Source organism: Hemiscyllium ocellatum, chromosome 8 (assembly GCF_020745735.1).
Source record: "Hemiscyllium ocellatum isolate sHemOce1 chromosome 8, sHemOce1.pat.X.cur, whole genome shotgun sequence".
Lineage (NCBI taxonomy): Eukaryota > Metazoa > Chordata > Chondrichthyes > Orectolobiformes > Hemiscylliidae > Hemiscyllium > Hemiscyllium ocellatum.
This window is the reverse complement of record NC_083408.1, coordinates 47,559,878-47,692,325: the sequence shown is the minus strand read 5'-3', so window position 1 is coordinate 47,692,325 and position 132,448 is coordinate 47,559,878. Positions and strand designations below refer to the sequence as shown.

Here is a 132,448-nt window from a genome sequence, read left to right as displayed (position 1 = left end):
ATATTATGGAAATAGTGTGAGCTTGTAGATCTGGGAATCAGGGATTCTTGTGTGTGATTCACAGGCTGGTATGCAGGTGTGGTGAGGAATTAAGGAAGCTGAGAATATATAATTTATTGCAAGAGGGAGTCAATACAAAAGCAAGGATAGTATGCTTCAGTCATACAGGAGGAAAATGTGCAAAATTAGCCACTTATTTTAAAGAAGGACATAAATATGCTAAAAGCTATTCTGGGAAGATTTACCAGACTAATACCTGGAATGGGTGAATTACCTAAGCAACTTGATTAAAACATACAAGATCCTGAGAGATCTACTCAAGGGCAGAGAGGATGTTTCCCTCTAAACGAAGAATCTAGAATGAGGAGTCACTGTTTAAAAAATCAGGTGCTGCCCATTTAAGAGATGAGGTGAAATTCTTTTCTCATAGCTGAGTGTCTTTGGAATTCTCTTCCTGGCAAGGCTCTCCCAATTACAGTTTGAGATGGGATATCCCAAATTGTTAAGTAGCTGGGCAAGGAGAGATGAACTGACATCCCTTTAGATTAGATTAGATTACTTACAGTGTGGAAACAGGCCCTTCGGCCCAACGAGTCCACACCGACCCGCCGAAGCGCAACCCACCCATACCCCTACATTTACTCCTTACCTAACACTACGGGCAATTTAGCATGGCCAATTCACCTGACCCGCACATCTTTGGACTGTGGGAGGAAACCGGAGCACCCGGAGGAAACCCACACAGACACGGGGAGAACGTGCAAACTCCACACAGTCAGTCGTCTGAGTCGGGAATTGAAACCGGGTCTCCGGTGCTGTGAGACAGCAGTGCTAACCACTGTGCCACCGTGCCACCTACCTCTCTCAGTTGGTTGCAATTTGAAAAGAATTCCTTCCTTTTTGGTTACTTTTCTTTCGGACCCGAATGATGTTTCCAAAAGGGGCCAACTTAACCCGATGTCTTTTGAATTAACAAAGTTAGTAGGTTTATTAATTCTGAAACATGGAAACAAGTAGTAGTGTATTGCACATGCACATAAATTAGAGATAATAAATGAGTCCATAGAAATAAAAGTTAAAAAGAAATGAATCAATCTCTAAATCCATCATGAAGGGCAGAAACAGAGATGTTGTGACTATTCTTAGATGACAGCGATGGCAATGATGTAGGCAGCTAAGCAGTCAATTTTGAGATTCTTAGTTTTGAAGGCTGGCTGAAATTCTTCTGTTCTGATTCCTTTGGACAGTGACTGAATCCCAGCATTTAGAGAGTTTTCCCTTTTATGTTACCTGAAGAGCACAGGTGCTTAAATGGTTGTTCTCAAAACTGTGGCTATCACAACACACCAGTTCACACACAATAGTGTCCAGACAAAAGGACAGTTTTTAAACATTTTTTGTATATTCTCTCTAGGATAAAACACATCTGCAAGAGGAGAAAGGGAAAGTAGCCCCTCTTGTTAGCTCTTCTTGTTGAGACATTCCCCCTGTTTGAAATGATCCTGACACTTTGCAGCTATAACATTCAATAGGTTTCACAAAGGACTCTTACATTGGTTTTGTTTTTCTGTTATAAAGCAGACTCTTCCTTTATTTTTAAGGTAGAGGTAACAGAAGTTGAAAGATTAGATTCCGTACAGTGGAATCTAATTCAGCCCAAATCGACCCTCCGAAGAGTAACCCACCCCCCTTCTGGCTGATGCACCTAACAATGTGGGCAATTGAGCATAGCCAATTCACCTGGCCTGCACATCTTTGGACTGTGGGAGGAAACCAGAGCACCCAGAGGAAACCCATGCAGATACTGGGAGAATGTGCAGTCTCCACACAGGCTGGAATTGAACCTGGGGCCCTGGTAGCTGTGAGGCAGCAGTGCTAAACACTGAGCCACTGTGCTGTCCTAGCTTATCAGGAGCAGGCAGGAATGTTGATTTGAAGTTATAATGAAATCAACCATGATCTTATTAAAGGGTGCAACATGTCATCTACTCCTTGTTCTTGTATTTTATATATTGTTGATGTTCGGTTATCCGCAAGATAGTTTGAGGAATTAATCACTCTACTGGGCCAATTTTCTTCCCATTAAACACATGATAGTATACAAGGGAGACTTTATGTTGAAGGTATTATATAAATGTAAATTGATAAATTTAAGAACAGATTATCCTAGAATTTATACAATATTAATGTTTATATGAGAAAGTGGGAGCCCTGGGGTGGGGGAGTCAAAAACTAGAGGGCATAGGTTTAGGGTGAGAGGGGAAAGATATAAAAGAGACCTAAGGGACAACTTTTTCTCACACAGGGTGGTACGTGTATGGAATGAGCTGCCAGAGGATGTGGTGGAGGCTGGTACAATTGCAACATTTTAAAAGGCATCTAGATGGGTATATGAATAGGAAAGGTGTGGAGGGATATGGGCTAGGTGCTGGTAGGTGTGACTAGATTGGGTTGGGATATCTGGTCGCAATGGACGAGTTGGACTGAAGGATCTGTTTTCGTGCTGTACATCTATAGGACTCTATTACAAAGGGATGTCAAGCACTAAGCCCACCTACCATTATCTTCACAACGGTAAAAACCAGCAGAGTTAATTTAACTGAATTAGTGCAAAGCCTGTATGGATAGGCTGTAATTCACCAAGGAAATAATGATAGAGCTGTTGTGTTTGTTGCAACTTGTAGCTAAGAGCAGCAAGGAGGGGACATGAAAAGTCCTTAGTTGGTAGGATTAGGGAAAATCCAAAGGCTTTCTACAGGTATGTTAGGAATAAAAGAATGACTAGGGTAGGAATAGGTCCAGTCAAGGATAGTAGTGGGAAGTTGTGTGTGGAGGCTGAAGAGACTAGGGAGACACTAAATGAATACTTTTCATCAGTATTCACTCAGGAACAGGACATTGTTGCCGATGTGAATATTGAGTCACAATTAATTAGAATTGATGGCTTTGAGGTATGTAGGGAAGAGGTGTTGGAAATTCTGGAAAGGGTGAAAATAGATAAGTCCCCTGGGCCTGATGGCATTTATCCTAGGATTCTCTGGAAAGCAAGGGAGGAGATTGCAGAAACATTTGCCTTGATTTTTATGTCCTCGTTGTCTACAGGAATAGTGCCAGATGACTGGAGGATAGCAAATGTGGTTCCCTTGTTCAAGAAGGGGAGTAGGGATAACCCTAGTAACTATAGGCCAGTGAGTCTCACTTCTGTTGTGGGCAAAGTCTTAGAGAGAATTGTAAGGGATAGGATTTATGAACATCTGGATAGGAATAATGTGATCAAGGATAGTCAGCATGGTTTTGTGAAGGGCAGATCGTGCCTCACAAACCTTATTGAATTCTTTGAGAAGGTGACTGAGGTGGATGAGGGTAAAGCAGTAGATGTGGTGTATATGGATTTTAGTAAGGTGTTTGATAAGGTTCCCCATTGTAGGCTACTGCAAGAAATACGGAGGTATGGCATTGAGGGTGCATTGGAGGTTTGGATTCGGAATTGGCTGGCTGGAAGAAGACAGAGGGTAGTAGTTGATGGTAAGGTTCATCTTGGAGTGCAGTTACTAGCGGTGTTCGGCAAGGATCTATTTTGGGACCATTGCTGTTTGTCATTTTTATAAATGGCCTGGAGGAGGGGCTAGAAAGTTGGATGAGCAAGTTTGCAGATGATATGAAAGTCTGTGGAGTTGTTGACAGTGAGGAAGGATGTGGCAGGTTACAGCGGGATATAGATAAGCTGCAGAGCTGGGCAAAAAGGTGGCAAATGGAATTCAATGTAGCTAAGTGTGAAGTGATTCACTTTGATAAGAGTAACAAGAAGATGGAGTACTGGGCTAATGGTCGGATACTTGGTAGTGTGGATGAGCAGAGGGATCTTGGTGTCCATGTACACAGATCTCTGAAAGTTGCCACCCAGGTAAATAGTGCTGTGAAGAAGGCATATGGCGTACTGACTTTTATTGGTAGAGGAATTAAGTTCCGGAGTCCTGAGGTCATGTTGCAGTTGTCTAAGACTCTGGTGCGGCCGCATCTGGAGTATTGTGTGAAGTTTTGGTCGCCATACTATAGGAAGGATGTGGAGGCACTGGAACTGGTGCAGAGGAGATTTACCAGGATGTTGCCTGGTATGGTAGGAAGATTGTATGAGGAAAGGCTGAGGCACTTGGGGCTGTTCTCATTGCAGAAAAGAAGGTTTAGGGGTGACTTGATAAAGATGTACAAGATGATTAGGGGTTTAAATAGGGTTGACCATGAGAACCTTCTTCCACGTATGGAGTCAGCTATTATGAGGGGGCATAGCTTTAAATTAAGGGGTGTTAGGTATAGGACAGATATTAGGGGTAGATTCTTTACTCAGCGAGTCGTGATTTCATGGAATGCCCTGCTAGTAGCAGTGGGGGACTCTCCCTCTTTATGGGCATTTAAAAGGGCATTGGATAGGCATATGGAGGATAGGCTTATGCCCGAAACGTCAAATCTCCTGCTCCTCGGATGCTGCCTGACCTGCTGCGCATTTCCAGCAACACATTTTCAGCTCTGATCTCCAGCATCTGCAGACCTCACTTTCTCCTCCCATATGGAGGATAGTGGGCTAGTGAAGGTTAGGTGGGCTTGGATCAGCGCAACATCGAGGGCCAAAGAGCCTGTACTGTGCTGTATCTTTCTATGTTCTATAACTTCATAAGATCCAACGTACAGCTCAGATACAGTAACTAGCATAGGCTTTGAAAGTCACATCAACCCTTACTCTTTATGCCTTTCAGCTGTATTACTGATTGCAGGTTACCAGTCGTACAAAAACAATCTGACCTGATAACCATATGCAACCACGTAGTCCCTTTGTCAGTATCGAAAGGTTGAGTGCTGGGCTATTTCCCTTCTTGTGTTTTATTGTATGCTGTGTATCTACATTGCATTTCGTCCCATTCACTAAGCAGCTGCTTCATCTGATTTTCTTTTAAAACATTCTTGGTTTTCGGCTCTGCCAAAGGCCACCACCAAGGTGAAATTCTATTTTGATGTTTTTAAAAACTGTCAGTACTTCTTGCTTCTCTATGCCTCTTGAATAGCAGCTAATAAAGTGGTCATCTGGGTTTGCTTTCTTTGCCTCCTACTCCATTAATCTATCATTCCTTACCTCAAACTGAAGATACTCTTGGAGCTGCAAACATTTACATAAATGAATGGACTCGTGGATTGACATCTTATCATTCCACACGATGAGTTTGATTACATAGTAAAATTCAATAACACTTAGCAAGGACATTCTTCTCTGCTACCACTCTTTTCTCAGAGTTGTTTTGTAGTTCTGAGCTGACATCACTGTGACTTGTTACTATAAGGGATTGGGCTTGCAGTTATATTTAGTCATGTGTGTTCTTTACTGATGTGAGCTGCATATTTCGTTGCTCTGGCAACGGTCAGATTCCTGCTCCAGTCTCAGACACAAGTCATCTGTTGGAGAGATATGAAAACCTGAAGTTGTAGTCTGGTTTCTGGGCCTCCAAAACACCAGAGATTGGGACTTAGAGTCATAGAGATGTACGGGACTTCTCCTTACTCATTTACCCATGCCATAATCCTTTCACAAATTCTGGAGCCAGGGTAATTGAACTAATAAAGTTCGATGTCTGCACCATTTTTAGTACTATTGGTCTGACTTGGTGGGAATTTGGTGCTCTTGTGATTGTGGGTATGTTTGCTGAGCTGATAAGTTGATTTGCAGACATTTCGCCCCCTGTCTAGGTGACACCTTCAGTGCTTTGGTGGTCTGTTTTGTTACTTAAAGGAACTGACCAGGAACAGTTCTGCTTTACAAGTCCACTATCCAGGAAGGAGGAACTGTGAACATATGAGTGTTTGACTGAGTTGAGTTATTACAATTTATTCGTTTGGTTATTATTTATTTAATCAAATAGTTAGTTGGGTTTTTAATATATGTTTTTCTATATTTATACATTCATACACGAGGGCGGGTTGGGTTTTTACTTTTTTTGTGTTCTTTCTTTGTTTTGAATTGTATTGTTTTGTATTTGTTGTAATGTTTTTAAAAATCTATTTTTCAATAAAAAATATACTTTAAAAGAAAAGGAACTGGCTGGGCTGATTTGACAAGACTGTAAAATCTGAGCAGTCCCCTTCAAAGCAGTTCCTTACAGATATCCAAATTAAAATTAGTCTCGTCCAGCATTTTCTATTTGCACAGGACATCAGAGGACTCTCGTGCAGGCAAGCTTACCATTGGCTGTGCAGTGAACAGAATTGGTGTGTTTCCTAACCAGACCCTGTATTCTGCCAGTCCCACTTCCAAAAGCATTGTAGTGACAGAAGCCTTTTAACTACTCCAGGAGAGAGTGTACCTTTGTTTTATTCTTTTTATGGGATATGGGCCTCAGTGGTAAAGTCAGTATTTGTTGCACACCTTAAATTGTGCATGAACCAAGTAGCTTGTTGAGTCCATTGCAGAGGGTAGTTAGAGTCAACCAAGTAGATAGTGAGGACTGCAGATGCTGGAGATCAGAGCTGAAAATGTGTTGCTGGAAATGCGCAGCAGGTCAGGCAGCATCCAAGGAACAGGAGAATCGACGTTTCGGGCATAAGCCCTTCTTCAGGAATGAGGAAAGTGTGTCCAGCAGGCTAAGATAAAAGGTAGGGAGGAGGGACTGCTGCGCATTTCCAGCAATACATTTTCAGCTCAACCAAGTAAATGTTTTATACTGGAATCTAATGTAAACTGGAGGCAAGGATAGGAGATTTTCTTACCTAAACAGCAGTAATGACCTAGATGGATTCTTACAACAATTGATGATGAACATTGAACATTACAGTGCAGTACAGGCCTTTCAGCTCTCGATGGTTTCGCAGGTTGGCGCAACAATCCGAAGCCCATCTAATCTACACTATTCCATTCTCGACCAGATGACTATCCAATGACCATTTAAATGCCCGTAAAGTTGGTGAGTCTACTACCATTGCAGGCAGTGCATTCCACGCCCCTACTACTCTGAGTAAAGAAACTACCTCCGACATTTTTCCTATATCTATGACCCCTCCATTTAAAGCTATGTCCCCTCCTGCTAACCATCACCATCTGAGGAAAAAGGCTCTCACTAACCACTCTATATAACCCTCTGATTATCTTCTATGTCTCAGTTAAGTCACCTCTCAACCTTCTTCTCCAACAGAAACAGCCTCAACTCCCTCAACCTTTCCTCTTCAGACCTTCCCTTTATATCAGGAAACATCCTAGTAAATCTCCTCTGAACCCTTTCCAGAGCTTCCACATCCCATATAATGCAGTGACCAGATGCTCCAAGTGTGGGCGCACTAGAGGTTTGTATGGCTGCAGCATGATCTCATGGTTCTGAAAGTCAATCCCTCTACTACTAAAGGTTAACACACTGTACGCCTTCTTAACAACCCTATCAACCTGGCTGGCAACTTTCAAGGATCTATATACCTGGACACTGAGATCTCCCTGCTCACCTATACTACCAAGAATCTTACCATTAGCCCAGTACTCTCTATTCCTGTTGCTCCTTGCAAAGTGAATCACCTCACACTTTTCCACATTAAACTCCATTTGCCGCCTCTCAGCCCAGCTCTGCAGTTTATCTTTTTTTTTTGTAACCAACACTACTTCTGCACTATCCACAACTTTAGTATCATCTGCCAAATTTAATAACCCATCCTTCTACGCCCTCATCCAGGTCATTTATAAAAATGACAAACAGTAGAGACCCCAAAACAGATCCATGCAGTACACCGCTAGTAACTGAACTCCAGGATGAACATTTCCCATCAACCACCACCCTCTGTCTTCTTTCAACTAGCCAATTTCTGATCCAAACTGCTAAATCACACTCAATGCCATGTCTCTGTATTTTGTGTAATAGGCTATTGTGGGGAGCCTTATCAAACGCCTTACTGAAATCCCATATATACCACATCAACCGCTTTCCCCTCATCCACCTGTTTGGTCACCTTCTGAAAGAATTCAATAAGATTTGCGAGGCACGACACCCCCATCACAAAACAAAATCATGAAAGGAAGTATAGAAACTGCAGTGGTATTACAAAGAAATAGAATGCACCAAGAAAAGATAGATGACTCAGAACCATCAGGAGAATTCATCTTTGAATATTGACAAGGAGAATCAGACCACTGGGTTTTTCAGCTTGGAGAAAAGAGAGGGACAGAGTCAGGAATGTACAAATGGATGTATATCAATAGCTGCTTCTTAAGAGTCAAGGAAAAAGGATTTATAAACAAGATCTGTCCCTCTCAACAATATGCATAAACTTCAACACTTGAGGAAAATGTGGACTAGGGTTTCACCTCATAGCTCAAGGACTCCAAGAACTTTAAATGCTATTTATCAATACCTTCCTGTAAGATGTCTATAATGCATTATTTTAAGTTTTAATAGGTAGTAAAATATGGCGCACTCACTTGAGCAAACCTAGAAATTACTATTAGCCCAGTACTCTACATTCCTATTGCTCCACGCAAAGTGAATCCCCTCACGCTTTTCCACATTAAATTCTATTTGCCACTTCTCAGCCCAGTTCTGCAGCTTATCTATGCCCCTCTGTAACCGACACTATTCTTCTGCACTATTCACAACTTTAGTGTCACGTGCAAATTTAATAACCCATCCTTCTATGCCCTCATTCAGGTCATTTATAAAAATGAAAAAACAGCAGAGGCCTCAAAACAGATCCATGTGGTACACCACTAGTAACTGAACTCCAAGATGAATATTTCCCATCAACCTCTCCCTTTCTGATTTGATTGGTTAGATTTAATTGGAGTGTAATGGTTATATGCTTAAATAAAATATTTATAAGTTGTTGAATAAGGGGATTCAATCACCCCTCCTCAACTTATTAGAAACTTAGAGGCTCAATCCATGATGTTATCACTGGCAAAAAGCAGTATTGGATATGGGAGGAAACAAGTTTTTTCTTCAAAAGCTACTGTTTTTTTTGTAAAAAAAAAATTTAGCATTGTCAGTGCTTTAAGTTGTCCACATTTAATGTCAATGCTTTAATAAAATGGAAAGAAATCATTTAGAAACTCCCAAATTGTTCATGGAAGAAATGAAAATTGTTTAATTTTTTTTGTATAGGACAGAGGAGGAAGGCCAAGCAAACAGAAATTGTGAAATGTGTGGTAAAATATCAACAGGTAGAAACTGTGGGTAAGGAAATAGGCAAATTGAAACTGGAGCAACGGAGACTGGAATTAGAATTCCAGAGAAATAAGGCAAGAGAATTCCAAGAATGTAATGGAGAGAAAGAGAGGGAGACACACACACACACACACACGAAAGTTAGGATGTAACAGAAGCCCCAGAAAAAAGAGTTATAATTGAAACAGCGCAAACTGAGACAGGAGACTGAAAGCAACCCTCTCTGGTGAGGGAACTACCCTAAGTCAGACCTAAGGGCTGAAGTATTCAAGTTTGTGGATTAAATCCGTAAATTTGATGACTGGTTAAAAAGTGTCAATTATTTCTCATCTGGTCACAACAATATAGAGCAAATCAGCTTCTGAAGAGTAGATTGTTTTTAATTTTTTTTGTTTCTTACATCACACATATTTCTGAGGCAGACACAGTAGTTCTGAACTGGTAATGATCCATGTGAGAACAACACTGAGATGACTCTCTTCCCCATTCAGCCTGATGATTGGTGGAAGGGGCAGTTTCTAATCATAAGGCAATTACTCACATGATGCACTCCAGAGGAGGTAAAAAAAAATTTAAACTCATCTCCCATTCCTCGAACAGACCTTTAAACAACTTGTTTTCTCAAAAAACGATTCACAGTATTAACAGTAGGGTGGGATGGCTGAGAGTCTGTTTGGAGTTGACAAACCCGCAGCAAGATCATGAACATGGTGGTCCTGCCAGTTTTACAGACACCGCCAGGTTGACTGCCTGAAGGGTGGGTGGCAATCAAAATGTATTAGCAGGAGTCTTCATTTCTGTAGGAGTAGTCCCGGAAGTCAATGGAAATACGTGTGCTTAGTAACTCCAACTAGATCAACGTCATGGATTCCGAGGACTTTTAGAGGTGATGATGGAAGGGTGACAGTGAGTAGGCTCATTCCTGCCCATTCTCTCCTGCACAAAACATTATACAACTTTAATGCTTATTTGGCCAGCAGCCAAAGGCATCAAGATGCAACACTTGAATGTTGTTTAAATTTCCAATTACATTTTACAAGGGAAGCTCTTTCATGGCTTCATCTGGGATGTTAGCCAGGAAAGTAGTGGGTTGGACAATTTTAAACCTTTGTTCCTCTCACATTTCCATTAGGTGGATGTCGCAAAGCAGAAGCGTTTCAAATTAAGGCTACATATGAAGTCCTATTCCTCCTCAATCCAAAAGTTATGCTGTCAATGTCATAAGCAAAATTCGAGATTGAACTATTGATCAATTCCCAGACATGAAGAAAGAGATTTTAAAGAGTGTCATAAAGAGAGAGAGGCGAGGCAGATGGATAGATGGCACAATCATCAACGGGGAAGCAATTAAAGATGCTCAAAAGGCAAGAATAACATTCTCATGCACCATGAAAACCAGGAAAGACACAGGACTTTCCAAAATAAAGAACCAATCTCAGTGCAATGGAAATTGCCAAAACAGTGGTCAAGTTCCCTAATGCCTGATTTCCGGCTTTCTCTGTGAGAGCAGGGGTGCATTTGTTGTTGGCAGTTCCAGTCGTTTGTTCTCATGGTTGGTAGCGGAATTTGGCAGGCACTAGCTTCAGAATGGGAGCATGGCACATAAGGCTGAGCAGGTACAAAACACCCGAGGGAGGAGACAAGGTCTTAATTGATGCTGCATATGTATAATTGAGACCCACATTCTGATCTTTTACTGTGAGACCTATTGAAAATTTCATGGTGAAATTGACCGAAGGTGCAGGAGCTCTACCAAAATTAAATGAGTACAAATATGTCTGAGGATTTTTTTGGCTGTAGGAGATTACAGAGATGGAAAGAACTAAATTCATGAAGGGATTTCTAAATATAGATGAGAATTTTACGTTCCAAATGGATGGACAGTTTTTCCTCTGTTTGTCTGATTTGAATGTCATTAATATGCACACATTCAAAAGCAATATTACACAATAACAGTTATATTTCCTCTGGCTGTAGTGGAAAATATCTCCTCAGAAATAATTTCAAGAACAGCAGTAATTTATCTTAGTCATCAAACAAACGCATTAAAGAACTTCCATAGTTATTATGCTCAAATCATTGCAACGTCTGGTAGAGGGGTTCCAAGTTATCATCTGGGTGTTGTTATGCTTCTGAGATGTAAAAACTCAATCAAGTGAGGCATATCATTGCTTAATTGACCAAAGACTCTGTTGTTTTTATCTCTGATTTTTTTTTAAAGAAATTCTTTCACTGGTGTCACTGCTATGGCTAGCATTTGTTGCCCATCCTTAATTACCCTTGTGCTGAGTGAATGACTGGATCATATCAGAGGTCAATTTGGAGTGGACCCCATTGCTGTAGGATGGGAGTCACATGTAGACAAGGTGAGCTAAAAGCGATAGATTTGTGTCCCTAAAGGACATTAAACGAACCATATGCTTTTTCACTGTCATGGATTCTGAAAGGGATCATGTATAAGATTCCACCAAGCTCCATCCAATCTCATAAAGTCTATCTCACAATCCTTATAAAAATAAAGTGTCATCAGTGCCTTCTGATATTCTGAATTATAATGTCTAAGTAGCCAATATAACCTGTATTTATTGCTATCATGTAAAAACTACAAATTGTTCTGATAGAAAGCTTGTTGTTACGGGTCACTAATAGTTCACACTCTATCAATATTAAGCAAACAGACTTAGTATAGGAAGAATGATTAGGCTGATGGTTATGGCTGAGAGATTTAGGTAATGGATTAAAAATCCCCAGAGCCTCCCCATACGGTTTGCAAACCTGCTGACTATGTTTGTCTTTATCCCTGCCAAGTTATAAGGGGCTCTTGTGGTCGTGTACCTTTCAGCCAGATGGCTGGGGTTCAAGTCTAACCTATCCTGATGGCGTGCACAAACATGTCTGAGTAAATTCATTAAAATATCTATCAAGAATGGTTGGTAGCAGCTCTCTACCCCAACTATTATGGTTGGTTCCACAGCTTACACAACATTTCTAAAAATCACTTATCGCATTATGGTGACCATTGCTGAGGCGAGGTTTCATCTCCAGGTTTTATGGATTGAATTCAAATTCTGCAATTGAATTTGTGTTCCCTGGAAATTAGTGTGGACCTTTAGTATACAGGTCAAGTGACATTACCACCATTGCTGCCTGGATCAGTCATTTAAACTGTGGTGAATATATAAATATTCAGATCCTAAAATGAGGTAGTTTTTAAAAATCCTTTAAGACTGATTTGAATATCCCCGTGCAGTTATTCACCATTGATCTAGCTATTGTTTGATTCTCCCATCAATCAACATGCCAGTAGCTAGATCACCTCCAGCTTTGTGGGAGCATTTGACAAAGCATCTGACGGGCAACTTAGTAGTTAGCTGCTGCCTCACAATGCCAGGGAACCGGGTTCATTCCACCCTCAGGTGCCTTTGTGTGCTTTGCACATTGTCCCCATCCCTGCGTGGGTTTCTTCTGGGTGTTCCAGTTTCCTCCCACAATCCAAAGATATACAGGTTAGATGGATTGGTCATGCTAAATTGCAAAGAGTGTTCAAGAATGTGCAGGCTAGAAGTGAATTAGTTGTGGGAAATGCAGGGTTAGGAATGGGGTGGGTCTGGATGGGACGCTGTTTGGAAGGACGGTGTGGACTCAATGGGCTGAATGGCTTGTTTCCACACTGTAGAGATTCTATAATTCTATGAAGTGAGAGCATGAGAAACCTTCTACAGTTCATATTATTCTACCATTGAAAAGGGAAAGTCATAATGACACTGAGAGTTTGCCGTATCACTGAATGTCCTGGCCTAGTAAAGGGGTTTTAATTAAGACAAGCAATCAGCATTACAGTTCCAATTATTAAGTGGGTTGTCAAATTCAAATTTCAGACATAGTAAGAAACCAGATAGGTTAATTGGAAGTGTGTTGAAAGGAAAAAGAAATAAGTTATGTTTTAATTAATTCTTATCAAGTAATTATATTTTTATTAAACATGTATTGGTTTGTACACGTTAATGACTGGTATTGATCACATACATTTTCACTGTGATTGCAGTAAATCTAAGTGTACAACAGACAAATTATTGATGTTGGTTTAGTCATCCTGCATTTAGGGGTTTATATACAATACAATAAAATGTAAATTGCTACACTTTTTTTTCAAGTGAGGATGTGTAAGCTACTGCAAGTTTTGAGCATGTTCTTATATTGCGTTCTCTGTCATGGGAGAGAAGATAGTCCATTAATGGTTGTCTGCAGCTGGGCATGTGTTAGTCTTACTCAGTTTAATACACAACAGTACAGGTCATCTGCTATAACATACGTTTCATTAACACTGATTCGCTGTAACACGATTAACAAATTGGGAACACTGTTTTATTAAGCACAAACTTTTAAAAAGGGGGTTGGCTGTAATGCAATTACATCACCAACATTTTAAGTGCTGTTTCTAAAGCAGAATTTTTCTATAATGTGGGGTTGTACAAGAACACAACCATTGCGTCAAAAAACTGTACGTTCATTCCAAATGTCCCCTCTTTATCTATTTAATGCCAATTACCTCAAGCATCCACAGTGAGAATAGAGTTATCTTTCAGTTAAAGGAGAGAGTAAAACCAAATGTGCTATGCTGCATTTTCACTCCCAAACCCTCTTATACTTTTTTAGGCAAACAAATGACATATTCTCCAACAAGAATCTGACCCTAACACACTGGCCCCTCAGGTAGAGAGTAATAATTCTTTTTTCATTCCAATATAAAAAGGTGCAATTTAAAATTGCAGACAGCAGAGACCTACCCCGTAAGGTCAGCAAAGTCTACTTTAAATGTGCAAATTGGGCTCAGATGAAGTCATGTGTCCAACCTGTGATTAAAACCTGAGCAGAGCAAAAAGACTTTTCCCACTAGGCCAAGTCTGCTGAGAGCTGGAACCTACAAGCAGCCTAGCCAGACAGCTATTTTATTCCCTGGGGCCTTACAAGGAAACATTTGGCCTCCAAGTGCTGTGATATAACAAGCTATTCTGTTTACCTTAATATTGATGATCCTTCCTTGTGGTTGTCAGCAGCTGCCACTCCCTGATGTGTTTGTACTTACTTCGCTGAGTTCCCACCCAAGAGTAAAGAACTTCTGATCGCCTGGGTGGATCTGCCCTTTTATTTTGCTTCATATTAATGTTCACATTTCTATTTAGCATAAGATTTTTGATTTCCCAATATTCAACTTGACTATACAACCTCCATTTAGAGAATATATATTTATGACAGGCTTTGGGATATTTTTCTTACTGGTATAGATGGCTACAAATCACTATATCAGCAGACTTATTATATTAACCTGCAGTCTGGGGTGGGGGGTGGAATACGATATATTTCTGTCAATCCATAACTGCTGGGATCAGGTGTCTGTATATCGAAAAACAAAAGAGAATATGATGTTTTTATGTGTTACTACCAGATTTAGGAAGTTTTTTTATGGTTTTACCCTGGCAAATGCACTGTGAATCACTACATATATTCACAGGAAGTCTGGATCAATCCAATTGAACAAAAGTTGAAAGAGGCTGGAAATCAGAAACAAAGTGCAGCAAGTCTAGCAGCATCTGTGGAGAGAAATCAAGAGTTAACATTTCAGGTCCAGTGATCCTTCCTCAGAACCGTTTAAAGGTTTGAAAACATGTTTGAACAGATTTGAACTTCCCCACTGTTATCAGACATATGAATGGATCTCTCATATATTGATCTTTCTCTGCATTTTCTCAGTAGCTGTAATATCATGTTTTGCAATCTATTCTATTACCCTGATGCACATGTAAGGTATGATTTGTCTCAGCATACGATACTTTTCAATGTATCTATACAAAATTCACTGCATGTGTGACAATAATAATTCAAATCAAAAACCACAACTCAATAATCCAAACATCAGCTGTGCTTACTGCCACTTTTACAATTAACATACACGACTTGCAATGCCACCTGTTCAGATGGCATTGTAAACATTCCCTCCTTGTAGTGTTGTAGTAGTAATCTGAACCAGAAGAACTGTGTTCAAATCCCACTTGGCCAAGTGATGCATGATAACATCTCTGAACAGGTTGGTTACAAAACAGTTTGGTTACTTCCCTGCAAGTATTCCGAGAATTGGTGACAAATCACCAGGGCAAGCTTGAGCTTGCATGCACAAATTGCTTTGATGTCAAAAAACTTTTCAAATATTCACCTTAATGGTCTGTGAGATTGTAAATATTCTACCCTTCCATTTTAGGTTATAACACTTTAGTTCATCCAAACTAGCCAACGTTTGACCTCAATTAGTTAATTGTATCCAACCAGAACTGTGCTTAACCATTTCAAATTGGGTGGGGTCTGTGGAAGACTACAGCTATTATCCAGATACTTTGACGGGTAATCATACCTTGTAGGTGACTGCCAGAAAAGAATTGCAGTCCATTTTGCCACAGGTTTACACTGAAAGAATATCAGACTGGAGTAGAGTATATTTTTTGAAATGTATTATTTAATGTTTGCTACATTAAACAAAAGAATCAATCTTGATTATTACATCATGCTACAGATTACTTAACCATCACAAACGAGTCAAGTTACAGAAACAAAAATGTATTGTACAATTATACATATATACATGCACTAGAAAGCACAACTACTTGCTTATTTTATATCAAAAGAAGTCACTTAACAGAGCCTTAAAGCTCCTTGGGTCTTTAAGGGGTGATTCAATGTGAATTCAATGTGAATGGCATCTTACTGCTTTTCATTTTACATAAAGATTTGAGTAAAATTTCTACTAACATTTACAATACCTGATCTGACAATCTTAAATATACATTTTAAGTTAAGCCTGAATATACAAGTGACTTACACTCTCCAAATGTCAATTTAATTTACTGCAAGGCAGACTGAATAACATAAGCTAATATAATTTGTAATGCACACAGAGTGAAGTATTGGTTTATTCAGATAGTGGAAAGAAATGTGGCTGCTGTATAGTTCATACTTAGAAAACAGAAACAAAGTAATATATTTCAGCTATTTACATGTCTCTTGATTTTATCTTAACACCCTGTGCCCTTACCTGAGTTGATGCCAGCAGATAAAAGTGACATTTGCTCTCTTTCAAATCAAACCTCTCAGCAGTTTACACTGAATTATATGCCCATTTAATTCTCAAAGCTAAGGACAATTTCTTTATTGATGTGTCCATCAGATTTGGGACTATACTACAGAGTGCTTTTAATAATGTTTACATTGGCATTACAAACATTCATGAGTATTTTTAGACTAAGATGCAATATACCTGTTTAAAGCTTATAGCTTGTATGAATGAGATTGGATTGGGGCTAATTACCAGAGAGAGGTATAACATGCAGCAATTTCACACTGTGATTTTGTAACAATGCAGCATAATCAAACACAATATGGAAATTCTAGTTCAAAATACAGAGTCTTCATTTATAGGCATCTGTGCATGAAATATTTGATTTACGACTGAATATGCCACATGTATGTGCTACTGTACACTTTTGGATTTAACAACTCAAATTTGATCGTTCACTCAGTTCTGAACTGAATATGGCTACAACAATACAAAAACAAAATACTGCAGATGCTAGAAATCTGAATTTCTTTTTTTTAAAAAGTGCTGAATTAAAGGTCACAACCTTACCTCTGAATATGCATGCTTTATATGTGTGCCTGAAGTGGCTTTAAATGCCCATAAAAAAACTGAAGTTATTGTATACCTTTAGCTGAGCTTCCCTCATAATAGCTCTGACATTTCTAGGGCTAAAGATAGAAGCTTCTGAGTGATTCTGAGGTGACTCTCAATTCATTGTGATTTATCTTTGATGACTTGATTAGGTCTGTATGTTTTATTAGGTTTAAGTGGAAAGTGCAATTCATTGGTATAGATTGATGATTTGCCTTGTAACAAAAGCTTTCAGTAAAATCATTGTGATGATTCTTTATTTAAGACGCTTAACACTTTTAAAGGTATAGCATCCTTTTATTTTCAAGGAGCTTTCTGGGTAAAAGGAAACAATGTCCTTGTATTTACAGAGTGCCTTTCCTGATGTTGCTAATACCTCTCACAGAATAAACTATTTTGAAATGCTGTTGTCATTGTTCTGTAGATGAGCATAGTGTGAAAATAGTTCTCCAAAATCTTCCTTGGCTAAAGGTATTTTGGTGACTGTGATCAGATCCTTGCAGTAAGTAATGTAACTACTTCAACAGAACCTTGTACAACAGAGTCTGAGCCTTACATTAAAATTGGCACTCAATGTGAGGAACAAAATGATAGTATCGGTAACATCTTCCTCTCACCTATTAGGGAAATGTTCAAAAATATACAGTGAATTCTAATAATACAACTTATTTTTAAAAAGATTCCTTCTGAGAACTTTTATTTTAGAATAATGAATATATGTTCTATATAAACTTTATGCTATCAAAAATGTGAGTGCAGGTCATTGTATTTATTTAAAATACACACACACACATTTGAAATGGCCATCTCCGCCAAGTCACATTTATGTTTAAAACAAATCAGAAGTAACATTGTTGTTACAGTAGTATAAAGTCGTGACATTGGAGACCTACCATTAATTCACCTTTTCCATGTAAAAGTCAATCATGGATTGTGCATCTTTTTGACTGTTCTATACTAATGCAGAATTTAAGGCTAACCCCATGTGTAACTCTACAAAATTGTTACTTTATTTAATCAATGTCCAATCTTAATCTGCTGCTCAAGGGGTGCACTTGATTCTTCATGCATTTGAAGGAATTTATTATTGAAAGTGACTAGTGTTTGTACTAATGCTTGCTTCTATATCACTGTTTAAAAACTAGGTACAGGTTGTTATTGACGAGAAAACACAATTAAATAATGTGGAAAAGATCCACCAATTTTCACAAACATTCTCACATTTTCAACATTTTCTTGAGATCCCAGTACTGTACAGAAATACTTGTTATGAATTACATATATTACATTTTATTCTTGTGTCAGTGAAGAGATTCTTGGTTCCATAATCATATGCTTTCGGAATAAATCTAGTTGTTCTGTAAGGGCCTTAATTTCTTGTTGTGCCTCTAATAACTTTGTTTGCAGGCTTGTATTTTCAATGTGTAACTTTTCTTTCTCTTCTTGAAGTAGAGTTCTTTCCTAAATCAGCAAAAGAACAGAGAAGCTACAATTATAAATTTTCAGATGTTTAATTTGTTGGATTCAACAGATCATGTAGAAATACTGCCCACAAAAATCCATTGTGACATGCTTATTGTAACACTCCAAACTTAACCTTGTAGAAAGCAATCTCATATGTGCTGATATAATATTAAGTATAAGATTATATTTGAAAAGATGAGAATTTGTATAATAACATTGTAACTAAGTTTATATTCTTGTATAAATTTATTTTAATGGCCAGTCAAATGTGAACCAAATTTCAGCCGACCTCTCCATCCTTGTGAAATCTTCATACAATCATCACATTTAAAAAGCTAAATTAAGAAAACAAACTACATCAACTTGGCTTTTATTCCCTTGAGTTTAAATGCTTGAAGGATGATTTAATGGAGATACTCAGAATAATCAGGGAAGTTATAAGGCTAGATATGGAGTAACTGATTCCTCTGGCCATGATATCTCAGCACAGTAGAACATAATCTTCAAATCAAAAGTCCAGTTATGGTTGAAATCAGCAATCACTTATCCACAAAAAGCTTTGTGGAAGGCTGGATCTCACACAATGAAAATATAAATGCAAATTTAAATTTTCTTCTTTAGTAATACTAAGATACAATGAATGTAGAATAAAACAAATAAATAGGGTTCCAATATAGATCAATGATGATCCAACCAAATGTCTCTTCAAATCCACAAAATGTTATTTAAGTGCTTCATGGCTGAAGAGTTTATTATTAAATAGAAAATTACTACGGCTCACTCTGATGTGTTGGTGAGTACACTGTCTCAGTCAGAATGGACTTGGAAGGTCTCTGATTGTATCCTGAACTGTCTTGAAATTGGTTATTCTTAAGATTAATTCATTGGATGTTGTCATTGTTAACTGAGCCAGAATTTATTGCTATCGCTAATTCCCTTTAGAGTGTTAAGCTATCTTCTTGACCACTGCAATGCATTTGGTGTAGGTATGCCTTTAATTCTGTTAGGGAAGGAGTTCTGGAATTTTAACCCAACAATACTGAATGAATGGCGCTATATTTCCAAGTCAGGATGACAAGAGGCTTGGGGAGAGTTGGTAGATGATGGTGTTCCCATGTATCTACTGCTGTAGTCCTTCTGGATGGAAGTAGTCATGGGTTTGGAAAGTGTAGTCAAAGAAGCCTTTGTGAATTTCTGCATAGACTTTTGTGGAGGGTACACATTGCTGCTAATGAGCATCATTGGTGGAAGGAGTGAATATTTGTGGTTGTGATGCCAAGCAAGTAGGTTATTTTGTTCAGGATCTGTCAAGCTTCTTGAGTGTTGTTGGAAGTGCACTCATCCAGGCAACTGGTGGTTTATTCGAATTAGAGTGGTGCTGGAAAAGCACAGCAGGTCAGACAGCATCTGAGGAGCAGGAAAATTGATGTTTCGGGCAAAAGCCCTTCATCAGGAATAGAGGCAGAGTGCCTACAGAGTGGAGAGATAAATGAGTGGAGGGTGGGGAGAAAGTAGCATAGAGTACATTAGGTAAATGGGGGTGGAGATGGAGGTGATAGGTCAGGGAGGAGGGTGGGGGAAGGTAGCAAAGAGTACAATGGGTGAATGGGGGTGGGGATGAAGGTGATAGGTCAGAGAGGAGGGTGGAGTGGATAGGTGGCTAGGAAGATAGGCAGGTAGGACAGGTCATGAAGGCGGTGCTGAGCTGGAAGGCTGGAGGTGAGGTGTGGTGGGGGAAGGGGAAATGAGGAAACTGGTGAAATCCACATTGATGTCACAGGGTTGAAGGGTTCCGAAGTGGAAAATGAGGCGTTCTTCCTCCAGGCGTCGGGTGGTGAGGGATCGGCGGTGGAGGAAGCCCAGGACCTGCATGTCCTCGGCAGAGTGGGAGGGGGAGTTGAAATGTTGGGCCACAGGGCGGTGGGGTTGATTGGTTCCAGTGTCCTGGAGATGTTCCCTAAAGTGCTCTGCTAGGAAGCATCCAGTCTTCCCAATGTAGAGGAAACCACATCGGGAGCAACGGATACAATAAACGATATTGATGGATGTGCAGGTAAAACTTTGATGGATGTGGAAGGCTCCTTTAGGGCCTTGGATAGAGGTGAGGGAGTAAGTGTGGATGCAGGTTTTGCAATTCCTGCGGTGGCAGGGGAGGGTGCCAGGACAGGAGGGTGGGTTGTTGGGGGTTGTGGACCTAACCAGGTAGTCACGGAGGGAACGGTCATTGCGGAAGGGGGTGGGGAGGGAAATATATCGCTGGTGGTTGGGTCTGTTTGGAGGGGGCAGAAATGTCATCAGATGATGTGGTTGGTGTGAAGGTTGGTGGGGTGGAAGGTGAGCACGGGGGGGCTTCTGTCCTTGTTATGGTTGGAGGAGTGGGATTTGAGGGTGGAGGGGCAGGATGTGAATGAAATGCGTTGGAGGCATCTTTAACCACGTGGGAAGGGAAATTGCAGTCTCTAATGGAGTTGAGCAATTCATCAACTTCACCAACACATTCCACCCCGACCTTAAATTCACCTGGACCATCTCTGACGCCTCCCTGCCCTTCCTGGACCCCTCGATCTCCATTAATGACGACCGACTTGCCACTGACATTTTTTACAAACCCACCGACTCCCACGGCTACCTTGATTATACCTCTTCCTACCTTACCTCCTGCAAAAATGCCATTCCGTATTCCCAATTCCTCTGCCTCCGCCGTATCTGCTCCCAGGAGGACCAGTTCCACCACAGAACAGACCAGATGGCCTCCTTCTTCAGTGACCGCAATTTCCCTTCCAACGTGGTTAAAGATGCCCTCCAACACATCTCATCCACATCCCGCCCTTCTGCCCTCAAACCCACCCCTCCAACCGTAACAAGGACAGAAACCTCCCTGGTGCTCATCTTCCACCCTACCAACCTTCACATCAACCACATCATCCAATGACATTTACGCGCCCTCCAAATGGACCCCACCACCAGGAATATATTTCCTTCCCAACCCATTTCCGCTTTCCGCAAAGACCGTTCCCTCTGTGACTACCTGGTCAGGTCCACGCTCCCCAACAACCCACCCTTCCTTTCTGGCACCCTCCCCTGCCACCGCAGAAATTGCAAAACCTGTGCCCACACCTCCTCCCTCACCTCCATCCAAGGTCCAAAAGGAGCCTTCCACATCCATCAAAGTTTCACTTGCACATCCACTAATATAATTTATTGTATCCGTTGCTTCCGATGCGGTCTCCTCTACATTGGGGAGACTGGACGCCTCCTAGCAGAGCGCTTTAGGGAACACCTCCGGGACACCCGAACCAATCAACCCCACCGCCCTGTGGCCCAATAGTTCAACTCCCCCTCCCACTCTGCCGAGGACATGGAGGTCCTGGGCCTCCTTCACCGCCACTCCCTCACCACCAGACGCCTGGAGGAAGAACGCCTCATCTTTTGCCTCGGAACACTTCAACGCCAGGGCATCAATGTGGACTTCAACAGTTTCCTCATTTCCTCTTCCCCCACCTCACCCCAGCTCCAGCCTTCAAGCTCAGCACCGTCCCCATGACCTGTCCTACCTGCCTATCTTCCTTTCCACCTATCCACTCCACCCTCCTCTCTGACTTATCACCTCCATCCCCACCCCCCATTCACCTATTGTACTCTATGCTAGTTTCTCCCCACCCCCACCCCCCTCTCATTTATCTCTCCACTCTGCCTCTATTTCCAATGAAGAGCTTTTGCCCAAAACATCAATTTTCCTGCTCCTCAGATGCTGCCTGACCTGCTGTGCTTTTCCAGCACCACTCTAATCTAGACTCTGGTTTCCAGCATCTGCAGTCCTTGTTTTTACCTTGTTTATTCGAATTATCCCCCTGATTTATGCCTTGTAAATGATGAATAGGTTTTAGGGAGGCAGGAGGTCAGTTACTTACTGAAGGATTCTGAGCCTCTGACCTGTGTTTGTAGCCACAGTGTTATATAGTTAGTCAGTTCAGCTTCTGGTTGATGGTAATCCCCAGAATGTTATTAGTGACAAATTCTGCAATAGTATTGCCATTGAAGGTCAGTAGGAGATGGTTAGATTCTGTCTTGTTGGGGGTGATCATTGCCTGGAACTTGAGGTATAAATGTTACTTGCTACCTACTATTTATTGGCCAGTCCTGAATATTGTGTAGGTTTTGCTACTGCTTCAGTACTGAGGAGTCCTGAATGGTGCTGAACATTGTCCTGTCATTAGCGAACATCCCCACTTCTGACCTTATTATGGAAGTAAAGTTATTGCTGAAGCAGCTGAAGCTGCTTGGACCTAGGTCATTGCCCTCAGGAACAACTAAGAGATGTCCTGGAGTTGAGGTTATTGACCACCAACAATTACAACCACCTTCCTTGGTACCAAGCATAACTCGAACCAAGGGAGACTTTTCCCCTGATACTCATTGACTCCAAATTTGCTAGGGTTCCTTGATACTGCATTTGGTCATGTGTAGCCTTGATATCAAGGGCAGTCACACTCACCTCTCCTCTGGAATTCACCTATCTTATCCATGTTTGAACCAACGCTGTCTTGAGGTCAAAAGCTGAATGGCCCTAGCGGAACAGAACTGAGGTCTGAAGGTGGATAAATCACCCAGACCAGTTGGACTACACCAGAGCTCTGAAGGATATAGCTGAGGAGGTTGTAGGGGGTGACCTTTCAGGAATTACTGCAGTCAGGGAAGGTCCCAGAGAATTGGAAAATGGCTAATGTAACACACCCATTTAAGAAGTGATGAAGGTAGAAGATAGGAAACTATGGGCTGGTTAGCCTGCCCTCAGTCTGATGTAATATTTTAGACTAGGTGAAAGTCCATTATTAAGGATGAGATTGCAAAGTCCTTGGAAATGCATGGTAAAATAAGGTTGAGTCAGCATGGCTTTGTCAAGGCGAGATCATACCTGACAAATCTGTTAGAATTCTTTGATAATTTAGACAAAGGAGAGCCGGTGGATATGGTCTATTTTGATTTCCAGAAGACCTTTGATGTAGTGCCGCACAGAATGATGCTAAATAAGAGCCCATAGTTTTAGGGACAAGGTACTGACATTGATAGAGAATTGTTTGATTGGCAGAAAGCAGACAGTGAAGAAAAAGAGTCTTTTTCAGGATGGCAGCAAGTGACGAGAGTCATAGAGTCATACAGCATGGAAACAGATCCTTCGGTTCAACTCGTCCATGCTGACCAAGTTTTCCAAACTAAACTAGTCCCACTTGCCTGTATTTGGCCCATATCCCTCTAGGCCTTTCCTATTCATGTACCTATCCAAAGGTCTTTAAAATTTTGGAACTGTACCTGTAACTACCACTTCATTTTAGTTCATCCACACACAAAACGTTGTTTTGTTAAAGCTACCGTATTATTAACAAATTGTTCATTCTTTTGTTTAAGCTTTTGTGATGATACTATGGCTTGGGTTTTTTTTTAAGAATAAAAGTTGAGACAAAGGTGCTGAGCAATCTGTTTCAAATCCCATAAAATAAATAGCTTATGGGGCCTTGGGATTTTTTTTCTAAATTCAGAACAATAGAAGCAGCCTGAGCAGGTGGAGTAAAGTTCCCACAGAACCCGGATTTTTAGTTTTAGCTTTTCAGTGGCAGTTGCTGGGGTCTTGAAACTGGGTTTGAAAGCTGCAGTACATCTTTCCCTGCTACTCTGTCTCAGGGTTTTCTCTTGATGTTCCTACTGGAGAAGTGTCTGTGAGACAATCCATTTTACTGGTGGAGTTCTGCAGCAGTCCACGTTGGGACCACAGCAATTCACATCATACATTAATGACCTGGACAAAGGAACTGAGGGCATTGTTGCCACATTTGCAGATAACACATAGATATTTGAAGGGGCAGAGATTGGTAAGAAAGAGGAAAGAGCTTGAAAGAACTTGAACAGCTGAGAAGAGTGGATAAAGAGGTGGCAGATGGAATACAATGTGGGAAAGTATGAGGTTATATACTTTGGTTGCAAGAATAGAAACATAGACTGTTTTCTAAACAGGGAAAGGCTTAAGAAATCTGTGACTTCAGAGTCCTAGTTCAGGATTCTCTTAAGTTTACTGTGCAGGTTCAATTGGTGGTTAGGTTGATGCATTTATTTCAAGTGGGTTAGAATACAAGTTCAGGATTGTATTGTTGAGGCTGTATAAGGCTCTGGTCAGACCGTGTTCGAGTATTGTGAGCAGTTTTGAGTCCCGTATTTAGGAAAGGATGTGCTTGTGTTGGAGCAGGTCCACAAAAAGTTTGCAAGAATTATTCTGGGGATGAAGGGCTTGTCATATAAGGAACAGTTGAGGACTTTGGTCTGTACTCAATGGAGTTTAAAAGGATGAGAGGGGATCTGATTTAAACTTACATAATATTGAGAGGTTTGGATAGAATGGACCTGGAAGAAGATGTTTCCAATAATAGGATAGACTAGGACCCAAGGGCAGATTGCACAGATGACCCTTTAGAACTAAGATGAGGGGGACTTTCTTCAGCCAGAGGGTGCTGAATCTGTGAAACTCTTTGGCACAGAAGGCTGTGGAGGCCAAGTCATTGAGCAGATTTGAGACAGAGATAGGTAACTTTTTGGTTGGAAAGGATCAAGGGTTATGGGGCAAAGGCAGGAGAATGGAGTTGAGAAACATCTATCTTGATTGAATGGTAGAGGAGGCCTTATTCTGCTGCTTTGCCATTTCTAGTTCCAAGATTGATGCCCGGCAGTCCAATTCTTTGAGACTCTGGAGCAGTTTGATACAACTGAGTGGCTTGCTAGGCCATTTCATAAGACAGTTGAGAGTCAACCACATGGCTGTTGGGTTTGGAGTCATTCACAAGCAAGGTAATGACAACAGATTTTCTTCCCTAAAAGGCAGTTTGTGAACACAATGAGTTTTACTGACAATGATTTCACGGCTATCATGAGATTTTTAATTTCAGACTTTTTGAATTCAAGTGCCAACATTCGTGTGTTGTGAGGTTTATACACAAATCCCCAGAACATCACTTGTGCGTCTGGATTACTCATCCACTGATGTTTCAATTGTTTGATTAGATGCCTTGTGTTAAAGTGAAATCACGATAATAATTGGGAGTGGAATGCTTTGACATTTTGTTGATGGGTCACTAACCTGTACTATTAACTTTATTTCTCTCTCTTTTTTGATGCCAGACTTGTCGTATTTCCAGCATTTCCTGTAATATTTCAATACACTCCTAGTGCAGACCAATTGGTCCTACCTCAAGCCCAGCATTCCCAGTGCAGGTCCTAGTTCAATGCTAATATTCCCAGCTCAGTCCAAATATTCCCTGCTGAAGCCCAATATGCCAGCTCAGGCCTAGCACACCAAGTTTATACCTAATACTTTGAGCTCAGTCTCAATACATATAACTCTAGCCCAGCACTTATGGCTCAGATCCACTGGTTTCATCTCAGGCCCAATATTTCTAGCTGTAGCCCAGCAGTCTTAGTTCAGTACCAATACACCTAGTTCAGGCCCAATACTCCTAGCTCAGTACCAATAATCCTACATCAGGCTCAATACACCTAGCTTAGGCCTGGTACTCCAAGCTCAATACCAATCCACCTGGCACAGGGCCCACACTCCTAGTGTAGGCCCAGCACTCCAAGCTCAAGCCCATCACTTGTAATTCAAGTCCAATGTGCACTGAACTCTGAGCTCAGGCTCAGATTCAATACTGGCTGCCACTCAATACTGAAAATGTGTTGCTTATGCCCGAAACGTCGAATTTCCTGTTCCTTGGATGCTGCCTGACCTGCTGCGCTTTAACCAGCAACACATTTTCAGCTCTGATCTCCAGCATCTGCAGACCTCACTTTTTACTCCCACTCAATACTCCCTTGTTCAGGACCAGCACTCCTAATCAATGACTGAAATATCTTTTTTTCATTTGATTCCATTGTTTTTGCAATGAGCTGCCAGAAGAAGTGGTGGAGCCGGATACAATTATAACACTTAAAAGTCATCTGGGTGGGTATATAAATAGGAAGAGCTTTGAGAGATATGGGTTAAATATTGACAAATGGGACTAGGTCAGATTGGATTATCTGATCAGCATGGATGAGTTGGACTGAAGGTACTGTATCCGTGCTGTATGACACTGACTCTATAACTACACTGCTACATCTTTGCCTCCCTAGGAACCTGGGAACTGGAAATCTGAAATTCACTCTTGAGACTGCTGTATTTAGCTAGACTGTCCCTACTGGGTTTGCTGCAGTTCTCTATTTACAAGATCTAAAAGTGACTGTTGTCTGACCTTCAGGAGTTCAATTACATTTTAATATTGAAAATACTGACTCTAGCTCTCCAGTGCAGTTCTTCTGATCATCTCTTCTCAAAATCTGAATTATACTTGCCTCTTGATGTCAGTATTACAACTTCATGTATGTACAACTTCGTCATTAACATATTCATTCCCATTATACTATACTCAGGAGCTGGGGCAACATCAGGAGGGCTGGAACTGTTCCCAGAATCATTTTACCATGGAAGAGGAAACATTGGTCAGCTTCTGCTCCATAGCCAGCAAACCCCCAATTGAAAATACCACATATTCTGAACATCTACCAATCATTTCACATTAAATTTGTAAGATGTTGGTCTGTACAAAGCCCTACAACTATGTGAATGGAGTGCATTAATAAATCTTCTTTGATGTGAAATTATAACTGGGCACTTTACATTGTGAAGCTACTTTATTAATGAGAAACAAAGTACTTAAATGCAAAAAAAAAACTGGACTGTAAAAGGAAGAAAAACCCTAAGGATGAGAAGGAATATTTCTTCAGGGAAGATGGTGTTGAAATGACAATATCATTGAACTAGTAATGACCATGGTAGTTGTGGAATTTCAGTTCAAGTCTTAAATATGGAATTGAAAGGTAGTCTCAACCATAAAGTCTCACGAATATATCACCAATTCTGTGAAAAGCCCACTTGTTTCACTATTGCCCATTAGGGAAGGAAAACTGCAAATCCTTCTTAGTCTGTTCTACATGTGACTGCAGTCCCACAGTAATGTGGTTGACTCTTAACTGCCTTCTGAAATGGCCAAGCTAGTCTCTCACATCAAGGTCAATTAAGAACAAGACGACAAATGCTGGCCTTGCCTTTAACACCCACATTCAATGAAAGAATAAAGTAAAATGTTGTTCCCAGCTCCTACTAAATATTTCCCAATGGATTGGCTCCCATGTTTGCCAGCCCTTAGAGCTGCTCCAGGATTTATTATTCTCTCCAGGTCACTGAAATCCATGCAATGATTTGCTGGTCTTCTGATTTTGGTTTTTTTAAAAATAGTGTCTTGGATGTAAATATTGAGGTTTATATTTAACAATATAACTTTAAAAACAATATGCCACGTAAAGCAAAACATCATCCAGATTTTACTTTGTCTTTTAAGAGCCTATTGTATTGTCCCCTATGATTAATGCTCTAAAATGAAACTGGATTTGTACCTTTTCTAGTTGATATAATCGATGCTCCTTGCTAAAGTCGTCATTTTTAGGTTTGTGAAATGATGCCATATTTTCCCATTTCACACAGGGTCTTCTACGAGTTGGAAGAGGACTTGGACACAATGGAAGTATGTTTGGGGATAACAGGGATGTGTCTGATGTCTTCATTCTTCCCAGAGAGGTTGCTTGATTTCCTGTGGTATCTGTGTCTGAGCCAGTTATATCAGTCTGTGTGGCCTTGTGCATTACAACAGGCTTCAATCTTACTGAGATCTTCTGGGCTGAGCCCCCCATTAGTACAATAGTGCGGTCTTTGCGTTCAGTACCATTATGCACTTCCTCATTGAAGTATGTAAATGGTCCATCTTCATTTCCTGCAAAAATATTAATGTGAACATTGTGAGAACATTTCTCAACTAACTGAAATATAAAATGTATGAACTACAAATGATTACTGTAAATAAATCTTTTTATTATCACATGTATAGTTTCTAGGAGATAAGTGACCTTGATTGGTATCCAATTTAGAAAAGACAAGGTATGGATTCCATTGAATTACTTAAATTGTACAGCAAAGAAACAAGCCATTCAGCCTAACTAATCTTTCCCCAGCTCCCAACGCCTCATCTTCACCAGGGATATCCAATCCCTCTACACCTCCATCCGCCATGATCAGGGCCTCCAAGCCATCCGTTTTTTCCTCTCCAGACATCCCCAACAGTACCCGTTCACCGACACTCTCATTCGTTTGGCCGCACTGGTCCTCACCCTTAACAATTTCTCCTTTGAATCCTCCCACTTCCTCCAGACCAAAGAGGTAGCCATGGATACGCGTATGGGCCCCAGCTATGCCTGTCTCTTTGTTGGCTACGTAGAACAGTTGATCTTCCGTAATTACACCAGCACCACACCACTCCCCACCTCTTCCTCTGCTACATTGATGACTGCATTGGCACCACCTCGTGCTCCTGCGAGGTGGTTGAGCAATTCATCAACTTCACCAACACATTCCACTCTGACCTTAAATTTACCTGGACCATCTCTGACACCTCCCTCCCCTTCCTGGACCTCTCCATCTCCATTAATGACGACCAACTTGACACTGACATTTTTTACAAACCCACCGACTCCCACAGCTACCTGGATTACACCTCTTCCCACCCTACCTCTGGCAAAAATGCCATCCTGTATTCCCAATTCCTTCGCCTCCGCCATATCTGCTCCCAGGAGGACCAGTTCCACCATAGAACACACCAGCTGGCCTCCTTCTTTAGAGACCGCAATTTCCCTTTCCACGTGGTTAAAGATGCCCTCCAACGCAAATTGTCCACATACCGCACCTCCGCCTTCAGACCCCACCCTTCCAACCGTAATAAGGACAGAACGCCCTGGTGCTCACCTTCCACCCTACAAACCTTCGCATAAACTAAATCATCCGCCGAGATTTCAGCCACCTCCAAAAAGACCCCACCACCAGGGATATATTTCCCTGCCCACCCTTTCCGCCTTCCGCAAAGACCGTTCCCTCCGTGACTACCTGGTCAGGTCCACGCCCCCCTACAGCCCACCCTCCCATCCTTGCAATTTCCTTTGCCACCTCAGGAACTGTAAAACCTGTGCCCTCACCTCCTTACTCACCTCCATCCCAGGCCCTAAAGGAGCCTTCCACATCCGTCAAAGTTTTACTGCATATCCACCAATATCATTTATTGTATCCATTGCTCCCGATGCGGTCTCCTCTACATTGGGGAGACTGGGCACCTCCTACAGAGTGCTTTAGGGTACATCTCTGTGACACTCGCACCAATCAACCACACCACCCCATGGCCCAACATTTCAACTCCCCCTCCCACTCTGCCGAGGACATGGAGGTCCTGGGCTCCTTCACCGCCACTCCCTCACCACCAGACGCCTGGAGGAAGAACGCCTCATCTTCTCGGAACACTTCAACCCCAGGGCATCAATGTGGACTTCAACAGTTTCCTCATTTCCCCTTCCCCCACCTCACCCTAGTTCCAAACTTCCAGCTCAGCACTGTCCCCATGACTTGTCCGGACTTGTCCTACCTACCTATCTTCTTTTCCACCTATCCACTCCACCCTCTCCTCCATGACCTATCACCTTCATCCTCCACTCACCCATTGTACTCTATGCTACTTTCTCCCCACCCCCACCCTCCTCTAGCTTATTTCTCCACACTTCAGGCTCTCTGCCTTTATTCCTGATGAAGGGCTTTTGCCCAAAACGTCGATTTTGCTGCTCTTTGGATGCTGCCAGAACTGCTGTGCTCTTCCAGCACCACTAACCCATAATCTTTGTCACTGTTTACAGTCTACATGAATCTCCTCAAACCTCTCCCCAACATTTTATCAGCATTATTTTCTGTTACTTTTTTCATTGTCTGCTTATCTAGCTTCCCCAGAAATGCATCTTTGTACCTTGACTACTTATAAGTACCATTCAAAATAATATTTGAGTAGAGATATTTATGTTGAATTTCATTCAAAGTAATATCTGAGTAGAGATATTTATGCTGGATTTATTAATGACTACATCTGGAGCCTAGTTTTGGTCTCTTAACATGTGGAAACACCTTGTCTAAATCTAGCCTTTCATAACTCAAACTACCTCTGAAAGGTCACCCTTCAGTTTTAAAGTTTTCTAGAGGAAATAATCTGTTGAATTTGCTGATAGATTTTTAAAATAAAAGTTCATAAGATGTGGGTGTTGTTGTCTCGACCATCCAGTATTACCCAACCCTAATTGCACAGAGGACACTTAAGAATCAAACACATTCCTGTGCATCTGGAGTCACACGTAGATTAGACTAGGTAAAAATGACAGATATCCTTCCCGAAATGGCATGAGATGGATTTTGCAGACCATGGTTACATGGTTGCTATTGGGGCAGCATTTTATTCCAGACTTTCTTAAAAATTAAGAATGTATTATCTGGCATGGTGGAATTCAAAACCATATCGCCAGAAAATTAGTTTGGGGTTATGGATACTAGTGCAATGTCATCATTGTCTCCTTGAGCATCCTTTTAAATCTTTATTGCACCTTCTAATATTGTGCACGATACTTTAGTTCTTTCCAATATCATTGCCCATCCCTACTTAGCTGTAAGGAGGTGGTAATGAGCTTTAGTGGCTTAAGACAAGTTCCAATTTCTATAGAAATTACCTTTCTTTATTTGAATTGATTCATTTTTTATGGCCTCATGATCTTGTGATGCTGGTTAATAATTTGTATATCTTTAGCCTAGATCTCTGCCATTTTCCAATCAAATGTTCTTATTTTATAAGCAGAACGTGGTCTGCTTATTTTTCTTATCAATTAAAATGACCCTGAACGTATCTATGTAGAAAATTGTTCTGCAAGTTTATTAACATTGTTTTGCATTTTGTCATGACATCCCCACTTTTCTAACAAACTTGGTGTCATTTCCTAATTTTGGGAATGTGCTGCCAATCCCTGAGTCCACCATTGGTGTAAATGTTGAATGATAATGATCGCAATACTGATCCTTGTGGAACATCACTACTCAGCTTTTGTGAATCTGTTACTCATAGTTAAGGGCAAGGACAGAGGTCACAGACCCCAGTACTGCTCCTGGCCCAAATATCTCACTCTGCCCTTAACATGAGCACTGCAACCCCATCCCTCATCTGAGCAATGCAGCTAGCTTCCCTTCACTCGAGTGAAGCAACCTTCACCTGAGAATAGTCACATGGCTCTTAACCCATTCTCAGTGGTTGTATTTACTTTGATCTCTTATTCTAAAATCATGGTCACAGCACATTTTGTATTCACTTGTGGGATGTGGGTGTCAATGGCTGAGCCAGCCTTTATTGCCAATTGCTTGTTGCCCTTGAAAATGGTGGTGAGTTGCCTTCCTGAACCACTGCAGTTCATGCTGTAGGGAGACCCTGCACTGTGCTGTGCTGTGCTGTAGGGAGACCCACAATGACCTGAGGGAACCAAGTCCAAGATTTTGTCCCAGTGACAGTAAAGGAATGTCAATGTATTTGCAAGTCATGATAGTGAGTGGCTTGGAGAGGAACTTGCAGGTAGTAGTATTGCCATGTACCTGTTGCCCTTGTCCTTCTAGATGGAAGTGTTTGTGGGCTTGGGAGGAAGTGTCTAAGGATTTGGTGTATTTCTGCAGTGCATCATCTAGGGAGTAGACACTATGACTTTACAAGTATGGCATGCTCATCCTTGGGGGAGTCTGTCATCTCAGTGCAGAAAAAAAGGCTGAACATTTGCATTCATCTTCAGCCAGAAGTGGTGAGTGGATGATCCTTTTTGGCCTCATCCAGAGATTCCCAGTGTGACAGGTGCCAATTTTCAACCAGATTCATTCCAAATGATATCAAGAAACAGTTGAATGCACTGGTTGCTGCAAAGGCTGAGGGTCCCAATAATATTTCAGCAACAGTTTTGAAGACTTGTACTCCACAACTACCTGTGTCCTGGCTATTCCCACATAGTGACAATACCAGGTTTTAATCACCAAGATGGAAATTTACCCAGATATATCCTCTGTACTCAAAACAGTACAAACAAAATTTCTGCCCTGTCAGTCTATTCTCAATCATTAGTGAAGTTATGGGAAAGATTGTCAACAGAATTATCAAGTGGCACTTTCAAAGGAATAACTTGCTGTCTAATGCTCATTTTGGGTTCAGAGAAGGTCAGCTCCTCGCCTCATTACATGCACAAAAGAGTGGAACTGAAATGGTGAGAATGACTACCTTTGGTTTCAAGGCAATATTTAAAAGAGCATGACATCTAAAAGCCCAAACAAAACTGGAATCAATGGGAATTAGGGTGAAAGCTACCTGCTGGTTGGAGTCATACCTAACACAAAGTAAGGTGTCTGTAGCTGTTGGCAGTTAATCATTTCAGTCTCAGGACATCCCTGTAGGAGTTACTCAGGTGTGGCATCCTCAGCACAACCATCTTCAGCTGCTCCAACGATGCCCTTCCCTCCATCATAAGGTCAGACGTGGGATGTTCACTGATGATTGCAATGTTTAGCACCAAACCTGTCACCTTCAACACCAAAACAGTCTATATCCACACACAACAGGACAATATTCAGGCCAGGTTGATAATATTACACACTACACAAATTCCTGGCAACAAACAATTCCATGAGAGAATCTAACCATTGCCACGTCATTTTCAATGGCATTACATTGCTGAATTCCCCAGTGTTAACATTATTAGAGCTTTCCATTGATCAGGAACTGACCCAACTAGCCATGTATACATGGCTACACGAGCAAGTAAGAGGCAAGGAATAGAGGGTGGTGAATCTGTGGAACCCATTGCCACAGAAGGCTATGGAGGCTAAGTCATTGAGTATATTTAAGACAGAGATAGATAATTTCTTGGTTGGTAAGAGAATCAAGGATGATGGGAAACAGGCAGGAGACTGGGGTTGTGAAACATATCAGCGATGATTGAATATTGGGATAGACTTGATGGGCCATATAACTTGGTTCTGCTCCTATAACCTATGGTCTTATGGTCTTAGCTTTGCAGTGAGTAACTCACCTCCTGCTTCCCTGTTGTCTGTTGAGTATTTACAACATACAAGTCAGGAATGTGATGGAAAACCCCCCACTTGCCCGAATGAGTCAAGCTCCAGCGATGCTCAAGAACGCTGATACCATCTGGGACAACACAGCCCACAACACTGGAGCTCCTTCCACCACCTTCAATACTCCCCTACTTCATCACCAACAGTGACAGCAGTGTGTGTCATATACAAGATGCAGTGCAGAAATTAATCAAGGCTCCTTGGTAAGTTGTTTCCAAACCCATGACTATACTTGTCTTATTATGACCTTGTTTTGCTTTCCTTTTTATCTTTCCTGCCTTTGACTGTTATCATTTATAGTTCTTTGATTACTTAACCCCAACTATTTAGCTTCCTCTTCACCTGCTTAAAACCTGTTGTACATCTAACATTTTCTAATTCCAATCAAAGGTCTTTGACCTGAAGCATCATGAATATTGTCAGAATTCATTATTATTTACAATATTTTCTGTTTATATTTCATCTACCCACAGCCTTTATAGTACTTTACTTTGGCAAAAGATGCACCATGATTTTATTGAACAGCAGAAAACAGGCTTGTGGAACTGTGTAGCTGACATCTCCTGTTCCTTATTTTCTTATGGACGTCACTACATGCCATCAATGCAACACTCCCTCAGTATCACGCTGAGTAACAGATTCAGTTTTGTGATGTCTTGGAGTGATATTTGAACCCACAATCCTATGACTCAGAGCTGAACACTTTCATGCTATGGGATAATTTTATGAAATAACACTCTCAGTATGGACTCCAGAGACGGATACATGTGGGCAGTTCAAGGTGGGTGAGTGGAGGCAAAGTGTATGCCAAATTCCAAATGGATGAATCCAACAAGAGAAGCTCTGTTGATTTTCCCTGTGATGTATTTACTCCATCTTCCCACCTTAATTAAATGTTGGTTCGGAATTCGATGTCTGGTTTTGTGCTAATCCTAGGGAGCGCACTTGGAAGTTGAAGGTAAAATCCTGCCATTACAACCAGTCAATGAATTTAAATTCAATTGAATGATGAATCTAGAATAAAATACTAGTTTCAATAATAATTATCATTAAATTATCCAATTGTAAGAAACTAATGTCCTTCAGGGGAAGAAATCTACAACCGCTACCTGACATAGTTTACATGTGACTCCAGACCCACAGCAATGTGACTGACAGTCAACTGCCCTCAGAAATGGCCCAGTGTGGCACTCAGTTGCATCACACAGTTCAGAAAAATCAAATAATATTGACATCAGGTTATGTGCCAGAAACAACAAAACGCATCTGGAAAAAAACAGAAAGTGCTAGAGAAAATTAGTAGGTTTGGCAGCATCTGCGGAGAGAAAGCAGAATTAACATTTCCAGTCTGGTGACCTTTCTTCAGAACTATTCTGACAAAGGGCCTCTTGACTCAAAAGAGCCACTTAACTCTGCTTTTCTCTCCACAGATGCTGCTAGACGTGCCAATTTTCTCCAGCACTTCTTGTTTTTTGTTTCAGATTTCCATGACCCACAGCTCTTTGCTTTACTAAAGATGCATCTGACCCAGTTGACTCTGAAAAATCTTCCTGACATCCATGGGCTCGTGCCAAAATTGGGAGAGCTGTCCCTTGGGCTAATCAATTAACAGCCTGTTATTGTCTACTAGATATCATTTCATGAGTATGATTAAGTTCAGACATTGCCATCATATGCATATGTCCTGTTCCACCAGAGTTGGCAGCACGGTGATATACAGTCAGGAGGGAGTATCCCTGGTAGGCCTCAACATTGGCTCTGAACTTCATGATATCTCATGGAGTCAGGTTCAACCCCTCTTGCTGATCATCACCTACCGGCCTTCCTCAGTTGATGAATTTGTGCTCCTCCAGAATGAACACCACTTAGAACAAGCTCTAAGAGTGTCAAAGGCACAACGTACTCGAGGTGTGCAGGTTTAATGCACATCACCAAAAGTAGATCAATAGCACCACTACTTGTCAAGTCTTAGAACAAATGTAAGTCAATGGCGGATCATTAAGGAACCAACGTGAGGGGAGAAACTTATTTGACCTTATCCTCTCCATTGTATCTATCACAGATCCATCTATCCATGATAGCATTGGCAGATCTAAACACTGTGTAATCCTTGTGGAGATGACTTCCTGTCTTTACAGTGAGGTCATGCTCTCTTGTATGGTACTACCACCATGCTAAATGTTATAGGCACAGAACAGATGATCTATCAACTTAAAACTGAATTAAAAATCACACAACACCAGGTTAAAGTCCAACAGGTTTATTTGGGAAGTACAACGTTCAGAGTGCTGTTCCTTCGTCACTAGCTACCTGACAAAGGAACAGGGCTTCGAAAGCTTGTACTTCCAAATAACCCTGTTGGACTATAATCTAGTGGTATGTGATTGTTAACTTTGTCCACCCCAGCCCAGCACCTCCATATCATAACTTAAAACCTGAGAATCAATGAATTACATCCATGGGCCATCAGCAGCAGAATTGCATAACTCTACACAGTTTTGGACTTATTTAAGAAAGGACATAATCACTGTAGAAATAGTTCAAAGATGTTTTACTTTGCTGATGAGGAGCTATCTTATGAGGGAAGTTTGGTGTGTATTCACTAGGGATAAGAAGAATGAGAGATGATCTTACTGAAACACATAAGATCCTGAAGGGGCATGACAGAGTAAATGCTGAAAAGATGTTTCCCCTTGTGGGAGAGACTAGAACCAGGGACATTCTTTAAAATAAGGAATTCCTAATTTAAGATGCAACAAGGAGATTTTTATCCCAAGGTCATACATGAGTCTTTGGAACTTTTTTCCCACAGTGTGGTCGATGGAAGGCCATTGAATATTTTTTAAGGCAGAAGTAGATAGATCTAACTAATATGGAGATCGAACTAATAAAGATGTATAAGAATAGTAGGGGCAGGCAGAAAGGTAGAGTTGAGGCCACAATCTGATCAGCCATGATCTTATTGAATGGTGGACCAGGCAGGAGGAGTCATATGACTTACTCCTGCGTTCATTTGTATGCTGTATGTATGCTTGTTTTCAGCCACTGTACTATTACCATCAAACCAGAGGATCAGCCTTGATTCAATGACCAGTGTAGGACAGCATGGCAGGAGCAGCACCAGGCATACTTGAAGATGAGATGCATACAGGATTACAAATAAGTTAAACTGTGGATGTAACATGCTCTAGGCAGTTAAATACTTTCTCACACAAAGAATCACATCAGAACTCTGCAATTCTGTCAAACCTAGTAGTGAATGGTGGTGGACAGGTAACTGGAGGAGGATGCTCCAAAAACATGCTTATCTCCAACGATGGAAGAATGCAGCATATTAGTGCAAAAGGCGAGGTGCATAGAGTTATGGGGAAAAATATAAACAGCTCACTGCCAAGCCACCGTTAGAAGAAAGTTGGCAGTTGGCCAACAGGCCCAGAAATTAACCAAACCACAGACATAACATAGAGACTCTACTTCTAGAGGAAGTCCTGCCTTTTGGTTGGCAGCTCATACAGTCCATGCAAGCCCACAATGGAGGCCTGATAGATTCCATAGTGAGCTAAATTGGGTAGTTTTGGGCTGAGATGTTTTGGCACCTCAGGGCGGGAAGCCGGAAGGAGAAAAAGAGGATGGTTTTTGTAGGAAAGGTGAATAAATTATGAAGGATATTATCTTCTCAGGGGTGCCCCCATGCAAAAACACATTTAAAATAAAAATGAAATGCCCACCACTACCCCTCTGCCCATGTCAACCATTTTATAGTATAGATCAATTGACTTTGATTAAGACAAATGCCTTTTAACAAGCTCAACTCTATTCACAATCAACAATGAAGTGATGGAACATATCATTAATAGCACTATCATTCAGCAATAACCTGCTCACTGATGTTCAGTTTGTGTTCTGCTGGGCAGATCTCATTATTATCTTGATCCAAAAATCAAAAGAATGAACTTTCATTAGTAACAATAGTATGTTGTCCTTGACATCAATTTAGCATTTGATCAAATATCGAACAAGCCGCCACAATAAATTTTAGGTTAATGGGAATTGGGGGGAAAGCTCTCCACAGGTCATATCAGAGTTGATAAAGCATGGTGCTGGAAAAGGCACAGCAGGTCAGGCAGTATCCGAGGAACAAGAGAGTCGATGTTTCAGGGAGGACCCTTCTTCAGGATTCTACAGGTCATATCAAACAGAAAGGAGTATGGGTTATTGTTGTTGGAAGTTAATTATCACAATCTCTGGGATATCAGTACAGGTGTCTATTGGGATAATGCCTTCTGCAAAACACCTTAGCATTTTGTAAGCATGACTTTCCTTCAAAAATGTCAAAAGTGTGCATGTTTGTGGATGATTTCAAAGCCTTTCAAAAATATTTTGCAACACCTCAGATGCTGAGGCAGACCGAGTCTGTATGCATAAAGATCTGAACAGCATTTAGGGTTGGGCATAGTACAAGGCAAGTAACATTTGTGCTACACTAATTCCAGGCAATGGCCCCTCCAAGAAAAGGAAATCTAACCGTATTCCCCTGAAATTCAACGTCACTAGTACCAATAAATTTCCCATTCTCAACATTCTATGGTTTACCATTGACCAGACATTGAACAGGACCAGCCATATAAATCCTGTGGATACAAGAATATTGGGAATTCTATGGCAAGTAACCCACCTCCTGATGCTCCAATGTCTGTCCATCATCTACAATGTACAAGTCAAGACTACAATTAAATACTCTCCATTTCCCTGAATAAACACATCTCCAACAACAATCATGAAGCTTGATACCATCCAGGATAAAGCATTCCACTTGATCAGTTCCCTATTCACCACTTTCAAACTTCACTCTGTGCATCACCAATACATAGTTGCAGCAGTACATCCCAGCTACAACACCTACTGCAGTAAGCTACCAATGCTCCTTTGTCAGCACCTTCTAAACCCATGAACACTACCATCTAGAAGGGCAAAGGTAGCAGATAATGGAAATGTCATGACCTCTCCAACTCACATACCATCCTGATTTGGAGTTATATTACTGTTGCTTTACTGTCACTGGATCAAAATCCTGTAACTCCATCTTTAGCAGGAATGGATGAATATGTAGAGTTCAAGAAGGCAGCTCAACATTATCTGTTAGGGATGTGGAGTAAATACTGACACAGCCAACAACATTCACATCCTAAGAGTAAATAAAAGAGGGTATCATATATGTGCAGTTCTTTCATAACTCTATTTTGACTGTTGAAGCTTAATTTTCACTGTTTCATGTTATTATTGCTCGACAATTCCAAGGTTATCCATATTCAAATTAAGAACAAAAAAAGCACTCTTAGGCTGATTAGTTCTGAAAATGTACAGATATGGTGCAAAACTCATTTCCACAAAATACTCCAATGTGTTGAAATTTGTTATCTGTGGTCTGTTTTTATCTGTGGTATAGATTTGATTAATCAGCAATTGCATTATTGTTGTATCATTCATCGAACAGGACGATAAAAGGTCAACTGGTTTGGCTTTGGTCTTTTCTGATTCAGCAATTTCTTTGTTCCTATAATAAGGAAGGAGTTTTCCCAAACTGGTTGAGAGGGTAGTAAAGATGCTGTTCTCTCACATTTGTTGACAATTTATGAGATAAGAAGTCTCAAATTTGTGAGCATTATCTCAAGCCATTATCTCTACTGTTCACTGAACCATAACTATGGGCAATTGTTGAAGGGTGATTCTATCTCGTACCCCTCAGGGTACTCAGATGTACATGATGACAGGATAAATAAGAGAGGCTCATGTTGCCTTTACAATACTGATAGATTCCCAAAGCTTGTTGCATTGCTGCAGTGATCCTTTAAGTGTTTAGGTAAGTAAAATAGGAGGTAAAATTAGACTAGGAAAATAATCAATTTTATTTATCTCATAGAAACCAGGTTCTTAATGACACGGACAGAGAACTAGGAGTAAGACACCCACAAACTTATTTTCTTGGCTAGTGCTAGTTTATGTTTTGGAAAGGCAAGATAGACAGAAAAGCCATTAAGATTATATAAGTTATATATATATTGATATATATTAACTTATATGTTAGATTACTCAAATAATTTCAAAGATAATATAAAACATAACAAGAAAGAAAATAATAAGAAAGATGATTGTTTTTTATCTTCTATATAATATCCATCATTTAAACCTTCTCAAATATTTTTAAAAAGTGTTTAACAAACACTTTCTTAAATTCTGTCAAGCACCAGGAATAATCAGTACTCAAAGTTATGCATCTAATATTTCAATCAATGTTAATGTTTTTTATCCTCAATATATTAATATTTAGAAAAGGTTACAATTTTCAAAAAGTTTAACAGTACAATTCAATGGAACGAGTAATATTACCGATGTTTAGGCCTTTGGTTTCTGCAGAGCAAAGTGCAGGAGCAGAGGAGCTTGAGGTTTGGCTGGCATCTGTGGTCTTGGCTTTATTTTTGCATTCCAGCACCACCAAGTCTCGACACTGTTTGTGACAGTTCATACCACAATCTGCGATCAGAAATGCATCACATTGTGGGCATCAAAATGAAATGGCTATCAAATTTGACATCAGTGGTAACTCACAAAATGCTCTGTGCAATAAGGTTGAAATACGGTTAAAATTTTGTGTATTAAAATATTCAGCAAGTGAAAGATTTAATGCAGCAATTCCAATCTTTCATGCTCAGGCGGTAGACAAGAGCAGTTTGATCTTTCTAAAGCTTGATGTGTTAACCTGAGCAAATATAACAATATAAATGGTTCTTCCAGTCCCATAGCATTGCATACAACTTTAGAAAAGATTATTGCATTTTTTGTAAATTAATTGTTCTATTTCAGATGGTTTACATGCTAATTTAAAGATAATTTCACAATCTCAACATCTGTAAGCTTGTAATCCTTTGCACATACAAACTCCCTCCCAAAAGTATGTCTCTAATTTTTAAATCTCTCATGCCCTCTTGAATGTTGAAGTCTTGTAAAGAAGGCTCCTTCCTAAATTATTTTCAGAGCATTATTAGGATGTCTTTCACACATTAGTTGCTACCTGGCTTCTCCATTGACTTCCCAGCCTTAAGTGTTGTTAACATCTTGTTAAGTGCATTATGGAGATGGTTCTACACAGTGAAGTCACACAATTTAGGAATTGGGTTGAGACCACATAATCTTATTTTACAAGGGATCTTTTCAGATAACAGAAAAATACTTTCATCTCATCAGTCTGTTATGGGTTGCTGACTCCTAATGCTGGAATGTAAACAATGTTTTCAAAATACATCAATGTGAACATACATTTTAATATTTTTACAGCCCACCACCACAAGCTCTTATGCCAACATTTACAGTATCTCTATGATGTCTCTTAGGTCAATGTACTTTTGTTTGGCCACTCATCGAAATTGTTATATTCTTCACATACATAAGCAAAGGAAGGATTTTCAAACGATTAGCTGGATGTAATCAGCCTAGAATAATAGGGGTGTAAAAAACATACGCTTTCTAACTTATAATTCACTATCCAATTCATTGAAAGCCTTAAATGGCTTTTAAATACCTTTTTAAGAGTCTTAAGTTATTTATAATTTCACGAATGAAACAAATCTGATTCAGGAAACATTTTAATGTTTGGTAGTTGAGTGTTTATATTAAGTTGTTGGTTAACAGACTATGCATTATGGTTAGATCATGATCACCACTTCTCATTATTTATACCTGTTTAAAAGTGTGCTAAAGGCTAGAAGTTGCACATTGTTTGGTTTTAATAAGTTCTTAAGCAAAATGTTGATTTCTGGAAGAACATCATTTAGATACAATCTGGATTAGGTGATAAAGCACGTACTATTAACTGTGTATAAAGCTATCAGAAATAGTAAAAATGAGTTTGTATAATTGCAATTGTAAATCCATTAATCTAGCAAATTCACTGACCTATCTAAAGTAGTTTACCAAACGTATGATAACAATTAATACAGTTCTTAAATATAATTATTTTATAACACTATTTACCTCTGCATCTGTACCCTTGTTTTATAACACCCCAGATCTGAAAAAAAGACATTATTTTAATTTTGAAAGTATGCAATTTGACAGACCTGAGCACATTTAACATTTTTTAGAAAAATAGAAAGAAACTGAAAGACTTGTTGTTCTTGAAATGATGTTTTGTCCATCCCTGTTTATTCTGAGGACATTAAATCTCAAAAATATAGCTTTGGCGCAAGAACCTAAAGGGTAGAGGTGGACAGTTCATCCAGTTGGGTTTATCCAACAATCAGGCAGCTCTTCTGATCATTGTCAGATGATATCCAAAAATTACCAGATTTATTCAGTTCAATTCCTTAATTTAATTGGAGTAAGGTAAATTTTAATGGTATGAGACAAGAACTTTCAAAAGTTGATTGGAGTAGACAGTTCACATGTTAAAAAAAAAGTCTGACAAATGGGGGTATTCAGGAATGTGATGATGAGAGTTTAGAGGCATTTTGTTCATGTTAGAGTGAAGGGTATGGCTGGTAAGATTAAGGAACAAAATCGATGAATAAAAATATTGAGGTTCTAGTCAAGAATAAAAGCAAGTCTTATTTTAGAAATAGACAACTTGCTTCAGTTGAATCTTATCAATATAAAGAGTGTAGGGGCATTCTTAAGAGAGAAATTAGGAAGGCAAAGAAGGGAAATGAGATAGCACTGCAGATAAAGTTAAGGATAATCCAAAGAGATTCTACAAATACACTAAGAGCAAGAGGATAACTAGACAGAGGGTAGGGCTTCTTAAAGATCGAGGAGGTCATCTTTGTGTTGAACCCCAGGAGATGGGTAAGATACTAAATGAATATTTAGCACTAATTTTTACTGTGCAGAAAGAAATGGAGAGAAATAAACTTTGATGTTTTAAAAACAGTTCACAGTACAGAGGAGGAATTTCGGAGAACTTAGAGAATATAAAACTGGATAAATCTCTTGGACCTGATCTAATGTACCTCAGAACATTGTAGGTAGTAAGAGAGGAAATTACAAGAACTCTTGCAGAAATATTTGCATCATCTATAACTACGGGTGAGGTACCTGCTGACTGGACGGTGGCTAGTGTTGTACCTTTGTTTAAGAAAGTTTGTAAGGATAAAGTAGGGATCTTTAGACCTGAGTCTGACATCGGTTGTGGGTAAATTGTGGAGGCGACAAAAAAAGATGGGATTTATGAACATTTAGAAAGGCAAAAATTCATTAAAGATAGTCAGCATGGTTTTGCGTGAGGAAAATCGTGTCTCACAAACTTGAGTTAGTTTTTTGAAAAAGTAACTAAAATGATTGATGATGGCAGAGCAATAGATGTTATTTATTTGGATTTTGGTGAAGCCTTTGACAAGGTTCCGAATGGTCGGCTAATTGTAAAGTTAGGTCACATGGGATTCAGGGTGAACTTGCCAACTGGATACATAAATGGTAGGAGACAGAAAGTGGTGGTGGAGGGTTGCTTTTAGACTGGAGACCTGTCACCAGTGGTGTTCCACAGGGATCGGTTCTGGATCCACTTTTGTTTCTCATTTATGTGAATGGTTTGGATGAGAACATAGAAGGCATGGTTCATAAATTTTCGGACTGACACCAAAATTGATAGCATTGTAGACAGTGAAGAAAGTTTTCTAAGATTACAAAGGGATTTGATCAAATGGGTCAATGGGCTAAAAAATGGCAGATGGAGTTCAATCTGAATAAATGGGAGGTATTGCATTTTGGTACAACAAACAAGGTTAGCGCTTATACAATTAGTGGTAGGACCTTGGATCATGTTGTAGAACAGAGGGATCTAGGGATCCAGGTACATAATTCTTTGAAGTTTGTGTCACAAATAGACAAGATGGTTAAAAAGGTATTTGGCACGCTTGCCTTCATTGCTCAGTGCTTTGAGTAGAGGAGTTTGGAAGTCATGTTGAGGTTGTACAGAACATTGATGAGACTTCTTCTGGAATACTGTGACCAATTCTGGTTGCCCAGTTATAGGTAGGATATTACCCAGCTGGGGAGGGTTCAGAAGAGTCAGAAGAGATGCCAGGTATGGAAGGTTTGAGTTGTAAAGAAAGACTGGATAGGCTGGCATTTTTTTTACTAGAGTGTAGGAGGTTGACAGGCAATCTGATAAAAGTTTATAAAATAATGCGGTATTAATGGTAGTTGTCTTTACCGTAGAATGGGGAATTTCAAGAGTAGAAGGCAAATTTTTAAAGTGAAAGGAGAGAGAGATTTTAAAAAGACATAAGAGGCAAATTTTTTACACGGGGGTGGTTCACGTGTGGAATGAACTTCCTGAGAAAGTAGTGGATGTGGTTACAATTACAATGTCATAAAGACATTTGGATAGATACATGAATAGGAAAGGTTTGGAAGGGTATGGGCCAGGAGCAGGCAGGTGGGACTTGTTTAGTTTGGGATTATATTTGGCATGGACTGACTGGACCAAAGGGTCTGTTTCCATGCTGTATGATTAGATGACTCGACGTCATGGTGTGATTTGATCTCTGGATTACTAGGACAGTAGCACAGACAATAACCTATTATGGCCATTACACCAATGAATAGTAAAGCTATCGTCTATAACTCCTTATTATTTTTCAGACTACATTTAGATAAAATATTTATAGCAATTTTTGCAGTCATCAACGGTTGCTCAGTGACATCTTACAAGCTGGGAGACTATAGGTTAAATCAACTTACAAATCCAGCACAGTTGTCACAGAAAGTTGGTTTCAGATATGTTGTCTCCTGGAAATTATGCAGAAAGCCGAGAACTGATTTTGAGAAGATGGAGCTGGATCTCATGAAGTAGGCTGTAATTTCTTCTCTGCTTATTAGACCTTCACTGTAAAATGAGAATCCTTCATTGCTAAAGACCTTATACCAACTGGGAATGACATAAATACAATAGGAACTCTATAAAGCATATTCAGGTAAATTGGTAACTGATAGAGAATAGGTTACCATTTAAATCTTTATTATCTTTATCATTCATTAATGGAAACATAAATAATTTATTCTGCAGAGATCACTACACACTATTTTACATAACATTTTAACTAATTCATATGAGTAGTGAATACAATCAGACAATTCTTCCTTGGGCAAATCTGTAATTTAGTGATGGTTTATTATGATATTCAAGCACTGCACACTAGTGATTTTGGTACAGTCTCAGTAAATATCAAAGATATGCACTTCAATATTGCATTTTAAGAAGGTATGCAGTTTGTTAGCTTTTATTAATAGAGGGATTGAATTTCAGAACCATGAGGTCATGCTGCAGCTGTACAAAATTCTGGTGCAGCTGCACTTGGCGTGCAGTTCTGGTCACCACATTATAGGAAGGATGTGGATGCTTTGGAAAAGGTTCAGAGGAGATTTACCAGGATGTTGCCTGGTATGGAGGGGAGGTCTTACGAGGAAAAGCTGAGGGACTTGAAGCGATTTTGTTAGAGAGAAGAAGGTTGAGAGGTGACTTAATTGAGACATATAAGATAATAAGACGGTTAGATAGAATAGATTCTGAGAGCCTTTTTCCTCAGCTAGCATGAGGGCGCATAGCATTAAATTGAGGGATTATATAGGTATAGGACAGATGTCAGAGGTAGTTTCTTACTCAGAGAGTAGTATGGGTGTGGAACGCATAGCCTGAAACAGTAGCAGACTTGCCAACTTTAAGAACATTAAATGGCCATTGGATATATATATATATGAATGAAAATAGAATAGCATAGGTTAAATGGGCTTCAGATTGGTTTCACAGATCAGCGCAACATTGAGGCTGAAGGGCCTGTACTGCGCTGTAATGTTCTTTATTCTATATTTCAGATGTTCTTTTATGATAGCAAAGAAACTTCAGTTACATTTGTAACTTCCATTGGTACAGTCATTACTAATTTTGATGGGTGAAAAGTGTGGTGCTGGAAAAGCACAGCCAGCCAGGCAGTATCCAAGGAGCAGGAGAATTGATGTTTCGAGTGTAAGCTCTTCATCAGGAATGTCTTGCTCAAAACATCGACTCTCCTGCTCCTTGGATGCTGCCTGACCTGTTGTGCTTTTCCAGCACCACACTTTTTGACTCTGACCTCCAGCATCTGCAGTCCTCACTTTCACCTAACTTTGAAGGATGCTGTGTAAAATGAATGAAATCACACTTGTGCCTAAGGAACTTGGAGTTCCACCTCAGGAGTTTTATATTATCCTCCAACAGTGATGGAGGTACAACATCATTGGTAGCAAACAAAAGTGCGTATATAACATATTGGTGTGGTGCCTGGCCATGGGTAGACTTAGATTTCAGATTACAATAATAACATTGCTGGCTTTTCTGGGCAATGTTAGTCCACACAGTTCCTCCTCCGAAACTGACAATGTCTGCAGCACAAATCTGTACTGCCTTTTCAACAGCTGCTCATGCATTGTGAATGGGCTATGTTCTCAGACACTAGGGAACGCATTGAGGGAGCTGCCGCAAGAGGTACATCTACATAAAGAGAATATTAGAAAATCCTGTTAAGTGCACTTTTGATTACATTGGTCTGTGCAGTGATGATTTGTTGACTGATTACAACTTGAAATACGTTTTAAAGATTTTCTGCCAGATATATTTTTCTTTCACTGGGGCCAAATAAAAGAGAATGTCTTTGTTCTTAGACTAATAATCGATGTATGAGCACAAAACATTCTGCTAACTATAGTGTATTTCTCTAGTGTCAAGCATTACAATTACAAACCAATGAGAAATGTGCCCTGCAAAATATTCTATCCTCTGCGATGTATGAGTTGGTTGATGTTAACTAGTCAACTAGACCTTTGTTAATTTAGTATGTCTTTCTGTTGCTATGTATATAAATTGGTCCATTTTTGTAGACTAAGAATTTTTTGCAGCAAAGTTTGTGGAATTGATGAGTCATGTCCATATCTGTGTGTTTTTTTTAGAAGTTAACACTTTGTAATTTTGTGGAGCAGAAAATGACAGAAGGATCAGAAGGATAAATCGTTTCAATTTCAGAAGTTCGAGCACAACAAACTTAGAACTAACTACAAGGACGGAAAGCATAAAGAAACTGTGATTGTTTTCCTTAGAAGAAACAGAGCAAAGGGGAGATTTTATGTAAGTATTCAAAGTGATGAAGAATGTTGATCAGGAGTTAGGGAAAAATAGTTTCCACTGGCAAGGAAATCAATACCCAGAAGATACATAGGGTGGCATGGTGGCTCAGTAGTCAGCACTGCTGCCTCACAGCACCAGGGACCCGGGTTTGATTCTCTGTCAGGTGACAGTTTGTGTGGAGCTTGCGCATTCTCATGGTATCTGTGTGGTTTTCCTCCAGATCCTTGTTTCCTTCTACAGTCCAAAGTTGTGCAGGTTAGGGTGGAATGGCCATGCTAAATTGTCCACAGTGTCTGGGGCCATGCAGACTAGGTGCATTAGCCATGGAAAATGTAGGGTAATAGGGATGGGGTATGGGGTGGGTCCTGGGTGGGATGCCCTTAAAAGGTCAGGGTGGACTCGATGGGCTGAATAACCTGCTGCCACACTAAGGATGAACGATTCTATAGAAAGATGGAGAATAGGAGCAGCCTTTGGAGCCTGCTGCACCTTTTAACGTGATCATGGCTGACCTTCCAATTCAGTATCCTGTTTCCATCTTTGGCTCATGCCCTCTAATCCTTCAGCTCTAAGAGCTACATTTAACTTCTTGTTGTGGTTCTGTTCGCCGAGCTGGGAGTTTTTGTTGCAAACGTTTCGTCCCCTTTCTAGGTGACATACTCAGTGCTTGGAAGCCTCCTGTGAAGCGCTTCTTTGATTTTTCCTCCGGCATTTATACTGGTTTGAATCTGCCGCTTCCGGTTGTCGGTTGCTGTCCGCTGCAGTGGCTGCTATATCGGGTCTAGGACGATGTGTCTGTTGATAGAATTTGTGGATGAGTGCCATGCCTCTAGGAATTCCCTGTCTGTTCTCTGTTTGGCTTGCCCTATAATAGTGGTGTTGTCCCAATTGAATTCATGTTGTTTGTCATCTGAGTGTATGGCTACTAAGGATAACTGGTCGTGTCATTTCGTGGCCAGTTGGTGTTCATGGATGCGGGTTGTTAGCTGTCTTCCTGTTTGTCCTATGTAGTGTTTTGTGCAGTCCTTGCATGGGATTTTGCATGCCACAACTCAAAGGACTGGCCACACTACCATACATCAGGAGCATTTCTGAACTGACAGCCAGACTGCTGCGACCACTAGGACTCATAACAGCACACAAACCAACAGCCACGCTCAGACAACAACTCACCAGGACAAAGGACCCGATACCCAGCATGAGCAAAACCAATGTAGTGTACAAAATCCCATGCAAGAACTGCACAAAACACTGCATAGGACAAACAGGAAGACAGCTAACAACCCGCATCCATGAACACCAACTAGCCACGAAATGACACGACCAGCTATCCTTAGTAGCCATTCACTCAGATGACAAACAACATGAATTCGATTGGGACAACACCACTATTGTAGGGCAAGCCAAACAGAGAACAGCCAGGGAATTCCTAGAAGCATGGCACTCATCCACAAATTCTATCAACAGACACATCGACCTAGACCCTATATACCAGCCACTTCAGCGGACAGCAACTGACAACCAGAAGCAGCAGATTCAAACCACTATAAATGCCGGAGGAATCAGCACAGAAGCGCTTCACAGGAGGCTCCCAAGCACTGAGGATGTCACCTAGAAAGGGGACGAAACGTTTGCAACAAAAACTCCCAGCTCAGCGAACAGAACCACAACAACGAGCACCCGAGCTACAAATCTTCTCACAAACATTTAACTTCTTCTTGAAAACATTCAAAATTTTGGCTTGAACCGCTTTCTGTGGCAGAGAATTCCACATGCTCACCACCCTCTGACTAAAGAAATCTTTTCTCACTTAGTCCAGAATGGCCTATCCATATCCTTTGTTCATGAGCCTTGTTTCTAGACTCTTTTGGGAACATTCTTCCTGTGTTTACACGGTCTTGGCCTTAGAACTTTATACATTTCCATTACATTTTTGAATCTCCAGTGAGTACAGATCCAACCAATCCAGTCTGTCTTCATACGTTAGTCCTGCAATCCCAAGAGTCAGTATGGTTAACCTTTCTTGCACTCCCTCATTGGCCAGAATATCCTTCCTCAGATAAGGTGACCAAAACTGTATGTATGGGAGAAAGGGGAGATTAAAAATACAAAATGCTGGAAATGTTCAGCAGGGCAGAAGGGAAACAGAGTTATGTTTCAGGCAGGTATTAGAGGAGAATTTAACTCAGCAAGCTATGACCTGGGATGTATGTAGTTGGCTTCAATGGGATAGAATTTGCTGAGGGAGGATTTCATGGCATGGTCTGTGAGTTGGTTGCTTTTCCCTCCTCATTCAGGTTAAGCTATGCTTACACTTCAAATTGCTACATGTGTAAATTTACAATGGGGCAGCTGGGATTGGGATGCATACTGGACTCTATCCTGTTCAGCAATGAAATTTAAGGATTAAAAATTAACAATTGCAATAGTGGGAGGTAGAGTAAATTAGAGTCAAACTTGAAATTAGAAGTGGAATTTAAATTTTTTGTCATGTGCCCTCAAGTTACAAAAGAACAGCAGGACAGTGAAAAATGTACAATGTCACAAACATCTTGGGTGGCACAGTGGTTCAGTGGTTAGCACTGCTGCCTCACAGCACCAGGGACACGGGTTTGATTCCAGCCTTGGCTGACTGTCTGTGTGGAGTTTGCACATTCTGTGTCTGTGTGGGAGGGCTGGTGTGGACTTGTTGGGTCAACTGGCCTGTTTCCACACAGTGGGAAATCCAATCTAACATAGGTGCAAACCTTAGGTAGAGAAAATAAATAAAAACGTGATACTACATTTGACAAGAAAGGCAAAACAAAGGGGAAAAAAAGGTTAAGCCAGAAACTCAGGTCCAATTTTCAAAAGGGAATTGGCAGGCCTCTTAGGAAAAGAGCGAGGGAATATGTCTAATTAAATAAATAATTCATGGCAAAGGTTTACAGAGAAGGCAAAATAGCCTTCTCTGTTCCATATGATTTCACTGTGTGTGGAAACAAATAAATTTAAACCAGCGAGGTGGCAGTGTTTTTCTCAATGCCCTTCAATCCCAGATGCATGTTTACTTAGAGTCCGTTCTGCTACTTGCTGTTGCTTCATTGGAATATTTTGTACTGCCCTGACTGACATTGCTGTACTCACCAATCTTTGTCCATAACGCAGAAGGAAAATGGAAAACTTGCAGCGATCTTTTCAAACTCCTCTTGGGAAATATAGCCATCCTGATCATGGTCGTAATTTTTAAAGACAGACTGCATTGGATAAGCAAATGAATAACATAACAAATGGTCAAACAACAGTAATGGGTTCATGAGTTGTACTAGTAATTATGTTCATGTAAATTATAAAGGATGCACATTTATCTCTCCACCCCGGAGGCTCCCTGCCTCATTCCTGATGTAGGGCTTTTGGCCGAAACATCAATTTTCCTGCTCCTCGGATGCTGTCTGACCTGCTGGGCTTTTCCAGCACTACTCTAATCTTGACTCTGATCTCCAGCATCTGCAGTCCTCACTTTCACCATGTCTAATTCTGTCCCTATTACACTAATTTCCTTTTGAAAATTGGTATCAAATTTCATCAAGATATCGCTGAACTATTGAGTGTCATAAGGCCGTGTGCTTCTGAACCATAATATTCTGTTGCTATTTGTACTCCATCTGACTTCAAATTACTAACTCTGATGTAACTCATTGAGGGTGGGGATTCCACTGAAAACTCATGACAGATCACATCAAGAAGCATTAATGTACCACTTTCTCACATGCTTCTTGTAAAATTAAAATGTTTAAACTTTTTGTTTAGAATGTAGTGAAGTCAATCACTTGAACAAATACAGAGCTTTTTTTGAAGTAAATGTTGTCATACATTCAGCTTTCAAACATCAAAAAGTGGCTAAAACCTATCCTTAATTGCTCATTGTTGCAAATCCATTGTGTTAGAGATAATTACTATGTACCTTGCCGGTTTGAAGTTTAGTTACTGGTACAAGATGAACTCTATGTATTACTTTTTTATTCTTTTTGAAACTCAAGATGGGCGCTGAATTTTGGCGATAAAACACTGTTCACTGTAGCTTTCTAGATATATTTGTTATATATGTAGTGAACATATAACATATATATCTATAGATACATAAGTAGTATTCTTGCTAGGGACTGTATTGTACAATTTTTATGCAATGGCAGGGGAGTGAAGTGTTCAGCCAATAGCCATTTGCTTTTTTAGATTAGATTAGACTTACAGTGTGGAAACAGGCCCTTCGGCCCAACAAGTCCACACCGACCCGCCGAAGCGCAACCCACCCATACCCCTACATTTACCCCTTACCTAACACTATGGGCAATTTAGCATGGCCAATTCACCTGACCCGCACATCTTTGTGACTGTGGGAGGAAACCAGAGCACCCGGAGGAAATTTTGTCAAAACCAAACTCAAAAGTGCATTTTCTTTATTCTTGTAGAAAAAGAAGAATTTAGATACAGAAGCAAATAAATGAATTCTGGATTGGCATCCAGCAGAATCCTTGTGTTCAGTGAATATGGTTGTTCTCTACAACAAATGCATACCAACACATTAAAATTCTCCAGCAAATGTATCTATAGAAGGAAGGCTTGTATCATTACATTGAATCCTTCCATAAATTCCTACTCTTTTCCAAGCAAAGCATGAAAGTGTGATAAAAATTTGAGTTTCAAGTAAAGTTTCAACAACCACGGGGGCAGAAGCAGAGACACACAGGTGATAACAATACCAAATATAAATGTGCTTTCCTGGAGGGGGATGAAGGAAGGCACAGCTGCCCCTTACACACAATGGGTGTAACCAATCCAGCTCAGTAAGGGCCTCTAGCTTCTGCAGACAGTGAGGGCAATTTAGCTGATTGGAGGTGACCTCCATGCAACAGGTCAGAGGACAGGAGTTTCAGGTATGCTTACAAGCCTAATTGTGTGTAACATCTATTGTAGGGCACCCTCCACTATAGCAGTGGCCCAGCTTCTATTGGCATGGAAACCTACCATTTCTGTCAAGTTGAAATGTCTAGTCAGCCTCTAAAGTCCATTTGTATTTCTTAATTGTATGCCATGCCCACACTCTGGTCATTAATCGGCTGCATTGGGTAAATCATAATGAGTGATTATTTCTCACACAGTGCATTTACTCATTTGAGTTTGCCAGTTGAGTTCAAAAGTCTACAGGAAAATCAAGCTTCAGATATTTAGAATTCATGGTCTGATTCTTCTTTTGTAATGCTCAGTGTCTCCTTAGACTGCAAGAGGTCATGTTGCGGCTATACAGGTTGTTCGTTAGGCCACTGTCGGAATATTGCGTGCAATTCTGGTGTCCTTCCTATCGGAAAGATGTTGTCAAACTTGAAAGGGTTCAGAAAAGATCTACAAGGATGTTGCCAGGGTTGGAGGATTTGAGCTATGGGGAGAGGCTGTTTTCCCTGGAGGCTGAGGGGTGACCTTACAGAGGTTTACAAAATTATGAGGGGCATGGATAGGGTAAATAGGCAAAGTCTTTTCCCTGGGGTCAGGGAGTCCAGATCTAGAGGGCATAGATTTAGGGTGAGAGGAGAACGATATAAAAGAGACATAAGGGGCAACATTTTCACGCAGAGGGTGGTACGGGTATGGAATGAGCTGCCAGAGGATGTGGTGGAGGCTGTTACAATTGCAACATTTAAAAGGCATTTGGATGGGTATATGAATAGGAAAAGTTTGGAGGAATATGGGCCGGTTGCTGGCAGATGGGACTAGATTGGGTTGGGATATCTGGTCAGCATGGAAGAGTTGGACCAAGGGGTTTATTTCCATGCTGTACATCACTATGACTATAAATCTTAAACATTCTTTCTGTTCAATATGTTCTGTTAATAAAAATCTAACAATTTTGGAGGATAAATGCTTGTGAAGAAATATAATGGAGGGTTTTCTCGCTGGTTGCAATAAAATGAAAAGAAAGCTAGAATTAAATATACGACACAGCATTGACAGCAGGAAAAAACTTACATCAACCATGCGCTGAACATGTTTACTGATCGTCTTGGGATCAGGCTTTGTTGAGACTCCAGGGGCCCAGTCTGCTACTACAGGTGGCTTACAAGGAGTTGCTGGCTAAATGGTACAATCATAAACAGCAATTGGTTACTTCCATCCATGAGTAAAACACATTATTTTCAAATGTTGATATTGCAGTTGGATACTTTAGTCAGTCAGCGATTTATACAATCAATAGAATTTTGAACACAATTTTGTTTTCTGCATTAGTAACTGAAAAAGAACCTAATTTAAATTACTTGTGCCAAGCTGCACAGCTTATTGTGACATGCCTGTTCTAACTGAGTTAAGACATTCATTGAATAAAAAAAGCAGATTTTCCTTTTTACAATACACATAATATTTTAGTAATATTTATCTTGCACTAGTTTCTAATTTAATAAAGAAATTATTATCAAGGACTGTGAAAAGAAGGTAAATTATTCTTTTATACATCAGTAACAAGAGAAAAACTGGACAAGAACAAGTTTATTTTTAGTTACAACCAGGACTTAATAATTTAATGGTATGGTCCTATGGAGTGTTGCTGAACAAAGTGACCTTGGAGTGGAGGTTCATAGCTCCTTGAAAGTGGAGTCGCAGGTCGATAGGATAGTGAAGAAGTCGTTTGGTATGTTTTCCTTTATGGTCACAGTATTGAGTTGGGAGGTCATGTTGTGGCTGTACAGAACATTGGCTAGGCCACTTCTGGAACATTGCATGCACTTCTGGTCTCCTTCCTATGAGAAAGTTATTGTGAAACTTGAAAAGGTTCAGAAAAGATTTACAAGGATGTTGCCAGGATTGGAGGATTTGAGCTATAGGGAGAGGTTGAATAGGCTGGGGCTGTTTTCCCTGGAGTGTCAGAGGCTGAGGGGTGCCCTCATAAAATTTATAAAATGTTGAGGTACATGGATAGAATAAATAGACACAGTCTTTTCCCTGGGGTAGGGGAGTCCAGAATTAGGGGGCATAGCTTGAGGGTGAGAGGGGAAAGATATAAAAGAGACCTCAGAGGCAACCTTTTCACGCATAGGGTGGTATGGTACGGGATGAGCTGCCAGAGGAAGTGGTGGAGGCTGGTACAATTGCAACATTTAAAAGGCATCTGGATGGGTATATGAATAGGAAAGATTTGATGGGATATGGGCTGGGTGTTGGCGAGTGAGAATAGATGAGGTTGGGATATCTGGTTGGCATGGACAAGTTGGACCGAAGGGTCTGTTTCTGTTCTGCATTTCTCTATGACTCTATAAATGATCAATTCATAGGTTATCACTTTGAAATGCTGGAAGTATTGAATAATTGCTTTGCTTCAACATTTACAAGGGAAATTGTCATATTCTATGTTGCTTTGCTGTGGATATAGACAGTTATTTGTGGCTATTCTTGAAATTGCATGTTACAAAGGATCATAGCATTTTTTCAAAGAAGTCTTCCTTTGCAGCTAAAGGTACACATGTACCTTGAATTTTTACATTGGCTCAGTTTTGAAGAAAGGTCACTGGACCTGAAACCTTAACTCTGCTTTCTCTTCACAGATGCTGCTGGACCTGCTGAATTTTTCCAGAAATTTGTTTTTGTTTCTGATTTCCAGCATCCTCAGTTCTTTCAATTTTTTTTTACATTATAATAGGAAAACATTCACCAAGTAAAAATACAAGAACAAGGAGATAGCTTCTAAATGGAAGTTTGAACTTGAACAAATATTGAATTATCTAATTTATTTGAATAAGTAACAAAAGGGAATATAAGTCTTATACTGTGGACATAATATTTGAATTTTCAGAAGGAATTTAATAAGGTTTCATAATGTAAACTGATGACAAAGATCAGATCCTTGGAATCGGGGACAAGGAGCAGAACAGAGAACAAGCTAGCTACTAAACAGAAAACTGGCAGTAAGATTGCAAAAAGTAGATATTTATTTAGGTGGTTTGGAACTGGGGTGTCAAATAAAACTTCAAAATTCATGAACAATACCAAATTGAAGTGTGTAATAAATGCAGAGGAATACAGTGAAAAGTGCAGGAAGACACCAAGAGCTTTGCAGAATGAACATGGAATTGATACAAGCTTTCAACAGATGATCGTGAAGTGATACAATTTGATTGGAAGAGAATAGCGGTCACAACTCCTTTGAAAATGTGTTGAGGTAGGGTAGAGAAGCAGAGAGATCGAAGGTAGAGATATACAAATCACTAAAAGTAATAACGCAGCTGAATAAGGCCAATAAATAAGGCAAAATACTGGGATCTCATTTCTTAAGTTCTGGAACTGAGGCTACTGAACTAATAGACACACGTATATTATTCAACAGACGGCTTCAAAATTAATTTGCAATAAAACTAGCAGAATACAGGACTCAACATTAGCTCCTAGTGATATGATTTATTGCTCACCTCCCAACCAGATGGGGAAATTATGCACATACATATCCCATACAAAGACTCAAAGGATCAGCATCGTTAGTGGACTTTTGCAGCTGTTTCCCCATACACCCATAGCTGATCCTTTTAATACAAAACATATCGCTAAGACTACCTTTGCACATCAGTTATACCAATAATTACATCAAGGAGAAATTTTCTATGGAAGAGGATAAACTGTCAGATACTTATGCAAAAACATTTCCTCACATGATCGTTCCATTTTGCTTAGTAGACGACACATTTCAAAACAGAGAGTTGGTGAATTGTCCTAAAAAGGCTTAATGTAGAGCAACCGTAAAGGACAGGAAAACATGTTGCACAACCACACAGAAGGCCCATCGTATTGTTGCATTGTGTACAGTCAGACTATCTGATGTTTAAGTTATCTGTGAGTAACTTTACCATTGACTGATAGGATATTGTCTGTTTAATGCTATTAGTCACTTGTAATACTGATAACAGGCAGCTATTCAAAGTTAAAATGATTCACTCTATATTTTGTTAAATTCAAATATTTTGCAGATAAATCTAAAATGGCTCAGATAAGATCATGTTACTGTATCAGTTGGGATTATTTCTGACAAAATAATATTTATAAATGCTGAGATGAGTTTGTGTTCTAAGTTTTAGTTCAACTTCCAAACTGTATGACTTTTCTTACATTTAAAGATCTTGGATACTTAAACATTGCATTCATACAGAAATCAATTACTAACTTTTTTGGAACCAGAGGCCATTTGATTTGAGTGTAACCGAATTTCATTGTCTTTAAAGTTTTTCCATCTGCACTTTTTAATGAAATGTAATTGATTATTCTAACAAAGTGATCACAGGTACAGACAGCAATAATGGATGACATAACATGGCATTTAGTGGGAAAATCAGGGTCATGCGACAGCAATAGTTTGAAAAAACTGCCTTACTGGAACTTTGTTATTCCTTGGCTCACGGGCATACGAAAGCTCATAAATTTCATCTTCTGAATAGTAGAGGTCCAAAGAAAGCTGAAATAATGCAGAATACATAAATTACATATGTTGTTACATAAGCAGTTTCAAACACATGTTTTCGTCCTAACTCACTTCACTCTATAAATGACTCATTTTTGACATGAACCTTTTATTGTAAACTGACAGATCTACTAATTTAGAAATGTTATACTTGTTCATTTTAATTAATGACTTAATGATTACCAATTACTCCAATCATACTGAATACCGACAGAAAACACCAGTAACCGTGGTTACTGATGGCTTATGATAGAATGATTGTTGCTGGAGTCACGCTTCAATTGACTGCACCAAACGCTCCTTTTTTATAGAATCTGGATGCGGAATATTTCAGAAATAGATCTCAATCAGGGTGAAACCTTTGAATCTCTTCCAATCTTCTCACTTCTCTTATTACTACCTCATTGGAGTATGGCTTCAAAGGCATTTTGTCCAAAGTCATTAGAAGCTTACCCTTGTGAGTATTATTCATATGAGTAGTGACAATGGAGGGTCAATGGGCTGACTGCAGGAATGCCTTATCCTTTCTTCAGCACTATTCACTATTCACAAAGACCATGACTGATAGAAGACCGTTTCCAAATTCAGAAGTTGAGCAGCCAATTGTACTGACTCTATTGAAATTAGCAAGGAATGAGTTCAGAAGTGGAGATTACACTCTGGCCATTGGCATGGTCCCTCAGGATTTTCAAATGATTAGAGACATTGTGTTAAGCATGGAAATATTCCTGATGGATCACTGGTAAAACACATCATAAGCAGACAAAGCAAACAGCAAATTATTGTCCAGTATGAGTATGCAATAACTTTACTGGTTAACAAGCGCTTCATGCACAATAGCTGTTAGGCATGTGACTGTTCTCCAATAGAGAGGGTTAGAGGATAATGTATCCCAATTTGCTGATGATACAAAAATGTGTGGAGTGGCATATTGTGATGAGGACATGAAGAATCTGATATAGATGGGTTGAGTGAATTTGGCAGATGGAGTTTAATGTATAGAGGTGTGAAGTTATGCACTTTGCTTGGAAAAATCCAAAAGGGCAGTCTATTCTTTAAATGGCGCGAGACTCCAAAAAAGTGCAGCACAAAGGGGTCTGAGTGTCCTTGTGCATGAAAAGTCAACTAATTCAGGAAGCAAATGGAATTTTGGCCTTTATTGTTTGGAGATAAAAATAGGAATGTCTTGCTACTAGGGTGTTGGTGAAGCTGCATCTGAAGTACTGTATGAGTCTTGCGCCCCATAATTAAGAAAGGATTTAGTTGGCATTGGAGGCAGTTCAAACACAATCCACTACATTGATTTGTGAGAGGATGTTATCAAGAGTAGCTAAATAGGTTAGGACCAGCATTCCATCTAAGTTGCATTCTTGCAGCCACTCCAAGGGTCCAGTTATGGCAAATGTGGCTTTGAATTCCTGATTCAGGTGTCACTGTTGTGCATTGACCTCCAAGGTCCACACAGCCAAAAATCATCAGAGGGCACACTGGTTCGACTTTTATTCATTACCATTCAACAGAATCAGTGCTATTCTTATTGAAATATACCAGGTTCTGAAGTGGCTTCACAGAGTGGATGTTGAGAAGATATTTCCACTAGTAGGGGAATTAGGGAACACTCACTTAAAACTGACATGCAAAGGAATTTGATCTCTTAGAAGTTAGCAAATGTATGGAATTCTTTTCCCCAAGGAGTTTTGGAGGCTAGATCACTCAAAACATTTAAAGAGGCAATAGATTTTTTGATATATCAGGGAGTTGAGGGCCATGAAGAGTTGGCATGAAATAGGAGTTGAGAGCTGGGGCATATCAGCCATGATCAGTGGGGCATATTTGAAGGTCCAAGCAGCATTTTCCTGCTCCTATTTCTTATATTCTTAATCCCTGTGAGAAAGATAAACTGTCACTTGTTACATTATTTATCATGGGCAATTTTCTCATTGTGTCCAGACATGAATGAGTATCCTTTTCTTTCTCCTCTTGCTCCCACCCCATCCCAGAACTATGCACCATGTAAACAGGCAAGTAGTGACACCACCCAACTTTACAGCAATGCTGCAATTGAGCAGACAGCCAAGATGTGTACAGATCTTGGTGACAGCTTATATTCTCATGGTTACCTTCTCCTTGGAAAGTGGTGCCCGAACTTTGATCAACACTTTGTGACAGGAGAAGTTATTCCACAAAATGTTGACTTTATAAGCATGACTATCATAGTGTACTTAATATTGATTTTTGTCAATTAATAAACAGGTAACATTGATAAATTATGCTTTAAATATTAATTTTCAAAGTACAATTTACCTTGGTCCTAGTCTGAAGTGTTTGGGCATTAGCGAATATTTTGATTTATTGTCACTAAATGGATTCTATTGTGCATGTCCTAATGAGGCTGCCCAGAGGGTAATAATCTCTAATAAGACTCTGCAGATGAAGAACACTATTAGAATTTATATAATTTCACCTAATAATGACTTTATAACAGGCTTCTGGCAGATTTCACAAGATCTCTGCTTCAAATTCAATCATGAAACCTCCAATGAACAGAGGCGCCAGTACAAAGGATGGGGTTGCAGGTTAAGTGAACCTACTGAAAATAATGTTTGCTGAAATAGTGCATTCAGATTAATGCTTATCAATTTAATTTCACCAACTTTCAGGGAGCACCTTTCCAGAGTTCCTCTTCAATTAAATACAGTGTATAGAAGCACAAGGGAAATAATGTAGTGAAGTTAAAGAAACTTAGCAATTATTAAATTGCATTTATTCTATACTATAATAGAATTATTTTTTCTTAAAACATTCAATTTATTGTTTGCCAAGCACTTTCCAAAGATCTCAGAAGGAAATGGTTTTCTGATTTTAACAAGTTCATCAACACTTCCTCATGTTGATTGTGAAAGTGACTTGCTAACTTGCTTTAAGTTGAGTTGTAAAATTTAATTTTATCCTCTCAAATAGTAAAATAAAAAGAATTGTCTAAGGATGACACCTCCTTAAAATTTTAGTTTGCACACCTTAATGTGCGACTATCATACAAAGAGATGGGCAATTTAGAAATCCAGACATAAGTTTTCTAATAATGAAAACAGTAGGTTGACCAAGAGTTTCATTTCTGCTTGACTTGTGATCAGTCTGACTAATCACAATGTTGATATTTTATAATGAGAATGTATGGTCTAGCATCAATAATCATTCAAGTGGTAAATATATTGGCATCAATCTCAGGATTCGTACAGAATAAGATACTGGAAATGGTAGATTTATATTTTGTTTTTGAGGAGTGTAACTATTTTATCCAAATTGTGGGCTTCTCTTAATAAATCAGCATTATTTGTACTTTTTCTAGAACCATTCTTTCACACTGTCTGTAGAAATAGTATTATTCAGCATTTTTAAAAGCAGCTTGCATTTATGAAAGGATGCTTTTTGTTGTAAACTGTCTCAAGGTGCTGAATTCATGTCACTCGTGTATGCTTTACCTACAGTTTTCCTGCCATTTTTGAAATCTAAATGCCCCAACATTTGCGGTGCCACTTTCATGCTTCGACCAATGGTTGCCCTTAGGAAGCGAAAACTGAGACAAACAACGATCAGAGTACAGGCAGACATACTGTGAGCAAGTGCACCAGGTCCTTGTTCGCATCTAATGGGGGTGCAGTGTTCTGAAGCTGCACAAGCTCGTTGATGTGATTGTAGAGAGTCTGCAATTTGTGTACATTAATTTTGTTGTCTTCAACACAATCTGGCAAGGCTTCGTGTAGTGAGATAAGATCTTTCAGGTGGACACCCAGAATAGGGATCTTGAAGTCTGTGCATTCACTGTACACACGTCGGTAGTTGTTGTAGTTTCCACTGGACGAGAGCAGCTCAGTCATTTCATTCATCACCTACATTGGAAAAACCCAAAGTTACAGACAAGCGCTTCTGAATGTTTTTGCTTAAAATGAATCATTTATCTTCCACCTAAGTTTCCTTTTGACAGCTGTGGAGTATACATACCCAATGAAAACATAGAATTAAATAAAGGCATGGAAATTCATTATCATATAAGTCATCAGCATTTAGCCAGCACCATGTTAAGTTGGTATTTTATACTTTTTCTGTTGATTGTGGGCCCACGTAACTCTGCCAAACAGGTTTTGGCTTTCATCCTGCAAGAATCCGCTGTTTTAGGGAGGCGAAGGGAGATAACAAGGGTTCCTCAGCACTTAGTGTTCAATCATGAAAGCTAGCATAAGGTGGGATAGTGGTTGCTCCCTGCCCTTATCTCTGATTTCCACGCACACTATTCTCATGACCTCTTCCCACCCTCACTCACTTGTGAACGATGTCTTTTGCTGATTCTGACGCTCTCCCTCAGTTCAAAAGCAAGAGCACACACTACTGCCAAAGGCACTGTCCATTATGTTTGGTTTCTGGCCTCTTTTAGGAAGCAGCATTTATATCCATAGGATTCCAAATCCTGTTAAGTATGTGAGAGGTCAGGCCTACCCCTGAGAAGTGAGGCAGGATTTCCCACTGGCTCTCCAATCCATGTGCTGAAATCATGTCAATTACATTAAATTCTGCCTACTATTTGGGGAGGTAGCTAGTAAGGGAACCTTTTCTGAATACATAGGAATTATTTGAATAAAATAAAAATCAAGTTGCCTTCATTGTGAGTGTCATTTTCTATTCTTCAATCTATATTGTAATGTCCTCTTGAAAAGGGATGGCTTGAAACTGTAAATCATAGAAAATGAATACCACTAAATCTTAAATATCAGTTTTCACAGAGGATATATGATTTGATGATTGCTTTTACACATACTAAACTTTAATTGTACAGAAAAACACAGAAAGATCATTGAAGCTACCATTTCACCTACACATTGATGCCATATATAATGCTGTTTGTACTCTATACATTACCTAGAACACCCAAACTGTGCATTCAAATCAAGATACAATCTTTGTTTCTTATTTGTTGCTTTGCTTATTTGTTTCCAACTGACTGACAGCTTCTAAGACATATACAGGTCGTGGAATATTATTTTATGCCAAAATGGACCAATGACATTACACTTGCCACAGATGTGAACCTGACAACTACTGAGGGCCAGAATATTTGCTGTTCTTGTTTTCCTTTGAAAAAAAGTTGTTGGCCTTCTGAAATTTCATTTCCATGATATTGAAGAAATGTCACCTTGGGTGACAGTAGAGACCACAAAAATTGACCTCCATAACCCTGAGCCAGAAGGTGAAAATTAGGCAGTACCCCGATCATTGTTTAGTGACTGCATCTGGAAGCTCCATGTCTATGGGTATTTGGGGACAATGTCATTGAGCTTGTTGGAAATGCCTCCCACAGTCTAGTTCCCCACTGTATGCATTGTTTGGCTCATACATGAACACAACCTCATAATACCGAAGAGCGCTGCTGCCTGTGGAACTACACCCCAGCTTGAGTCACAGTTGAGGAAAAGAGATTTAGGGGAATTATGTTGTGGCAGTCAGATTTGCAATGTTCCACAAAACAGTTGCATGAAGCCTTACAATGTCACAAGAAGATCAGTTTATAACACTGAAGGAAAACACTAACCTTATGAACATCATGAGGGACACAGGTGCTTGTTTCTTTGAGTCTGGAAATTGAGCTATGACACAAACCTCCAACCACTGCCATTAGTGTATTAAAGTTCTGAAGCTGCTGGAGTTTCTGTAGAGAAGGTAAGATGACAATGCCTTCTAAATCAAACAAGAATAATGGCACAACAATAAGATTCAAATCTACTGCATTGCAACCCATAATTAACACCTCCACCTGGATTCAAAACACTAAAATATATAATCTATTGAAATACTTAAGAGTACATATTTCCCTGTGTGTGTAATCTTAAAGAAAAATTCCCTTGCTAAGTTATAATTATGACCCAATGACAATTTAATCTTCTATCTTTTTGTTGAAATCTTTGTTTGGACAGCATTTTTTATAATTTACATTTTGTACTTGGTTCTCAAAGTTGCACAGGTTTCCGACTCAGTTTGAATTGCCAATTTATTCCAAAAATTAGAACAAATGACATTGAGTAGCATTGCAGCTGTAATTGAAACATTACACAATGTCAGACTATGTGATATTATGGCCAAAATATGGATAAAGCAAATTTTAATTCACCTGCTTCAAATTGTACTGACAATTTACTATGACAATAAAGGTGACCAAACAACACCAGCTGCCTACTTGTCAAGAGGAACTAGTGCCATCCATACCTGAGCCACACAAATAAACTTGGTGAAGACTTCAGCCCGTAACTGTGGTGTTGGTCTGCTGAGAACCATAAGCTGGACCCACTGTGAAATGCCATTACACAAAGCAACAGAACGTTCCATCGTGGGATTGTCCTTTACACAGCCAGTCAACACATAATTCTGATAATCTGAAAACTGGATAAAGTAAGTCCTGGTTATACTCTATTTTCTATTCATTAATTTCCTGGTTCACCTTAAGCTGCCTTTATGTTGCAGAACAGCTTTTAATTGAATTGCACAATTATTGAATTCACATCAATTTGGTTGACAATAGATCTTTCCGTATGCTTTAATTAATTTATAGCATGTAGGCATTGCTGACTGAGCCAGCATTTTTTGCCCATCCCTAATTGCCTTTGGCAAGGTGGTGGTGAGCTGCCTTTTTGAATTACTGCAGTTAATTTGGTGTATGTAGACCCACAGAACTATTAGGAATGAGTTGTAGGATTTTGACCAATGGTACTGAAGAGATGGTGATATACTTACAAATCTGAAGGGTGAATGGCTTGGACAGAAAATTTCAGGTGGGTGGGGTTCCCATGTATCTGCTGTCGAGATGGTAGTAATCATGGATTTGGAAGATGCTCTCCAAGGACCCATGGTGCACTTCTGCAGTGCATCTCACAGATGGTACACACTGACGCCACTGAGCATCGGTGGTTGAGGGACTGGATGTCGCAGGATGTGGTGCTAGTCAAGTATGCTACTTTATCCAGAGTGGTGCCAAGCTTCTTGAGTGTTGATGAAGTTGTACCTATTCAGGCAATTGGTAAAGATTCGATCACACTCTTGACTTTGGCTTTGTGGATTGGTTTGAGGGAGTCAGAATATCAGTTACTAAATGCAGGATTCTTAGCCTCCAAACTGCCCTTAAAGCCATCAATTTTATATGGCTAAACCAGTTTTGTTTCTGATTAATGGTAACCCCTAGGGTGCTGTTGGTGATGGTGGTACCATTGAATGTTAAGGGATGATGGCTAAATTCTCTTTCGTTGGAGATGGTCAATGCCTGACACTTGTGTGGCACAAACATGCCACTTATCAGTGCAAGCCTGGATATTGTCATGTCTTGCTGTACCTGGACATGAATATTTTGCAATCTTCAGCACTTTTGACTTATGATAGACAGAAGGTCCTGTATGTGACAAACAGATCTATACAGCTCAAGAAAATTTAAAAGATACAATAATTAAATTATTGAGCTCTCTTACAACCAGCAATGAGAAAAAAAAGATGCCCAGCACCTTTGCCACTGTTATCTTTTTTTATTAGGGAGAGACTGTCACCAATAATGCATCATAAACTACCTCCAAAGGCAGTATTGAAGGTATAAGTGATGCTTTGCATGTAATAGCATTTCTATGTTGTTATGGAGGGACAAGTGTAATATGCTAAGTGTCCACTGTTGTTCAGTGGCAGCAATAAAGCATTGACTCAAAAGGCTGCAGGTACAAGCTCCATTTAAGAGATTTGTAAGCCCTAAACACAAAATGTAATAGACTGTTTCAGTGCAGTACTAGAGGACTGTTTTTCAAATGAGATGTGAAACCATCTGCTAACTCTCAGGCGAACATGGAAGTTCCTAAGGCCTTGCTTAAAGAACAGGTGGGGAATGCTCCCAAAGTCCTGCCTAACATTTCTCTCTCAGCAATATGTGAAAGAGTTGGTCATTTATTCCTTTGTTGATTGCAGATCTTAACACGCACAGGTTGACTACCATGGTTCCTACATTAGAACAATTAAATGAGAAATTACTTGATTGGCTGCCATTGTTTTGGGTTGACCTGAGGACATGAAAAGCAAAATCATTCTTGGATGAGTGTCAGGGATCAGTTAGTTGGACAGCTGTTTTGCAAGGCTGAATGATACAGACAGCATGGGTTCTATCTTCTCAGTCTCACCCCCTTGTCTGAAGTGTGGTGATCCTTAGTTTAGACACACCACAGTTGTCTCTTTCTAATAAGAGAGCAGACAATTGTCCTCTAGGACAATGGCAACTTTCAATATCCCAAAGCTACTTTTAGAGTCACAGTAAGGCAAGAACATGAAAGGCGTTGTGTAACTAGTGCCAATGTCAGATTGATTTCATTTGCAGATTCAAGTGTGGAATGCCCAGTACATGGTAGTGTAAATCTAACCTATAGATCTCAGAATATAATGTCAGAGTTCCATCTGCCATTCAGTGAATAAAGGCAATGGGGTGAGGACAAATTCCATTCTGACTTTTCACTGGTAACTGGATATTGAAATGAATAGAGAAAAGAATCAGGGAAAAGACAGAGGCATGGATGAGCTGAATTGTTCTTGCTGAGACCCGACATGAACACAACGGACCGAAGATTCTCCCAAATGTAGCTGATTGCATTCTCTAAGGAGAAAAGTCATCAGGGTTTGGGTGAAGCAAAACAAAAATGCCATGATAACATTGCATTTTCTGGATGAATTTTTAACTATTTCAGTATTACTCAAACTGTTTTGGACAAATATATTGTCAACACAAGTTCATAAAGGTGAAAAGGTCACTGGATATTCAGGTTGGAATTTAGAAGCCCCACTATGAATCAATCCTTGAAATTCAAATATAAGTTAGGAAGAGGTACATTCCTAGTGTGATTGATTGAATTTGAATGCATGATAAATGGAAGGCCAGGATCATTTCTCTTACTGCTGTGCTGGTGTTGTCTGCTTTGTCAGAATTTAATGATTTCCCACACATCATCAATCATTTCGGTATCCATCACAATTTTCTACTTCGCAATTTATCTGTAAGTGTTTGAGTCTTAAATGAGTAAATTGAAGAAGTGTTTTATCTCACTCAGTAATGTAAAATAGAGAGATCATTTTAAGAGAGAATTCTGATCTGAGTACTTTCCCTCCAATATCTCAATACAGTTAATGGCACACTTACAGAGATCCTCCGGAAGGACTTGAACTCGAGGTAGGTTAGGTGTTCAGCCAGCTCTCCTGGCTCCAAGTGATCAAACAGGAGAGAAACTTTTCGCTTTTTGCTACAGTTTGGTTTTATCCGTTGTGTGATTTTCCGTGACCAATCACGTGTATTGCTGCCAAATAAATGTAAAGATGTCCAGACAGTCCTTTCAAACATATTTGTCAAACAGGATGAGACATGTATTGGAGTGTCCCATTACCTGCTCTGTGGTTTCAAGAATCTGTTCTCTTGTCTGCACTACGTTATTGAAATACCTTTTTCTCTTCTCCCCATTTCTTAGATCAATATCGTATTTTGTTCCATTGAAATATCTACATTGATATCTGTAGATCTCTGACCACCTTGTTGTGTTTTTCATATCACTGCTACCAGGCTGCTCATATCACACCAGCATCAAACCCCTAAATACTCTCTGAATTGTGTAGTTAGTCTTTCAACAATTCTGATGCAAGGAAAGTCCCTCCTGTGCTTCTGGCTTCCTTACCTGTAAGATACCCCATGAAAATGCTGCTCTCACCCCTTCAGTTAAACACTTTGCTAAGTGTGATAGGGCTGTAGGTTTACTAACTTAAATGGAATAGCAAGAAAAATTATATTCTATAAGTATGTAAGAAGAAACATATTAACAAAATAAACATCATCCATTATAAGCAGAGTCAAGAGAATTTATGCTGACAAATAAGGAAATGGCAGAGAAACTAAACACATACTTTTTGTCTAATTCCACAATGGAAAATACCAAAAGCCTCCCAGAAATAAGGGGAATACAAGGGAGCTAGTGTTAACAAGGTACTGCAGTATGTTAGTATACTTTAAAAGTATTACAGATGATAGTTGGACTTAAAGTAGGTAAACCATCTGAGCTTGATAATCTAGAGTGTTTAAAGAGGTGGCTATTAATATAGTAGATGTATGAGGAGTCCTTCAAAGTTTCATAGATTCTGGAATGGTTTTTATAGATTGGAAAGTGACTAATGTAACACCACTGCTTATGAGAGAGTGAGAGAACTACTGTATAAGATAAACCTTTTCACCGAACAACCGCCATAGGAAAAGCTCTACAACCTAGCTGCTGTTCAGAGGCCTATGGACCATTTTCAACAGTGTCTTCTTCCCCTTGTTATTTCTTATCTCTGCCCATATGGTTTCTAATCTTCCTTACCTTGCTATTGCATCAGATCTTGCTATTATATCTATTTCATCTAACAAAGCAAGCCCTTTATCTTTCACTTCCTATCTATCTATTTGAAAAATCATAGATTCCTGATTATTTCGTTCCTAGCTTTAGCTCTGTAATAGCTATAAAGTCATATTCATTAACCTCTATTTGTGCCATTAATTCGTTTATTTTGCTCCAAATACTAAAACATTTCAATAGAGAGCCATTAATTTTGCCTCTTTTTTTAAAAAAAACATTTTTTCCCCTTTAACCAAATTGGCCGCTTTTTAAAATGTTTCTACACTCCATCACTTCTTGTCCCACTCTAAGTATCTGTAATTAAATACCTGCTTTGTAGGCCCACGTGTCCCTTCAGGACTTCTTTCCCCTTACCTCCAATTAATTTAAAGCCTTCTCTGCAGTTCTAGTTAACCAATTCACCAGGACACTGATCCCATCACAGTTCAAATTACATCTGGTCAACATCTCCCATCTACCACAGTATGAGTGCAAGTGCTGCATGTGCTCAAGTCCATTCCTCCCTATAACAGTCTGAGCAATGCATTTAACTTCTTGTCTTTATTTGCCCTATACCAGCTTGCCCATGGCTCAAGTACTGATCCAGAAATTATTACATTGGAAGGCTACCTTTTAAATCCTAACTGTTCAAATTTTTCAACAGAATTTCCTTTCTAATCATATCAATGTCGTTGATATCAATGTGTATGACAACAATCCTGCTCATCCTCTCCTATTTCCTCTCCAGCCCTAGAGAGATGTCCTTAACTGGGAAAGCAACTTAGCCTTCGGGCCTCAGTCTTAAAGCTACAGAGAAGAGTATCAATCTACGATATATAGACTCCATGAGGGCAGAATAATGCAGGCTTTAGTTCATAAGAGCAGCATAGCGCATGGAATCATCAGCCTTAGCTCAAGTTACTTCTCATCATTAATAGGTGATTTAATGAATTCTTTAACAATGAAAATGATTACTGTTAAGAGATCTGTACATTATAATCCATCACTATTTCCATATCTTTATTACATCAAATAAACAACTAAATTGAAAACATAGAATAAAATCCCTAAATATGTGGTAGTGCAGTACTGACAATATGGACATTCTCTGAAGTATAATGTTTTGGGTGAGTTATTAATCCAAAGCATAGTGATCTCCCAAAGAAGTGCCTCACCGCTTCTAAAGGATGCTTTATCTCCTCTGAATAACAGCTTATCTTTCCCAAAGTTGTCCCAGGACAAAATCTAAAGAGATGTTATACCATGCAAGGACTGCCACAAATACTACGTAGGACAAACAGGAAGAAAGTTAGCCTGCAGGATACATGAACACCAGCTAGACACGACCCTCTCTCCCTCATAGCCCTACACACGGATGAAAAAAAACACCATTTCGACTGGGACAACACATCTATCCTGGGACAGGCTAAGCAAAGACATGCCAGAGAATTCCTAGAGGCCTGGCACTTCAACCACAATGCCATAAACAAACACATAGATCTAGATGCCATCTATCAACCCCTCAGAAAACGAACAGGAAATGACATCACCGCAAACCCCATCCAGGAGAAAGACATAAATAGAAAGCAGGAGACAACAGCTTCGATTCACTTGGAGGTCGCCACTTGGAGATAGCCAGGTAATGAAACGTCGGATATCAAACCTACAGTTCAGCAAGGAAACCTACACCTGTTATACCTGTCCAAAATATTAGCAATCCAATAAAATGCACAAGCTTTCAGCACTGCCTTAATCTGATATTATTTGCACACTTCAGACACCTGCCTGACCAGGAGTAGTGTGAGTTACCTCTGTAAACTGTACATGCTCAAATCCCAAGCCAAGTCCACAACAGAGAGGCACTCAATTCTGGCATAAACTTGAGCCTATGTTTGAAAAAGATTGCATTGAAATTTTCCCCAAATGTTCCCTCATGCCTCACCTCCATTCATGAACAAATATTCTTAAAACAAACATAATTCTTCGAGTGCTAATTAGAACAGTTCTTCTAATGTAATTATGTCTTAGGGAAATTGAATGCAAACTTCTTTTCTTACATTTGTGATGTGTCAATGAATCGGGAATGTGACTCTTCGCCATTCCTTCTGACCAGTTCCTGAAAGCTTTCCATTGTTTCTGAAAGAGCTTTGTCCATTTTAAACATTATCCAGAACTCTTTTATCCAGTATCTGCAAAATAAACCATGCAACTTTCAATATAACAGAAATAAGAATCTGTTGACTGTATTGTGAGGTTACATATTTTCATATTTTGGAACTGTAAGCTGAAATGGAAACTGGACTGCCATAACTGAAAAAAAAAGTACATTTTGCAAATTGAAAATCAAATGTTTCATATTGTTGAGCCGTGCAATACTATGTTTCTTTTTGAATGCAAAAAGAGGAACCATTTGAAACTGAATGGCACGAAGAATCTTTGAGTTAAACAGCCCGCTGATCTGTTGAATTTCAGTTTGTTAAAAACAGCTGTACATGCCAAGAACAGAAGAAAGTGGACAATGTCCAGAGCCTGCAGACTGAAAGCATCCTTTTCTCTGTCTCTCTCTCTCTCTCCTCTTCTTGCCAATCACAGCCCGCTTCTCCACCAACCAACCCACTCCCAACTGTGCTAGGCAAATAAACAGAAAACTGAAAAATGCTTCAAATAAAGAATTCATAACAAAAATATCCACTGGATCAATTATCAAATCAGAGGACAAGTATTTACTTCCAGATAATACCATCTCTTCATTATCAAAATCTTGAGCACTGTGAGTAAAAACGTTCCACTTTGTGGTCTGGACTTTTGATTTTTTTCAAATTTTGTTCCATATAGTATATATCTAGATTCCTTTCCACCCATAGTACACGTGTTAAACTGTTTTCTATTATCTGTTTTAAATGTGATTAAAGTGTGTGTGTGTGAGAGAGAGAGAAAAAGAGAAAGAGAAAGAGAGTGAGAAAATATGTGTGTGCGTGTGTAAGTACGTGCGAGTGTAAGTGTGTGTGTGTTTGGGGTTTTGAAGGAGTTTATTTTAAGTTGCATGAATTAGAAGTCCTTCCCTTTTATGTTTCTGTTAAATGTTACATGTGTTACAATAAATTGTGGGGTTTTTTTGATTTCCCATAACTGAAGTAACATGGTGTGATTACTTCTGTCCTGAGCAGCAGTCAGTCAGGGTCATTGAACATTTTGGTCACCTCTGAGATTTTATATATTTATACATTTTGTCCTCTTGTGGAATAGTAGGCCCTGACTATCAGAAAACTCTTCTCATTAAGTCATCATATAATAAAATATATGGATTCTTTTACCAATGTGTAGAGTGTTTCTTTGATGTGTCCTATTGAAATACCTCTCACTAAAAACAATACCACTGCTGCCTCACAGCGCCAGAGACCCGGGTTCAAATCCTGCCTCAGGCAACTGTCTGTGCGGAGTCTGCACATTCTTCCCGTGTCTGTATGGATTTCCTCCAGGTGATCCGGTTTCCTCCCACAGTGTAAAGATGTGCAGATTAGGTGAATTGGCCATGCTAAATTGCCCGTAGTGTTAGGTGAAGAGGTAAACGTAGGGGAATGGGTCTGGGTGGGTTGTTCTTCTGAGGGTCGGTGTGGACTTGTTGGGCCGAAGGCCTGTTTCCACACTGTAAGTAATCTAATCTAATCTAATCTAATTTATACCAGAAAATAACTCTGCAACATTGGCTTTATGAGTCCAAGTATATTTCAGATTCTAGTCTAGAACATCACCAGCATTATTTTTCTGAATATTACCTACATTGTGTGATACAGGACTGAAGAAAAGGTTAATATTGCCAGCACCACATTACTCTCACCTAACTGAATGTCTTTAACTTGACATAACACTATACAGGTGTTACACAACGACTGATATGATGTGAATAACACTCTGATTGTAGTATCAGACCGTTTTTGCATTTGAGTGTGGTTTGGAGTCAGATGCTAAGCTGATTTTTGATGTTTTTATATATAAACCATCTTTTACACAAATTACTATGTCATCCTTTCACTATTAAGGCTGTGCCTCTAGCCTCCACATTATAGGACATTAATCTGAATTACTTAATCAGGCCATTGATTCTGCAGTCATCCTCAGAGATTACATGGCATAGCATTTGTGGCTGTGTTTGGAACAAGCAGAACTGCAGTTCATAGTCTGAATACAGCCATCTGACCTAATTTAGATCTACTTAAAATCTGAAAGGAATTTGTACCTGCTGATTATTGCACGCATTTTCTGTGGCAACAAAATCGTTATATGAAAATATTGTTAACTGGAGATAGGATTGCATTTTCCTTTTTTCAATAGCCCATTGATTATATTGGGCTCATTTCCTCATGAAAAATGTGCTTTATTGATGTCATTCAACATATTTCATTATCTGTAATACACTTAATATTAAGTGTCTGCTGCAATCTTAAATAACTTAATTTCCAGCAAATGCACAAAGCACCAAGCAATGCAGCTTCTAAATGAAGTCTCTTTGGAGCATTCACAAAAACAACCAACAACAGAGTTGTAGTTATTAACTGGGAAACGTGAATTTGAAAATTATACCTTGCAGCTTTCCAGCATATACTTTATACTTTAAAGCAAAAAGAAAGAGCAATTATTTGCATCTTCACAAAGAATGATGAGCCTAATGACCTCTAAGTGCACTGTAAATTATATGATTCCGTGATCAAACATCAATTTAACACTTGCAACCTTCCTCACACATATATCTATAAGGAAAACTTGAAACTGATCAAATAGGTTTTTAGCTCTAACACTTTTAAGACTACTTGCTGATCTGTCATATAATATTAGTGCTATGTTGCACCTACATTAATATAACATTTCTCAAGTAAACTTTAAATTTAAAAAAAACATGCAAGTTTAGACTGCACATACAGAAAAACAGCTTCGCTTATTTTCAATGAAGCATTTGCAAAAGTAAACCACATTATTTCCAACTGAGTCGAAAATGAGCTGTGCAGCTTCTGCAGGTAGTCACTTTGCTTCTTGTCTTTTCATAGATGTGGTTACTACTTCCAGGAAAAGCCTCACCTTGTAAAGTAACAGACCTTCAGGCAAGCTGCAGCACAGTTTTGCTCTAAAGCATTCTGATATGTAGGTCACCATTAAGGAAAAGTGTTTTCATCTGAGTGTCCAAAAATTGTTATTTATATTCAGCTGAGTCCAATATGAATGACTTCTGTAGGGTCATTGCTGAATAACAGAACAATTTATTGTTTACTATAGATTGCATTATCATAACCAGCCATGAGCTATAGTGCAGTTTCAGGAATCCAATGGTGAATGTAGTAGAAGCAATTATTTGCAATTTTAAGATGTACTTAAAACAGTCATTAAAAACAAAATACAATATTTTACCAGGTAGCAATGGCAGATCTAGCAGAAATCATGTACCATTATCAGTTATACATGCTGATCAAAAATTCATGAAGTCTAATGAAAGTGGTGGCATTTATTTACTTGCATAGTTAGTCAGATTGAATTTGTCTTTAAGACTTTATTTTTATTCAGTGGTGCATTTGATCTGCTTTCCCCCTGCCTTGTTGGTCAGGAAGTTGAGCAACAAGTCATTATTGCAACATATCATCTAGAATTAAGTGGAGCATTAGGGTGCAAAACATCTTCAAGCAAGAAAAGCACAACAAATGCCAATGCCAGAAATATCGCAAACTCTTGTATTATACACCCAAATTACTAAAATTTGCTTTGGACACTATTTAAATATTCACTCAGAATGCAGGCTTGCTCATTACTAGCATTGGTAAACTTTCCTATTTAAAAAACTGGTTTTCATGGCCTAAGCAAGCAGCTTACCTATAATTTTGTTTTTCATGATGGATTATATTGTTAAGCAGACCTATTCAGTGTTTTGGTAAATACTTTTGGAATACTGCGTACAGTTCTGATTGCCCCTCTATAGGAAGAATGTTGTTAAACTTGATAGGGTGCAGAAAAGATTTGCAAGGACGTTGTCAGGGTTGAAGGGTTTGAGTTATAGAAAGAGGATAAGTAGGCTGGGACTCTTTTCCCTGGTTGTTGGAAGCTGAGAGCTGGCCTTATGGAGGTTTCTAAAACTCATGAGGGGCACAGGTAGGGTGGGCAGACAAGTTCTTTTTCCTATGGTGAGGAAGTCCAAAACTAGAGAGCATAGTTTAAGGTAAGGGGTAGAGATTTAGAAAGGACCTGAGGGATAAGATTTTCCATGCAGAGAGTGCTGCGTCTATAGAAAGAACTGCTAGAGGAAGTTGTTACGCACCAGATCAAACCTCCTCAAAAATATATTAAGAAGATAGCCTAGACCTTAACTTTGTCTTAATTTAAAAGTAAGTGCTAGGCATTGTGTTCAAGGTGCAATTTGATTGAGCAAACGTTTTAACTTTAGGCAAAGCACACTTTATTTTTACACTTCCTGTAAAAATACATTTAAAAAAACTAAAAGAATTGGTTTAACTGCAACTTTACCAAAATGCTTAACAAATTTATATATACACATATATATAAACTACTACTAATTAACTGTTCCAATATAGTAACATCCCATAAACACACCCAAAGGCAAATACATTGTCTCATAGTCAATTCTAGCAGCAGGAAAGGTACCCCAGCTTTTAGCTGAATTAGAGAGAGGAATAAGAGCTTCCACGGCCAGTTTAAAGACTCCAGCAACAGCAGAAAGCTAAAATAAAAATCCTGGTTCTGTGGGAACTTGTTCCCATCCATCAGGCTGCTTCTATTGTTTCAACTTAAAAAAACCCAAAGCCTCACAAAGTGGGTGGCACGGTGGCTCAGTGATTAGCACTGCTGCCTCACAGCGCCAGAGACCTGGGTTCAATTCCCACCTCAGGTGACTGTCTGTGTGGAGTTTGCACATTTTCCCCGTGTCTGCGTGGATTTGCGCCGTTTTCCTCCCACAGTCCAAAAATGTGCAGGTTAGATGAATTGGCCACACTAAATTGCCCGTAGTGTTAGGTGAAGGGGTAAATGTAAGGGAATGGGTCTGGGTGGATTGTGCTTCGGTGGGTTGTTGTGGACTTGTTGGGTCGAAGGGCCTGTTTCCACACTGTAAGTAATCTAAAAAAACTGTTTACTTTATTGCCTTTGAGAATACTGCTTAACACCTCTGTTTCAACCTTTCTTTATGAAAAAATACAAACAAAATACACCTCTTAAAGTCAAAGTATTGTCATAAAGTGGTGGAGGCAGGTAAAATGATGACATACTGGATTGGTATATGAATGAGAAAGCTTTAGAGGGATATGCGCCAAATGCTGGCAAATGTGATTAGGACAGATTGGGATGTCTGGTCGGCACAGACAAGTTGGACTGAAGGGTCTGTTTCCGTGCTGTATGACTCTATTTAATAGGCAAAAGCATTGCCAAGCTAAGTTCAATTGAACAGGTAGGCTCCAGTTATTGAGTGAGCTGGGTTTCAACTGGGCAATGGTGGGACTAACCTTGTGTCTCTAAGCTGAAAAGGAGTTGATGATCAACTTGGTTAGCGTTAGGATTAAGTGTGTCAAGTTTGTGTTACTGTCTGTGTGATCACAGTGGGAGCCTCAAATGACGTGTCCACTTTTGGCCATTGGATGTAAAGGAATATGGTAAAGGTGCTATAGTACTACCTTGGCTGATGTTCATGGTGTTGTGCAGACTCAAAAAACAGTAAGAATCACTTGTGTGTGATTGGAGGGAGATATTAGTCATAGGAGAATCACAAAAGCTTAAAATGCTGCAGTTGAGGTGTGGGGAAATGGGGTTGACAAAAACTGGGGGTTCTAAGATTTGCCTTCAGAAGTTTAAGATATTACAATGATGAAAGTACAATATCACAAAACATCCAATAATTTGACTAAATCACATTACCCATAGGGACAAAAATAGATTAAGATTTTGTATGTCTTCTAAGACAGTTGAAAATATCTGCACTGTGAGTTTATTTCTCCTTGTAACTGAGAAAGAGAACAACAGGGAAATCAATATCTGTTTTTAACATGATGTGTGTAATTTAAACTAATATCCTGTGCTATTGCTCATACTAAACACTTCATTATGAATTGGTTCATGGCTGTGTCCTCTTCAAGTATCTGTGCAGCTTTTCATCTCACTACAAGCCTGCTATTCATTCTGAGGGATTGCAGACTGATTATCATAATGGCTCATGGTCTTCTGAAGTGGCTTTTGTTGCCTAGGTTATTTTAACCATTGGGTTATTTCATTGATTATGGTCTATTTTTGAACAAGGTTTCAATTGGCCAGAATGAGAAACAATACAGAATATGTATGCACTCATTTAATGTTAAGAGTTTACAGAAACAGGAGTTAGTGATAATGGATATCCTTCTGGCAAGTGCATGTTAAAAATCCTCTATTACTCACAGTCAGAAATATTACGACACAATATAATTTTCACAATATGAAGATTTTAACACTGTTGCCTCCGTTGTGAGGCTTCAGTCGAATTGTCACCCAGACAGATTTGGCAGAGGCAGGCCGATATTTTAGTGAGGTGTTTAAAAGTTTCTAAAATTGAAACCAGATACCATTCGGTTGTCTTTTATTATTAGGTGTTTTCTCCCCCATTTAATTGTGTCAGATCTCATTATCACGATAGAATGGATCAAATGAGCTATAAGGCTCTCATTATCTTGAGCTGAGACTAACATCCCTCTTATTTCTCTGACACAATTGAAAGTTTAATATTAACCTGAACGTGGTTGCATATGTGCTTTCAGTCCGAGTATATGTACAATGAACTGGATGAAGACTGAGTGAACTGTTTTCATGTGAAACGTTTTGCAGTCCACAGAGAGCTATAAAACCATAAGATCTAGTAACAGAATTAGATCATTCAGCCCAACAAGTCTGCTCTGTCAGTCGATCATGACTGATATACTTCTCAACTCCATTCTCCTGCCTTCTCCCCGTAACCCTTGATCCCTTCTTGATCAAGAACCTTTCTGTCTTAAATACACTCAATGACTTGGTCGCAGCTTTTTGCAGCAATATATTCAACAGATTAATTACCGTCTGACTGAAGAAATTCCTTCTCATATCAGTTCTCAAGGATCGTCCTTTTACTCTGGGGCTGTGCCCTTGAGACCTGGTCTCTCTTATTAGTGGAAACGTGTTCTCCACATCTATTCTATCCAGGCCTTCCAGTATTCTTTAAGTTTCAATGAGATTCCCGTCATCGTTCTAAATACCAGATGAAGAGTAACCATCTGTTCTGCATATGACAAGCCCTTCATGCTTGTAATGATCCTTTGAACTGCTCACAATATTCCAAATGACATCTGATCAGAGCCTATACAGCCTCAGCTGTACATCTCTGCTCTTGCATTCTAGCCCTCTTGAAATGAATGCTACTATTGTATTTACGTTCCTAATTGTCAACTGAATCTGCACGTTAATATTAACAGAATCATCAACTAGGACTCCCAGGCCACTTTGGGCTTCAGATTTCCAAAGCTTTACTCCATTTGGAAAAATAGTCTATGCCTCTATTCTTCCTATCAAAGTGCATAACTTCACACTTTCCCATATTGTATTCTATCTACCACTTCTTTACCCACTCTTCAAGTCCTTCTGCAACCTGTCCACTTCCTCAACTTATCATTGTGTTAGCTTAATCTTAGCAACAATGGCCTCAGTTCCTTCATCCAGATCATTAATATGTAATGTGAATAGTAGTGGTCCCAAAACTGACCTCAGCTGAACTCCACTAGTCACCAGCTGCCATCCTGAAACAAAGATCCCTTTATCTCTCACTCTCTGTCTTCTGCCAGTCAGGTAATCCTTACATCCAACCTGGAATCTTGCCCCTAACACCATGGCAACTTCCTCTATGCCACCTTGTCAAAAGCCTTCTGGAAATCCAAATAGATTACGTCCACAGGGTGTCCTTTATCCAACTTGCTCATTACCGCCTCAAAGAATTCAAACAGATTTTCAGGCACGACCTCCCTTTGATGAAGCTGTGCTGACTCAGCTCTGTTTTACCCTGCACTTCCAAGTACTCTGCAATCTCATCCTTAATAATACTCTTGACGAGTGATGGTTTTAATCCTATTGGTTTGGTCATTCAAAGCACGATCTCAGAGGTGAACAGATTGAATTATAAACCTCTGCATAATCTATTTTTTCCTATATTTCATATGACATTTATGTTACAATGAATGATACAAACTTAAAGAATAGAGGAATTCCCAGAACTGACAACATCAAAGCTATACTGGAACCAGCATTCAGACAGTCATCATGAACCAACTTCATGTGCAACTATGAAAATATAAGAAGACTTTGACAAAACATTACATATGACAAACATGACGAAGCTCAAATCACTTGATCAGGGAGAAGCAAAATTCTGGGAAGTAAAAGGGGTAAAAAACAGAAAATAAAAATTTTCAGATTTTGTCTGGAAGATGATGGAAATGATGTTACAAGTCGATTTGTGCTGGGATCATTGCTGTTTTAAATTCACACAAATTATTTGGCTTGAGAATTAGAAATACAATTTAACATTTTGTAGATTATACCAAATTGTGGAGACTGGGAGGTTTAATTAATTCTGAAGAAGGCTATGACAAAATAGAAGTAACCAGTAATATCCTTGCAGTTCACAAATTAATTTCCACTTTGATAAATATAAGATTATATACTTCGATAGGTAGAATAAAGGGGCCACATACTCTGTGGAATAGGGTGTCAGAATAGGGTAAAGGAATAAAAAGAGTTATTGGAGTGCAGATATGCAGTTCACTCTGGTTGCCTCTCTGGTTAAGTTAAAGCAAATGAAACAAATGAGAAGGACAGAATCTTCTCAGTCCCTGACCAACAGGGGCTATTGTGAGAAGCATGGGAAAATCAGATGAGATATCCAGCGAGGCCTTTCTAGGTATGGAGATCAAAAAGTCCCATTTTCCAACCAACTGTTGAATGTTGAAACGAGATTCCCAATAATGAACAGGGAGAGTGCTATTACTATAGATGATCACTCATTAACTGAATATGTCACTTTAATATGCAGTTTCTCATTCTACCAAAGAACAGAAACTAGATGACAAGAGTTTGTGACATGAAAGTTACAGCAGTAACTGGCAGGATTCCAGCTCACCACCTGCTCCTCTGAAACTCCATCTTGGACACAAGGCATCAACATCTCAGGGCACACTTTGTCAGCAGTGGCTGCATGCAGCCCACATCCACAGACTTTGCCATGTGACAGGTACATGCCTCACTGCCTTATCATAGCACATCTGTGAACCACTTCCAGCACACGTTCATATGTCAGTGCTGCACTTTGAAGCACAGGCACTCCTCACTGCAGTGCTGCTGGGCTGGCATTTGTTGAGAGTGGTTGAGCATGAGCCTCAGTAGGAGCTGAGTGCAGTATCACAGAGATAGTGAGAGTGTGAGGTCGCAGAGAGAAGATATTGATTGCCACTTACCCTGATTGATCACAGAAGGTCACTGATATTTTTGCAGCATTGCTGGACATTCCTGGTGAATGGTTGAGACCACACAGACACAGGTGGAAAACCCAGACCAGCCTGGCAGGGGTCTGGTGTTGTAACTTCCTTAGTCAGTCTTGGGGGAATAGGATGGCCCTCCTCTGCACCATCCAGTCTAGCAGGACTTCCAAAGTCTATGCCCACAAAATGGGATGCCATTTTCACATTATCTGCCGTGTCCAGGGCAAACGTCACAAATCATACAGGCCAGCACGAGCCTGCCAGTGCTTGACTGGGTTTGAACAGTGGCCTTTTAAATATGGCATTTGCATTGGAGTCCTGGGAGTTCCCAATGTACTGACTGGCATTGCTAATCTGGTACAATAAGGAAGCCCTGGATGACAGATTTAAACAGGAATGTCAGAGATTCTGTTCACCCTGAGAGCTAGCTCTGAGGGAACTAGATCAGTGTCAAGGACTTTCCATGTGTCAATAAAGTGTGACCTGGTGACAGGAGACTGGCCTCTGTGCAGCTATTTCATCCAGAAATGGCAAGTAATTCTGCCTACACTGACAGGGAGAATCAAGTTAATATCAGACAAGCAGAGCACCATTGGAGTGCGTTAATTTGTTAATAAGGTGAGTTTGGGATGATAACATGAAAACCTTGCTCGGTTACAGTGAGAGAAACCCTCGATGTAATGGGACAAATATGACAGCTGATTTTCTGGCAAAATTCAGCCCCAAGCTCCAGTTCCACAAGGATAGAATTGAGAAGCAAGATATTTTATTAAATTTGCATAGACCATTGGCGAGATCACATGTAAGTATAATGACAAAAACAGAAATTGCTGGAGAAACTCAGCAGGTCCGGCAGCATCTGTACCAAGAAAGCAGAGTCAATGATTCAGATCCAGTGACCCTTCTTTAAAACTACTGATCTGTGGATTTGAAGAATGGTCTCTGAACCTGAATCATTGACTCTACTTTCTTGCCACAGATGCTGCCAGACCTGCTGAGTTTCTCCAGCGATTTCTGCTCTGTCTCAAATTTCCAGCATTCGCAGTTCTTTGTTTTATTTTAGGACAGAATTTGTCATATTGGTTTAACATGATTGCATAACTCTTTTTTTATTTTTTTATTTTAACTTTTGTTAATCTACTCAGAAAATTTGCTCTTCTACCAAACACAGAAAACATTTACATAAAATCCTTAAACATAAGCTCATATAATTTTCATCAACACAAAGATAAAATTAATGATTATTTTTGAAAAAAATGCCTTAACATAAAACATTAATAATGTTATTTCAATACAGATGCACTAGAACAGTATTTAAAAGTGATACGAGTAAAACACAGACTGACTAATGAAATTGAACTTTCACTATCAAGTGGCTCTTGTATTGTACATCAACAAGCAATGAGGTAACAGTTTGTTTTTATTTTGCTTTGAAAAGTGTATTTGCCAACAGTTTTTTATTTTATCTTATTCTGTTACCCAGTTATCCTGTATGACATGACTGGCTTACCATCCAGACATTTTGTTACATTTCAATGGTGACACATAAAGTGATATTGTAGCAAAAGGATATAGTGTGATGAGTTTCTGCAGCAGCTCTGTGGACGACACATTGAAGCGATGCATAGTCAGTATAACTTGCAACAAGTAGCTGCTTCGACATAGGTTCCCATCTGCATCTGTCAGAAGGAAGAAAGTTACAGGAATTGGATACCAATTGTTAATCTCTGATTTTTAAAAAAAACTTACTTTGGCAAAGTTAAAAATCACACAACACCAGGTTATAATCCAACAGGTTTAATTGGAAGCACACTAGCTTTCAGAGCGATGCTCCTTCATCAGGTGATTGTCAATCACCTGATGAAGGAGCGTCGCTCTGAAAGCTAGTGTGTTTCCAATTAAATCTGTTGGACTATAACCTGGTGTTGTGTGATTTTTAACTTTGTACACCCCAGTCCTACACCGGCATCTCCAAATCATTACTTTGGCAAATACTTCTATTTACCTGAAGTAGTAATGTCTTGGAATTTAACCGCATGCATTTGGCTGATTTTTTCAAGACCCAGTACATTCTAATGATTTCATGTAGAAGCAGTTTGGAGAATGTTGCACTTTTCAATAGTGAAATATTTTATTTGCCAAGCTCAGAAATCAGAGGTTAGAACCAATCAATGCTGGTAGGACAAAACAGTCAGGCAATGAATTGGCATCTTGTTTTACACTATTTTAACACTATTAAACAGAGGAACATAGGACCTGTGAACAGAATTAGGGCAGTCAGCCCTTCAAAACTGCTCTGTCATTCAATAAGATCACATTTGATTTGGTTGTACACTCAATTCCTACTTTTCTGTCTATCTCCATACCATCCATCCTCCAACCATAACCTTTGATCCCCTTGTCTATCAATTTTTAAAAATGTATGTTTTCTTAAATATTGGCACAACACCATGTCATCAAATAGTCTGCTTTGCTGCTTTGGCACAGCTGCAAGATCTGGAGATGGCACAGGAGTTGAATGTCGACTACATTGACTCATTAGAATAGTTTGAACTTGCAGATTTTAACCAATTTATTAGAGCTGGCACAAAAGTACCATATCAAGGGGCCAATCCAACTGAGTGTAGCTTTGTCCTATGTAAAATATAAGATCAAATCAATAGTAGCAAAATGTTCTTTAAAAAGCACCACTTGGTTTATGTGATGAATTATCTGACCAAACAAATCTTCCTGTATTGTTAAAAAAGTTAGAACTTCTCACAAAGTCAGTGGAACACGACTGACCAGCTGGTTGGATAAAAGTCGATAAAAAGTGGAAAGGCACAGTAGCTCATGCAGCATCAGAAGAGCAGGAAAGTCGACATTTCAGTCGGGTCCTTTCTTCAGGTCTGTGGAGGGGGAGGGGGGCTGAGAGATAAATGGGGACTGGTAGAAAGGTAGGTGAGATGGTGATAGGTGAATGAGGTTTGGTGGTTGTTACAATTAGTCAGTGGAAACGGTGGAGCAGATAGGTGAGAAGGGAAATGGACTGATTAGGTCCAGTCAAGGAGGCAGGGAGGAGAGGGAAGGCTAGACTTGAGAAGAGGTTGGATAACAGATCAGTTGACAAATATATCACAGTTATGCAAAAACTCAATACATGTGTTAAGTTGCAATTTGTGAAGTGAGTTTTACAGTATCTTCAATAATATTTTAGAAGGTGGTTCATTACTCCAAATTTAGTTTAAAGGTAATTTCTATGGTGAATTTATAAATGGTCCAGTTTATTTATAACAACTGATGGGATTAAACAAAGAAAAATGGGAGGAAACTTGTGTGTAGTATAAGGAACTTGACAAGAGGGAAATAAAAGGCAGCAATACTTGGAAAATAGCATACTGGTTGTACCAGAGTGCCATTTTGGGGAATACAAGATAAGTTGGACAATATGCACCATTCACAAGTCTATAGTGCTTTTCTAGGTGGACCAAATGGCTTGCTTCTGTGCATTAAATAACATGGGACACTTTGTAATTTGGCAGAGTAAGGGTTAACCATGAATTTCACATGGTTATGTAGAATATGCATTAGGAAAGCAAATGTTCAGCTGTGAAATTCTAATGTTATACTAGTCACTCAGACAATTGTTGTTACACAATATATACAAAAGCATCATGTGCTTATGTCCCATGGGTTGACTTGTCACATGAAATAGCCAGTGCTGGCTGTCCTCCATGACCAGGCATATCATTAAGTGGTGCTTTTTCCAACCCATTTAACTGGAAAGGGATGAGCAAGCAAATGAACCCCTCATAGTTCCCTTCTATATTTGCCTCCTAGTAGCTGCTGCGATTGTGGAAAGACATGCAGTCTTGAATTGATAATTAATAATACAGATTTGTAAGATATTGTACAAGCATTATACTTAAGAAATAATTTCACAAATTATATATTAAAACTGTATTTTTATAAGACCATAAGACATAGGAGTGGAAGTAAGGCCATTTGGCCCATTGAGTCCATTCCACCATATAATCATTGCTGATGGGCATTTCAACTCCACAATTACTCGCACTCTCCTCGCAACCTTTAATTCCTTGCGAGTTCAAGAATTTATCAACCTCTGTCTTGAAGACATTTAACATCCTGGCCTCCACTGTGCTCTGTGGCAATGAATTCCACAGGCCCACCACCCACTGGCTGAAGAAATGTCCCCATTTCCATTTGAAATCGACTCTCTCTAATTCTAAGGCTAATAGCCCCATCTCGCGGAAACAATTTCCCTGCGCCCACCCTTTCTTAGCCATGCATTATCTTGTAAGTTTCTATTAAATCTGCCCTCAACTTTCTAAACTCTAATGAATACAATCCAAGGATCCTGAATCATTCATCTTATGTTAGGCCTATTATTCCAGGGATCATCTGTGTGAATCTCTGCTAGACATGCTCCAGTGCCAGTATGTCCTTCCTGAGGTGTGGGGCCCAAAACTGGACACAGTATTCTAAATGGGGCCTAACGAGAGCTTTATGAAGTGTCAGAAGCACATTGCTACTTTTGTATTCCAACCCTCTTGAGATAACTGACAACATTACATTCGCTCTCTTAATCACGGACTCAACCTGCAAGTTAATCTTTAGAGACTCCTGGACCAGCACTCCCAGGTCCTTTTGTACTATGGCTTCATGAATTTTCTCACCATTTAGAAAATAGTCCATGCCTGTATTCCTTTTTCCAAGTGCAAGACCTCGCTCTTGCTCACGTTGAATTTCATCATCCATTTCCTGGACCACTCTCCTAAACTGTCTAAATCTTTCTGCAGCCTCCCCACCTCCTCAGTACTACCTGCCTGTTCACCTAACTTTGTATCATCAGAAAACTTCACCAGAATCCCCCCACTCTCTTCATCCAGATTATTAATACATAAAGTGAACAGCTGCAGCCCAACACTGGACCCTGCGGGACACCACTTGTCACTGGCTGCCATTCTGAAAAAGAACCTTTTATCCCAATTCTCTGCCTTCTGTCAGATAGCCAATCCTCAATCCATGCCAGGGGCTCTCTGTTGGGTCATCAAATACATGAATGAATGGAAAAAAATTGTGGCAATTGCCTAATGCCCAAAAGAAGAATTATAGAGTCATAGAAATGAACAGCACATAGACAGATTCTTCAGTCCAACTAATCCATGCTGACCAGATCTCCTAAATTAATCTGGTCCCATTTGTCAGCACTTGGCCCATATTCCTCTAAAATGTGCTTATTCATATACCTATCCAGATACCTTTTAAATGTTGTAATTGTACCAGCCTCCACCACTTCCTCTGGCAGTTCATTCCATACACACACCACACTCTGTGCGATGCTTAAGTTCCTTTTAAATCCTTTCCCTCTCACTGTAAAACTATCCATGTGCCTCATGATTTTATAAAACTCTATAAGATCATCCCTAAGTTTCTGACACTCCGGAGAAAAACAGCCCGAGCTGTTCAAATCCTCCAACCCTGGCAACAGCCTTGTAAATCTTTTCTGAACCCTTTCATATTTTACAACATACTTCTGAGAGGAGGGAGACCAGAATTGCACATAAAGGCAAGCATACCAAACACCTTCTTCACTATCCTATCCAACTGCAACTCCACTTTCAAAGAACTACGAACCTGCACTCAAGGTCTCTTTGTTCAGCAACACTTTCCAGTCCTTACCATTAAGTGTACAAGTCCTGTCCTCATTGTCAACAGGTATTCAGGAAGTTTAATATGCCATAAGTACAAAGGAATGCTTAACTGATGCCTTTTGTCAATGTTCAAACATTTTCAATCCCATTGCAAGAAACTCTAAAGTAGCAAGAGTTTAGCATTTCTGCATTTATCTCAGTGCACCATTTCAACTTCATAGGCTCATCCAGTAATTATATTCTCTGATTTTTTTTTAGTTAATGATTCCATTCTGAAAGAATTAGCCATTTTCTGCACTGTAATTTGAGTTTCCTAAGCATATTTGCTGCTACTACTTTCAGGAAAAACACTTCCTGACCTAATAATTAAGTCCCTCCAAATAAAGTTGATCAGATCATTTACAGACACAGCCTCAGAGCATTACCGAGCTGATCAGCGTTTACTTGGTCTTTAACATGTATGTGCTCAAAGTGTAGGAGCTTTTTACTGGATTTGTCAGCTGGGCAGAGCAGTAGCAAATTGAATTCAATGTCGAAAACTGTGAAGTAATGCACTTGGGTAACGTCTAACATGGTGAGGGATTATATTTTGAAGGTAAGACCCTCGAAAGTATTGAAGATCAGAAGGACATTGATGTGCAACCCAGAGATCCCTGAAGGTAACAGGACAGGTAGATAAGATGGTTAAGAAGGGATCATGGATACTTTCTTTATCAGCCAATATGAGAATGCAAAATACAGGAATAGATTATGCTGGAACTGTATGAAATGCTGGTTAGGCCACAAGTGAAGTGCTATATGCAGTTCTGGTTGCCATATTATAAGACAAATGTGACTGCACCAGAGAGGGTGCAGAGAAGATTTACCAGAATGTTGCTCTGAAGAAAGATTGGATAGGTTGGAGTTGCTTTCCTTGGAGCAGTGAAGGCTGAGAGAACTGTATAAGATTATGAGAGATATTGATGGGATGGATAGAAAGGCATTTTCCCCATTAGTAGAGGGGTCAATAACTAGGTGGCATAGATTTAAGGTAAGAGGCAAAAGGCTAAGAGGAGAGATGAAAAGAAAGTTTTTTCACTCAGACAGTGGAGTCTGGAACTCACTGCCTGAAAGAATGGTTGAGTCAGAAACTCTCATAACATTTAAGCGATATTTAGATATTTACTTGCATTGCCATAGCCTCCAGGGCAATGCGCCAAAAACTGAAAAAGAGGGTTGGTTTAGTCAGATTTTTATTGATTAACGTAGACATGATTGGTTGATTGGCCTTCTTCTATGCTGTAAACATTTATGAACATATTGATAAATTTCAAAAAGTCAAAAACAGAACTGTAATTAGTGGATATATGGTAACCATAGGTTCTACAGAGAAATGTGAACTGGTGCCTTTCATCATTCATGCCACACAAATGTAATATAAAGTACAGGAAATTCAAAAGGAGCTCCAGAAGAAGAGGAACTTGAGGGTACATATGTGCAATTATTGAAGGTAGCAGAGCAACAGAAGAAAAGGATGAAGAGGAACTTGGGGCTTTTAAATAGAGGCACAGAGTACAAAAGGAAGGAAGGAAATTATGACAAACTTTTACAAGCACTGGTTTAGCCACAACCTAGCATACTGTGTCCAATCTTAGCCACCAGAGGAAAGATGTGTGGTTTTTGGAGTGGGTGCAGAAAGGATTTAAGGAACAATTCAAGGGATGAGAAACTTTGGTTCGCAAAAACAGATTGTAGAATCCAGGAATGTTCTCCTTGGAGAAAAAGTGATTGGCAGAAAGGTCAAGAATCAAAGGAAATTGATTGATGGTGTTATCTTTGATTGGGAGTTCAATCTAGGCGTGCACGCTTGACCTCAGCAATTATCAAGTAGCCAATCTAATTATGACCGTTTTGAGGAAGTTTGAGAGCCATTTTTACTTGGGGAGTAAGAAAGGTTGTGAAGCATCTCCATCATGTTCATGTCACGTGTAAGTATCAGTAACAAGGTTTTCTTTGAGTTTCCAACATTAGATTGTACACTTAGAGTTGTAGAGTTACACAGCATGGAAAAAGACCCTTCGGTCCAACTCCTTCATGCTGATCAGATACCTTAATCTGACCTAGGCCCATTTGCTAGCATTTGGTCCATGTTCCTCTAAACACGTTCTAATTCATGTATCTATCCACATGCCTTTTAAATGTTACACGTTTACCAGCCTTCACCACTTCCTCTGGCAACATGTTCCGTTCACGCACCACACTCTGTGTGAAACTCTTAACTAAATACATAACAAATATTATTTCATAAAATTATTGTCCTTTCAGCACTGTAACAACAAAGTATATGTTTAAACTGTCAAGGTAAATTAATTGGATCAGTATGAGAACAGTGATGAATTGATTGGCATGGTCTCAATTTGCAATAATTAGTTGACAATCTTATTCAGTATACAAAGATGTTGCAACGAGCTCTTGTGGCACAATGGTAACATCCCTTCTCTGAGCCAGAAGGCCTATGTTCAATTCGTAGGTATAATAACACTTCAATCTCTCCAACATGAATATGAATTCCCTCAGGGTAACTGGAAGTTCTCAATAAATGCAAAAAATGGCTATCTTACATTGCCACACACAAGATATAAAAGAGTCATTGTTGAACATTATTTGAAATTTAAAGTGTTTAGAGTCTTGAAGCTGACTACTGATGGTTCATCTAGTATAAATAAAACTTGCTGTTTTTGTCAAGTTGGCTGGGATACTGTTTGCACAGCTTAATGGAGAGTTAGTGGAAACCTGCGTATCACAGTGTGGGAGTGAATTGGTTGTCACTGTTGCATAAGTGATGCCACGTGACTTGTGGTAGGACATGGTATTTCTTTTTTTGCAAACAAACTGAAGAGTGCAGTACCTTGGATTTAATTAAAATTAACAGACTTTTTTGTTTTTGTTTTTAACATCTGAGGTACCTGAAAATAAAGGACAGTACATTTTACCAATTCTAAACACTCGGGCTTTACTCTGTAATTAGTGTTCAAGAACAGATTAGTAACTTAAAAAGTCATACAGATTTCTCTCAAAACTGCAGGTCTGTTCTAAAGCAATAAGAAAAATATCCTCGTAAGTGCATGATTATAATAATCCTATTTGTCATGCTTCTGCTTTTAAAGATCAACAATTTTGTTAATGCAAGTTATATGCGCTTTACATACAGTATTGTTTTGCTTCACTGTTGATAGCATCTATTTGTGCTGTTCAAAAAAAAACTGATGCTTTCAACCTCACCCCATAAGACTACAAATCAATTGTGAGCAGGTGCTGTAACTAGGGCATTTAAAGTGACTTTTCAAATGCTGAACTGTCAGAGTGGGTAATGATGATGTATGTGGAGGAGCTGGTGTTGGAGCTGGGTGGACAAAGTTAAAAATCACACATCTACATTCTTGCATATCTGCAGCAACTTGATGTCTGTGTCGATATGTTGTAGGTAATGGAGTTGGTGATGGTCTTAATGCTGATTTTGAAACATTGCCCTAAGACCTTGTGGAGAAAGAAAACAAAAGGCCTGCATTAATTTCCCACTAGCAGATGACAAAAAATACAAAGTCATTGTAGTCAGTCAGAAGTATCTGTAAGTATTAGGTGCAGGTACAGTATTGACACATTAGCCAGGCCACAAAAAGCAAGCAAGCTCTGTTGCATTGACCACAAAGTTCTCATGCATTTCAACATCTTTGCAAGGAGGATATAAAAAGTCATTAGATCTACTTTTGCAAGAAATCTGGCTGCAAAGACATAGCCAGAGACTACAACAGATCTCAACAGGAGAGAGGCATTGCAGAACTGCAGCAAGGAATGCACCAGACAATTGTGTAAAAATAAGGCAATATACAAAGTTCACAGTAAAACAGATGAGTCAAAACCTAGTGTGTAGCAACTTCCAACTAGAGGTCAAATATCACATTATTTGGAGAAAGACAACCAACAATAAACTTTTCCACAATCAACATCATTCACCCAAAGAAAATTGGCAAATATAGACTCAAAGCCAAGATTGACAAAGGAGCTAATGCAAATATCTGCATAATTTTGCAGCAACTACTCATATAGAATGCTGGAGAAAATCAGCAGGTCTGGCAGCATCTCTGGAGAGAAATAGAGTCAATGTTTCGAATCTAGTATGACTTCTTCAGAATGAAAATTCTGACGGATTTGTAACAGGATCATTATGCATCTGTTAGCTGCTAAATTAACTGCATGCTATGTATCATCCGCCATTGCCTTGGTAGACTAACACTGCAGTTCAGCTGTAGCAATTCAGCATGGAAACCAGAAACATCTAATCGACACAAGCAGACCAGCAGAGTCAGGTCCTCCAGAATGCATGGATGTCAATATTTTGATGATCTGTGAGATCACCAAAGTACTCAATACATCAGAAGAATCCAAAAATATGGACATTGAGTCAGTCAGACTTTGTAACAATAGTAGTGAGACAGGTTAAATGCCATAGGAAGTTTTAAAGGCAATGCCACATTGCCCTCATAGAAGATGATATTATGGAAGTTATTCTGGCAGTTATGTGGTTAACTTAGTGTTGCAATACATGCCCGGGATCATGTTACAGGGATCCAGTAACAGATAATGGTGGTGCACTGTGATGGGTTAGTTAAATCACTGGGAGATGAGCTAATGCTGAACATGATGGTGTTGTAATGTGATAGGTTAAATATGATCGAGGAAACTAGTGTGACAGACTAGTTTAGAAAAGCAAAGCGAGCCAGCGTGTTTGGGTATGGTCATGCCATCAAATAAGCGCAGGAAGAGTAACGTGATAAATTGCAGGAGAACAAAGAGATTGTGGGCAGTCAGGCAGACATTTTGCTGGCTCCCGCCGCTTTGATTTTGCAAGATTAAAGTTTAAGTTCATGAAGGATTTTCGGCATCTCCTGGTAAATTCTTAATAGAGTATTGAGTGATTCTTCCATAAGAATATTCCTTTAAAAAACAGAAAGTGTTGCGATCACATACAAGAAAAGCTTAAATGCTAGGTGGATGACATGGAACACAATGGCATCATCCACACAAACAGGTATACATGCATACTAAACAATGATGATACAATTAGGCGATGTCTAAATCTGAGATGTCTAAACCTCTCTCTCTAAATAAATGCCCACATAAGATTCGAACACGGGAGCAATTGGATCCTGAGTTCACATTTCATCTCTAAGATGGACACCAAACATGAATATGCACTAGCCAGGGTATCTTGGAATTTACCCCTTCAGAATGCTATTAAGAAATAACTGTTTTCAGAAGCTATCATTCAATTAACCTTTTCTCGAACAGCTTACGGAAAAAATGACAGGAAGTGTGCCTCAGTGCACATATATTGCCATTGGAATTACTGTAGTGGCAACAGACAAAACCAAAGAAAAGCATAATCAGAACCTTCAGTCGCCAATGACTATCTCATCTGAAGGGTTTAATTTTCAACAGCAAGTAATGCCAGGTGAATGATGGTCAGGCCATTTTTCTAATGCTATATATTCAGTTTTCAGAATCTGTTCTGACTTGTGCAGAGTAACAGAGTCAGAGAGTCATAGAGATGTACAGCACAGAAACAGACCTTTTGGTCCAACTTGTCCATGCCAACCAGATATTCCAACCCAAACTAGTCCCACCTGCCAGCACCCACCCCATATCCTTCCAAACCCTTCCTATTCATATACACATCCAGATTCCTTTTAAATGTTACAATTGTACCAGCCTCCACCACATCCTCTGGCAGCTCATTCCATACTCGTACCACCCTCTGCATGAGAAGGTTGCTCCTTAGATCTCTTTTATATGTTTTTCCTCTTACCCTAAACCTATGTCCTCTAGATCTGCACACCACCATCCCAGGGAAGAGACTTTGTCTATTTATCCTATCCATGCCCCTCATGATTTTATAAAACTCTATAAGGTCACCCCTCAGCCTCCAATGCTCCAGGGAACACAGCCCCAGCTTATTCAACCTCTCCCTATAGCTCAAATTCACCAACCTTGGCAACATTCTTGTAAATCTTTTCTGAACTCTTTCAAGTTTCACAACATCCTTTCAAGTTTCACAACACAGGAAGGAGACCAGAATTGCACGCAATATTCCAAAAGTGGCCGAACCAATGTCCTATACAGCAGCAACATGACCTCCCAACTCCTGTCCTCAATACTCTGACCAATAAGGCAGCTTAGTACCTTGAGAAACATTACCTTTAAATTATCAGAGGTATTTGTTCCTGAATCTGTTTGCCAGGACATAGATTCTTGGTATAGTTGCAACAATTTGAACTTAGAACAAATGAAACAATTCGCACATGATTTGATCTACTGGCCAAAGATTAATGGTGGTGGTATTGAAACGTTAGTGAAGATGTGTATGACATTTATTTTAAATCTTCAACTTTGCCTAAATCAAGGCAAATTATTTATTTGACTGAATTAATTGAACTAAAAGCACTGATCTGACTTTGATTCATCTGGCCCATCTTGCGCTGAAGGTAAGGCCTCCCAGATGAGCTGCTGCTCTACATGTGATCTTTCATAGAATATAAAACATTACAGCACAGTACAGGTCCTTCAGCCCTTGATGTTGCACCGACCTGTGAAACCATTCTAACCTACACTATTTTATTATCATCCATATATTTATCCAATAACAATTTAAATACCTTTAAAATTAGTGAGTCTACTGTTGCAGGCAAGGCGCTCCATGCCCTTACTACTCTCTGAGTAAAGAAACTATCTCTGATATCTGTCCTATATCTATGACCCCTCAATTTAAATATATGTCCTCTTGTGCTAGCCATGATCATCTGAGGAAAAAGGTTCTCACTGCCCATTCTATCTAACTCTCTGATCATCTTGTAAGTCTCTAATAAGACACCTCTTGACCTTCTTTTCTCTAATGAAAACAGCATTAAGTCCCTCAGCCTTTCCTCATAAGACCTTCCCTCCGTACCAGACAACATCCTGGTAAATCTCCTCTGCACTCTTTCCAATGCTTCCACATCTTTCTGATAATGTAGTGACCAGAACTACCTGTTTATGCAATACTCCAAGTGCGGCTGCACCAGAGTTTTGTACAGCTGCAGCATGACCTTGTGGCTGCAAAACTCAATCCCTCTATCAATAAAAGTTAACATATCATATGCCTTCTTACCATCCCTATCAACCAGGGTGGCAACTTTCAGGGATCTATGCACATGGACACCAAGATCTCTCTGTTCATCCATACTACCAAGAATCTTACCATTAGCCCAGTACTCTGTATTCCTGTTACTCCTTCCAAAGTGAATCACCTCACACTTTTCTGCATTAAACTCTATTTGCCACCTCTCAGCACAGCTCTGTAGTTTATCTATGTCCCTCTGTAACCTGCAAAATCCTTCCTCACTGTTCACAACTCACTGACTTTAGTTTCATCTGCAAATTTAATAACCCATACTTCTATGTCCTCATCCATGTCATTTATAAAAATGACAAACAGCAGTGGCCCCAAAACAGATCTTTGTGGTACACCACTAGTAACTGAACTCCAGGATGAACATTTCCAATCAACCACCACCCCTCTGTCTTCTTACAGCCATCCAATTTCTGATCAAACTGCTAAATCACCCTCAATCCCATGCCTCTATATTTTCTACAATAGCCGACCATGGGGAACTGTATCAAATGCTTTACTGAAATCCATATACACCACATCAACCACTTTACCCTCATCCACCTGTTTAGTCACCTTCTCAAAGAACTCAGTGAGGTTTGTGAGTCACGACCTACCCTTCTCAAAACCATGTTGACTATCCCTAATCAAATTATTCTTTTATAGATGATTATAAATCCTATCTCTTATAATCCTTTCTAAAACATTAATCACAACTGATGTAAAGCTCACTGGTTTATAATTACTAGGATAATCTCAACTCCTTTTCTTGAACATGGGGACAACATTTGCTATCCTCCAATTTTCTGGCACTATTCCTGTAGACAATGACGACATAAAGATCAAAGCCAAGGCTCTGCAATCTCCTCCCTAGCTTCCCAGAGAATCCTAGGATAAATCACATCCAGCCCAGGGGACTTATCTATTTTCATACTTTCCACAATTGCTAACAAATCCTCCTTATGAACCTCAATCCTGTCCAGTCTAATAGCCTGTATCTCAGTATTCTCCTTGGCAACATTGTTTTTTGCCTCTGTGAATACTGACGAAAAATATTCATTTAGCGCCTCTCCTATCTCCTTGGTCTCCATGCACAATTTCCCACTACTGTCCTTGACTGGCCCTAATCCTACCCGAGTTATTCTTTTATTCCTGACATCCCTATGGAAAGCTTTAGGGTTTTCCTTAATCCTACCTGTCAAAGACTTCTCATGTTCCTGTCTGGCTCTTCTTAGCTCTCTCTTTAGGTCCTTCTGGCTAACTTGTAACTCTCAAATGCCCTAACAGAGCCTTCACATCTCTCTTCACAGAAGCCTCTTTCTTCAACTTGAAAAGAGATTCAACTTCTTTAGTAAACCACGGTTCCCTTGCTCGACCATTTCCTCCTGACCTGACAGGTACATACTTATCAAGGACATGCAGTAGCTGTTCCTTGAACAAGTTCCACATTTCACTAGTGCCCATCCCCTGCAGTTTCCTTCCCCATCCCATGCATCCAAAATCTTGCCTAATCGCATCATAATTGTCTTTCCCCTGGCTATAACTCTTTTCCTGCGGTATATACCTATTCCTTTCCATCACTAAAGTAAACGTAACTGAATTGTGTCACTATCACCAAAGTGCTCACCTAGCTCCAAATCTAAAACCTGGCCTGGTTCATTACCCAGTACTAAATCCAATGTGGCCTCGCCTCTTATTGGCCTGTCTACACACTGTGTCAGGAAACCTTCCTGTACACACCGGACAAAAACTTACTCATCTAAAGTACTCAAACCATAGCGTCTCCAGTCAATATTTGGAAGGTTAAAGTCCACCATAACAACTACCCTGTTACTCTTGCTCCTATCCTGAATCAGCTTTGCAATCCTTTCCTCCACATCTCTGGAACTATTTGGAGGCCTATAGAAAGCCCCCAACAAGGTGACCTCTCCTTTCCTGTTTCTAACCTTACCTACTCACCTACTCTCACCTACCACCCCACCAACCTCCATATACAGCGTATCATCCGCCATCATCTCCGCCACCTCCAAACGGACCCCACCACCAGGGATATATTTCCCTCCCCTCCCCTATCAGCATTCCGAAAAGACCACTCCCTCCGTGACTCCCTCGTCAGGTCCACACCCCCCACCAACCCAACCTCCACTCCGGGCAACCACAAGAAATGCAAAACTTGCGCCCACACCTCCTCCCTTACTTCTCTCCAAGGCCCCAAGTGATCCTTCCATATCTGCCACAAATTCACCTGCACCTCCACACACATCATCTATTGCATCCGCTGCACCCGAGGTGGCCTCCTCTATATTGGGGAGACAGGCTGCCTACTTGCGGAACGTTTCAGAGAACACCTCTGGGACACCCGGACCAACCAACCCAACCACCCCGTGGTTCAACACTTTAACTCCCCCTCCCACGCCACCAAGGGCATGTAAGTCCTTGGACTCCTCCATCACCAGACCATAACAACACGACGGTTGGAGGAAGAGAGCCTCATCTTCCGCCTGGGAACCCTCCAACCACAAGGGATGAACTCCGATTTCTCCAGTTTCCTCATTTCCCCTCCCCCCACTTTGTCTCAGTCGAATCCCTCGAACTCAGCACCGCCCTCCTAACCTGCAATCTTCTTCCTGACCTCTCCGCCCCCACCCCACTCCGGCCCCTCACCTTGACCTCCTTCCACCTATCACATCTCCATCGCCCCTCCCCCAAGTCCCTCCTCTCTACCTTTTATCTTAGCCTGCTGGACACACTTTCCTCATTCCTGATGAAGGGCTTATGCCCGAAACGTCGAATTTCCTGTTCCTTGGATGCTGCCTGACCTGCTGCGCTTTTCCAGCAACACATTTTCAGCTCTAACCTTAGCCCATACTACCTCAGTGGACAAGTCCTCATCAAATGTCCTTTCTGCCACCGTAATACTGTCCTTGACAAACAATGCCACATTTCTCCCTCTTTTACCACCATCTCTGTTCTTACTGAAACATCTAAATCCCGGAACCTGGAACAACCATTCCTGCCCCTTCTTTATTTATGTTTTTGAAATGGCCACAACATCGGAGTCCTAGGTATCAACCCATGCTGCAAATTCACCCACCTTATTCCTGATGTTCCTGGCGTTGACGTAGAAACACTTCAAACCACCTTCCTCTCTGCTGGTGCACACCTGCGACCTTGAAGCCATATTTATGACCTCACTACTCTCAACTTCCTGTAGACTGGAGCTACACTTCAGGTTCCCATCTACCTGCTGAATTAGTTTAAACTCTCCCAAAGCGCATTAGCAAATTTCCCTCCAGGATATTGGTGCCCCTTTGGTTCAGGTGTAGACCATCCCATTTGTAGAGGTCCAACCTACCCCAGATTCAGCCCCAATTATCCAGGTATCTGAATCCCTCTCTCCTGCACCATCCTATGTGTTCAACTATTCTCTGTCCCTATTCCTTGCTTTGCTAGCACATGGCAGGGGAAACAAACCAGAGATAACAACTCTGTTTGTTCTAGCTCTAAGCTTCCACCCAAGCTCCCTGAATTTCTGCCTTACATCCCCATCCCTTTTCCTACCTATGACATTGGTACCTATGTGGACCACCACTTGGGGCTGCTCCCCTTCCTGTTAAGGACCCTGAAAACACGATCCGAGACATCGCGGACCGCGACACCTGGGAGGCAACATACCAACCGTGAACCTCTCACATTCTCACAGAATCTCCTATCTGTCCCCCTAACAATGGAATCTCCCAAGACGAATGCTTTACTCCCCTCCCCCCTTCCCTTCTGAGCAACTTTCCAATTCCCCGATCCAACATCACCAGGAATGGAGATGACATCATACCAGTCACTGATTGTTTCTCCAAATTTCCAAATGTCAGACAATTAAAGAACATTCCAAATCCATCATTGGTGGATACATTGGGCTGAACTTACTGGGAATTGGCCAAATGTCAACTTTGCATACTTTCATAAATAGTTTTGCTCGATAAGTTCCAGGAATTTTCTGATGTTATTCTCCATAGCCTGCCTTTAATAAATGGAACATAATTGAAGTAAGAACTGAAAATGAACTGAAAACTTATAAAGCTCATTGCAACTTGTCATTTGTTTCATACAATATTTTAAATTTCTAATTGGTAATGTTATTACTTGTAATTTACTGTTTACCAACTAACCATGATTGATTGCTCTCCCATTGTAAATGTAATGCTGAAATGCACGGGGAATAGTTTCATAGAATTTTAAAGATTTCTGTGGGTAAATTTAGGACCTGTTGAAACTAGGTGCTCGAATTGGAGTACAGGATTAATCTGCATCTGTTGCAGTAGTGGGGGGACAGAAAGGTAGGGAAGTTGAAGAAATACTGTCATTCACCATCACACTGACCATCTCCTCAGATATTGACACTGCAAATATTTACAGGATAACCTTGAGGTGGTATCTGTATGTAGTGAGACATAGGGCACCTAGGTGGCTGGCTGGGGAATGTGGAAAGGATAGAAAGGGTCATATGGCCAGCAATTTGTCAGGAGTGGCACACAGGTTCTGCTGCAGAGAACATAGACACTCCTTGGGGCAGAATACATAAAAAGGGTCATAGAAGCAAAACACTGAGGATGCTCGAGATCTGAAATAAAAATATAAAGTTTTGGAAAAATTCAGCAAGTCTGACAGCATTTGTGGAAACAGGAACAAAGTCAATATTTTGACTCCAACATAACTTTTCTTCAGAACTCAGAAGGATGATGGCTGTGCACAACAACATGCTTTATGTATAAGTTGGCTTACAAGGAAGCCTACAATGTCAAGTAATATTGGTGCTAATTTGGTAATGGGCTTTGCATTGAATATGGGGTCTAGCTTCTCCAGCAGTGGAAATGGTGGCTATTTCCTACTATTTTTGCTATTACCTGTCATTCAGTGCGTCTCTTTATGCAAAATGATTCAATTTATAGATTTGATTTGAAGTTGACTTTTATTTTTGCATTTCACTACATTGATGCTATGATGACCAGTGACTTAGGGAAGGTAAAGTGTGTTCATGTTGGCAAATAGGGAATTAAAGGGCATGTCACTGGCATAAAGTCAGTAGAGTTGTTCATGGACAGTCTAGCTGTGCTGGATGCCTCCTGCTCTTAAGCTGTTTGCTATATAGCTGGTGGCAAGGGTTATATTGTCCAGATGATGATGCTGTACAGCAAACAACAGATCATTAAATTTTAACATCTATGCTGTCACACACTGCACTGCTCCTCCCAGACAATCCAGGCAGTGGAAATGGCATTTTATCTTGCTAGTGATTTACTCTAGCATACTTTATGTGACAGCTTGGTTTTCCATGGAATGCACATGAACAATCTTCATTCACATGGTGAACTGATACCCTTGCTATCCAGTGACCACCTTTTGGTCTGCCATGGTACCTTGAAAATAGATGGCACAGTGGACTACCGCAGAAAACACTGCTGCCATGTAACAGGCACTGAGCTAGCTGATTTACTATGCAAGGCCAGACATCAAGCGGGAGTGAAAGCCCTTTGGCATTCAGATTTAAGTTCTGCCCCCACAAAGCGATGTGTAGTTTATCAATGAGGAAGTCTTCATGAAGCTGTCTGACCACCCTACTAGCTGTTCCCTGACAAGAAAAAGCGAAATGAACTTGGCTTTCTTTGCATAGAGATCAGTGTTGGCCTCCCTTATCCACTGGTGGACAAAAAATTTGGAGATGTTCCAAATATTTCCAGGTTGGAAGGAACACACAGCATAATTATTCACTGACTGAGTTTTTTCCCCTTCTCTAGAGTGTAATTGTGACCCACAGATCAGAGGAAGTCTATACACACATCTCACATGATTACTTGTTATTGCTTGGGTAGGACAATCCCTGTGTCTCCTAGTAAGAACCCATCTTCTCCTCCTTCTCTGTTCTCCTCCTTTCTCTTCCAGCAGTTTTTGCCACTCTGTCCAGCATCTGCTCATTTTCCCTGTCATGCTGTATTCCGAAAGCAATACATACTCCCACAGCCGTATTTTGGAACAATTAGTTTCTACAGAAGCATTAAGATCAGGGTCAGATTCTTCAGCACCTGCCACTTCACTCCTAGTAGACTTTCAATAACTTTAAATGACACTGAAAAGCATCAGATATTTGCACAATTGTTGCATCAGCGACAATTCTAGAAAAAAAAACGATGCTTCCTTTAAATAGCTGGAGTTGGGTGTCCTAACTATGTTCAGCATTGTGTGATTAAACACAGGGTGTTTGCTAGAATATTGAATTCCACAATAGCAGTACAGTAAATACTGATTGACATAATGGTCTCCCTTCTCTGCATTTCTCTGCCATATTCCCTCTGGGGGTGCTAATTATGGCTGGCACATCTTGCACCAGGAGTATGCAGACACATCATAGCCACCATTCTGAAATCAATGGCCATGTTCACCCCTGTAGTAATCAGGGAAAGCAATTTTGAAAAGGAATTACTGTTGGAACAGTCACCAACTGATTTGTGATTGCGTCTGGTTGTGAGAATGTTTTCTTTGATCTCTGCAGTGAAGAGTAATCATCTATATTTGGAATAATGTTCCCATCGATAGCTTTTCTGACTGATGTCTGAAATCCAGTCGGTCTGATATCTACAAAAAAGAAACTAGCTGTCCTCCCAACTAGCCTCATATGTGATAAAAATGAATATATATTGCCATTTTTATGCTGATCAGGGTGTTTTTGCTCACAGGGAGGTCTCTTACTATTTTGTTACCAGTCTGAGCAAGTTAATTCCATTTCGTGAATGCTTTGCCTGAAGGTCGGTCTTTGGTTCATTTCTGGCTCCTGCTTTGTCCTGAGCCCAATAATTGGCAAGTTTTTTCAGCAGTGGTTTGCCTGTGCCTTCCATTCCCCAGGGCAGGGTAAGCAGACAGGACTTGAGTCTACCTTAGCCAAAATGGGAATGAACCCACGCTATTAACATTAACGTGAACTATACACTGTGGCCAATTGGCCAACTAAGTTACCCAGTGCCAGACCAAGTTAATATCATTTCGGTATTCAATAAAGGAATGACAGTAATGAAGGAAAGAGCTGTGAATAACCACTGATGTTATTATTACTAAGTGCAATAACTTATGCATAGCAAATGCTGCTTAAGGTTAGATTCGCCTTCCTTTCTTAAAATGCTGACCCTTGCTGAGATGCAAGTTTTTATAAATAATTTGTACCATTTGATGATGAGCACAAGCAAGTCATTCTTTTGGGTATTGTCACACATGTGCAAATACTCCCATCACTATTCCTTGACTACAATCAATTATTTTGGCGCAGAACAAGGAACTAATTCTGAAACTTGTTGGTCTACGTGGCTGTTATTCCTCAGGGCCTACAGGGCGTCAGTCTTCCTCAAATTCTGCCAATGGTTGTTAAAGACAGTTGAGCACTATAATTTGATACTTGGTTTCTTTTGAACAGAAGCAACCAAGGGACAAACTTAGAACACTAATTGTGAACCCATTTTCCATAAAGTCCCAGTACATAAAATATAAAACTGGTGGCAAGTGCAGCAAAGTAAAGCAATAAACAATAACATAATTGATTTTATGCTTGGAAGCAAAAAAAAAGCTAAACTGTTCATGTGATGATCTATATGCTCTTTATTATCTTGTACTGCTGTGAGTGATTTTTAAAGCTGCTATTAGGAAAAGATGGGAATGTTCCATTGATGGCAAATGCTCCAAATAGTCCCCTTTTTAATAAAACTGTGTTTATTCAAAACCACTTCTATAATTCTATTGAATAGCAAAGCTCACAATTTGGTGCAAGGGATGGATATGCAAATTTAGTTTTTTCCCTCTTGAAATTTCAATTTCATTTTTTGTTGTTCTGAATAACATTCTCTGTAATGGTATAGGCCACAGTGTGTTGCTTGAATGGCTGCTTTTTATTACCATGGCAACATTTACCAATTGCCATTTTGTTCCCCTCTCATCATTCAGATGAAACTTCTAGCTGGCTCCTGTTCTGAACATTGGTGTGGGACTTGCAGTTCCGCAAAAGGCACGCGAACTCTCCCCAGTCTTTCCAGGTTCATAGAAACTGAACTTTGGTGTAATTCAGCTGAGGCTGTTGCTGAAAATTTGAAAGAACTGCAATTGTGTAAAGCACTTTGCATTCTCAAGTATTGTAGTCACACAAAAAAAGCAAGCTGCTATGGTAACCAGAACTATTGTCAATGTGCCACTTAGGATGCATTTTGCTCAGAATTAAATCTGAAAGTGTATGCCAGTTTACATTTATAGACCATAGATTGTGAAGGTAGTTATCTCATCAGTGTACTGACAATCGATGTGCAGATAAAATTGTTTTTGAACACCATTTAGGAACACATCAGTGCGATTGGTATAATGACTGGACACTGAATGTTTTTCAGGTACCAAGACATAAATCGTGTACTTTGTAATGGGAAATCTCATGTGATTGTAATATAACATTTTAAAGTACAAGTATATTACAAATAATTTCTGCCTTTGATATATAACATCAGTTTGAACAATGCCTGGTTGTCACCATTTTTTTACAGTATATCATTTTATATTAAATTCAAATGTACTTCAAACTGTTTTCAAATCTACAGATTTAAATTTGTAAGTTTCTTTACTAATTTTCATTTTCTTTCCTCACTGCTTCTTCTTTCGAAGGTGTTGTGATCATGGGGTCATGTTTCTCTGGATAATGATAGCACCTTATCCCAGTGCCTAATCCAATTCTCTTCACTGATCCCCAGTTGCCATTTCAACCACTGAGAGTCGCACCCAATTCTGTGTTCGGAGGCAAGTTGACTTTGCATACTCATAAGCTGGCCATTTTGCTGAATATGATTTTGAGTGCACTGATTAACGTATTTGCATAAATGTTCTCCCTGAGGTAATTTACTTAAATTAATCTACTTAAAATAAACAACTGTATAAACATAGAGCATATAGCTACGCACTCAAAACACCACTTAATAGAATTTAAATTCTTTAGATTCTGGATCCCTGTTGAAACTCTTGACTATTTTTGTTACTTTCTCAGTGTTTTACAAACAAGAAATAACATTAATCAGCAATTGAAACAGTTGTTTTCTTTTCTTCCAGAAATGCCAACAAAATAATGTTCAAAATATTTAGAAATAGGATAAAAGTTAATTTTGGAAACTTTGATACAGCAAGGCTTGACTAATCAACAACATTTTTATGACCTTCTTGGGAATTGATTGTCAATTTGCCAAAAAGTCATTATTCAATAAAATGTTTGCAAAGGAAAGGATTTCATAAAGGTAAGCATTTTATGAGAAAATATTTGTTAATATTCATGTTGTTAACTTTTGTTTTCAATCAGAGAAACAGACTTGTCTACAAAACACCCAATAAATGGTATAACTATGTTACAAAGAAATTTCAGAGGGTAAATTTTGCACATTGGATTATTGGCACACAAAGGCTTAGATTAGACACCACATAAATCAAGGAAGATAGTATACTTGATTTGGTCAGGTCAAGGAAATGCAAGGATTTGCCTATACAGGGAAAACATCTTGCAGCATGTGATAGTTGTCCTTTGTGGTATTTAAAGGCTTCAATTGGCTAATGACTACACAAAGCTGGCAATGCAGTGACAGCTTGCAAGTATGTATTTGTTGGTCATGGGGAGATGTCTGACTTGTGTGATGTAGAGGAAAATATTTGAATTTGCATCATACTTCATTAATTCCAGGCAAACTTATCAGTCTTGGAGTTATGAAATCATACAGCATGGAAACAGACCCTTTGGTCCAGCTCCGCGCCAATGAGACATTGCAATCTGACCTAGACCCATTTGCCAGCATTTGGTCCATCTCCCTCTAAACCCTTCCTCTTTATATAGCAATCCAAATGACTTTTAAATATTGTAATTATACCTGTTTCCAACACTTCCTCTGGCAGCTCATTCTACACACAGACCGCCCTCTGTATGAAGAAATTACCTGTCAGGTCCCTTTTAAATCTTTCTCCTCTCACTTAAACCTATGCTCATTAGGTTTCCCCTATGCTGGGGAAAAGACCTTGGTTATTTACCTTTTCTATGCCCCCATGATTTTTAAACTTCTATAAACTCATCCTTCACTGCAATGCTTCAGAGAAAAAAGCCCCAGTCTATTCAGCCTCTCCATATAACTCAAACTCCTCACTCTTGGCAACATCATTGTAAATTTTTTTCTGCAAACAAGTTTACCAATATCGTTCCTATAGAACAGTGACCAGAATTGTACGCGGTATTCCAAAAGTTGTCTCACCAATGTCCTTTTCAGCCACAACATGGTATCCCAACATCTACATTCAATGTTCTGACCAACAAAGGCAAGTGTGCCAAATGCTTTTTTCACCACCTTGTTTACCTGTGACTTCACGTTCAAGGAATTATCTAGGTCTCTTTGTTTGGCAACACTCCACAGGGTCCTACTATTAATTGTATAAGTCCTGTGTTCTAACTGACATATACCACATACAATCTTAACTCCATTTGATATGCAGTCACTTTTTCCGAATAGTAATAAGATGCTTGAGGGCTTGCTCTCCAGTAGAATGAACAAGGCCATGTCTGCAGCAATTACAAATATGATAGTATTCGCTTGGACATCTTGACCAAATGCAGCATACATCTAACAGTGAATTATCCTGACTCCAGTTACATCTCATAGGTGGGGATAGAATAATTATGGGTTTGATATTATTTTGAACTGGCCTGACTTTAACACTCTGGCAGAAGTCAGATTGGTGATGTCCAAGGTCAAGGGAAACCAGCTCTGGACAGATTTCCCCATCCGATATGCTGGGAGTTGTTCGACAACTGTCTTAATCACTGGTCTCTCCATTCTAATTTGGACACTACTGTCTGTTTATGATACACATTGCACAGTAACTTGCTGTTTTTTGCGGATACAATATTCCCAGTTTTTCCACATAAGTGCATGTGCAGGAACAGTCAGGCATGCACAGACACCCCGATACTGTTTCTTTATAATCTTCCACCATACTAATCAAAATATATGAAGAAAAATTTGAGATATGTTTCTTTTGAGGGGAAATATATTACTTTTTTCCCCAACATTACATGACAGGAGCATTATTGTCAACAATAATTATCATTTAGTCTGTTGTGGGATTGCAATGTAAGTTATTGTCAGCCAATCCCTCAAAATTATTACCAAAGAGCTCTGGGGTGTGCTGAGTGGAGCAGCAACATTAGTTGTTCACAAAAGATGGTATGCTGGGGACTGCACCGAAACAGCTAAACATGGGGAAAGGAAGATGTAAAAATTTGTTTTTGCTTGGCTGAACAAACAGAAACAGCATGAACTGGGCGTAGGAATATATTTCTTTTTTTGGTTGCTTAATATAGTTTTGTTACATGCAATGGCATTTTTAGATGAGACGACACTTGTTTAAATTTCGGTACTTTTATGAACAATTTTGCGTGCCTTAATGAATTTATACCTGCACTTAGTAATTGGAACTAAGCCACATGTTCTGTCAAATAAACCACTAAAATATAGATAGAATAAATAGCTGCTGTCTGTGGCTAGATCGGCTTACCCATGAAAATTACTGATGCAGAAAGCAAAGTGCGCTAAAACAAGAATTCAAGTTTACTGTTAAAGATCTAAAGGCTTGTTCATTACATTGTGTGGTTTACTCTTACGTTTTAAACAAAGATAGTCTTGGCATTCTAATGGCCAAAATGTATGCAATCATCAACTTGCTGTTAAAGTTCAGAGTGTGCGTGATGTAGGTCTCTTCTGTCAAACATTATTGATCCCTCCTCTCAAAGAGCTGGATACATCAAAGCAAGGTACACTACTCAGGAGCTTCATTTGGAGATGTGACATTTAGGCTCTGCGTGTGTTAGACCAAGTAGTGCATTATTCCCACAAATAAGTAGCGACTGGAACCTGTGTACATCTCAATCTCCAAAGGTGGCTTGAACCCAGGACTTCTAAGGGTAGCTCTGATGTGTAGCAGCACAGCAGGAAAGCTTTCCTCTTCAAATCTATGTATTTATCAGACAGTCATTTTGTTTCTCCTTAACTCTTTACTCTTATCAACTAAGGCTCTTCAAAGCATTGTTCCCAGATAGTTCAAGTGATGGACTAGATTTAAGTTCTATGTTTCACTTAAGTTCAATTTATCTTGATTTCATTAAAAGTGCCACTGACACTTGGCCAAGAGCAACAGCAACTTACAATTGTATTGCTCCTTTAATGGGTACTACTCAGAATACTAAGGCACGTCTGCAAGATCCATTTGCATATATATTTGGGGTTTGCTGTGGATGTGCAAAAATAGATGAAACACTTATTTTGCATTCATCTGGAGGTCATCATAGAGACTAATGTCAGCATCTCCCATCTCCTTCTTATTGATGTGCCCTAAAAAAAAAGGTGCCTTTGGATTTAAGATTCCACATTGTCCTAAGTAATCCCAGAATGCTTCAATTTTTTGTGGTAAGAGCCAAAGATGATTACAGTCTTCCCAAAAGTTTGCTAAAGAATTGCAACTCATCCCCGAGTTGAACATTAGACAAGCGGTTTGATAGCATATATCCAGTAAGAGATACGGGAAGAGTTCAATGTTGAAGAGGTAGTGCTGGTTATAAACTGCTTTTATTACTGTTAAAACTGACTGCAAAATCACAGCAAAACAATTTGCAGATCAGTTGTGAACTGCTTGTGAGATAAACAATCTTGCAAGTCTGTAAAATGCTCGTGATAGAAGCTTTTTATCTTTCTATCTACATTACACATTTTAAACTATGAAACTGAAATGACAAGAAAATGCATGCTGCAGCAGGGTTCTGTGGTGCACAAAGAGCCAATCTGACTTTAGTAACACAAACTGAATATAAAAAGAAAATACATGAGTGTTCTTAACAGATCTTTCACTCCCAATGGTTTATGACACCATTAAGATCACACGCTTTTGCATTTCATTGGAAAATTCATCTACATCACACAATGAGGCAGCTTGTGAATTTTGGCAATGTGTTGGCAGAATGAACTAATTATGATCAAACATGCAGGTGCTTAATATCATCCAACACCCAGCACCATGATTCCTTTGTATGTTAGGGATGAGTTATTTAAAGCCTTCGCCAGATATATTTGATGGATGGTGGTGTAGTGATAATATTCATGTTATGTGTGCTTTGTCTAAGGGTAATTCCCTTGACTTATTGACATATCATCCTGATTTAGTTTCTTGGTCATTTCAATGGTGGTTCATCAGTGCTCTCTACTTCTAGAAACAGGACAAGAAGGCATAGCCCTCATCCACCTTGGATGGAATTGAAATCATATCTGCAGACACTAGCCATCTGGCCAGATGAGCTAACCAGCTCATTAGTTATAATATTACTGGACTAATAATCCAAAGACCCAATTTAATCCTCTGGGGACACAGATTCACCAAGGCTGGTGGAATTTACAACTTTTGCACACAGAGGGTGGTGCGTGTATGGAACAAGTTATCAGAGGTTGAGCTGAGTAGAATTACAACATTTAAAAGATATTTGGATGGGTACATGGATAGGAAGATATAGAGGGATATCGGACAAATGCTGGCAAATGAGACTACGTCAGATTGGGATGTTTGATTGACACGGATGAGTTGGACTGAAGAGTCTGTTTCTGTCACTCTATAACTTTAAGCACCAGAAACAACAACAACACACCAATGCTGTCAGCATTGTCAACCCTGTCAACAAAATCCTATTAACCTTATGGAGGCTTGTCCCAAAATTGGAGAAGAGCTGTCCAACAGACTAGTTAACGAACTGCCTGACGTAGTCACATTAACTGCTGCAAATGTGTTGCTGGTCAAAGCACAGCAGGCCAGGCAGCATCTCAGGAATAGAGAATTCGACGTTTCGAGCATAAGCCCTTCATCAGGAATAGTCACATTAACCACAACCATTCCTTACATTCATCCCAAACCATTCAGACATCATCATTGTCATGCCTGGGAGTATTCTGTCTCAGTGACAGGATAACCTGCACAAATAGTAGCACACTGGTATTTAGTAGAAGGAATTACTCTGGGAAACTTCAACATTGATTCTCGTCCCCATGAATTCCCATTCCAAAAGTCAAATATGGATCCCACTGAATGCCACTTTGCACCACCTCATAGCTAACGAATCAAAATTCTTCCATGTTGAGCACCACTTAGAAGAAGCACTGAAGATAATATGGGCACAGAATGTATTCTGGTTGGGGAACTTCAATGGCCATCACCGCTAGCTTAGTAGCATTGCTGACTCAGCTGGCTGTGTCCTAAAGGATGCATCTGAAAGACTGGGTCTATAGCAGGTGGTGAGAGAACCAACAGATGGGAAAAACCTAACTGACCCCATGGGTGGGTTGAAATGATGGCTGGGTGGTTAGCACTGCTGCTTCGCAGCACCAAGGAGCCAGGTTTGATTCTAGCCCTTGGGTGTCTGTCTATGTGCAGTTTGAATGTTCTCCCTGTGTATGCATGGGTTTCCTCCCACAATCCAAAGATCTGCAGATTAGGTGGAAATTACCATGCTAAAATTGTCCATAGTGTCCAGGGATTCAATAAAAATCCGTGATTAATATTAGCTTAATCACGACCATTTAGACTTTGTAAATTGTTGTAAAAGCTCAGCTGTCCCTTAGAGGAGGAAATCTGCTAAGCTTACCTCTAGACCCACATCTATGTGATTGACTCTTAAATGACTTCTGATGTGGCCTAGCAATCCACTCAGTTGTATCAAACTGGTACAAAGTCTAAAGGAAGGAATTAAATCTGACATGTTATCAGGCATCAACCTCGCCACCAGAAACAATAATGGCAAATTCAGGCATTCAACTGTGCAAAGTACTCCTAACTTATAATTGGGGCTGTGCCAAAATCATGAGAATGATTGAACAGATGAGTCAACCAACAGCCTGATACAGTAATACTCTTGAAATCATATCTTATGCATATTGTCCTAGACGCCCACATCATCATTTGATGTCCTGTCCCACCATCAGGGCATTAGAAGTGACAGTAAGTGATATTCAATCGGGCAGGAATTGTCCTGGGAGTCCTCAACATTCACTCTGAACCCTGTAAAATTGTATCAGCTCAAATATGAACAAGGAAACCTCTTGTTGAGTACCACAGACTACCCATCTTGCCCACCCTTCAGCTAATGAATCAGTGATCCTCATGTTGAACTGCAGCTGGATGAAGCACTTAGCTTAGCAAAGAAACAGAATGTACTCTATGTGATTGAGTATCTCGATAGGACTAGAAGTGACTGGACTAACGGAGTCCTAAAGAACACAGCTGCTGGACTTGGGTCTGTGGAAGGTGGTGTGGGAACAAATAAGAGGCAAAAAAATCTACTTGATCTCATGTTTACAAATCTGCATGTTCCATATTGGCAGGAAATATGCCATGTCCTATCCATGGAAAGGAGGTCAAATTCAACTGGTCCAATTCCTAATACAGAAAATGTTCTATCATCATATTGAGGACATCCTCCATCAGGATGCCACTACTACTGTGCTAAATAGCACAGATCTTAAACACATCTAGTGATTCCAAACTGGGCTTCGACAGGGCACTGTGGGCCATCCATTAAACAAGCATTGTATTCAACCACAATCTCTAAGCTTTTAACTGGCATATCCTCTCCTCTTTCATTTCCACTACACCAGAAGATCAAATCTGGTTCAGGGGAGTGTGCAAGAGGGCATAATTAGGTTAGGGCCTTGCACATTGAAAAAAAGGGTACCAGCCTGGTGAAGTTACAGTACAGGTCTACTTATTATGAAACAATGGAACAAATATGTAAAAGTCAAGGGTAAACAAATCAGATGTAAGATTTGAAATCCTGCCATTTAAGGTTCCCACTGTTTGTAGACAATTATACAACTGACAGAAGGAATTAAACTAACAAATACTTCCATTCTAAATGATGGGTGAGCCCAGCAAATCAGTGCAAGAGACAAGGCTGAAGAACTTGCATCCACCTTCAGCCAGAAGTGCTGATTAGCTGATTCATTTCTACCTCTTCCAGAGATCCCCAGCATCAGAGGTATTCGTTTTCAACCAATTCAATTAACTCAAATTGACATCTAGAAAGGATAAAGGACATGAAGTACAAAGCTTTTACCTTCCAAAAACATTGAAACATAAATTGCATTGAACACTTGTGCTCCAAAACTAGCTACACCCCTAGCCGAGCACTTCCAGTACAATATTGGCATCTACTGACTAATATGAAACATAGTCCAGGCATGTCCTATCCATGGAAAGGAGGTCAAATTCAACTGGTCCAATTGCTACCCCTTTAGTCAACTCTCAATCATCAACAAGGTGATGGAAGGGTAATTGAGAGTGTTGAAAATGTGTTGCTGGAAAAGTACAGTAGGTCAGGCAGCATCCAAGGAACAGGAGAATCGACGTTTCGGGCATAAGCCCTTACCGAAACATCGATTCTCCTGTTCCTTGGATGCTGCCTGACCTGCTGTGCTTTTCCAGCAACACATTTTCAGCTCTGATCTCCAGCATTTGCAGTCCTCACTTTCTCCCCTAATTGATAGTGTTATCAAGCGACACTTGCTGAGCAATGATCTGACCACTGAAATTCAGTTTGGGTCCTGCCTGTGCCAGTCAGCTCCTGACCTCTTTACAGCCTTGGAGAAAAGAGTTGAACTACAGCAGTTGTGTCAGAATAGCTGCCCTTGATATCAAGGCTGCAAGTATGCTATCAAGGAGCCTTCAAAAACTGGAGCTACCAAGAAACAGGAGGAAATTCCCTGCTGGTTGAAGTCATACTTTGCACAAAAGAAGAAGGTTGGAGTTATTGGAAGTCAATCATCTTAGCTTCAGGATATCTCTGCAGGAGTTCCTCAGGAAAGCGTCCTAAGCTCAACCTTCTTCAGCTGCTTCATCAATGACCCTCCCTCCTCATAAGGTCAGAAATGGGGATGTTTGCAATGATTGCACAATGTTCAGCACCATTTGTAATTCCTCTGATACTGAAGCAGTCTATGGCTAAATGCAGTAAGACCTGGACAGCACCCAGGTTTGGTTTGATAAGTGGCAAGTGGTACTTGCATCACGAAGGTGCCAGGCAATGACCATGTTCAACAAAATAGAATCTAAGCTTCACACCTTAACATTCAAGGCATCATTGAATTCCCCCACTATTAACACATTGTCAGTTATCATTGACCAGAAAGAAATTAATATGGAGGCTTTTTAAAAATTATTATTCATTTATGAGATGTGAGCATTGTTGGCTGGCGAGTATTTATTGCCTGTCCCTAGTTGCTCTTGAGAAGATGGTGGTGAGCTGCTTTCTTGAACAGCTGCAGTCCACCTGCTGTGAGTTGACCCATAATGCCTTTAAGGAAGGAATTCCAGGATTTTAGCCCAGCGACAGTGAAGGAATAGTGATACATTTGCAAGTTAGGATGATCAGTGGCTTGGGGGGGAATGTTGAAGGTGTCATGTTCCCATGTTTCCATGAGTCTGCTGCCGTTGTCCTTCTCGATGGGAGTGTTTGTGGGTTTGGAAGGTGATGTCTGAGGATCTTTGGTGAATTTCTGCAGTGCATCTTATAGATAATACAAACTGCAGCTACTGAGCATTGGTGATGGAAGGAGTGGATGCTTGTGCATATTGTACCAATGGTGTGGGCTGCTTTGTCCGAATAGTGTCAAGTTTCTCCAGTGTTGTTGGAATTGTACCCATCTGGGCAGGTGGGGAGTATTCTACCACACTCCTGACTTGTGCCTTGATGGATAGGCTCTTGGGGGGTCACGAGGTGAGTCACTCACCGCAGTATTCCTCGCCTCTGACCTGCTATTGTAGCCACTGTGTTCATGTGAGTTTCTGGTCACTGGTACACCCCAGGATGTTGATAGTGGTTGATTCAGTGATGGTAACACCATTGAATGTCAAGGCCTGGTGGTTAGATTGTGATCTACTCATGATAGTCATGGCCTGGCATTTAGGAGAGAATGAGGACTGCAGATGCTGGAGTTCAGAGTCGAGACTGTGGTACTAGAAAAGCGCAGCATCACTTGGGTAGTGCCAATGTTACTTGGCACTTGCCAGCCCAAGCCTTGGTATTGTCCAGATCTTGTTGTAAGAGAAGATCAGACCGTAAGAATCCTGAGGCAAGTAACTCACCTCCTGACTCCCAAGCCTGTTCACCATCTACAAGGGACAAGTCAGTAATCTGTTAGAATATTCCCCACTTCCTTGATGAATGTGGCTCCAACAACACTCAAGAAGCTTGACACCATCTGGGACAAAGCAGCCCGCTCGATTGGCATCCTATTCACCACTGTCAGAATTCACTCCTTTCATAACTGTTGGCAGTGTATTCCATCTTCAAGATGTATTGCATAAACTCAGCAAGGAACCTTTAACATCACCTTCCAAACATGTAACCAAGAAGCACAAGGACAGCAGGTTTATGGGGACCTTACCACCTACAAGTTCCCCTGAAAGCTACACACCATCCTCACTTGGGACCATATCGTCATTCCTGCACCATCGCTTAGTAAAATACTTGAATCCATTCCTAACAGCACTGTGGTATATCTATACCCAAGGACTGTGTAATTCAAGAAAATGGCTCACCATGAGACATTGAGGAATCAACAGTAGCTGGTGGTCTAGTCAACAATACCCATATTCTACGAATGAGTAAAAACACAACTATGATGGCTATAACCGTATCGATTGGGGTGAGTACTGCAGAATCTCGTGAAGTCCAATTTAAATGAGTCAAAATTAGAGTGGTGCTGGAAAAACACAGCAGGACAGGCAGAATATGATGAACAGGAAAATCGACGTTTTGGGCAAAAGCCCTTCCTGATGAAGGGCTTTTGCCCGAAACGTCAATTTTCCTGCTCCTCAGATGCTCCCTGACCTGATTAGATTAGATTAGATTACTTACAGTGTGGAAACAGGCCCTTCGGCCCAACAAGTCCACACCGACCCGCCGAAGCACAACCCACCCATACCCCTACATTTACCCCTAACACTACGGGCAATCTAGTATGGCCAATTCACCTGTTGTGCTTTTCCAGCACCACTCTAATCTTGACTCTAAATTCCAGCATCTGCAGTACTCATTTTCTTATAGTTCTTATCTGAGCATCAATGAGATGCTGAAGGCCATCATCAGGAACAGAAATCTTTTCAACCATGATTGGTAATCACATGGCATAGCCTTCATTTCACTGTTACTTTCAAGCCAGGGCTCAATTCTTATTCCATGAAGAATGCAGGAGAGCATGTCAGGACCAACATGAGGCCCACCTAAAATAAAGTGGCTGGTACAACAAAGCTTATACAGTGCAAAACGATGGAAGCAGTATGCTATAGACAAAGGTAAGCAGCTCCAAAATTAATGAAGCAAATCAAACCATATTTAATTGTGAACAACTGATTCCACAAATATCTCGACGTCAATGATCAGTGAAGCCAAGCATATCAATTTAAAATACAAGACTGAGGAACTTTCAACCACCTTCAGCAAAAAGTACCAAGTGGATAAACCACCTTGGGCTCTTCTTGAGGTGCCCATCATCACAGATGCCATCTGACGGTTATTTTGATTTACTCCACATGATCTGAAATGTTTGAAGGCATTGGATACTGCAAAAGCTATAGGTCTTTAAAACCTGGGCTCCAGACCTAGCTATGCCATATCTACTTGAAAATGTATTTTGCAAGTATATGCTATCCACTAAAAGTGAGACAAAAGCAATGTGGCAAATTACATTCTCAATCATTAGCAAAGGGACGGAAGATACTATTGATAGAGCTGTCAATATAGCAGCATTTTTACATCAACAACCTGTTCAACAGTGCTCAGTTCAGCTCCTGACCTCATTAAAACCAATCTTTGATATTCAACTTTCAACTTGCAAGCTTAAATAAACATATATTGAGTAATATTAAAAGTAATCAAAATCAAGAATGTAGTGACACAGTATTAGTTAATGCAATGACACAGCATATTCTGGATATAAAAGAACAATTTTATTACATCTTAATTTGATGTTACATTTCAATCTTAAACCAGATTCAAGGCCATTTATGGCAAAGGCCTCTCCCCCAATTTAAGGAGAGAATCTACCTGACCTCACTCAGCTCCTCAATTAAGTACTGCAACTCACTGTGTCAACGATTAAGGATTATGTCCTTTTCTAGAAGGTGTGAACTATTGGACATATTTATTGACAGACCCTGTGCTCATTCTGCAGCTTCAAATTGCTGACTTAATTGTAATATGAGGAGGTAGCAACACTAGGCAGTTTCTTCTCTTTTTAAAATTTCCCAATTAATTTTTGGACCTGAGGCTAAGCTATTGCCAATATTATTCTGCCGTGCTACAGAAAGAGGTGCATGTTTAGATTTCAGACATTGGACTGTCTGAAAAGGTGGGAGAGGGAGAAACAAGCATTGTATTTAAAATATGATATACGTTTGAATTATTTTATCCTATAAAGAGACGAGAAAATGGAATTAGAATGGATAGCTGAGGTTAGCTAGCACAGGCACAGTGGCAGAATGGTCTTTCCCTTTTGTACAATTTTGTAAGCTTTTATGTTTCTACTAAATAATCTGCCATTTGATTTATTTATATATGCGCTATTTGTTCGGCAATATTTCATGTATGCATTAAGTTTAATGACTTAGAGTTACAGAGGTGTACAGCATGGAAAAAGACCCTTCATTTCAACTTGTCCATGCTGACCAGATAACCTAAATTGATCCAGTCCCATTTGCCAGCACTTGGCTTATATCTCTCTAAACCTTTCCAATTCATATACCCATTCAGATGCCTTTTAAATATTGTAACTGAAACAGTCTCCACTACCTCCTCTGGCAGCTCACTCCATACATACACCATCCTCGGCATGAAGATGTTACCCCTTAGGTCCCTTTTAATACTTTCTCCTGTCACCTTAAATCTATGCCCACTAATTCTGGACTTCCCTACCCTGGGTAAAAGACCTTTCTTGTTGTATGATCATTGACAAGTTTTTGAATGTGAGTATGATGGGATTTTTTTAGAAGTGTGAATATATTCTGACACTCTGCCTCAGTTGAGAATGAGGTTTTGGGAGAGGGTCATACTACCAGATAGGATGCTGGGACACCATTTCCTCCAAATTGATATTTTTGCTATCTTTCATTGTTAAGTTCATGTTGGTTTTGCTTCCCACAATGTGTCTTTACCCAATATGACAATGTTTATATAATGTAGGGCACTAGATGTGATCAACATGGTGTTGAAAGGTTCAACAGATGTTCATTACAGATGGCTACTGTACACAGACGCAATATTAACAGGCACATCAGCGTCTCGACTGGTAATTGATTATGTGGCTATAGCAGAAGGGCATGCTTCTAGCACGTTATACTTCAAATGATCCTAAGTAAAAAGGTATCTGACACCTTTATGTCTGGAGGTCAGGTACGAAGATATCATGAGTTTGAATGAATGTGAATATCGTGAAAGACACATTGACATATACTGGGCTAAATAGAGTCATAGAATCATAGAGATGTACAGCATGGGAACAGACCCTTTGGCCCAACCTGTCCATGCCGACCAGATATCCCAACCCAATCTAGTCCCACCTGCTAGCAACTGACCCATATCCCTCAAAATCCTTCCTATTCATATACCCATCCAAATGCCTCTTAAATGTTGCAATTGTACTAGCCTCCACCACCTCTTCTGGCAGCTCATTCCATACCTGTACCACCCTCTGTATGAAAAAGTTGCCCCTTAGGTCTCAGTAGCAGCACTGGAGGCCACAACAGCAGACCATGCTAGCCTGGCCCAGGTTTGCCACCTGGATATGTGCAGTCCCAGCCGCTTGGAGGAACGCCTAACACTGTAATAAGAAGGTCAATGTTTTCATACACTCATCAAGGGTTATTCCACTGAATGGCAGGTTGTGCAATGTAATAATGCAAACCATGATTTCATCTCTCCTGAGTGCTGCAAGAATCAGAATGATCCAAACAGTAGAAGCATTGAGCGATCCTTTATAATCCCACTTGTTACGGCATGGTTTTCATTGTAGGTGCATTGTACAAAACTACATGAGCTCCAGGCCAGAATCATGTTCCAAGGCATCTCTTGACCCAGTTAGCCACCTTTTATCATGCTGTAATGGTTAAATACCATTGATGTAGAGGGCAGCCATGATATGAAGAAATAGTGACTACTGCCAGGATACAACAGATATTCACCCACATGATTATTTGCTGTATTCACCCAGCAGTTACACAATGAAGGAATGTCGTCTGTCTCAGTTCAGGAAATGGCAGAATTGACATGAGGCACCTGGAGGACAATGTACACACAGATAATTGCACAACGGAGAAGCCTTGAATTTATTCAAAACCCTTATGTTCACTCTCTTTGTATCTCCGTCAAAAAGGAATCATATGAAGCTATTTCTGTTTGTAAATAGAACCTCAGTGACCCCCTTTATGCATCAATGTACTACAACTACAATATACAGCTTACATCTCTAGCAGCAGGCTAGAAGTCAAAAGCACAAAAGGTTAAGAGCCACAGTCATCTTGACAGCTTTGGAAATTACAAACCTTACCATGTTTTGATGTTACAGCAGCTGACAGATCTCAGTCACGACAATAAAGCAAAGATTTCTCATATTTTAACTCTCACAGAAGATGAACTAAGAAGATTGCTCTGACAAAATAGCCATCTCAACCTCATCTTCCCTCTGTGAGCACTCAGCACTCCAGCAATTTTCTATGCTGAGTCTAAGAGCCTATCTAATTATCAATGACAGAGGATGGCCTATTGGTGAGTCCTAACAAGAAGAGCCATTTGCCTTACATAACAAGAGACAGTTTATTGCATGACAGCAGCAGATAGAACTTATTAGTTAGTTAGGCATGATCTCTTAAAACTATTATGAGCGAGAGATGACATATCTTGCACCATTAGGACCTTCAAACTAGACCTGATTCTTGATTTAAAGATATATCAAGAATGGGCAGAGCTTAATGCAACTTCAATATTTGTTCTTTACCTATATAACTGAAGCTTTAGAAATGGCTAACATTACACCAGTATCTGGAAGAAATAATCCAGTCAGTAACCAGGAAGTAATTCATACACCTTTTTAATTATTACTGGTGGTGAAGTTTAAGATAATGCTCAGCTGTGCAGAGTTAAGACAAGCTGTAGGTTGGAGCATAGCAATTTAATTTTGCATTGAACTATGTATTAACCCAACTTTGTCTCTGATCAATACATTTTTACCTTTCTCACATGTTAATCGATACTTGCTGATTTTGTGCTTTCATGTGACCTATCTCATTCCAGTTGAGTAGAGTGGTCATATGTTAGGCACGAGTGAGTGCAGCTAATCTATAGCTTCCTTGTCCAGAATGACAGCTGATCTTGGGAATCTTCCATTGGATTTCATATCGTACTGGAGGAATGACTGACAACTTCATCATAACCAGAGTTTTGGGTGATCTGAATTTGACTTATTACAATTTTACTGTGAAGTCCTGTTATTTTCAGGTGGGAAGGGGAGAAATAATCAACAAATCACACCCACAGTTTAATGGTTGCTAACGGTAGAATCACGACTTTAGAGATGTTATTATTTAAGCTTGAAGAAATTGCAACTTCAAACAAAACAAGCATAAAGCACAAGCTTTCTTATTTTTGAACAAGAAGGTAGCATTGTTAGCTTATCTGTGATAATTTAAACAATATGATTCAAGGTCATGCAAAACCTCTATTGACATTTATAGCAGATTCCTGCAGGAATCTTGTTGTGATGTAATTATGAATTATGTTTTTATCAGTTTAACAATGTAAATAATGTAATTAATATGGTTATGAAAAGAAAAGACTTTCAGATATACAGTACTTTGATGAATCTCCAGAATTCTCAATTCATACCGGCAATGGTTGCATTGTTGTTTTAAGCTGAACAGAGCTGTATACTTTTATATATAATAGAATTTTTTTTTTTAAATATTCCGACTTGATTTTAAAAGGGCTGACTCAAAATTATTTTCATTAGAAAGAACTAACTGGTAATTAAAAACACGAGATATTGAAGCACTGGAAAGGATTTACGAAAAGGATTTACAAAGATGTTATGAAATCTGAAAGAATGCAGCTATCAGTAAGCTTTGAGCAGTAAACCAACTGGGATTTGTCAATGGAAAAGAAGACAAACTAATTTAAGGATTGATAATACATCCAGATGCAAGATGAGAAGATTGCTTGCTTAAAAAAAAGAGTTTGAGTAAAAAGTGAGGTCTGCAGATGCTGGAGATCAGAGCTGAAAATGTGTTGCTGGTTAAAGCACAGCAGGTCAGGCAGCATCCAAGGAACAGGAAATTCGACGTTTCGGGCCAGAGCCCTTCATCAGGATGAAGGGCTCTGGCCCGAAACGTCGAATTTCCTGTTCCTTGGATGCTGCCTGACCTGCTGTGCTTTAACCAGCAACACATTTTCAGCTAAAAAAAAGAGTTGTCTTAATCTAGAATGTCTTGCAAGAGTGATGGAATCAGATGCAATAATAACTTTCAAAAGAGAACTTGACAAAAAATTGAAGGGTAAACATTTTTAGGATTATGAGGAATCAGCATCAATATGAGTGGTCTCCTATGCTGCATCATTCACTGAATTGCTATGATTACAGCAGAAGCAACTTTTAGAAAAATGAAATCCAGAATCCCAGTTTTATTTACTAAAACAATGAAATCACAAGATATCATGGCTTAAAACAGAAGAATTTTTATGATACTACACAAAAGACAAACAATACGAACTCTAAATACTGTCCTACAGAGGTCCTCAGCAATAGTGATGTCAATCTTACAATCTTCTATTCACTACATGTGACAACAAGAATTGGCTAAAGTACCAAATATTGTAAATGCAACAACATTCCAGCAATAGGATTGAAGTCATGTGCTCCAAAACTTGTCACACCCTTAGCCAAACTGTTCCAGTACAGCAACAACACTAGTATCAACCCAACAGTTTGGAACATTTCCTAGATATTTCCTGTACACAATAAGCAGAACAAATATGACCTGTTCAATTGCCAGGAGAAAGTGAGGACTGCAGATGCTGGAGACTTGAGTTGACAGCATGGTGCTGGAAAAGCACAGCAGGTCTGGCAGATCCAAGGAGTAGGAGAGTCTATGATTCGGGCAAAAGTCCTTCATCAGGAAAAGCTTTTGATGAAGGGTATTTGCCCGTAATGTTGACTCTCCTGCTCCTCGGATGCTGCCTGACCTGCTGTGCTTTTCCAGCACCACGCTCTCTGATCAATTAGTCTACCTTCACTCATCAGTAAAGTGATGGAAGGTGTATCAAATAGTGCTATCAAGCAAAGTTTGTTTAGCAGCAGCCTGCTCTTTCAATGCTCAGTTTGAGTTTTGCCAGTGGCACTCAGCTCCTGGCCTCATGACAGCCTTGGTTCATACATGGACAAAACAGCTGACTTCCAGAGGTAAGGTGAGAGCAACTGCCCTTGACATTAAGGCTGTATTAGATCAAATGTCACACCAAGGAACCCTAGCAAAACTGGATTCAATGGGAAAACTCCCCACTGATTGGGGTTGTAGCTGGCACATTGGAAGATAGTTGTGGTTGTTGGAAGTCAGTCATCTCACCTCAAGGACATTTCTGCAAGAGTTCCTCAGGGTAGTGTCCTAGGCCCAACATCTTCAGCTGCTTCATCAATAACTTTCCCTCCATCATAAGGTCAGAAGTGAGGATTTTTGCTGATGACTGTGCAATGTTCAATTCAATTTGTGACACCTCTGATACTGAAGCAGTCAATGTCCAAATGCACCAACACGTGAACAATATGTATGCTTAGACTGTCAAGTGGCAAGTGACATTCACATCATAAAAATGCCAAGCAACGACCATTCCTAATAAGGGATAATTTAACTATCACTGCTTAACATTCGGTGGCATTGAGTCCTCTACAATCAAGTCTTAGGGTTATCATTGATCATTGAACTGAAGTGAATCTGTTTTCTAAGTGCTGTTGCTGCAAGAGCAGGTCAGAGCCTGTGAATCCTGCACCTAGTAACTCCCCCTTGACTCCCAATAATGTACAAGGCACAAATCAGGAGGTGCCAGGATGAGTGCAACTCCAACAACACTCAGGGAGCTTGACATGATCCAGGACAAAGCAATTCACTTCACTGACGTCATATCTACAAACTTGCTTCAGTGTCATTTGTTCAAAATCCTGGAACTGCCTCTTGAACAACATTGTGGCTTTACCTACAGCAAATGGATTGTAGTGGTTCAATAAAACAACACACCACCACCTTCTCAAGGGCCTCTCAGAATAGGTAGAAATTTTGGCCGAGCCAGTGTCACACACATGCCATGAATGAAGATGAAATAAAACCTATGCTCTAAAACCTGGAATGAACAGAAGTTAAACATGAATTAATGGCGAATTATGGTCAATTATAAACTATAAATTACATACTAAATGGGAAATGTAACTATGTCAGACTTACAAATGATCAGAGATCCACAAAGCAAATATATAATTTGTTCAGTCGCAACTTCTTCAAACTCTGTCTTCCTTGTGAAGAATCACAGTGGCATGGTGGCTCAGTGGTTAGCACTGCTGCCTCACAGTACCAGTAATCTGGATTCAATTCCGCCCTTGGGCGATTGCCTGTGTGGAGTTTTCATGTTCTCCCTGTGTCTATGTGTGTTTCCTCCCATAGTCCAAAGGTGCTCAGGTTAGGTAAATTGGCCACAGTGTCCATTGATGTGCAGGCTATGTGCATTAGTCATGATAAATGTGAGGTTGTGTGGATGGGATGAGTCTTGGTGGGATGCTCTTCGAATGGCCTGTGTTGATTCAATGGGCCAAATAGCCTGCTTCCACACTGTACAGATTCTATGTTTCTGTGAATTAAATTATTTTTTCCACAGTGTAGCCTGGTTTCCAGACAACAACAGAACACAACCAACTTAGCTTCCATGGGAATGATCTCTACCACAAATGGCAGACATCTCTAGAACCTCAACACATCTTGGATGGTGTACATCCATCAATGTTATTTTCAAGTAACAGAATCAGCTACACCAACTTAGTCTCAGTTTCTAACTGTTGACTCTGTCTTCTTCAGCTTACTTGGACTACACCAGAGGACTCATCACTTGCTATGACCAAGCTTGGATGGCTTACATATTCTCAACCAATTTCAATCTGTCTGGAAGTTTTGGTTTCCAAATCTAAATTTCAGTTTTTTTTCTTAGATGCTTGGGAGGTTATGTTCCCTTCTCTGTTTGTCTTTTCAATTTCTGTTTTCATTTCAGGTCTGTCTCAAGACTTACAAGATTTGAAAGCTCAGATTCTATCACAGATCATAAAAGATGATATCTGGAAGAAGTGTTAAAACTAATGAAGGAACTCAATTCGGTATATCCATAGAAATTGATTCAATTTGCGAGTTAACCCAAAAAAGGGATTATAAATTTAAAATATTGACTAATGTATTGAATAAACAATAGCATTTACATAGAGAACCACAGAATGTGGAGCTAGTTGCCGTATAGAAAGCTGCAAGCAGTCACAATTGGTATATTTAAAGCAAGAATTGATGCAAAGGAGGGAAGAAGAGAATAGTGTAATATGAAGTTAAAGTGAGGACGGATAACTAAATGGGATGAGGTCCATGTGAAGCATGAACACTAGTTGGGTTGAATTTTTGGATGGAATTTAAACCTGTCTTCCAAGATGAGTTTGGATGCCACGATGGTGGAAGGAGGAAGACGTAGGGCAAGTGGGCAATTGAAGAGTGCCATCCTATTGAAAGTGATAATAGCTACATAACATAGCATTTGATGTTCCCTATGCTTTGCAGTCTCTTTCGCCAAAGCCAAATTTTCCTCTTTGAACAAGTCCATACCAAGGAAAATCAAAGGATTTCTGAGAACTTGTGACAAATGATGGTGTGACCAGTCTATTGTAGTTAAAGGAGAGGCAATAGCCATTGGTGGCCAAAATAGTTTGGCAGTAACCTGGCGATTCCATAAACTGAGAGGGATATTGGAGAAGGATGGCTTCTCCAAAAATTGTAAACATCATAAACAGAGACAATTTTAGTATAGAGAAAGCAATCTAGGTGACAGTGGTTCCTGCCAAGCTGATGTGAAGCAGTATGTATGTAAATGACAATGCACAACTATAAACCTACTATACATCAATGTTACATCCTGAGGATGCTTGGAAAAAGTCATTGAAATGTGCTGGCTTCGAAAAAGTAATTCACAACTGATATTGTTATTGTATGAAGGGTATTACAACCTAATACTAACCAGCAGCTTGAACATGATGGCTGTTTCAGAAATTTGATTTTGATTCACATATGCTGACAGTCTATGAAATAGTCTCGACACATTAAAAAGATGATAAATATAACTTGTATTAACACTCAAGCAGTACAAGGAAATAACTTATTTTATATAGTTAAGATACTGATAACATCTTGTATACATGTACATGAATCTATCGAACCATGAAATAATTTAAAATGCAAGGTATTTTCAGTGTGTTTTTAAAACGTTCCATTAAATTGAGAGGTTTATAATAAAGATTGAATAAAGGCTCAATATTCTTTAACTTTATTTGCACAGCAAAATATATGTACCAAGATTGATATAGATGAGAGGCCTGAAATAAGATAATTCAGTAACAACAAGATCTTCTAATCTTTTTCTTGGCAGAGCTGTAGCGCAAATGTTAACGGTTTACAGACACAAAATCGGTATTGGATTGTTTCCAAACCCTGGTTGTGTAATCCAAACTCCGCACTAGAAGTTGACACCTTCTGCTTCCTCTAACCAGTGAGACTGGAAGTATTATTCGGAGACAACGAGACAAGATTTTCATATAAAAGAATATTTAAATAAGATAGAAAACATACAACTCATCATGTGATTTTCAGGTACAATTAAACTCGTCAGCAAAGTCTGGAACAATTAATACTATCCTGTGTAGTGTTCTTACAAAAGATTTGAGGCTTAATGGCCATCATTGAGGCTAGTGGAAATAAACTCCTTTACAATGCCCTGCAGAAAATCTATGGACAAGATGTTTGATAATTACTTATGCGTGTATTTTTCCGCGGCTAATCTATTTAAGGCTAGCCCATTATTAACAGTGACAGGAAGCTGATTGAGTTGACAGACCTCTGCAAAATGAATGTGAAAGATGAACTCTGCAAGTTAGTCAAAGAGAATACTGTGTTTCCCTAGACTGGTGGCACACACTAGCTTCAATCTGGTCAACCTTATTCTCTCATCCAGGTATTTACAAAGGTGAAGGAAGACACATGTGGATTTATTTTCTGAGCAGTACCAGTTCGCATTACTTTCCTCAGAAATAAAGGATGAATTTTGTCACTGCACAATGCATTCACAGGTCTCAAGCAACATAAATTGTTGGAGTCTCATGAGCTGTCAATTACAACCCTGCATATTGAAAATAATTTATTAAAACATGATAGCACAGAAAGAATATTGATAATAAACCTTTTTTTACTGCAATCTTTGAATAAGGTGAAATAATTATATTCTGGTTTTAAAGATGTATTTTTAAGCATCCTGGTTGTTTAGAATTAAGCATACCTATTGTTTAGAATTAAAAAAACATTTTCACCATGCATCCATGCAGTTAAGTATTTTGCCCACTAACGTATTTTTTAAAACTCCCTATGTTATGCAGTCATTCTGTGTTAACTAGATGTGATAATTCCAGGTCTTCTACAATTAAAATTGTGTCTTAAAATTACATTATGGCATTTTATAATCACTATGCAGCTGTTCTGTCAAAATTGTTAAACATTTTGTAATGGGCAGCATATTCAGAAAACTGAGACGAAACCTGCCAAAATCACAAAGTAAAAACATGCTTATTTAAATGTGTAACTCAGCAAAATGATGAAACAATTGTTAAATGTAAAATAGCTGCAATAGCTATTATTGAGGGAAAAGACCTACCGTGAGGTTCCAATCTACAACAATGTACTCTATAGTAAGGAAAGAAAATCTTACCAAAGGACTGAATGCAGGTCTCAATTAGGTCGTCCAGGCTAGCCCCTTTAGCTAGATGTCCCAGGGACATCATTACGCTCACCCGAGTGACCTGAGCAAGGTTTAGGCCGGATATGCTGTAGTTTCTCTGCCTAGGAACAGTGGCAACTTCAAGGTTTGTGCATTCTTGTTGGGATTTCCTGGAAGATGAAACAGCAGTTGGAGAAGTGACAGATTGCTCAGCTGAATCTCACATGAGTATACCATCAGGGCACAGCACAGAGTATTAAAGCAAAACCCCCTCGAGGTGGACTGGTAGGAGCCATCATCCATTGGCAACTGAAGCAAATAACACACATTGTGGAGGCAGCATTTCATATGCAAATACAACCTCTTTGGAAAAAAAGTTCTCTGTAGCCTGTGAACACAGGCATGTTGTTTCAAACCAAATGGCCATGGAAAAGATAGAATGATATGTCTCACACCCACAGTGCACATGATTATATAGAAGAGACCCTTATTTACTGTATAATTACATTAATTACTTGCAGAATTTACTATCTAAAAAACATATATTTTTGATGTAAATGATTCATGGCATGGAACTGATTTTTACAATTCAGCTAAATTATAAAGTTTTCTTTGTTAGCTGGAATTTAATATTCCTACAAAATGTACAAGACAGACAGTGTCCAATGCCACTTTTAAAAATTAACAGATGTCAATTTAATTTTTTTTTAATACACATGTAATTTGTATAAACGATTCACAACATTTTAAGATGCAGAACTGGAATTGCTGATTTAAAGGAATTCATAATATATAGTTTACAACAATGTTTTTTTTGTAAATCTTTATTTATTAAGTGTTCAAATTCGCTTTAAAAGTTCTAAATTGATATTCTGATATTTTGACCAGTGTTTAAGATGCAAAATTTACATAATACCTTTGATATGTTAGGTAGTATATGTTTGTAAATCCTAGATTTAAATGTGGACATTGACATTATTAGCTGAGAATTCTTTCATAACCAACACAATCTTTCATCATTGTAATACAGGAGAATTTGAGTATATATAAAGCTGTGTACCATATATAATTATAGAGAGTCTTGGTGAGATCACACTCAGAGTGCTGTGTGCGGTTTTGATTGTCTTACTTAACGAAAGATATACTTTGCATAGAGTGAGTGCAACAAAGGTTTAACAAGTAATTCCTGGGATAAAGGAATTGTGCTATGAGAAACAATTTAACAGACTGAGCCTCTTTTCTCTGGGGTTTAACAGATTGAGAGGTGTACTCATTCAAACATACAAAATTCTAATAAGGATCAGCAAGATAGATATAAAAACGATATTTCTCCTGGCTGGGGATAGAGAATGATGGGTCACAGATTTAGAATAAAGAGTAGTGCATTTAAGATTGAGATAAAGAGGAAATTCTTTACTTACAGGGTGATAAATTGTTTGAATTTTCTGCTCCATCAGGCTGCAGAGCTCAGTCATTGAGTATATTCAGGACTAAGAACTCTAGTCAGCTTTCTACATACTAAAGCCATGAAGGGATACGGGTATAGCGCAGGAAAATAATGTTGCATTCGAAGATCAGCCAGGATCTCATTGAATGGTGGAGCAGGCTCAAAGAGCCGAAAGGCCAACCCATGCTCCTATTTCTTCTGTTCAAATGTTCATCTATTTATGACATGAATAAGTGATGAATACTGAACTAAATTTTCCATGTCAAGCTGTAGACATTTGCCTATGTACTAGTGCTTCTAGTGATGCTATGCAGACTTATCCCAATTCCATGAAGTTAGTGGTACCATAGACCTATCTTTGTGAACCATGGCAGAATCAAGCTAGTCCAGCAATGCCATGCAGACAAATTTCTACCTCAAAAGTTTTAAGCTACTTTGGGAGCTGTATGTAACTTGGGAAAGTCAACATTTCTGCAAGTAGTCATGGCTCCATGAGAAATCATTGACATCAATAGAATTAAATATTGTGCAGGGCATGTAACGAATGGCAGATGAAATATCCCTCGTGTTGTATTCCTACCCAAGTCAAATTTCAACCCCTTTAAATTTGCTAAATACCAAATTTATAGTCAGACGCACCCTCTAACAACTGAAGCATTTTCCCTGGAATGTTGGAGGCTGAGGGGTGACCTTATAGAGGTTTATAAAATCTTGAGGGGTGTGGATAGGGTAAATAGACAAGGTCTTTTCCCTGAGGTGGGGGAGTCCAGAACTAGAGGCACAGGTTTAGGGCGAGAGGGGAAAGATATAAAAGGGACCTAAGGGACAACTTATTCACACAAAGTCTGGTGCATGTATGAAACGAGCTGCCAGAGGAAGTGGTGGAGGTTGGTACAATTACAACATTTAAAAGGCATCTGGATGGGTGTGTGAATGGGAAGGCTATACAGGTATATGGGCCAAGTGCTGGCAAATGAGACTAGATTAATTTAGGATATCTAGTCAGCATGGATGAAGTGGATCAAAGGGTCTGTTTGCATGCTGTACATCTCTATGACCCTATATAGAGGCACATCAAAGAACAGACATATTTGCATCTCTTGATTAGTTATCTGTTTTAAAAATGGGCAGCTATTACTTAATGCATATAGCTATAGTCTTAAAACTAATGATAAAGTGTACCAAAATTAAGAAATGTCATTTTATTAGCCCTTTTACCTTTATTTGTGCTTAGCATTGGAATTAATATTTAGAATAATAAGATTTTGAACAACAGAGCTCCCTGAACTGTGGGTCACAACCTCTAGTGAAATGGAAAGACAAGATATTGGGGTTGTGACTTCAGAGGTAACAATGATTGCCTTAGAGCTTGAACTGGTTTCTGACAACTGCAAATCGTGTTTAAATCTTTGCTTTCTTGTTGAAGGGTGTAAACTAGTACACTGCTCATAGGCCCAATAGCTGCTGCATAAAAAGCCCATAAAAGATCGTTTTTATTATCTACCATCCTCGTCATCCCCTGCTTTATTATTCGCATACTCTGCAAATTATTACTGTGGGGCCATATAAAGTCTGAGGCATTAAAATGGCTCACAGTGGAAAAATATTTGGGAAACACTGCTCTACAGTCTCATATCTGTACTATCCTTAAAGAAATGCGAAAACAGATTTTAAAAAAATTAAAAACATAAAATTGATGAAAGCTCTTAGCGGGACAGGCAGCCTCTAAAGGCAGAGAAGCATTATCAACTCTGACAGTCATCATTCTTCATGAATGTCGCCTGCCCTGCTAAAAGCTTCCAATATGCCATGTTTTTATTTCAGACTTTTGCAGCATGTTTCTTTTGTTTAAAAGTAACTAATATTACAGGTTCAACATTTCAAATAAAAAAAATCGTATTTGTGTAACACCTGTAGCAAAATGTTGCAAAATACTTTACAGGAGCATTATCAAATAAAATTTAACATCAAAATGCATAAAGAATAAATTACCAAAAGTTTGGTCAGGGATTATTAAAGGAGGTTCAAGAAGGAAGAGAGACTGAGAGTTGGAGAGGTTTGCAGAGGGAATTCCAGAGCTTAGATCAGAGGCAACAGTGACCAATTTGTATTGTATCTTCACGTGAACTTTTTTCGTTTTGGGAAATAGTGGGCAAGTATAATAAGGGTTAACTGGCTGATTATCAACCTGTTTGAGCCGTGTCAGGAATGGTCTTTCTGTGGTGAACAAATCTTGGAACTGGAATTTAAGTCACAGGCTTCCAATGCAGAGAGAGGGATGCTTCCTTTGCAAAAGAACTTCACAGCTACTCCAACAGCTGGTTGCCAGCAACACCTACCCTAATGGCACACTGTCTTTCTCTCCCATTAGAAAGTGAAGACACTGTTACCAGGTAGGACATTTTTTGTCAAACATCCTTATTAACCATCTCCATGCGGCTTACAGTTATGTAATGGTTGAGCGGTTAGCATCAGAGAAGCTGATGAAGCCAGAAATAGATATGCAGGCACTTGGAATCTTGTGGATGAGAGGAGATTTCAGAGACGGGAATGTCGTGGGTTAATTTGTGTGCATGATTTTCAACAACAGCCTTCATTTCTCAAAACTGACTTCAGTCTGGCTGGGCAAGGCCACATGCAAGCCAATGATGGTGGATGAGCCCAGCCTAGTTGCAGCAGGAAGTCTAATGATTTGCATTTGTAAGTTGGCCTTTTGTAATCATGGGATGATGGGGATTGGGTGCATGGGTAGATGGAATAGGGGGTAACGGACATTGTTCACTCCTCAAAGGCAGTAGTTCATCCATTGTTGCTGAAACTAGGGTTCCCAATTTGGACTGGACCTACTGCTGCAGATATCATCACATGACTGTCTGTCCTACAACTCCAACAGCTGGCTGCCAACAAGATCCATCCAAATGACACATTGCCTATCTCACCAATTGGAAAGTGAAAAAGCTGTTACCAGATAGAACGCATTTTTGATCAGACAAACATCCTATGTAACCATCTTCAAAATGTTTACATCTGAAAAAGTGAAAGCTTACAAATAAAATTGAAATAACCTTCTTATATTAAAATGGCAAACATATTTCTCCAGGATTTCTGAAAGCAGTGCCCTGGATTTAACATGGAGCTTTGACGCCTCTAATTGAAAGTGGAACAAAGACCAGTGGTAACACTGTAGTACACTGCAAGTGTAGACGATTGAAGCATGATCTGTCATCCAAAACATTTCAATAGAGAAATATCACATTCTGTCAATGGTATAGCTTTGGGTTTCCACTTCCAAAACAATTGACCTTTTAGGCAAAAACAGAAATTGCTGGAGGAACACAGCAGATCTGACAGCATCCGTGGGGAGAAATTGTTTCATCTGTTTTTGTTTAGCAACTGAATTTCTTGTTTTATTTCAATGTTTTAGGCATGCTGAAACGTTCTCATTTTCTATTCTGTTAGTCAAGCACCAGGGGCAGTACTGTCCTTAGACAAAAGCTTGTATTAACTGCCAGTAACTTCTATGAACACTTATTCCTCAGTGTGAGGAACAGAAGATAAAGAAATACGAATGCATGGAATAAGGAAGGTTGAAAACACTTTCAGGTGTACTTTGTTTCCAGACAATGTATGCTTTCATAAGCCTGGACCATGCCCGACTTACGTAATTGCATGAGGTTCTGCAAGTTTGTTCTTGTTCTCCAAAGATAAGCAATAAACTTTCAAAGTATTTGTTTAACATGTACCATCGGTTTATAACAACTAGGTTTCAATAATAAAAGATTTTAAAAGATCCCCCTTACTTCATAACCCAGTGTGTGAAGAAAAAGCCATAACAGACAATGTTAGCTTTGATTTAGTATTTGTAAGTAACCCAGGAAATGGAAAATGTACCCACTGTTGCACAATCACAGAATGTCAGCGTGATCTGGAGATCAGGAGCTTTGTGTATAACAACAGAGTTAAATTTCAACAAATGAGTGAAAACTAAATCAAATTAATTATATAGGAGATTTAAAACTTCTCATGTTTGCTTTCAAATTTTTCCATGGCCTCATCCTTTGCTTTTCTCTTACAAACTCTTTCAACCCTTCAACCCTGAAGATATCTGCACTCACCCAGTTATGGCTTCTTGTGTATCACTGGCTTGTGGAAAACCCTGATAACAAATTAGAAGCTACTTAAAGAATAGAAAAGAAATATTCATTAGTTTTGCTATAGTTAGGAAATACTTAGAGAGAATTGTAAAGGATAAGATTTATGAACATCTGGATAGGAATAACGTGATCAAGGATAGCCAGCATGGTTTTGTGAAGGGCACGTCGTGCCTCACAAACCTTATTGAGTTCTTTGAGCAGGTGACTAAGGAGGTGGACGAGGGTAAAGCAGTAGATGTTGTGTATATGGATTTTAGTAAGGGGTTCGATAAGGTACCCCATGGTAGGCTAATGCAAAAACTACGGAGGTATGGCATTGAGGGTGCATTAGAGGTTTGGATTAGAAATTGGCTGGCTGGAAGGAGACAGAGGGTAGTAGTTGATGGTATAGGTTCATCTTGGAGTGCAGTTACTAGCGGTGTACCTCAAGGATCTGTTTTAGGACCATTGCTTTTTGTTATCTTTATAAATGATCTAGAGGAGGGGCTTGAAAGCTGGGTGAGTAAGTTTGCGGATGACACTAAAGTCGGTGGAGTTGTGGATAGTGAGGAAGGATGTGGCACGTTACAGCGGGATATAGACAAGTTGCAAAGCTGGGCAGAAAGGTGGCAAGTGGAATTCAATGTAGCTAAGTGTGAAGTCATTCACTTTGGTAGGAGTAACAAGAAGATGGATTACTGGGCTAATGGTAGGCTACTTGGTAGTGTAGATGAGCAGAGGGATCTTGGTGTCCATGTACACAGATCTCTGAAAGTTGCCACCCAGGTAAATAGTGCTGTGAGGAAGGCAATGGTGTACTGGGCTTTATTGGCAGAGGAATTGAGTTCCGGAGTCCTGAGGTCATGTTGCAGTTGTATAAGACTCTGGTGCGGCCTCATCTGGAGTATTGTGTGCAGTTTTGGTCGCCATACTATAGGAAGGATGTGGAGACATTGGAACGAGTGCAGAGGAGGTTTACCAGGAAGTTGCCTGGTATGGTAGGAAAATCGTATGAGGAAAGACTGAGGCACTTGGGGCTGTTCTCATTGGAGAAAAGAAGGTTTAGGGGAGATTTGATAGAGGTGTACAAGATGATTAGGGGTTTAGATAGGGTAGACACTGAGAACCTTTTACCGCTAATGGAGTCAGCTGTTACAAGGGGACACAGCTTTAAATTAAGGGGTGGAAGGTATAGGACAGATGTTAGGTGTAGATTCTTTACACAGTGGGTTGTGAGTTCATGGAATGCCCTGCCAGTAGCAGTGGTGAACTCTCCCTCTTTATGGTCATTTAAGCGGGCATTGGATAGGCATTTGGAAGTTATTGGGCTAGTGTAGGTTAGGTAGGATTCGGTCGGCGCAACATTGAGGGCCGAAGGGCCTGTACTGCGCTGTATTTTTCTATGTTCTATGTTCTATGTTCTATGTATTAGGCCAGGTTGCTGCGACCAGTACTATTTCTAATTTACATAAATGAACTGGATTCATAAATGTTATGAAAAATAATTACATTTGCTCTAGATCTTCAAAATTGTAGATGCCATCCAATTGGAAGAAGCAACTTATAAAATGCAGACTGAACTGAATAGGTTATGTATATGGGCTGAACGATGCAACGTTAGATTTAATAAGCACAAGTTTAAACGGAGAAGGACACTTTTAAAATAGTTATCAGGTATTTTTTCATATGATGAGTGATCTACATGAAGAAACTTGTAGCTAAAGCAGAGAAAGTAAAAACACTGGAATTTTGTTTTAGAAATGTGGCAAAAATTAGAAGTTCTTTGGATGGAATCATTGTGCTGAACCAAATGGTCTTCCTCATCTACTATTACAGCGTAAAGTTACCAACCGCTGTGTTCTTCTAAAGGATTTGAGGATATGTATTTTTATCCATTTTTATTTTGTTCAGTCACAATCATACCAGATGCCTAGTACATTAACCATTAAAAAAGAGCTATGTGATGCAACAGTAATTACATTTACCTCGAGTCTATCCACAGATCTGTTACTTGCAAAGCAGTTGCTAATTTTATGTTATTCTGTGCGAGCAACCCAAGGTAAACACTTGCGTTTGTCTACATTGTTAATGCTTCCATATTTAAGGCCCAGTGGAGACAGCTTCATTAATACAACAGAAAAGTACTGCAGATGCTGTAAATCACAAATGCAAATAGAAAATGATAAAAAATACTCGGCAGGTCTGCCACCTACATAGAGGCATGTTTCATATCAATGAACATTCTGATGACTGGCCACTGACCTGAAACATTAAACTGTTCATTCTCTCTGTAAATGCTACCAGACCTGTTGATTATGTCCTGCATTTTCTGTCTTTAGTTTAGAAAAGATTCATTTCTGAGTGTTAATAACATAATTGTTTTTCTCATTGTTAGAATGTGGTTGACTTTGCAAGAGTGTCATGTAGTTAAAATAAAATGACTTCCATAAATCCAATGGTTTCACTCTTCACATATCTCCTAACCTGTCAAATCGACACAATTTGTTAGCTCATTTACTTAATTGGTCCAGATCCCCAAATATGTACATAGTTACATAAGCAATTTAAGAAGCAACCTCCTCCAGATCCTCGGAAAATATATGAACAGTAAAACAAGGAACACATCACTCCTACTATCAGCTTGTAATCTTTGCTTTTTGTCAATTTCAGGTTGGATTCAAAAATTTAAAAATGAAATTAAAGCACCTGCACTGATGAGCTCCATTTCAATTATAGGTATTAAACATCAGGAAAGAATACAGATGGGGTTGGAAAGGAGATGGGAAAAACCATTGGCCTAATTTTAAATGTATTGATTGAAGATACAGTTCACATTGTTTGCAGTAACATGTGAAAGAATTATTTATGATAGACTTGTGGAAAAACTGGTGCCCTTGCAAAACACCACCCATTAGTTAAGGTATAGATTTGAAGAATACACTGTGGACATCATTTACGTCAATTCCAGAAAAAATGAAACTTCCAAACAAGTTTAGCAAGATGTTTTATAATGAAGGCTGAACTCTGATTACAACACTGAAATAGTATGTAAATTATCAAAGTCAACCACATACTAACAATGAGAAAAGCATTTATCTTATTAACACTCAGAAATGAATTTGTTTTAAACTAAAGACAGAAAATGCTGGACATAATCAACAGGTCTGGTAGCGTTTGCGGAGAGAATAAATGAATTAATGTTTCAGGTCAGTGGCCAATCATGAGAATGTTCATTGATATGAAACATGCCTCTATATAAGTTTAAGAACATAATTCATATCAAACAGTACTTCCTAATGTTGAGTGACACCAAGAATAAACATTGATTTTAAGGTTCAGGAGTTTAAATTGGTGAAAATATAAAGTTTTCAAATATCAGCAGGTTGTGAAAACTCAGGAGCCACCACTTGCAGGAATGCTTCATACTATTAAAGGTAGACTTTAAATATGTTTTAATCTCAAGAAACTGAGGTTATAAGGTTGAAACAGTATTTAAAAATAAGTCCAGTTGTGTAGTCTGCAACTCACTGTACCTCCAAATTCACAATTGTTCTATCTGAAAATGGGGAAAACTCCCATGAGTCTCTCTTTTGAGGTAACGGGATTGGGGACAAGTCATTTACAGTTCAAGCTCCTTTAAAAACCAATGTAAATTCCACATCCCTAAAAAACTATTCTAATAATTCTGAATATGGTAAATTGTCTGATTTGAGTTTAGCCTGTCAGCATAACTCTCTATGTCAGCCTTTCAGGCATGCAGTGGAGTAAAATAGTAAAGAGAACATAACATTCTTTGCAGCATTTGCATTTTATGAACCTTTAAATTTTCAAGATACACAGAATGCCCTTCCTAAAAAAAGCTGCTGACACCAGCACAGTTGAAAAATTCAAAATTGAAATTGATCCATTTTTGTTGGGCAAGGGTGTTAAGAGTTATGGAACCAAGGAGATGTAGTTTTTATCATGATACAGTGAAACAATAATTTAATAAATAGACTTGATGGGCAAAATGGCCTACTCCTGTTTCTACATTAGATGAAAACTGTTTTTGACTGCAATTAATGAAATTATATGAAAAGTCTACAACAGGAATATTGTTGTAGAATAAAAATTCTACTTATGTGACAAAATGCAAAGATGAAATGCAATTTGAAGCAGTTCAAGAATGTTATCATCATCAAAGAGTAAAACTAGCCATAACAAAGATAACCCTTTCCCAGCAATGCAAAGTGGCCAAGCAGAGGCTGATAGCTGGGTTTGGTACCCATGGGAATGGCCTCAACTGGGATCTTGGGTTCATGTCACACTACAAGTGACCCCACTGCACTACACACTGTCTCCCTCACTCTCTCTCGCACACATGCACACACACACTCACGTACATACACATATACACACTCTCTCATAGACACTTAAACTGCCCCCCACACACACATCAACATGCAACACACACATATAAGTTTGTGGGGTGAATTTGTACTCGTAGAATTATATTTTGTTTTGCTCAAAACTGCATGAATCCACGTAAGATTCTGTAAATCCCTTTTTTAGAAATAGAGTCAGTCTGAACATTGGGGCACAAAAAACCTCACGCAGGATACCTCACATCATCAAAGCATTATCTGAGACGACATGACATCTGTTGTTAAATTTCACTTGAGAATGTAACTTTAAAAAAAGTTCTGGGATTTACATATGAAAGAACTGAAACCAACATGTTCATTCTAAAAGATGAAAGACTTAACAAACAATCCAGGTCTTTTTCAATATGTAATTTTAGTTGCATCATGCTGTAACTTTTGCTTTAAATTCAGTGTCCTATGATCTTGTTCTCCAGAACCACCCGATGAAGGAGCAGCACTCTGAAAGCTAGTGCTTCCAAATAAACCTATTGGACTATAACCTGGTGTTGTGTGATTTTTTTAACTTTTTCTTGAGCTGTGGGATTAAAAAAGCTACAAATACAATTGCAAGATAAGGAAGTACAAATATGTGAAGTCCAAGCTAACTTTAACTCACCGAGTTTCTTTGAATCCCTCTAATGTTCCCATATTATCCGTAGGCTGAAATGTTGCATTTTGTTGGTATCTCATCGCTCATGCAATAGTGCAAACAATAAAATGAAGTTCATCTCATGCTGCTTGTGCAACAACTGAATCCTCTGCCAATGCTGTTGCTAATGCGTCTTCAAAGGAAATTTATTTTAAGAGTGATGCAACTTTCCGACCGGTGTTCTGAGATTTTATCATCCCCGCAGCCAGGAAGTAGCTGCTGGTCTGAAGGGGCAGAAGTGTTTGCTAGTCTTTGTAAAGTCTGCCTATTTCTAACCTTGTATGCAAATAAAACACTGCCATACCTTTAACATGCTGTAACAAGCAAAGGAAATAATGTTTGCTGACATTACGCATGGAAATGTAATGATAATTACAAGGGACATTAACCTCAAAAAAATGATCAATTTAAAAGTGTTCTTTTAGTTGTCATTTTTCATAGACTCAGAATATATAAATTTAAAATTTGCCACCAATGGTAAAATTCCAAATGGTATTTAGTAAATGGCAGAATAGGAGGTGAAAAGTTTTGGAATAGGAGGTGAAAATTTATGTAGTTTGCAATAGCTGTAGCCTTGCATTGAATTAGTGAAGTTTTAATCAAAATAATATTTAGGTTTCTTGATTATGTATAATATGCAGACTTTTGAATCAATGCCTGTAATCATATTTATACCTTATTGGCATTGAAATGAATTTGAAGTTTTACATTAAACAAATCCATTTGTTTTCCACAGCAATTTTTCCGTTGTTTAAAATTTATTCATATCTAAACTGACTCAGATTGATCATTTGTAT

At 39.5% G+C, this 132,448-nt stretch overlaps 1 protein-coding gene across 2 annotated transcripts; it reads right to left on the bottom strand.

The window, feature by feature from the left end:
* Positions 1 to 15,682: 15,682 nt before the first annotated feature.
* On the bottom strand, positions 15,683 to 131,833 carry LOC132818152 (RAS guanyl-releasing protein 1-like). 2 transcript variants are annotated; one of them, XM_060828918.1, is made up of 17 exons: positions 131,619 to 131,833; positions 121,011 to 121,189; positions 79,581 to 79,686; positions 71,565 to 71,627; positions 68,549 to 68,680; positions 65,273 to 65,426; positions 62,326 to 62,499; positions 61,655 to 61,771; positions 59,685 to 59,960; positions 55,984 to 56,064; positions 52,602 to 52,706; positions 49,728 to 49,837; positions 44,186 to 44,330; positions 41,480 to 41,516; positions 39,839 to 39,982; positions 27,838 to 28,211; positions 15,683 to 18,360 (listed from the first exon to the last, which is right to left on the bottom strand). In XM_060828918.1, exons 1-17 carry the CDS (start codon positions 131,690 to 131,692, stop codon positions 18,190 to 18,192), a joined length of 2,442 nt encoding a protein of 813 aa, XP_060684901.1. In that variant the 5' UTR covers positions 131,693 to 131,833; the 3' UTR covers positions 15,683 to 18,189. The 2 variants fall into 2 exon arrangements, with proteins under 2 accessions (XP_060684901.1, XP_060684902.1); XM_060828919.1 differs by lacking the exons at positions 15,683 to 18,360; positions 27,838 to 28,211 and adding an exon at positions 32,844 to 32,916.
* Between the last annotated feature and the right edge of the window lie 615 nt (positions 131,834 to 132,448).

Excerpts from the sequence above, each read along its gene's own strand:
- LOC132818152 (XM_060828918.1), bottom strand. The coding sequence starts at position 131,692 with ATGAGATACCAACAAAATGCAACATTTCAGCCTACGGATAATATGGGA. Across the intron at positions 44,331-49,727 it reads TGCGTTATGGACAAAGATTG|TGAAGGTCTAATAAGCAGAG; the intron begins GTGAGTACAGCA and ends CTCATTTTACAG. Across the intron at positions 41,517-44,185 it reads GTGACAACTGTGCTGGATTT|ATCTGGGGTGTTATAAAACA; the intron begins GTAAGTTGATTT and ends TCTTTTTTTCAG.